The following is a 112036-nucleotide window of genomic DNA, read 5'->3' as shown; positions in this document are numbered from 1 at the left end:
CAGTAAAATCGTTTGTGTAATTTTTAGTTTCCTCTGCTCGTGCAGTTTTTGATTTTACGTTTGTGCATTTTATACCCCTTAATTGTGTAAAAAAATTCGGATTCGTGTATTTTTCGTTATGTTTGTGTAAAAATCTTTCAAACTATGTGCAATTTTTACCGATACGTGCATTTTTATTTTACTCGTGTATATTTTTCATCAAGCTCGTGTATAAAATCATGATCGTTGTGCAGAAAATAATTTTGACGCAATCGGCGTGCCATACAAATTGTATGATTTTAGTATTAAAAAAATATACATTGTCACATTCAAGAATTTGTTATCAATTGAGAGAGAAAAAAATCTGTACTTGTAATTTTGTTTTTAAGATTCTTGCTGAGCAGATAGCTAGACAAGCTGAGCTCAAGAGCAATAATCACAACCTAGCTCTTCAGACTTGCACCAATGTTAGCGAGAAAAGAAGCAAATGCCAAAGTGTAGGTCTACTTAACATTACCTTGTTAGTAATTTATAAGGAATGAATTATATCCTCATTAGATGTACAAATATTTTTTTAATATAAACATTCAAGGTTTACACGAAGCCTCGGGAGGCCAGTCCAGTGTTCATGCTTTTACTTTTATATTACTTGTTGAAAAAAGCATATAATTATATTTTTTCTGTTTTCCAGATATCAAAGACGAGTCTGCCCATTGTCAACATGGACGACCTGTTTGGTGGCATGTCACCTTATAGTTGCTGGAATCAGTCTGCACCGGAAGACCCGAGGTTTTCATAACTTCCGGCTTCTGCTGCTTAACTTATGGCATACATTACTGCTGTGTTACGACATTCACGTAATAATAACTCAGTGAGGAACTGTTCTATCCCTTGATGAGAGAATAATCTGTGACATTCTCAGAAACTTTAACTACCGTGTCTTTCATTGCATTGTCTGTGATAATGACGTATTGGATTATATTTTTCATGATAATTACTTTTATCTTGTATATTTATTTCTTTTTTTAATTTTCGTTTTTTAAAGACTTTCTATTTTAAAGACTTTCTATTGTCTATGACAGTTTTTGTAGGCACTGTGTGCCAGGTGTCACGATGAAACCTCTTTGTTTGGCATATTCTCATTTTTCTCTCAGATAATATGTTGACGGTGCGACCGTTGGGGCGAGCGCAGTGTTCACTTCATTATTATGATCCGCCTCTTCAAACCGCACGAGACAGACTGTGACGTCACATGACGTCGTATGTTAGCTGCATTTCCATAAACAAAGTTTAAAAAGTGCAAATATTTTAACAAAGAACGTTTAATCTACTATCTGCATGCAATATCCATTAAATTAAGGTGAGTTAATTTTGTGTGAAATTTTAGTTGTTGTCACCGCGTGAACGAAGTTAGCAGCGAGAACAAGAAGCGATGCATTGTGGGTCAGAATTACTGCGGAAAAAAATTCTATTGAATGAATGTGCAGTAGTCCGAATTTTCTCTTCGCCCAGGCGTTGTCGTTAGAGCTCGCAGTGACGAGCGGCGCTTCGCGCCGCTCGCTGCGCTCGCTATAAGTTCCTATATAAACAAAGACGTTTCACATGTAATTAAAAATCATTGAGCGCTTGTTTATACTTTTCTGGAGTTTCTGTTTTTTGGTTTTGATAAACATAAATGAATAAAATTATAAAAAAAATTATATTTCAATGATTTGTTATTTGTGATATGACTAATATATTTGTAGAAAAATAAAACAAGAATTATAAAAAGCAAGAAAAAATCGTTATGTACGCACTTTCGCACATTTACACCGTGAAGCCGATGTACACGATTAAAAAACTAGTAGATACATGTATCGTGCACTGTGACTCTAGGATTTTGTCAGTTTACACACGATAATTGTATTTTTTTCTGTATCAATTAATCGTACTTAAATTTTACAAAGCAAAAAGTTTGTATCCCAGTGAAAAGGTAAGTCATCATCTGCGAGAAACAGTACATTTTTCTACTGATATTATATTTTATAAAAAGAAACTTGAAATCGAAATGAATAATTTCGAGCCTTTTTTTTAAAAATGAAGAAATCAAATTTCTTTTAATCTCGCTTTATATACCAACATCCGGAAATATGCGTTGTTCAATGTTCTACTATTACAAAAGCATCACTGATATTATTGTTATTCAAAAAATGAAATTCTGGGATATTCTATGATAAAACTAATAGGTACATTATTAACAGAGAAATTTCATGAGCATTTTGAGTGATTTATTCATTGATTTCAGATTCTGCACAAAGTTAAAAAAAACAAACAAACAAACAAAAAAAAAAAAAAAAAAAAAGAACGGGAAAGAGTTTCAGAGTATATAGTCTATAGTGGTTGGATGCTTTCTTTGTGATCGGGAAGTCAATGCCACGCTAGCTGCCGGGGCCATGTCAGACATTAAATATTTTCCATAGGTAATTATTAGATTTTAGAACTGAAAGACAAGGGTCATTTGTATGAGATCTTAAAAACTTAAGGTCGGCCGCTTGGCACAGCGTTTGCTCTAGAGTCGCAGAGTAAGGAGTTGATTCTTACGTCGCGGGTTCGAATCCCACTGTGGGACGTGGAGACCGGTCCTTCGGATGAGACCGTACAAACCGAGGTTCAGTAGGCACGAAAAAGATCCCTCACTGCTCAATGGCCCTGAGTGCCGAGTATAGGTCAAAATTTGCAGCTCTCCACCGGCAAGTGATGGCGTCTCACATATGAGTGAAAAATTCTAGAGAGGGACGTTAAACAACAAACAAACAAACAAACATAAAAACTTTAATTGGTCCGGTTTCACAGAAGTGTCCTTAAGTTTACAAAAATTTTGAAAGTTTATTAAGCAAAATTTGTAAATGATATATGAAAATTACTATTAGTAATTGTCATAAACAAATGTTGCAGACAATCTATCATTTTTTTGTAAAAGAAATAGACGTTGGCACTTTAAAGAATCCTCATTGCTTCAGCACTAAGCGCCATGCATAGTTTACTATACTCTTCAACATATAGAAAAAGCAATTTCTGTCATATTTCTAAACAAACAATTCCAAAGTAACACATTGCAGACACCATATCAACTGCCCTACCACGCTCTTCTATGGTCAAACGCTTAACACCAGTCATGTTTTTCTGAGATTTTAATGAATGCAAACATACATGAACACAATGTCATAGAAGAAAATGGAAATTTATTCCTCTAAAACGTATGAGCACGATTTTTATGCATTTCTATGAAATTACGCTTAGGTCATTTATTTATTTATTTACCAGTTGGGAAATTTATACATCTTTCTTTAATTATTATATTTTTATTTCAGATACGTGTTAAGGAGGTTCGATCCTGAGCTTTTGAGCAGATTTTGGTCTGGACCTTTATTTATAAAATTCTGCATCATTTTTAAGTTCAAACATTAAATCTTAATTCTACAATGCAAATTAAACTATATCCAATGAAAAAAACACGATTAAATTCCATTCAAAGAGGAATAAGCCAGGAACTATATTTTGTGGCGGAAGGTTTTTTAGGAGAAAATGATCATTTTGTCCCCTTTTGAAATATATACAGTACTGTGAAGTTTAGATTCCGATTTTTCCACGCTGGTTGCTCACAGAGCTGTTTTTTGCAGTGAAATGTTTTATGCTGGTTCTGAAATATCTATTAAATTATTTCTTATGAATTCTTTCATTATATTGTGACAAATATAGTAAATATATTCTGAAACTCCAGGAAAAAAATTTAGCCAATTTTAACATAAAATTAACACTTTTTTAGTAATATCTAAAAATTTACATCATAGACCCCCACTTTCGTTTTTATTTTCTGAATATATAAGATAACTTTGACCAATCTGCCTAAATTCAGAAAAAGTTTAAGACTTTAAAATAATTTTCTTGCTTGTTATATTTTTAATGCCAGAAAAATCACATATTTTGAGTGCAGAAAGGTCAAATAATTGATTATGCGAAGCAATTTGAAACTTTTTCTTAGTCACAATTTTGAAGTGTCTTTTTTTTAAATAGACTAATAGTTTAATTTGTCCCATGATTTATTTGGATAAAAACATTGGAGGGAAAACGTCGAAGATGTGATTTTTGATTAAGACACAAATTTCAGTGCAAAAAGGTCATATTAAATGAACTGTAGCACCAAAAGAAGCATATTGACCCCCATTTTTTGTTTTGATTTTTAATTAAGCTATGTGTGTAGAAACTAAAAATATACTTGACAAAAAAAGTTTAAGACTTTAAATATCAGGATCCAACCTCGTTAAACAACTTTTGAAAAAGTAAAAAAAAAATTTCATGATGGTGCCTTAGCAATTTTGTATACTGTAATTTCAGGTCGAGTGATCGTGTTCTTCTAAAGTAATATGATTGTAATTTAGCACACTGTGAAATTACATATTTTCATGGGGTCAAATTTTCTAGATTTCAGGAAAAAATTGGTTCGGGGGGATTTGATTTCGTGGTTGGGGGAGTGCTGAGTAGTTATGTACATTAAGTTTTACCTTTTGTGGTGGAATTTAATTCGTGGGTCTTTTTTATACCTCGAAAGCAACGAAAATTAAACCCCCACGAAAATTAGTGATTTCACAGTATTTTTGACAATCTAATATTAAGATTTATTCATATTTGATGCTTGTAAAATTGGTATACAAAAAAAAAAATGAATGTTGGTATACAAAGAATTAATGAATATTTTGTCTTTTGTTCTATTATTTTTATCACGATGTTTTTTTTAACCTAAGTGAGTCCCGAATCATGCAAGTAGGCGAAACTTTCTGAACGACCCCACTTTTGTGTCATGTCATATGAAATCTATTTTAAATTCTGTTTAATCCGAAATTAATTTCTGTAAACTTTAAGGTTGTTTTCAGTTGTCCGTGTTTTGTTTTGATAGCTTGCGTTGGTGACGTCGCCAAACTGTATTTAATTTAATTATGGTAAAAGTGAGACTGAGATCAAAAGTGAACTCGTCTAAGTTTTATGGCCCCGGAGCCTGAAGTTTTAACTTTTGTAAATAGATGCTGTTATTGGACAGTAATACCCGGATGTAAGTGTGTGCCTATAAATGTATGCTATCTCCCTTGTTTCTTGGTAGCGAAGAAGCAACGAAAGTTATTTTATAACTTACATAAAATATATATGTATACATGTATCAAACTGAGCATAAAATGCGCAGGTGAGCATATGAACATGTGCCTCTTATGTTAGTATTTCAAATAAAGAGTTCATGACATGTCTGAAATCAAAGATTGTGATGAGTATAATAGTATTCTGATTCTAAAAGAGGGAGTTTCAGAAAAATATTTTTCTGTAAGGAAAAAAAGAAGTAGAAAATCGACCCAACTTGCATTTTGAAAACGTCATTAAAACGACCCCCATTTGGCCCCGAGGGTAAAAATGAAAATTCTTGCAAAAGATGAATGGCTACCAGTAAAATGTATGAGGAGTTTTGGGAACCAGGTTTTTGTAAAATTAAAAATGTCATTTTTTCACCCCATTTGACCCCCAAGATTAAATTGAAAATTCTGAAACCTAATTGCACATTTGCAGGGTCGCTCGCGTGGCGCAGTGGTTAAAGGGTTTGCTCTAGAGTCGCGGCGTAAGAAAATGATCCTTACGTCGCGGGTTCGAGTCCACTGCAGGACGTGGAGACCGGTCCTTCGGATGAGACAGTATAAACCAAGGTCCTGTGTCGCAGTAGTTGCTGGCACGAAAAAGATCCCTCACTGCTCAATAGCGCTGAGTGCCGAGTATAGGTCAAAATTTGCAGCTCTCCACTGGCTAGGGTGGCGTCTCCATATGAGTGAAAAATTCTAGAGAGAGTCGACGTTAAACAACAAAAACAAACAAACAAACAAACACAAATTTCAGGACATCCCAATCATCTTGCAAAAGAAGAAATGTCTATTTCTTTAAATGTAAGAAAATTTCTCGGAACCAGGTTTCTGAAGGGAAGAAACGTCGTTTAGCTCCCATTGCAAAAATCAAAATTCCATAACCTTATTGCACATCTACAGGACACCAGTATCATTTTCCAGAAGATGCTTTGGTTACTACATAAAATGTTAGAGGAGTTCTGGAAACTACATTTTGTAAAAAAGAAAAGAAGCTTTTTATCAACCCCAATTAGCCCCCAGGACAAAAATCAAAATTCTGAAACCTTATTCCACATCTACAGCATACCACGTATCCTCTTCCTAAAGATGATTGGGTTACTGTGTAAAATGTACGTCATTTTTCTACCACCCCCTTTTTTTGCATAGCGAAATGACACCACCCATCATTTTCAGAAGATGAATTGGTGACGCTTAAAATAAAAAAAAGAGATTGAGGAAGAAGATTGTGTGCCAGAAGATCGGACAGACCAGGATAACAACAATATACCCAAACTTTCTGGTATAATTTCAGAATCACAGAAACTCTAGCTCTCTAGAAATACGCTCGTATACACTATGAATCTTCTCTAAGGAAAAATTACAACCTTTTCATCAAAAAGCTTATTATGAAAGACAATCTCTTTGATGTACTAGCAAAAGGACTCTGAGGTTTGTATTCACTCAAGTCAACTGTTCCGAAGTTATGACCAGACACGATTCTAAAACTGACAGACAGATGGACATAAAATCAATCCTGTCAAAAACAATATGTTGGACTGCAATCCTTTGTGGAGAAGGGGGATATGAATAAATGAATAATACCGATGCGCAATATCACTTTTTCTTCAGAAACTGTTAAATTAACACCGGCTAGTATTTCCATGTTGTTTTTAATTTAAACTTGCTTTTAATCTTCTATGAGCTTTGCTATTAAACAGCATGACCGAACAATTCTATTGCAGGGACTTAAATGGTGAAGTTTTTTTTTTTTTTTTTTTCTTCAAATTATTATTATCATTTTTATGATGTTACAAAACAGGAAATCTTGATAAGTATATTTTTTAAGAAAAAAAAATACACCAAAAAAACTGGTATATTAAAATTAAGGAAGGAAACAAAGCAGATTACAATAAATACGATAAGTAAAGAATCCTCTGTACACTAATGGAAACTGTTTTTTGGACTTTGAGAAAGTGAAACTTTATAAAAGTGATTATATTGAGTATATCTAATTGATCATCAACAAAGGGTACTTGTAATTAAAAATGTTCAAAGACAACTAAGTATTGATGAACAGAAATCACTTTTGCGTACTTACAATGTAAATGGGGAGGGGGGAAGCATGCAAATGAAGTATTCATTTGCTCCATCTTGATCATGTGCATTCGGTATTTTCAATTTTATCCTATGGCCAATAGGGGGTCAAAACGACGTTTTCCCACAAAAATCATATTCCCAGTACTCTTCTTACATTTTACACTATAGCCGTATTGGCGATATCCTATAAAAATGCAATAAGGTTCCGATTTTCATTTTCATCCGTAAGACAATTGAGGGGCAAATAACAATTCGTTTATTTAAAAATAATAATGAATTCATTAATCAAAATTTTAACACAAGAGGCCCACATGCTCACCTGAGTAATTTGTGCTCAATTTGATGCATATGTATTGATGTAAAGTAAAGAATAAAAATTGTGGCTTTAATCTCGCTAGATACAAAGCTAAGAGTACATTTAGAGAAAAACACTTTCATAAGGGTATTACTGTCATATGACAGATTCTAGTTTCATTTTTTTTTCAGATAAAAAATATTACAGAATTTCATGATGATAAAACTTTCTAGATGCTGTCATCAGTCAGTAATACAAGCACAAAATGTTTGCCTTTTAATATACTCTCCTTCGTACTGGGCAAACTAGCGAAAAAGCAAAAATAGAAGGAAAAAAACAGAATTTAATAAAGCAAAACTTATGTTTAAATAGAGCATTGAAAAGAATGCTTTTGATTATTAACAAAAAGGGGTTTAAAATTTTTGGCCCCCTGATTTGTTTTATTGGCCCCCGATGAAAACGAAAATTTAATGAAAACTTATTACAGATCCACGGAATTCCACAAATCATATTCTATAATATGAATTTGCTATTGCTAAAAATATGTGATGTCTCCAAGGTAGATGGTTTCTGTAGAGAAATGTCGTTTTTCGACCCTAATTGACTTCTAGATAAATATGTTGTCCAAAGTTTTATTGTACAACTAGACACCACCATTATCATATTCCGAAAGAGTGCTACTGAGTAAAATGTAAGAGTTCTATGAACCAGGCTTTTAATTGTTAAAAATAAAGTTTGTAGACCGCTAATTTGCCAGGAGAATGAAAACTTTATTGCACATCTACAGGACTCCAGCATCATATTCCAAAAGATAAATTTGATACTGAGATAAATGTAAGAGGCTTATTTGGAACAGGTTTTCTAGGAAAACCTGGTTTCTCGACCCCCTAATTTGCCCCAGAGTAATGATGAAAATTCCGAAACCTTATTGTTCCACTTCAGAACACCACAAAATATTTTACAAGAGATAAATTTTCCTTCAAATTGAAGAAAACAGTCTTATAAACACCTGAGCAATTTTCAGATAGGAGAAACAAAAAATAAATTAAACTTGTGTAAGAACAAAACCAGCAGGGGCAATCACAAGGGACATAACTCTCTCTCTCTCTCTCTGATAAATACCAAATTGGAACAAAAATTTAAATCAGAAGTCGAAAACAGTACGTGAAAATGTGAATGCTTGTATATTTAAGAACAGCGAAGCGAATTGCAAACAACATTTTACAGACAAGGCATGAGTGTAAAAAAAAAATACACCGGAAAGTAAAACGACAATTATAACAAACGCAAGAGCAAATGGGAAAAGCAAACTAACACACTATTGTGCAAAACTATTTGGAAACTGGGTATCCATAATGAAAGACACAGGAAGATTTCTAGATTTCTAAATCAGTGATTTCAAAGGATGTGTAACTACATAAAACAGGAAATTTTAAAGGATTGAAATTTGCGTCTTATAATTTGCACAATGACGCGTCAGATGAAATGACATCCGATGATACATTCTTGGAAGATGTAGTTCAAGATGCAGTTCAGAGTGTATGGGACACTATGCATATGAAAATGACCTATCATACTTAATATGGAAATAACACGTGACAAAGTTCAAAAAATTGATCGAGCAAAGCAAAAGAAAGCAATAAGCATTGATGAAGTTCCTATTGAAGTGTTAGTAATATGACTTATATCATCAGCAAATGACTCCGGTGATAGTAGTTGAACATGTGTTTATTAAAATGTTAATAATTACCACTTGACCTCAAAGGATTGAAGAGTGCATAAGCAGAGGAATAAATTGAAAAAAAAAATCATCACAAATATTCTTTAAAATTACAATTAATGAATTGGTCAATATATATTTAATTAATGTGAGACGAGTTAAAAAGACATTAAGTACATTGATGTTAAAAGTATGTAGAAAGAAAAACTTTTCGAAGTCAATTCTCAATAACTTTGACATATAAGTATTATACAAGCATGTTGTTCAAAAAGATTTCACCAATTAAATTACCCCCTTCGAGTCGTGGCGTCCATTTGGTGGAATTTCCTGTAAGACAAGACTTTTTTGTTGTTGCATAAAACCTGTTTTAAAATGTACCCATTTTTCGTTGTACTTTTATGGGGTTTTGTTCCCGAGCTATAATCAGGACACCATACTGCTGTCTCTTAGTCAGCCCCGTGACCTTGACCTTTGAGATATAACCTTGAATTTTCAGGTTATCGGCAATACTTAATTTACTAAAGTTTGAACAGAATCTTTCAAAGGTAATAGGAATTTGGCGATTTTGCGACATACAGACGGACAGCCATGTCAGACCAATGTTCCAATGAGAGAAAAATAACAATTTAATGAAAAATTTAGTCTAGCAAAAGCACGTTTTCTCTTTAATGCAAAGGAAACCTATTCAATATATACATTCTCTCAAAATAAAACAGTCATTCTACGATAAATAGACCAATTTAGAGTAAAAAACATGAAAAAAATAATTGTTTCAAATAGCAAAATGAACATCATAATTCTATAAAGGACCTATCAGTGAACTTGAAAACAAAAAATTGTCCACAAATCTGGCATCATTAATTTTTTACAACAATTTCAAGATACCATTGATACGGAAGTTAATGCTTGATCAAGCCTTATTATTTTTTAAATAAAGCTGAATTTGACCAATTTTTCGTTTCTGATGTTCAGTAAAGAACGCTAAAGTATGATTCATGAAGTCTCGCATGAATCCGAATTTAAATTAAATTTTCGGAAAAATATCGTTACGGAAGTTAATCGTTACCGAAGTTAATTCCCAGCAATAAAAGTTAAAATTCTCTTCAATAATTAAAATCAAAGTTTGTTTTAGGATATTAAACAAAAGTATGAAGCATTTCGCTCCCAAAATAATTAAAAATTTTATACCTTAAATGCAAAAACTTTCCTGAATTACCGTTACGGAAGTTAAATTTTTAAGAGAGACAACTGTTTTTGTCTAATTCATTTTGTTATGTAGAAAATGTAATCGTGTAAAACAGCTGACTCGCAACTAGAATCGATGATATAAGGTTCCGTGGTCACTTTCAGATAAATTTCAGTTCTTTTTGAAATTTGCATTCTATGGATGAAATTTAAAACAAAATCGTTACGGAAGTTAATCGATTTTAAACGACATGATCATAAATTTGCATGAAAGGAGATCTATGCATTTCTTTGCTAGAAGTGGTTTGATTTCTTTTTATATAGAATAAAAGACATTTTTTAACATTCATTGCACTCTATTCGGAACGATTTTACGGCTGAAAACTTCGTCTTGAAATTTGTATATAAATGAAGTGACATTAAGATTTGCAGTGGAATACGTTTTTCAACATTACAATATGTTCATATCAAAACTTTAACTGCATATATATCGGTGAATATTTACAAAACCATGTGTGTATTTTAAGTCTTAGAGTTGAAATCAACCTTTAAATTTATAATTAAGATATTACAACGGTAAATTTGCAAGCGACATAAAAAATTCTTAATTGGTCATGTTTTTGTAGAATGACTGAACAATATTGTCCAAAGAGTTGAAAAAAAATGCAATTTATAGGATGGATGAATTTAATATCATATTCACACCCCGAACATGGTCGTATGGGAAAAAATCCAAATGCGCTGATCACGACTGAAAGTGCGTCAGGTTTGCTATAAGATCCAAAATTGAAAAATAGTTAATCTTCATCCTATGTCCTCATTATTTGTTCTGTGACTCTAAAAATGTACTTCCATATAGGGATGGCGTCAATTACATTAAAAAGTAATTAGTTACTTAACAATTTCTTTTTTCACTTAAATTACGACCAAATTACAAGAATTATAAAAATTTAATTAATTAAATTACAATAATTTTGGAAAAATAAATATGCTCAGCCTTTTGGCAAGCGCTACAATAAATGCACATTACAAGAGTGTTGTTTTTTGTGTTGATTTTATGCCCTATTAAAAAACTTTTGTGAATTATCTTAATTTGATTTAACAGTCTTTAATTGTTTTTATGTTTGTGTGTTTCCTTTACACAGAACCTACTATATATGTACATGTACACCAATAGCTTGCATTATGAAAATTGATTAAAACGGGCATAAGAGTAAATGACCATATTATTCCCGTACAAAAATCTCCAAAAATAAATTAAAAGAAATGATGCTGACCACTATTTTCAAACATTTTACAATCAATTTGTTACAACGTTCAAAATTTTAGAATTAAAATATCTTCAAATATAAACGTGCTTAAATATATAATTCACATGTATAATTTTACGCGTTAAGGAAAGATAACTCTTCACAAAAAGCTTAGAGAAATGATCTCAAAGTAATGTAAATCTTATACGGTACCAATTTTGAAGCACCAGATGCGCATTTCGACAAATTATGTCTAAGCGAACTTTACAATGTTTTCTTTATACATTATTTGATCTAAAATTATTTGAACTCAATAAAATGAACAAAACAATTTAAGTAAAATACATTAATTTTTTTAACTATATCATATTTTGCTATTTATCACAGACGGTGTCATAACTGTTTAAATGAAAAGGGTGAAGATAACGAACAGTGATCAAACTCCAAAAAATCTATAAACAATATAAATCTGTGAAGATGGCATAAAACACGGACCTCTGGAAATCCCAGAGGTGGGACCAGGTGCCTCGGAGGAGTAAGCACCGACTGTTGACAGGTCACACCTTATATATTAATTAGGACATTCCGTAGTTAAATAAATTCAGTATATTAATTGATTGATTGTATGTTGTTTAACGTCCCGTTCGAGAATTTTTCACTCATATACAGACGTCACCATATACCGGTGAAGGGCTTCAAATTTAGACCTTTACTCGACACTCGTTGAGCAGTGAGGGTTCTTTATTGTACCATCGCCTACCGTGACACGGGGCCTCGGTTTATAAGGTTTCATCCGAAGGACCAGCAACTTTCACTTCAAAGTGCCGTGCGCTTGGCGAAGGAACAGTTGCTACCTATTTTTTATCGACTTACGTCAGTCGCGGCCGTGATTTAAACACACGACGTTCTGATCACGGAGCGAGCGCTCTACCGAATGAGCTTCCGTGACAGCTTAAATTCAGTATATAAAAACAATTAAAGGCTAACAATTGGTATAAGACACGTTAACCAAAATATGACACAATGATAGGTTATATATAGGCAAATAAGGTCATTATAACGACCATAGAATTTACGCAAATGCTGACTTGAAATTCCTGTAGCATTAATCTATCCGTCAGTAGCCTGCCTTGGTTTAAAAATTGATCGTACTCAGAGCATGCTCTAGAGTATCGAATAAGTTGGGAGATGTAATACCCTGCAGGTGAAAGCAGGTGATAGCAGGATATTACCACAAGAATAAGTAAAAATTAACGATGGAAAAAGTGAAGTCATCTCGTTTGTCATATAATTTTGTCGTTAGTTGACCGTTATCGTCTATAGTCAGTAAAACATTCAAATAAGAAGAGATATGGCATACTCTGTGGTGTCTTTTATTTTAAGTTCACTGGGATATATCATGTCGACATATGGATGGATGTAATTACAGCAGGGTTGCTCACTCCTCCATGGCACCTGATCCCACCTCTGAGGTTTTAGAGGTCCGTGTTTGCTCTGCTCCAAATTTTGTATTGTTTAATGAACTTTTGAGCTTGAATACTTATCGTTATCTCCATATATTTCATTTTAACCACCGAATATGTATCTCTGCTGGTGGACGGTCTGTCCCCGAGGATACTTGTCGTACGGTACTTATTCATTCATGAGTACATAGATTAACGAAATGATACTGGCAGACGCGTCGCCCAGTATAAAAAGGCGTCACTCTTTTGAGTCTATAAGGGACAGAGACTCATAGAGTTCTTTCGGTGCCCCTCGGATAATCCTCAGGGATATTAAACATCTGTCATATGTGCAGTCTTTAGATTCCCAGTTTTGGTATAAAACCAGTAGTTCATACAAAGATGTAAAGTTTCTATTAGAGATATATTTGAAGATTCCTTTTCCGATCCCATGTCTTCTATTTCAAAATGTGTTGCAAAAAACTGTAAAAACCTGTGACATTTTGATAACTTACACTTCTTTTACTGGTAATCTTACTGGACAGAGCTTTTATACCAAAACTTGGAAAAGTCTAAACTGCAAACCTTCTAATGTTGTCTACGGAATAGAATTTTATTATAGAATGTATTCGTTGTGGACTTGTTTATGTTGGTGAAACCAAGGGTTCAGGACATAGAATTCAAATTAACAATGAGGGCCAGCAGCTTCTATACAAGCATTTTAATTTACCTGATCATTCTATTTTGTCAATGAAAGTTAGAATTCTAGAAAAGATTTACCATCATACAAAGAGTCCATCACTGAGTACACCTTTCCGTAGAGAACGAGAAGAATATTGGATTAGAAAACTAGGCTCGGCCTTTCCCTATGGATGCAATGACAATGTCGATAGTGTTGGAAATCTTTTCCGTCCACAGTGTAACAATGGAAATGTGATGGGACTTTCTAACTATACACAGAGACGTAAGCGTAGTCATGGGCATTGCAATTACAATTAACCTTTGATACACGCTGTATCTTTTGATTCATTACTACTTTATGTAAATCAACAGTTAGATCTTCATCACTTTACTTTACTCTTTACTCTGTCCCTTTGAAACTTTTAAATAGTCTACTTGAAAAGGTCAAGGAAAGTCCAATTTTTGCTTCCTCGACACCAGAATACAGGCTTGGATCTGTGGTTATGGATATTGCAAATCATCGTCTTTTTAAACCGCCACGTTTTACAGAAGAAAATGCAGCTAAAACAATCCGTTTTTTCCTTAAACTCCAATATGCCAACAAAGGAATTGGCGCGGTTAATATAAGTAATATTCTTAATAACAAAAGGGTCCAGTCTTGTATTCCACCATATTTCAAGTTGAAGACTACACCTTGAATTTCCTACAAATATACATCGACTTTTGCTTCCAAACTTTTTGATTACAAGAAAACTTTAGAGAGCCTAGATATCGAATATCTGAAACATAATTCTCCTTCCTGTTCATGTTCTTCTTCACCCTACAACTATAGTCCTGCTGGACATGTTATTACTGGTGACGTAAATATAGTTAATAATGAGGATCTAAAATCATAAACTTTAAAAGGGTATAAATTTAGGGAACCTCGATCTTTCAACTGCATGGCGTCATAATTTCATAAATATTTTGGATTCTGTGGAAGAATACGCCAGGCGATGGGCCAGACATGAAAAAGAAGACCTTGACACATTGTCAGAATGGATTAAATTTATCAGATGTATGTTAAAATCTCGCATTAAATGATGGGCAAAATGAAAACCAACTATCCTTTTGTGTACAATAATTCAGAAGTGAAAAAAGAATTAGATAGATTACACGATCAGTATGTACTGGTCCCTGCTGACAAAGCAGGTAACAACATTGTCTTTGTTTGTAAGGCTCATTATTTAAATTGTATTTTAGAGGAACTTGGATTTAATTTTACAAGTGGTAATCCAACTTATACCCATAGCTTCCTTTCTAAGGAGGAAATTCTTCAAAATCATATGTCAGTTTTGAATATTTTTGATATTCCCAACAACCATCATGAATTTGAATTACTGTATCTATATTGGATTCCGAAACTTCATAAAAATCCTTAAAAACAAAGATACATAGCGGGTTCCAGTAACTGTTCTACCAAGCCTCTTTCTTTACTCCTCACTAAAATATTAACAGTAGTGAAGGAGAAACTTCGGGAGTGCTGTGCAACAATTTATTCGAGAAGTGGTGTAAATCAGATGTGGATACTTAAAAATTCCAAGGAACTTTTGGAAAATTTGAAATCACAAACCAAGCTTTATGATAAACGTGATGACTTTAACTTTTCAATCGTCAACTACTTATAAAGCAATATACCTTCATCACCTGCATACGGGGTTTATATCTCTCATCAGTGATTAGATACGCAAGAGCATGCTCTACATATGAACAGTTTCTAAAACGAGGTAACTTATTGACAAACAAGTTGATGAAACAAGAATATCAGCAGTCTCGTTTAAAGTCGTCATTTCGTAAGTTCTATGGTCGATTCGATGACTTTGTCAACAAATACAATTTATCATTAAGTCAAATGCTGACTGACGTTTTTCATACTAATTGTTAGGCCATTATTTACACACTGAATTGTCGACGGATTTTTCCGTTATTTCCCGATCCTGACAAGGAGCACACGGCGGGTGTGACCGGTCGGCAGGTGATGCTCACTCCTCCATGGCACCTGATCCCACATCTGATGTTTTAGAGGTCCGTGTTTGCTCTGCTCCAAAATTTATATTGTTTAATGGACTTTTGAGCTTGAATACTGTTCGTTTTCTCCATGTATTTCATTTAATTGAAAAATCGATATACCCTGTATCTGAATGACGAGTTTGAAGGCCACAGCAAGTGTTTTCTTCTTATGTAGAAGTGTTTGAATAAATTCTTTTTATAGGCATATAAAAACAGGTCGGCTGATAAAGAATCACAGTAAGTGCCCATCGGAATTTCATTAATTTGTTGGAAGAATCTGGCCTCCAAAGACTACATAAATATTGTCAATGGAACTCTAGCATCCTTTTATCAACGTTTAAGTAGTTGTATGTAGAACCAATATAGAATAATTTTTAACAAAGTACTTTTGTACATGACCAGTCACAATATTCGAAAATTTCATTTTTATTGAGGAAGCAGTTGCCTATGATCTCTAAAAGCCTAATTTTTAATTTATTGTGAGGAATGGTTGTATAAAGTGTAGTAAATTGTTGTTAATTCTTACTGACTTTTGAAAAAAATTGGCGATTTTAAATTTTCTTTGGAGTTTTTGATAATCCACATCTGATTTACACCAGTTCTAGAATACGCTGAAGCACAGTACCTCTGAAGTCCCCCTTTTACAATATGACGATTGAAAATGAAATGTACCAAGAAGTTGGTCAAGACAGCATGTAAACAGATAGGTAAATAGGTGACTGTATAGAAATTTTGTGAATATTATATATGATACAAACAACGTTATGAATAACAAATGCTCTGTTGGCATATTTTGCCAGCAGAGCACTTGCTATTCATAATGCCATGATCACTGAATAATGTTGTTTATTTCTTAGATATTTCAAAATAAAAAATAGTTTAATTTACTTTGAAATAAAATTTACTACATTAAAGTATAATTTAGTATAGGAATTCTTGTAAGGGAATAATGTGGTCACTTCATCAGAACATCAAAATTCTGATTAATCTCAGCTGAGTACAAACTTTCACAGAGATCAATAATTAAAAAAAAATGTGATACTCGGGTAGTCCGATTAAGTGTTGTGTAAACAAAAAGTGTTAATCGATATCCCGATAAAAAAAAAATAACGGTCCAAAGTATGTATGTATATATATATATTGGACTCCACAGTGAAATTTTGCAGATTTTGACGGAGCTGAGAATTAAGAAGAAAATGATTACATCTAAGGCAAGTTTTTCACTTCCTTTCGTGCTTTGATTGATATAACTAAAGGTAATATTAATTCAACCTATATTCCCTGATTAGTATAATTAAACGTTAATTTTTTAGTTTATTTTATAATTATCTTTGGCATACAGTTTTTATTTAAAGGTAGGTTAACTTTAGTGTTTTTTCTTTATGATATTCCATATCTAGTAATTATTGCTTTTCTTAGCACTGTAAAAATAAATAATTTCTGAATTCCTCCTACTCAAATTGACAAAACATATCAATTTTCTAAATGGAACACTCATTTTAATTTATACATACATCTATGCAAGACTTAATGTGTATATATTTTTAGAATGGCTTTTATTGACAGGATGCTAAAGTTTAAGAATATATTCACATTAAATTATTAAGATTAATATTTTAATATCAAAACTGAAATCGAAACCCTTATTTATTGGGAAACAGAAAATAAACTTAATTATATATTTAAAGATTAATTATAATTCTTAATTATATTTTAATTGCACACCCATGATTACCAGTTCTTAAAAAAAAAATGCTTGAATCTCTATCATAGTTATGAATTACGTATATATATATATATATATATATATATATATATATATATATATATATATATATATATATATATATATATATATATATATATATATATATATATATATACATACATACATGAAAATAATTTTCGTTAAGGTTAAATTTTGATACCAATAATTTTACTATGTATGTAACTGAGTTCAATTTCTTTATTTTTATTCAAAAAATTCTTCCAATTAAAGGTATGCAGAAATTTAAAATTCATTTTTAAATCAAAATGAGCATATCATGAATTAGCTGTACGTACCGCAAAGGAAATATATTCTTTTTGGATCTCTTCAATGGATTCTATTTGGAACTCTTCACTTATTAAATTTCATTTTTTCATTTATATATTTTTCCTCCATTTGAATGATTACACTGTCTTAAAATTAGCTGAAATTGAAGAAGTGCATGATATTTCATCCTCCATATATTCATATTTAATGTTTTCAAATGAAATAAATATCACCTTTGTTCATATACAACTCTTCGCAAAGATATCCATCTAATTAATACTAATAAAGATCTAAATGTTTACTTTTGTAGGTGATTTTTTACTGTTTTTGTTTGTTTACATAACTAATTATTGATTAATTGATTTTGTAGACATTTCTACTGTTTTGTTTATTAACATACACTTCCTGCCAAGAGAAGAAAAACGTAAACCAGACACATCTTAGAATCCTCCTTCCTCGATGGATGAAAATGATGGAGAGTTTAGCTGCTCGGGGTTTATTGTCTCGTTCGGATTTACAACGCTATGGTAGACATTAAATTCTTCTTTTCATCATAATTAATATCATGTTACTATTCCTTCTCAATCAGGAAGTGACAAGGGTTAATTTCCCTTGGGTATATATGCTTTCAAATTGGTATTCTACCTATAAGTAGATATGCTTTCAAATGCAATGAAAATACTTTTAATAGCAGTTTCTTTGTTTTCTTTATGATGGATATATGTAAATTGAATATTTCAAGAAATATAAAATTCCCTGAAATCTAAAAAGCACACTCAAATATTAATTGTAGAGAAAACAATTTAAAAAACAACAACACTTGTTTATTTTTTCAGATAAAAAAATACTCCCACTTTTGTTTTAGGATACCATATTTGATCTTTTATTTAAAAAAAATACCCCATATTTTGATTACATAGGATATTTCAACGGAAATCAGTGCTCATAAAACATTAAGAGGTTTACATTAATAATTTTAGGGTATCAGTATCACAACAAGCCACTATCATTTCAATGGCAAAACAATATTTCAGAGTCAAACAAATAATTTTTTGCATTAAGTTCGAAGTAAATTAAAATAGTTAATTTCGCTCTTTATAGGAGCATTTGTTATTCATAACGTTGTTTAAAGTAAACATTTGTATAACCTATAATTTGTTCCATCTTTTTTGTTATTGTTGATCTACAGATGTTTTTGTAAGAAGCAAAATCAAAGAATTGTGGTCTTAGTGGTGGGGATGCAATTATTATGGCTTATTATAACTGACTTGTTTGTGTGCCCTTTAAACTTCTAGATCAAGGTCACGAAGACCATGAAGTAATGATTTACCTTTCTGAAAGTTGTTATCATGGGTAATGTACATGTAAAATATGGAAGCCCAATCTTTTCTCATTCAAGTCATTACCAATGTAAAAAAAAAATGAAAAAGACTGCAGGTTCAACTTTAAGGTCAAGGTCACCAGATAAAAAAACAGAGAATATTCCATAAGGTCTTGAAATAGGTAATGTACATGTCAAATATAAATGCCCTATCTTCTTCAGAAGTTACCAGCATTGTTTATTTTTTTGAAAATGAAATCAAATTGCAAGGTAAGGCATGGTGGTAAAAAATCCTAGTAAATTTGGAAACATCTTGTCACAGATATTTCAAATGTCAAAAATGAATGTCTAGAATACCTATCTTCTCTCCTTCAAAAGTTAGAGCAATGATAATTGTTTTGAAAATTACTCAAATTTGAAGGTAAAGGTCACGAGGTAAAATATAGCACATTTTGGCACAGGTCATGCACTTGTCAAATATGAATCTCCTATCTTCTCTCATTCAAAAGTTATCACCAATGTAACATTTTTGAAAATTAAGTCAAATTTCAAGGACAGGGTTAAGAGGTAAAAAATCATAGTATATACGTTTGGTTATGTAAATCTTGCCTTTTACTTAAATATTTCATGTAAATGATGGAAATTTGATAAATTTGTACAATTTCAGAATTGTTCCTGTCAACCATAGGACCTTTGATGAATCACAACGCACATGCCTGATGTTTTCAGGGTATTTCTCAGGACGGAAAGAACACCATGGAAAAGTTCCTGGTGTTCACACGTGAAAAAATTGTCTATATCAATTACATTAAAACAATTAAATATAGTCTTAATATATGTGTTACGAGTTGTCTAAACTGTTCATGTTGCACCATTCAAATAATATAACAAAGGTTGGGAATCATTGTAGCACTTTAAAGTTTAAATTATGTCATTAAAAGATTTGAAATTATTATAATTTTGAAAATAAACCATAAGTATATTTAATCATTTTGATTTTTCATCAAAAAAAGTACAATTAAATTTGAGGCCTAACAAGCATTAATTGTATCAATTTCACCAGATTTCCCTTAAAATAGAATTACTTCATTTTCAATTTTACTTCATTCATTATTAATTTCCATATTATGTCTTGAGAAATAATGTTACTCTCGAGTATCTTTGCAATCAATAAGTGGAGTTCAACATCTGTGCACTCCATAAAGCCAGTCCTATCAAATCTACTATCAATTTAAAGTGTCTTCTATTTCGAAGAAAAAAATTACAAAATTGGGGTAGAATTTTTCGATTCCATGGCAGTTAATAAAAACAATCGTGAAAAACCCGAAGTTCATTGAAATTTTTTCATGGGAAGCATTCCTTAGAGATTGAAGTGAAAAGGATGAAAATAAGGAGGAGTGTTCGATCTCAAAAAAGTACAAATCTTGGAACAGGGCATAAAAACGGACTCTTGGAAATTCCAGAGGCGTATTGGTATGAAATATGTCAGTCAAAATACAACCCAATCTTAGGTTATATTTGCTGTAGTATCAAGTTATAGCCTGCCTCGGATTAAAAACTGATCTTTCTCAGAGCATGCTCTTCAGTATCGAATTAGTGACAAAACAAGACAAAACAACATATGCAGGTAATAGCACAGGCACCTGACGAATGGTCCCTCCCCCTTCCTTCTGAGAATTTTCTTTAGACACGATAACTTAGCAAGTATACATGAATTCCTAGTTCAAAAATACCAATACTTCGATATGTGCCTGTTGGTGATAGCGGTATATTACCACATAAATAAGGAAAGTTGACGATGGAAAAGATGCAGTCATCTCAGATATCATACAATTTAGTTGTTAGTTGGCCCTTATCGTCCATGTTCAGTAAGACATTCAAATATGAAACAAATGTGGCAGACTCCGTGTTGTCTTTTATCTCGAGTTCACTCGAGTCAACATATGTATGGAAGTAACTTTTGTTAATTAATAAAACGTTAACAATATATCTGAATGTCGAGTTGAAGGCCACAGTTTTCTTCTTCTTTAGAAGAATTTAAATAAATTCTGCTACATTGTATGAAACTGGTCGGCTAATAAAGAATCACACTAAGTGCCTATCGGAATTTCAACAGTTTGATGGAGACCTGTTCTCCAAACACTATACATAAGGATCAGGATATACATGTCAATAAGGAACTCTAGCATCCTTTAAATATCAGAGCACTTGTATGTAGAATCAGAGCCATTCTTAACAATGTTATTTTGTTGATGACCAATCACAAGATATAAAAATTTTCAAATTCCATTTCTATTCAAAAAGCAGTTTTCTATGAAATCAAAAATTAGCCTAGTTTATAATTAATCGTGAGGAAGCTGATGTCAGAAATATACCAATTTAGACCAAGACACAATGTGAGAAAGTGAAATCTGAGAGTGTTAAGGAGACCTAACTTGATATTGGTGATCTTGATTATTTTAAATTCTGCTTCCTTTTGTAAAATCGATCAGTAAAGTCATGAACAGACCCAAGTTTCAATTACCTATGTCTTAGAATAGGATTTCTCTGAGACTCGTTTTTGTGTGAAGTGTCAATATTCTTTGAAGCATTTTGTATATATTTTGTGTAACGATTGCTTGATACTTCTGAATCAGATTCGTACAAGATCAAAAGTGAGATGTAGTCAAATTTTGAATATTTTCCCTAATTAAAGCCTTCAAACCATTTCAACCCATTTCAAGATCAGATAAAAAAAGATACAAAAAAAAAAAAAAAAAAAAAAAAAAAAAAAAAAAAATCGTATGAAACATAATTAAGGAGGTAACATATAATGCCCATAGTAAACCCATAGAATGAATGCACAGTATCGGATTAACAGGTTAACTTTCAGCTTTTTAAAGCTTTTTCCAAAAATTAAAAATGCGAAAAATCATTTGATGAATAATATTACACACAGAATATTCAAACCCTGGTTAAATCATTAATTAATTATTCAATGTCAAAGGCTCAAGTGAGCTTTTCTGATTAAAATTTGTTCGTTGTCTGTCGTTGTCGTCGTCGGCGTAAATTTTTCACAATTTCATCGTTCTCCAGAACTAATGGACCAATTTCAGTCAAACATGCCACAAAGCATCTTTGGGTGAAGGGAATTCAAATTTGTTCACAGGAAAGGCCACTCTCTCTCTTTCAAGAGCAGAAAATTAAAAATTGGTGTAAATTAAATGGCATTTTAAAAAAAAAATCTTCTTCTCAAGAACCACTGGGCCGAAAAAAAGAAACTTATTTGAAAGCTGTATTGCATAGTGTAGATTCAAGGGTTTTTTTCATATCATGACCCCAAGGTAGGGACCGGAGTCACACCAGGTGATAAAAATTGTACACAGGAATATATAGAAAATATCTTAAAAAATCTTCTTCTCATAACCGGCAAAGCCAGGATTAGTCATATTAATACAGAAGCATCATCAGGTAGTGTAGACTCAAGTTTGTTCAAATCATGACCCGAGGGGTAGGGTGGGGCCACAACAGGGAATCAAAATTATACACGGGAATATTTAGGGAATATCTTTAAAAATATTCTTTTTTCATGGCCAGCAAAAACTCAGGATAAGTCATATTAATATAGAAGGATCCTATTTATAAATTGGTGTATTTTCAAGTTTGTTCAAATGAATACCGCAGGTGATGGGGTTGGGCCACAATGGGCAATCAAAGTTTACATGGCATTATTTAGGAAGATACTGAAAATCTTCTCCTCAAGAACAATAAAGCCATGATTAGTATATGGAAGTATCCTCAGGTAATATTGATTCAAATTTGTTCAAATCATGACCCCCGGGGGAAGCAGAGACCACAATGGGCGATTAAAGGTTTTACATAGGAATATATAAGAAAAAAAAATCATTTAAATCCTTCTCCTCATAAGCAGCAAAGCTATGATTAGTCATGGAAGCACACTCAGTTGTTAATATTATGACCCCCGGGGGTAGGGCGGGGCCACAATAGATCAAACTTTAACATAGGAATGCATAGGAAAATAATATGTAAAAATCTTTTAAAGCTATGATCAGTCATATATAAATATATGGAAGCATTTTCAGTTAGTGTAGATTCAAGTTTGTTCGTTGAAATCATGCATCCTCCCCTGCCCCTGGAGGTTGGAGGTTGACCATTTATCAATACTGAACTAATTTCTGCTTTTTTCTGGCCGAAGTCCTCAAGTGAGCGATGTTGCCCATGGACCTGTTTGTTTATTTTTTTTAGGTAAATGCCTGTGCGATGATATTAATTGCACACTTGAGAAAAACATTTTAAGCAACTTGAATTCGTTTATAATCCTCATTTTGATTTGTTCTTACTTTTTGGGTGTATTATACCAATTGACTCAGAACGAAGAAGCGTTAAAATGTTACAGAAGAATGTATGTACTTTGCTACAAAGAATTTGATATTTTATTTACAGACATTTTCTGAAGGCAATGTTACTGCTATAAGTAAAAAACATTTAGATAATTCAATCAGTAATTGTCTGACGCCACGAGCGTCAGGCAGTGTAAGGATAAATTTGTTCCATGGTCCGAAACTAAGAGATCATACTTAGTGAGCTTCCCTTTTGCTAATGTTAATTAGTTCCGCTTGAACATAATTTACATGTAGTTCATCTCTTAAAAACATTTTGTGCAAGCTGATTTACATAGGAATATGTAACCTGCATTTTAACAAAAACAGCTTGCAGAAAAAAGAATTATATTACTGAAGCAAAATATTGATTTGTTTACTTCCTTTAGTTCTTTTGCATGCACTTGTTTATTCTTTGCGATTCCCTAGTACGTGTAACGGTTTTCCTGCGTTTCTAAACTATTGAATTAGTCTATTTGTCTTCTATGAAAGGAGTGACGTGTACAATCATTTCGCGCCAAATGTTACGAGTAAATTATCTTCCCGCCTTTTTCTTGGATTGTACGATTGAAAGGGTGTGATAACTTCCATGGAAATAAATAATGTTCTTTTAACCTCATTCTTAAGGTTTAGATTTTTGAACTACAAATTTTATCTCTTTAATTTTTAATAACATCATAACATAGCATACGATGTCTCTATATGAGTGAAAAATTCTCGAATGGGACCTTAAGCAATATACAATCAATCGATCTATCTTTAGTCTTCAGACATATATTTACGATTTTTTTCAATGGACTCCACATCAACAAGAGAAATTGTGTGCAGTTGTACTTTATATTGATAATTTTTTGTCAACATTTGGTTAACTGGTCTGATACATTTTGCCCTGCATCTAACATAGTGGAAATTTCATCATACAGGTCCATACATATCCTTACTTCTTATACAGGCCCTTAGTACGCGGTGGGGGGGGGGGGGGGGTGCCCTTCATTTTTTCTGAAAATATTCTTTATGATATAGTTTTACAATGTAAATTGTCATTTTGAAGCTGCTTGTTCCCCTCCTTCCCACTTGTTGTTGCTGTACGGTTGAATAGAGGCAAATTTCACCAATTAAAAATTTTGTGCTGAGATGTTAGCGTTTTACAATGCCCCCCCCCCCCCCCCCCCCATGAAAGAGGATTTTCGAGTTTAGGCAGTTTCCTATTTTTTTGGCTTGTCAAACTTTTTGGGGCGAGGTAGCCCCTTGTTAAACGTTACCATAGGCCTGTTATATTAAGTTTATAAAAAATGTTATTTTTCTTCAAAATTCTGAGATAAGTATTATCCGTAAAATAATTATAATTAAAGTGCACGCTACAATTCAGTCTCCATACATATATTCATTTTAAATTATTTCAATCGGTATTAGGAAATATGTTATGTTTGATATGATATTAATTGCTTAGTCAGGCAAGCTTTTTGAAAAACAATTACTTGTGAAGGCATTCGATATTGGATATTGTTATCCCATTAGAAAAAATAGAAGTATTCATTGATGAAAAGTAGTTTTATGTTGAAAAAAATTAAATCGAAATTCTTTGGTCAAAATCCATTTTGATAAAATAAGGTAATGTACAGACCTTTATGACAATAAAACGTTGCATTGTTATACTTTTTTGTTATTATTATTGAAAAATTTTGTTATTCTTATTCTAAAACATATCATTCCTATTCGATAAAATGTAATTCCTATTCGATAAGTTATTATTCTAATGCGAAAAAAATGCATTTATCTATTCGATAATTTATCATTCCTATTCGATAATTCGTTGTTCATAATCGAAAACATGTGAATCCTATTCGATAGTTTGTTATTCCTATTCGAAAACATGTGATTCCTCTTCGATAATTTTGTCATTCTTATTCTATAATTAAATGAATAATTATCCAGAATTGAATAAGAATAAGAAAACATTGCATAGGAATTATAAAATTATCGAATAAAAGTAACAAGATTATAGAATATGAATCGTATGTTTTTGAATACCGGAGGGATGATATTTTTTCGAAAAGGAATAACAAGTTTATTGCATATAAATCACATAATTATCGAATAAGAATGACAAAATTATCGTAAAGGAATGACACAATTATCGAATAGGAATCACTTTTTATCGAATAGAAATGATATGTATTAGAATAAGAATAATACATTCTTAATAAGAATAACAAAAATGTATAACAATGCAACGTTTTACACGCCATAGACCTTCAATTGCGAAATCGGTATACTGTGACATTTCTTAGAAAGTTTTAAGAAGGCAGTAGATGCTCGATTACATATTTTCTTACTGGGAGAATTCAGTATCATTATGCTGCTTTTAGACACCAGTAATGATTTTAAAACCATTTTTATAATCATAGATTGAGATTAACAAAGATGGTCCTTAAAATGAATTGACCTTGATTTAACAAAAATATTAAAATCACGAAAGTACTGATCCTTATTTGTAGTACATATCCTCAATTGAACGTTGATATTGGACTCATTATTTTTAAAATGGAACCATGTAATAAAGAGGTATTTAATACCTATGATATTGATCAGGTCTTAAGCTTAACTTTCCTCAAGTAACTAGTAAAACCCAAACTATATAATTATTAAATAATACAGTTAGACACAATATGATAAAATAGAATCGGCTACACTGTAAAGCTGGGAAAAAAATTTAAAAAGATAAACCTCTGTACTGGTAAAAACGTCGGAAAATAAGGAAAAAAAGTACATTTAGGTTTCATTACAAAATAAATTCTTAATTTTAATTAAAAAATAATCTTTACAATTCAACAAAAATATACCTCCTGTAAAGTTGTGGAGATTAGCTGAAATAAGGATTGATAGATTGTTAATTTTTAACGCCGAGTCGGAAATGTTTCATCCATATTTCGGCGAAGCTTACATAATGAAGGCTAAGGATTATGAGAGCTTTGTAGCTGAAAATTAGATTCTCTATAAAGCAGCACCTTAAAAGGTTTCTAAACAGTAACTAAACAGTGAATAAGTAAATATAAAATCAAATCCTTTCAATTTATATTAAGGCGAAGATTTTTTTTTTCTTTGATAAACAAGTCTTTTGACAGAAATGACATAGTGGCTACATGTAATTGTATGTATTAAAAATTTGGACTAAATGATAAGTTCTTAGATTGGATGAAAATATTATATTTGACAGAAAACAAAATGTTGCTGCTTTTGTAGTTATGTACCTTACTATCACTCTATCCTTGTTAAAGTCCTCAATTTCTTTGTCACATTAAAGATATAAAAAGTGCCATAGAGATAACACAAGATTATTATTATTTTTTTTTTTAAAAATCACGACACCAAAGTAAACTATTCCGATTTTATTTTCAGTTTTCAAGAGTTTGTTCTGAAGATTGAAAATAAAAACGGCAGAGTTTACTCTTATTGATAGTAATATCGAGTCAGAATATGGATGGAAGTAACTGTTGTTGATAGACAAAACGTCGTCGATACATCTGAATGTAAGCTGAAAGCCACAGGAAATGCCATCTTCTCATGTATAGTTTTTTTTAATATATTCTGCTTCAAAGGAACCACATCTGGAATAGATTATATAACACAGTACGTCTGAAGTTTCTCCTTTATAGCAGTTAATATTTTTATGAGTAAAGGGGCTTGGTAAACCATTTCCTGGACCCGGAAATTTAGGTTATGAATCCAGGATAGGTAGGGTAGATCGATCGAACTCACCTTCACTGACTGGAATGTTCAAAGCATTTAAGGCTGAATTGTCATTTTGAAGAAATCCACTTTTAGAAAGTGAACCGTGATTTAAGTTGGATTTCCAGAGGAAGAATTCAAATGCAAGTTCTTCTAAAGTACCAATTATAATAATGAGCATACAAAGAAAGACAATATCGTTAAAAGTCTTGTCTGTTAGAATCATAACATATTGTTCATGTAGTCTTTCTTATTCTTTTCTCTTCTCCAGTTTATTGAACTATTTTTAGTCACATTTTGAGAATAAAGATATTGCTACTAAGGAGAGGTACAAACAAAATAATATGAAGACTTTTGAAATTTTTAATTATTTTTTTTGTATTCATAGTCGCTAATTTACTTTGTAGTATTTACTTGCTCTCCTTTTTGCACAATTACAACCTCAATGCAATTGGGCTTTTAATGGACTAAGTTCTCAAAGAAACTTTTTTAAAAAAATTGAGCTCGTTCTTGCTAGAGTGCTTTCAACATTTTCAACATATCTTTCAATTTAAATATTGTTGGCTTGTTTTTGGTTAGGTCCAGTCTTCTTTATTTGAACCCAAATGTTTTAATTTCTATTTGAATCAGGACTGTTGAAGGACAACTAAAGTGTTAAAACTACATTTCATTTAAGATACTTTATTGTGCTCTCTAATTTATGGTATGCTGCTAATTAATACAAATACATGCAAAATAATAAACAAGCACACATGGTGCTATCATATTTTAATATCTTCTTTTGAACACAAGAGAGTTTCTGAAACGCAATGAATTTTCTACTTTACGCCGCCAAGAAACAATCCTGATTAAAATTCAATTCACAGCAATTCAAAGCAATTTAAGGGTGTGAGGAATTTGGTAAAAACATGCCTACAGCTAAAAATGAATTGTGCAAGATACCTGAGCGAAAATGGTATTCAATTCAAAAAAATGCTCTTTGAAAACTTATAGTTCATTACATACTTTATTGCATTTAGCATTTACTGTCGCATAAAGAGGAGCAACTAAGTAGTACAAAGTCAATATTGAATATAAATACTTGACTATAAACTGGCAAAATTCATCATCTCTTTTGCTTATAGCAACAACATTTGTATTTCCAAAATGTGCACTTACATGTAATTATTTCACAGAAGCATGTTCCAAAAAGATTATTTTGAGTAAAGGGAGTTTGCGTTGTCAATTGTGATCGTTAGTGAAAGGTGTAGATTTGCATGGGTGAAGGACCGTTCTTGTACCGGATTTAAATTTTGTTTGGTTGTTTTTTGTTTTTTTGTTGTTTTTTTTTTTGTTTTTTTTTTTTTTGTTTGTTTTTTTTGGTTCGTTCGTTTGTTTGTTTGTTTTTGTTTTTTTTTGCTTTTTTTGTTTTTGTTTTCTTGTTGTTGTTTTTTTTTTTGTTTTGTTTTATGATGTGATCAATCAGTTTGCTCCCGTGTTAAAATTTGCATAAACGCTGAAGGCTTTAAGCATAAAATTATCACGAGAGCAAAGTGATTAATCATCATCATAAATCCGAAAAACCAAGCAGTTTTTTATGCATCAATTTTAATTGATCCTTAATTTAAAAAAAGGGGGGGGGCGTGTTCAATTATGAGAAATCTCTGCAAGCCCTGCTCAGTGTTTTACTAAACAACACATAGCGAGAAAAGCATATAGCTCTGTCAAGTACAGAGCAAATCGCTTTGTGGGGAGAGAAAGCTATTATTTCATTTGTAATTTTGTCTCGGATAGACATTTAAAAATGTAAATATTCTTACGTTATTCGTACTGAATTGTTCTTGTAAAAACTTTATCATTCGTGTATCTTGTCAACAATAACGTTACAACTAGTGTATTTTGCAGAAAAAAAAAAAAAAAACATCTATTGAACAGGGTCAGAGAGAAGTTATTATGTCAGAAAGTCAATATATTATACCTTTTGAAGGGGCCAAGCCCAAAATATTGTTTTCTTATACCTAAAAAATAATAATAAAAAAATAAAGCTCAGGATGTTTTGTTTGAGATCACGGAGAATAAAAATTTGGAATAAGCATAATCAATATCCAGTAGAGGTGACTTTTTTTGGTGTCAATCGGAAGACCCACTCGTTGCTCGCAACTAGATCGGCTCTAGTTTGCCTTAAATCTTCTTAGATGTTCTATAGACTAACATTTTTGTTCCCTTCAACAGCAAGGCAATGTTGTAAAGAACAAATGATTGAAATTATGATATTACTGTAGAAATATCTTATGCTGTACATAAACATATTAAAAAGCCCAAATGGTTGAAGTGAATAGTGCAACAAATGTTTTGTTTAATATTCTACTTTACACCTTACAAACTAAACTTTTTGACTATCTGTTTTGATAAATGTGAATATACATGTGTCAATTTTTTTGTTCTATCCTTAATAATATTCTTTTTTTTTCCCAATGTCACCCTAAATATTTCAAAGCTTTTTTTTTTTTTTTAGTAAATGACCTTGATCCCTTATGTAAATTAAGAAATGTAATGATATACGAAGTTGCAAATCCTCTTCTTTTATAACGATTGAAATTCCACAGGATGCATTGATATATATTTATATAAGTCTCACGACGGGTCATGTGAGTTGAATCGTGACTTTCTTATCTTTCTTGCATATAAGTTGATAACAACCTTACCTACTGTCACAGACCTTCCAAGATATTCAATATACCATGGCTGTCCAGATTCTTGTGCTCCTTTTAGCAGGTATCTAATTAATGCTAGATCAAATCAAATATCGGAGAAAACATTGCTAACCTAATTCTTATGTTATAGACCCTGAATAATGTTCATTTGTCATTGACAGTACAATCTGGTGTCAAATTTTAATCTTTTTTATATAAATAGATTTTTTTTATTAAAGGGTAGAGTAAAATTGCTTAACATAGAAATACAGCACTGTTAAAATTCGTTAACTGAAATGATTTAATTATAATTTTTGTTATACTAACTTAAAAAGCGAGATAAATACAATTTCGATTAACGTCAAAGAAATTATGAAAGAGCACAAATAGCAAACCTAAACTTTGGGCATTAAATTCAGTTTTTATTTTCTAAATTGTATTTATTAGTCCACTACCGGTGAAACCAGAGGGGACTATAAGTTTCCTCTGCGTCTGTCCGTCTGTCCCACTTGGTTTTCCGCACTTTTTTCTCTAAACGCTTGCAGATATTGAGCTGATTTTTGGTATGTTAGTGTATCTTGATGAGTTACAGATCAAGTTTGCATTTCGTTCCGCTTCATTGATTTTTGACGGAATTATGACCTTTTCAATTTTTAAGGGTTTTCCGCAATTTATTTTCTCTAAAAGATTCCAGATATTGAACTGATTTTTGGTATGTGACTTTACCTTGATTAGTTATAGATCAAGTTTGCATTTCGTTCCGCTTCAATGACTTTTGACGGAATTATGGCTATTTCAATTTTTAACGGGAACCAGATTACACTTGCCAGTAGGGGACTACCGGTAGTATTGCTACTGCAATACTCTCAGAATCCTTGTTTCCTTAAATAGCAGATGCCTTGTAAAATATGTAAGCATGAATTTTTTGACAAAGAACTCAACTAAGCATCTTTGAATGACCATTTAAGCACTATGAAATCCATTGCCTGTTATCTCTGAGGTAGAAACTCTTCTTTGAAGTCGGTATAATTTTGCCGATTTACATGTTTTACTCTCAAGTTACCAATCCATTAAGAAATTCAAAGAGATATAAGTCAAGTGTCCAACACAAATTGCGGCTTAACGCTAACAAAAGTTAACAATAGTTACTACAGTATACTAAAGTACATATAAGCAATGAAGTTTTTATTATAGTAACTTAATAAATAGTAAATCAAAGTATTTTTACCATGAGTTTCTCTCTGTTATGTTTAGTTCCTCCGATTCCTACATGCAACTTTTTTTATATTCAAAGGAAATATTACTTGTAGATTTACATATTGTTTGCAAAATTAATGTTATTTGCATGTGATTTAGGAGATATTAAGACTAAATCTCAAAGAAAGTTATGAAGTCAAGAATCATCAAAGGAAATCAAAGCCCGTTTAACTACTTTTGAATGGATGTATGAATGTTTCAAAGAAATAAAGAATTCACAGCGATTCAGGACATTTTAAACAATATAACCATTATTGACAATCTATACATGTAGTAGAGGCCTTCATACTAGCTTATATATATCATGCAATTACTGTCCGAAAACCAGTCTATTATATGTGGCAATTACGTCAGGCATTATTAGTCCGAGTCCGTCATACTTTATACATGTGTTGAATTGTGTTATCATTTTTTCTACGCCATATTAAAATGTTTTTAATATTGGCGTTAAAAAGTTTAATTGAAATAAGTAACTAGTGTACCTTTTTTAGGTTATGAGATGAAAAGGATTTCTTTTTCTAGTTTTTCATTGGTGTGCATTTTATTTAAATTCATTAATTTGTGCTGGTGCATAAAAGATAACAACACTTGTAGTCTACATATTTTAAGGAGGGATTCTTGTCTGGTTTCTGACTAGATGAAATATTCAAAGTATATTTGCTTATATATCTTATATATTTAGATGTAAGGAATTTAAAACATCATATTTTTCTTTCCTCGTCATAATTGTACAACTTTAAATAGAAATGGTAAACTGAGTTTGAAATCTAGCAGGAACTATATTTTTGGCGGAACGGTGGCGTATAAAAATATCTCCTTTTCTGCTTCTCAAAATTACTATAGAACAATGAATTTAGTTTGAAAAAATTAACAATCAGAGACTTCAAGAATTTTTCAAATGTAAGTAAAATTAATAATGATAATAGACTTAAGTTTTTAAAATGTATCAAATAAATATGATTTTCCAAACAAACTACAATTTTAATAGCTTTTAAAAGCTTCCAATATAAGTATAGTTTTGAGCTAAAAATCAATTAAAAGTGTTTTTTCTATCTTAGTAAACGGTCAAAACTTTTTGTTTTTGTATCGTTTTGTATCTTTATATGATTACTTTACCATATGCCAATATATCCTAAAAAATTAAGAAAAATAGAGGAAATTCGGATTAGCCAATATCTATTTTAGTTAAATTATTTGTGTCAATTTGGTAGTATCACCTGATAGACCCTATATAGTAATATCTTTTTATGCAAAAAGAAAAATATTTAACCTTTTGAAATATAAGTAGGCATCGCATGATTGGCAACAGTAATTTTTCATTTTTAATGTCAAGGAAAAAGATCATGACCTTGACCTGACCTTACTTCTAAAATAAAACGGTCGAATTTAATTTTATTGATACCATCACTTAGTGATAATGTCTTCTTGAATCTATGAAAATTTCATTAATTTTTAAGTACAAGAAATATGAGAAAAATCCCTCTTTAACTCAATTTATGAGCATGAAATCTTTAGTTCTTCGGTGTGTACTGTATGTACATATCTTTAAAAGTTCATTCTTTGTAATTTCATGACATTCTAATTAATATTAAATTTTTTTCAGTTGCTTTGACTTCCAATGCTTTCTTTTTGGACAGTGAGTACACTTCTTACAAAACATTTTTTTCATGAGCTGAAGAAATGTCGACAAATGGGGAATGTATCCATTTATCATGTTTACTAGGGGGGAGGTAAATGCAAAATTTACAACATGATAACTTGTCATGTTGTAAATTTTGCATTTACCTCCCCCTAGCAAATTCAAAATTTACAACATGATACATTCATGCTCTGAATGGATACTAGTGGGAATGATCATTTTTGAAACATTTTGTTCTTTGATAACCTGCGTTTTCCTTAAATTTTATGTTTTTATTTTATATTCATATTTATATGCAAAAACTTAGATAAATTCCTTTAGATTATATAATTATATATCATTTTTTGCAGCAATTCACAATGGAAGAACACAATATAACTCAAATAATGTGTATGAGCCATGTAGCCGTGAGTACAAGAAACTATAGCTATTCACAACATAGATTATGTTCAATGGGACATTATACTATACAATACAACTCTATGCCAAAAAATACAGGCTATTTGATCACATAACAGTGAATATTAATGATCATATAGGGTCTGCATATAATAAATTTCTCTTTAAATGACTCTCCTGAGTTAAACATTTACATGTATATTTATTTAGCAGTGTAGTAGGTCTTAAAATCTTTATTTTCGTAGTTACTGTAACTTAATATTTCTTTTAATTCTATTCAAATTGAAATAAATATCAATGTAATTATGCTTTCTTTAATGTTTAGACATAAAGGCCTTAATTCATGAATGGCAGAAACATCAGCATATGGAAGGTAAAGATTATTTAAGAGATTGTTTGAATGGCATCTTATTTTGTGATGATGCGGATTAATTAGTATAATAGAGTATATTCATTTTATGAAAAAAAATGAATTAAATTTATAAATTGACATACAATATACATTTTTTTCCTATAAAAAGTTGCATTGAAATGTTTTGGCTTGAGCACAATTGCTTATATGAATTGTACATTTATTATACTTCTGAATATTTACATCATATCTGTTAAAGTGAAATTTATATGTGATTTATTTGAATTTTATAGTATTTATGCATGATCTACAATAATATTTATACAGATAAGTTTCATAACCTCTGGAACTCGACGGTAAAATGCAAATATATTTATGTTTTAATTTCTCACAGCTGTCAGATCGATATATGAGTACATCGTGACGCACCAAAACAGTCACCAAGGACATTTTGGCCACAACGGCAGGGGTATGTTATATTGACATTATAAATATATGTGTTTTAAGCGGCTTTTATCGCACCATTTCTAATCAGTTGGGAGGTAGAAAACTATATAAACCAGACATAATTTATTTCTGATCATCAGGAAGGAATACTGAGGGAAAAAAAATGCAAATAATTGGCCTAAAATGTCAATTAATTTTTTAGCATGGAACTGACTAGAAAAAAATTGAAATAAGGCAAATTAAGTGCACGACAAAAAATCATAGTACTGTTTGGAGTATATATCTTTTTGTTATCCGACATTTCATAACGTCTTATCGTAAAACCTTTGTACACCTACACCTTTGTATATCTATTTTCCTTTTTTTTTAATACTATAGTACCATTTTTCTACCGAGTGTTTATGACATATTCCATGATCGATATAACGGATTACATCAAGTGTGTAAAGAATTGACAAAGAAACAAAAAACAGTGTCATGAAGAGTACATAGTGATTTTAAGAAAGTGTTAGGGGGTAAAAAACAACGAATAAGTTTTTGAGGCTAAAATAAGGATTGTCAACAAATGTGTGGTTAACCGGAGACTCGTTGGGCATAATTGTTTATAATTGTTCTGATTATTGAATACTTAAATTAGGGTTGATTCAAAAGTACTGCCACTTCTGCTATAAAATCTTAAAGAATAGAAAGTCAACAACAAAGTTTTATATTCCAATACATCTATCTATTTTGAATGTTTCCTACAAATTTCGATATATATATATATATACATGTATTACTTATCAAAAGATAAACACAAATTTCAGCTTTGTTTGTCCCCGCACGGCAAAAATGTTACCAACGTCTTTATAACGTTACTTTTGATACTCATTTTCAGTTTATCCACATGTTAATGCTTTTTAAAAATCTTCGCTGCCATCTTGTTTTGAGTTGATTTATTAAATTTATTTGAATTGTCCAATGTTCGTTTCTATATTCATTTTATTGTGCGCAGATAATTTGTATCTAGTCGGATTCGATGAGTAAAAGACGTTTAATTTTGACTGATCGTCCACTGACGTTCTTCTTTTTTGTGCTGAATTGAGGTAAAGGTTGATGCCCATTTAAACGCCAAAACATAACACTTTCACAACAAATAAGGGAAAAAATAATGCTGATAGATCAAAAAGAGGCGTATTTTCTCTTTGTAACTAAATGGAAGTCAAAAGATAGACAGCTGCGAGGAAAAAGTGTGTGGGGGATCAGTCCGCTATGAAAGTCACTTACTCTTGAATCTGACAATACTCGAGATCTACGCACAAGGGTCTCATGTTGTAAATTTTGAATTTACCGGGTGGCAGTAAATACAAAATTTACAACATGACAACTGCCATGTTGTAAATTTTGTATTTACTGCCACCCGGTAAATTCAAAATTTACAACATGGCAAGGGAATGAATAAGGAAATAAATTATGGAATGGCAATATTTAAAAAAAAACGAAGCAAATCTCCTTAACACAAATTGGCAGTGTAGATAGTGTAACATGAGACTTGTTTATGAGATGCAATAGATTTTAAGATGAACTGCAAATGACTTAATTCCTAGAGTAACGTCATAAAGACGTCGATAACGTTGTTGTCGAGCGGCGATAAACGTAACCTAACTTTGTGTTTAACATTATATTTTAAAAAGTATCATATATATCTGAACGAAATGTTTAACCAACAGTCAAAATTGATGGAGGTATTAAGAAATCTGCTGATGATTCTCCATTTCTAAAGATTTTATAGCAGTAGGTACATGACTTTTGGACCAACCCTTGTATATTACTCGAAAAACAAAAGAATGTATTTATTTACTTAAGAGTGTCAATTTAAATTGAAATTGCATACATGTACAACTTTAAAGAAACAGATCAAAGCACTTTGCATACATTCACACAGATATTACGGAATGGTTAATGTGTCACTTTGACAAAAGAAAATGTGTATCAATGGAAAAGAATCGAAATGATAAATTTTATGAGGTCATATCTACAGTATATGATTGAGAGATGCCACTTTCGGTGCCTTTAGCTAGAAAAGATTCTTAAAAAAACCCCAATTGAATCTTCAAATATGTGCGCATATTTTAATGTAGATTTTTTTGCGAATAGTATACGTCTGCTATCAGGGATTTTATTCACATCTTCTTTTGTTATAAAAGAAATTATATTATTTTCTGTTAGCTATATAACCTTTGGGCTATTTCTCTTTAAAACCCCTTAAACTATCCTAGTCTTCCTTAGGTACGAATTTTATTTCAAATTTTATAATCAAACTTCTATTTTCAGCACTCAGATATACGTACAGCAGTGACTTTGATGAAGCCTTTGATCAGCATAATACCCATCCAGACGGTATGCTGTTTACATGTACTTGATATTTTGATTATATTTGCAGCTGTTCCATTTATGTTATGTAAGGGGCATCTAGCTATAGCCAGGAAAATTTACAAAAAAGTATAATCATCAAAATTATTAAATATCTATTTTATTATTTACAATTACAATATCGTTTTTGCAGTAAAAAGAGTTGAACAACTGATAAGTCACAATTGGGAGCATGGATGTCAAACCAGTTTACAAATGTATTGTGAAGGTATTTTTTTTCCATTTCATTTAAACCAAGAAGGTTTAATTCTGTGCACAGCATGTGAATTTTTAAAAATTTAAACAGGGTTTAAAATATCTTTACGTTCATTAAAAAATTCTTTATCACACATCCACATTTTTTTTTGTTTTTGTTTTTGTTTGTTTGTTGTTTTTTTTTGTTTTGTGTAAATGAAAAAACAAATAGCTACATGTTTACGTGTAAGATTCTTCAAGCGATCTTTCCTTAAACATTGAAAATACATGTACACGTGTTCCTAATTTAAATTTAAAAAAATATATTGAACTTGCTTGTAATTTGCTGGGTAGAACTGCTTCATATTCAACCACACTCCGCACACACCACCACCCAGAAACCATCAGAAAAACCAACAACGACACATCATGTCACTCCTCACAAGACAACCACTAAAGAAAAAACTACCACAATGCCACCAACAACAACTACAGAACGACTAACCACCACACAAGCCACCACCACACAAGCCACCACCACAACAGCGGGGCCAACCACGGTGTTACCACCTCTTAATCTGAGTAAGTATCTCCATATTGATTTTATAAAAAAAAAAATCAAGTCTTAATAAACAAAGAAGATCCAGACTTTAAAACAAAACAAAAAAAAAAAAAAAAAAAAAAAAAAAATAAATAAATAAATAAAACAAAAATTTTACTATAATTATTTATGAACACGAACATCGGTATAAAGAGATTTTTTTAAAAAAGAAAGTAATAATATAAATATAATTGTTTGAAATAAAACTGTTCATATGCTTTATGTAAAATTAACAGCAATATCTTATCCTTTTATCAGCAATCTGTGACGCCTTTGCATTTGTGATGGCACTAGCTAGTGGTGACAAGGTCCTGGATCAACACGCCGGTCTATGTTCGGACGGCACTCACAGTCAGTCTGAGGCTGTCCTGCTTCAGACCTGTAAAGCCCCAGACGCTTCCACGTGGACAGCTGGACCAAAGGTATCTACTTTAAGTTTTAATACGTTCAAATTTAGAGTTGCAATCTTTAGTCCAATATGTTCTTTGGAGAGCAGATTATTTATTGATATTCAAGTTTTTCTCCGTACAAAGACTTTTTTTTCTAAATCTCAGATTTGATTATTTTTTTAATTATTAATTTATTACTGAATAAAAATAACACATAACAATACGTGTTGAGAATACGCTTATGGTATATACATACCTGTCAGGTTTTTCTATTTGATTGCTTATGTAAAAAACATTTCTTTACGATGTCTTCCTTGTTCAAGGTAATGGATAACTGTGCTCGGATCCCCGCCTATACACCTATTGCCACTTTTGAGTTTGGTCAGTATAATCTGGACTCGTCTTCATTATCTGGTATCTTTGTGGAGTGTACTGACGATGGATTCAAGGTAAAAAAACCCAAACATTTTCCTCATAATTCTATTGCTTTAAGGTGCTATGATGGTAAACAACGACAACAAAAAAATAAAATATTAAACAAACAAAACAGAAACAAATACAACATAAAATTTTTGTATGTATGACTTGATATTGTACCAGAGTATTATACATTACAGTGATATTTGAAATAAACAGATAAAATGGACGCAAAATTGAAATTTTGTAAATGAATTAACCCTAAGAGAGAAATTGTAAAAGTATATACTTAGTAATGACAATTGATATTTTTAATTTTTGGTTTTATTATTATTATTATTATTCCTATATTTGTACATTTTAAGGTTGCCGCACAATTATGCGGACATGGGCCTGAAATTTACACAATTCACAAAGGCGGCACTACACTGAGACAGGATGCAAATAATTATTATGTCGTTAACATTTAAAAAAAAATATTCTGCGAATTCTGTGATACAAATTTCTCTTGTATATAGCCTCATCATTCATTTTATATTTATTAACAAACACTGTCAATTTACTATTTTACCAGTGTTTTCTTGTATTTCTTGCATGTTAGAAATGAAGACCATGTTGTTCTGATATTAAGCGAGTCTTCTTAAATCAGTACATTAAAATGCTACGAGTATATATATATATATATATAAATCTAGCAGTGCTGATTATATCCAGTGAAAAAGGTTAAGATAATGAACAGTGATCGATCTTTAAAAAAAGTCCTACAAACAATACAAATCTGTGAACAGGGCATTAAACACGGACCCCTTGGAATTAATTCCAGATGTGGAATCAGGTGCCCAGGGGGAGTAAGTATCTCCTGTCATCCGGTCACACCCGCTGTGAGCCCTATGTACTGATTAGGTAGATGGAATATTTCGTAGTCAAATAAAGTATACTAACAAAGACCGAACAGTAATTCACATCCACATTTCTAATGCATATACTCCATATCCCTCAATTGACTTGCTAAAAGGTTGTTCTTCTTAAATCGAATGTCAAAGCGACAAATCATCCATACATTCTTAATCTAGAATATTGAGTGAATGAAAGGTAGAAATAGCTGTGTGAAGAATGATGAAAAGATTTCGAAATATTTCCTGATGAAACTTGAGCATTGATAAGGGATTGACCTCGATAGAATAGCATGAAATTCTCCTAAGATAGACAAGAATAAAAGAAAACTGAAAAGGTCCATGCTATCTAGTAATACAGAGTGGACCAGTAGAAATACTATATAAAGCATACATCTACATGTCTTTCAGTTTTTCAAGAGGGCAAAATATTTAGTTCACTAAACAACATGAAAAGAGACGGTTGTTGGGCTTAAAGTTTGCAAAATTTAAAATTTTATTTAACTTTAGAGATGAGCAGTCTATTTTATTATACTTTAGTTAAACTTAAAAAAAAATATTCAGCTTAAAGTTACTATTCCGAATAAACAGAAACTACGTCATTTACATGTTTTATTCCAAACAGACTTATTATGTAAGGTAATTTAAATTATCAAAGGACGGTGATCATTTCTTTGTCATTGTCTTATGTGTTCGTGTCACTGGTCCTAGGTCACTTGTAGATAAAAATAAATTTAATCTGAAAACGAACTTGCCAAGGCCTATAGACTGAATTGTGTGAAAGGAGATAAGAATTTTTACTGTACATCTTTCCGTCTAGATCTATTTTTTTCCAGTTTAGCGCTAAAACTGACACATTTTATTCTAAAGATAAAGAAAACGTCTGAGACATGGGAGATGCCAGAAAATCGATTTTAACAAATTTTATATAACTCATTTCTAGATATCTACAAACTTCACTATAGCACAAAACCGTGTATGAAGAAGTTTTTTTTTTAATTTATTTATTTTAATTTTTCTGCCCCGTTTCAGATTTTAACATAGAAATAAGTGTTTCAATATTATTTAATATTTCTTTTAGCTGGTTTTCCGTCCCCTTCATTATGTAGACACAAAAACTTAAAATCGATTTTTCTCTGTGAGTTTGATCCCTATCTGATTTAAATCATTGATACAACACAATGAATAGAATTCATAATAGACAATGGTCTTTAGATTTGATATAAAAATACTGCATTTGTTGGCATTCATACCAGATCTTGTGTGAAAACAAACTTAACCTTGATCTGTTTTGTTGATATGTCAGTAAGTCGAAATACAACCATAATAGGGACAAGCTAAAGAAAAGGGATTTACAGATTATGCAAACATTGCTTCTTTATTATTATGAAACAACATGTATTTTTAAGCAAATTCACACACAAATTAAAAGCATGACACAAAACAGGAAAGAGGAAGGTACGGTTTTAGCTTTATTGTGCCCTAAAAATTTAATGTTTTCAAAAAGTTTTGAAACTGGCTTAAATATTAGTTGAGAATATGACTGTGATAAATCAGGAGAGAATATGACATGAAGGAGTACCATTCTGGAAATATAACGTCATTAATTTGATGCATTTCTCTATCTTTAACAGAAAAAGCCTCAAAATGACCCATTTCAAGGGTTATTTTCCTGAAGAAAATAGTGTCCACAGCCGTCGCCCACTTTTATTTTTGAATATGTTGTTTAAAATTCTTTACAAAATCACATATCTCAAAATCTTTGTGGGCGATGCCTGTGGACAATATCATCTGAAATACAATTCCATTGAAAATTGGTGTCTTCTGCAACTTTTTAAGAAAATACGGGAAAATGCACAAGTTTATGACGTCACAACTAGCATTTAGAAGTTCATGTGAGAAAAACGGTGTGTATGATCTTTCTGCATGGAATTTCATTGATTCAAAAATCATGAGTTTTAATTTTTTACATCACTTTCATTTGTAAGAAAAACATAGGGCAAGATTTGTATTGAAACCGTACCTTGTTCTTACATCCCAGCAAACCATTTACAATACAAACTAAAGAAAATAGCGGTGGTATAGAAGAGCTTAATATCAGCCGTAAATAGCTAAAATGTACCAACCCTGAGCTGTCGTGCTATATTTATATGCAGGCCCGTAGGAAGCAATTTCAGTTTGGGGGGGGGGGGGCACAGCCAAACATTTTTCAGTTGACAGTTGAAGGGGCACTACCAAAAATTTTCTGACAAGCAAAAAAAAAAAAAAAAAAAAAAAAAAAAAAAAAAAAAAAGTCGTCAACTACCAAATATTCCTTGTCAAGCCAAAAAAAAAAAAAAAAAAAAAAAAAAAAAAAAAAGGGGGGGGGGGGCATCAGGCGTTTTTATTGAGGGGGCACAAGCTTATAGTATCTATGTTTACAATAGTAATCTATATATCGGCAAAATTATTGGGGGGCATGGCCCCCCGTGCCCCCCCCCCCCCGGTTCCTACGGCCATGATATATATATATATATATATATATATATATATATATATATATATATATATATATATATATATATATATATATATATATATATATATATCTCCAAAATGCAATATGGGATATTTAGTTCATTTCTGTATTACATCTTGACGTGAGATTAATATTTTGACAGTAATCTGAGACTTCAGAAGGCTAAGTTGAGAACATCTCTTGGAAATAATTTTCGTGGAAAGTACGACGGCCGTTCAAAAATTACGAGGACTTGTTGCGTAGAAAAAACATTTGACTACATATTCAAGCAAAAATTCATATATAATATAAAAGAATCTTTATTCCATATCAAAATTTTGTCAATTGAGATCAATTTTGGGCGATTTAACAGGCCATATCATTAAGTCACGGTGCAGTAAAATCTTTGATGTCACGGGCATTACAAAAATGTGAGCTTTCATTTTCTCAACATTTTCCCTCAGAGTTTGATACTGTACAGTTTGGTAACCTTATCCACTCAGCATAAACCTCCATATATCACTTCTGGTCAAGCTAAAATATATAAATATAGTAAAGTATATTCTTTATTGTTTTAAACCCCAAAACTGCCGAGATTTCTAAAATATTGTGTGACGTTGATCACTCTCAACCACATTATTAACAGTTCATATAAAGTTTTTGTCGATGATCTTCTCCCCGTCCCTCCGTTCATTATAGCTCAGTCGGTAGAGCGCTCGCTCCGTGATCGGGAGGTCGTGAGTTCGAATCTCGGCCGCGACTGACCTAAGTCGATAAAAAAATGGGTAGCAACTGTTCCTTCGCCATGCGCTCGACACTTTGAAGTGAAAGTTGCGGGTCCTTCGGATGAGACCTTAAAAACTGAGGTCCCTTGTCACGGCAGGCGTTGGCACTGCTCAATGGCCCTGGGTGCCGAGTAAAGGTCAAAATTTGAAGCCCTCACCGGTATATGGTGACGTCTCTATATGAGTGAAAAATTCTCGAATGGGACGTAAAACAACATACAATCAATCAATCTTCCCGTCCCTTCCCGGATTGCCCTTTACTGAGGTCTTACCGTCTAAAATTCCACTTTGCTATATGTCGGGTATACCCTAGTTTACTACATGTTTCATCAAACATATTTTGGGTCTATGTTGGATTTATCTCAAACATAACATATAATTTGATAAAAGTATGTTGCTTCGTCAATTCACGAGACGTCATTTTTGCAGTTGTTTTCATAGGAATCGCATCGGAGAAAAGTCACTATATTTCTTTTAGTACTTCAAATATTACTTCAGAAATCTAAATGTATACATAAAGACAAAACAATAAAAAGATTCCTTTGAGAAAATTGTCGAATAATATCCTTAATCATAGAAAATAAATGAGTAAAATGTTGGATTCCGTACGTTTGTTTTTCAAAAATTTTGTCGTGCTCCGCACACCTCCATCAGCGATATTAAAACGGCAATAATTTTAGGAGAAATTAGTCAAAATCCAAAAATTTTACCAAAATTTTATTGGAATCTTTAAGAAATATGTTTCTATGAAATTTTATTACTATTTGACGTCCGTAAGTAAATAATAGCCGAGTCCGTGTAATTTTTGAACGGCCCTCTTTCATTGACCACAGTCCTTAATACCGGCAACTACCATATGCCGAAAATTTAAACCATCTATGTATACCATGTTTAATTCAATTAGACACTATTTGAGATACGTACTATACACAGAAATTGCTTAAACAATAAAGATAAAAGAGAGACAATCCCGTATAATAGCAAAAGTATTGAGAACTAAAAGTAAAGGTATAAATCTCAAGAAATCAGATGATAAGTTTAATTAGAAAAAGTCTTCACAAATAAAATATATTCCTGGAAATTGGTGGAGAAAAGCAAAATCATTAACAAAAATTAAAAAAAATGAACACGAACCCGCACCCCGTCTCAAATCGCAGGGAACATTACTATACCATTCTATAAATAGGCAAACGCTATTAATGAATATTTTGCAACGATTTTGATGATAGAATATAAACCAGAACTACCACCTTATGCCCTGGGTCTCCATTACATGAAATGGTCCAGTTTAACATTGCTCAAAAGGTAAATATAATGAACAGTGATCGATCTCAAAAATACCTACAAATAATACAAATCTGTGAACCTGTCACACCCGACGTGAGCCCTATGTATCGATCAGATAGACAATATTCCGTAGTCAAATTAAGTATATAAACTAAAGCCAAACAATTGGTATGAAACACGTCAGCCAAAATACGACCCAAAGATAGACCCAAAGATAGATTATAATTACTAACAAGGTCATTATGACGACCATAGAATTTACGAAATGCTGACTTTAAACGAGGTTTTTGAAATCCCTGTAACATCAACTTATCTGTCAGTAGCCTACCTTGGTTTAAAAATTGTTCGTATTCAGAGTATTACTTACTTACTTACTTAGTCCTCTTCGTGCTTTGAGCACATAAGGCCTGCACCGAGGACCACCATCTCTGTCTGTCCGCTGACATCTGCTGTACCTTGCCCCAAGTCCATCCCTGTTCTTTCATTTCTTTTTCTACTGACCGCCGCCATGTCTCCCTTGGTCGCCCTCTGTTTCGTTTCCCTGATGGAGTCCATCTTAAGGCTACCCTCGGTATATCTGATGTTTCCATTCTCAAGACATGGCCAATCCATTTCCATCGTTTCTCTTTGATCTGGTCAGATATGGCAGCTGTTTGTGTTCTTTCATACAGCTCCTCATTACTGATCTTGTTTGGCCAGAATATCTTTAGTATTCTACGGAGACATCTTGTTTGGAATGTGTCTAGTTTTTGAGTGATGTTGTTTGTCACCTTCCAGGACTCAGATCCATATAGGAGGACTCCAATGACATTTGTTTTAAATATCTTTATTTTTGTTTTGGTTCTGATAGTTGAAGATTTCCAGATGTTCCGCAAGTTGGCAAAGGTGGTACGGGCTTTTGCAATTCTATTTTCAACATCCAAGGTGGAATCTCCATTGGCTGTGATCTTGCTGCCAAGGTATATATTCAGAGTATGCTCTTGAGTATTGAATAAGTTGGAAGACAAACAACATATGCAGGTGATAGCGGAATGTAAGATTTCCAAGACTTCATATTCTTGATACAACCTCTTGATCCTGATGGAATCTACCCAAAAGTTCTCAGACATGTTGCTCCTGCTCTAATTAAGCCACTTCCAAAATAGGCAAATGCCATCTCGTACAGTATTCAAGAATGAAAGGACAAGAGAACCAAGTAATAATGTACTAATATCTATTACAAGTGTAATTTGTAAATTAATGGAGATGATTCTGTTTGACAATTGTATAATTTTGTAAACAAAAATTTATCTATTTCCCCAAAAAGCAGCCATGTTCCAAAAAAGATGACTCCACAGTTAATCACTTAGTTGAAATATACACTGACCTTCTTTTAAGTCTTGATAATTTTTTCTGATTTTCAAAAGCTTTTGACTGGGTTTGGTATAGTGACTTACTGTATACATTCAAAACTATTGGAATTAATAATAAACTCTTATATAGGTTAGATAAAACTATTAGTAATGGTAAGCAAAAATTATTCATGATGGTTATGCATTTTCGCTTTGAAATATATATTCCACAAAACTCAGTGCTTGGGGCTCAATTTTGTTATGTATTAATGATATAACAAATGACAGAGTAAATCATAAAAGATTATTTGCAGATGGCACTTCCTTATTTGAAGTAATTGATAAAAATGTACATTAACAAGCACATTCTCTAACTTTTGATTCAGAAAAAATTAAAACAAATATTAAAAAAATATGGCCTGTAGCTTTTAGCCAAAGTAAAGCAGTAAATGTTGATTTAACAAGATAAAATACAGGTGTCGTCTACAGAAATTTAGAATTGTTCAATTTAAATTTATATGACAATTCAGTTAGTCCTGTACTCATTGGCAATTGAAAATTATTAATTAGTGAAAGACACGGGTGTCGTATTTCCTAAACTAAGATCTGGTTCGAATGTCCTATTGCAGACTAAAAGAACACACAGTTACTTTTCAGTCTAATGCTTCATAGTCCATACATATAAAAAGTATTAATGAACAAAAGGCCCAAGTGCCTTCACGGACATCTGCGTATAATGCATCCTTGTAAAGAATTCATGGAATGGTAGATAATTATTATCACTAGATAAATGAAAAGGATGAAGATAACGAATAAAGAACTTTGTTATTTGCAACTTTAGTAACACTTCCCTGATCGGAGACTTTGCAATCTAAACTTATTCTTGACTAAATACAAATACCGTAAAGCATTAGAAATATAATTTTTGTTTATTTTTGCGTAAGACATGTTATAATTTATACAAGTTTGTCTTTAAAAAATGATTTGAAATTATGTTCTAGAGAAAAAGGAACATTTTTAAGCAAAAGTCTTTGCAGCATAGTAGCCAGAGTTTAGCTGTTGGTGCTGGGAATGAAAAACTGTGTCATACCTTCTTTGTTCTCGTCTGTTTTGCTTTTTTCTATAAATAATTAAAAAAAAAAAAACATCCAGCATAAGCTATTAACCATATACAAATCATCCTTGTCTTTATTCTACTTGGATACTGATTTCGATTTCACAATTTGCAAGATAGATCTAGAATTGAACGCATACATATATTTCCTCTATACATTTATCAGCCTTTAATTTTTTAACAAGATCTTTAAAATGCATTTTTCAGAACAGACAGATGTTTATCAGATGTAAATCACCATAATTTGCGCTATTTAGCATTTCATTGAACACGCCTGCAAAACCTAAGAGATATAATTAAATTAATTGAAATAAGCAACAAACTTTTCGAATAAATAAGAGTATATCAATTCTTGAATAAGATTCAGATCACTGTAAATAAATTACTGGCTGTGTCATTCTGCGCACCAAGAACATCTTTACTCCACTGTTTGCCACACATACGCACTAGAAACATCTTAATAACTCCACTGGCTGCGTCATATACGCACCAAAATCATTTTGATAACTCCACTGGCTGTGACATGCTACGTACCAGTAAACATATTACCTTCACTGGCTGCAACATGCTGTACACCAGGATTTCACTGGCTGCGACATGCTACGCACCATGAACATATCTTGGTAACTCTACTGGCTGCGTTAAATACGCACCATGAACATCTTAATAACTCTACTGGCTGCAACATGCTATGCACCTAGGACTTTCACTGTCTGCAACATGCTATGCTCAAGGACTTTCAACATGCTATGCTCAAGGACTTTCACTGGCTGCGACATGCTATGCACCAGGAAACAGCTAATTGCCTTCACTGGCTGCACCATGCTATGCACCAGGAACATATTGTTAAATCCACTGTCTGCGCAATGTTTTACGCAACAAGACTTCTTGCATCATACTAAACACTAAAATATCTCTGTCTGCACATTACTGTGTACCAAATCTATCTTATATAATGAATCTCAATGTGTAATAAAACCAATTATCCCATGTTTACCCCTTTATCCCGTGGATATGACTCATTGGATAAATTTTTCATAATCCACAGTTAAGTGCAGTTGTGACGTCACAATGGTTTTTGCGTTAGCGTGATGAAGTAAAATAAAGTGGAGTCCTATATAAAACAGTGTAAAACATTGGTTGTGAAGTATTAAACAAGGGATAAAAAGAATTTCCCACGATTTGTAGTTGGATATGACTTTTATCCAACTCGTTGTGTGTTTTTATCCCCTCGCCAAGGCTCGGGGATAAAAAACACACAACTCGTTGGATAAAAATCATATCCAACTACAAATCATAGGAGATCCTATATTTCTTCATTACTGCAATATGTTATACGCAAAAGGTTCGCTATTTCATAAACTTATATTGCAAACTTTGTCTTTGTCATACTATTTAATGAATTTTTCATAAGTGTAATTAATATATTTGTTACCGACTTGAACACTGTTCATTTCATCTCCTGCAACATTTTAGCATGGAGATAATAGCAATTACGTTTCAAATTTCTCTAGCCTTTAGAACGGCATTTACATCCAATTTTCATAATATTTACCAATTGAAGCAGTATTAGATGAAATATATGGAGATAACAAACAGTATTCAAGCTCAAAAGTCCATTATACAATACAAAATAGGAGCAGAGCAAACACGGACCTCCAGACATCAGAGGTGGGATCAGGTGCCATGGAGGAGTGAGCATCCCCTGCCGACCGGTCACACCCGCCGTGTGCTCCTTGTCATGATCGGGAAATAACGGAAAAATCCGTCGACAATTCAGTGTGTAAATAATGGCCTAACAATTAGTACGAAAAACGTCAGTCAGCATTTGACTCAATGATAAATTGTATTTGCTGACAAGGTCATTGTATCGACCATAGAACTTACGAAATGATGACTTTAAACGAGACAGCTGATATTCTTGTTTCATCAACTTATTTGTCAATAATTTACCTAGTTTTAGAAATTGTACATACATAGAGCATGCTCTTGCGTATCGAATCAACTGAGAGATATATACCCCGTATGCAGGTGATGAAGGTATATTGCTGCATAAGTAAGGGAAGTTGACGATTGAAAAGTTAAAGTCATCACGTTTATCATAAAGCTTGGTTGTTAGATTACCATTAACGTCTTTTTCAAGTAAAATATCCAAATATGAAACAGATGTTTCAGACTCTGTGGTATCTTTTATCTCAAGTTCACCAGGATATATCGTATCGACATAAGAATGAAAATAGCCATTGTTAATTGACAATACGTCGTCGATATATCTAAATGTCGAGTTGAACGCCACAGCAAGTGTTTTCTTCTTTTCACGTACAAGATTTTGGACAAATTCTGCTTCATATGAATACAAAAAAAGGTCTGCTAATAACAGGGCGCAATTGGTACCCATAGAAATTCCAATAGATTGTTGGAAGACCTGGTCTCCAAAAACTACATAGATATTGTCAATCAGAAACTCAAGCATCTTTTTAATGTCAACTTCAGAGTACTCGTGTGTACAATCAGAATGTTTTTAACAAAATAATTTTGCAAATGACCAATGACAAGGTAAGTATATTTACGAGTTCCATTTTTATTGAAAAAGCAGCTGTCAATGATATCAAAAAGCCTGGACTTTAATTTATCGTGGGGAATGGTTGTGTATAAAGTTGAAAAGTCGTAAGTTTTTAAGCTGTTGATTTTGGTAAAATCTTGTGATTTCAAATTTTCCAAAAGTTCCTTGGAATTTTTAAGTATCCACCTCTGATTTACACCACTTCTCGAATGTATTGTTGCACAGTACTCTTGAAGTTTCTCCTTCACCACTGTTAATATCTTAGTGAGGAGTAAAGATAGAGGCTTGGTTGAACATTTACTGGAACCCGCTATGTATCTTTGTTTGTAAGGATTTTAATGAAGTTTCGGAATCCAATATAAATATGGTAATTCGAATTCATTTTGGTTGTTTGGAATATTAAAAATATTCAAAACTGACATATGATTTTGAAGAATTTCTTCCTTAGAAAGGGAACTATGAGTATAAGTTGGATTACCACTTGTAGAATTAAATCCAAGTTCCTCTAAAATACATTTAATATAATGATCCTTACAAACAAAGACAATGTTGTTACCTGCTTTGTCAGCAGGGACCAGTACGTACTGATCATGTAATCTATCTAATTCTTTTTTCACTTCTGGATTATTGAATACAGAAGGATAGATGGTTTTCATATTGCCTCTCAATCTTTTAATGCGCGATTTTAACATACATCTGATACATTTAATCCATTCTGACAAAGTGTCAAGGTCTTCTTTTTCATGTCTGGCCCATCGCCTGGCGTAGTCCTCTACAGAATCCATAATATTTATGACATTCTTACGCCAGTTGAAGGATCTGGGTTCCCTAAATTTAGGACCTTTTAAAATTAGTGATCTAAGGTCCTCATAATTAACTATATTTACGTCACCAGTAATAACGTGTCCAGCAGGACTATAGTTATAGGGTGAAGAAGAACATGCACACGATGGAGGATTATGTTTCAGATATTCGATATCCAGGCCCTGTAAAGTTTTCTTGTAATTAAAAAGTTTGGAAGCAATAGTCGATGTATATTTGTAGGAAATACAAGGTGTAGTCTTTAACTTGAAATATGGTGGAATACAAGACTGGACCTTTTTGTGATTAAGAATATTACTTATATTAACCGCGTCAATTCCTTTGTTGGCATATTGAAGTTTAAGGAAAAAACGGATTGTTTTATCTGCATTTTCTTCAGTAAAACGCGGGGGTTTAAAAAGCCTATGATTGGCAATATCCATAACTACAGATCCGAGCCTATATTCTGGTATCGAGGAATCAAAAAATGGACTTTCCTTGACCTTTTCAAGAAGACTATTTAAAAGTTTCAAAGGGACAGAGTAAAGTTTGGTGCGAATATGATGTAGACCTAACTGTTGATTTACGTAAGGTAGTAATGAATCAAAAGAGACATCGTGTATTAAAGGTTTATTGTAAGACCGATGCCCATGACTACGCTTACGTCTCTGTGTATGGTTAAAAAGTCCCATCACATTTACATTGTTACACTGTGGACTGGAAAGATTTCCAACACTATCGACATTGTCATTACATCCATAGGGAAAGGCTGTCCCTAGCTATAGCTTTCTTATCCAAAATTCTTCTCGTTGTCTACGGAAAGGTGTACTCAGTGATGGACTGTTTGTGTGGTGGTAAATAATAATATACAGATATAGTACATGTATAATCACAATCATTTAGTGTTCAATGTAGATACCAACACAGGGATGCGAAACGTCCCTCATTCAACATTATTCAATAATTTCTTCAAAAGAAATTAATATATATATATATATATATATATATATATATATATATATATATATATATATATATATATATATATTAGGGATGGCAACGAATATTCGAACATTCGAATATTCATTCGATGAGTTGATATTCGAATATGAATTTAAGATTCGAATATTCGTTGTTTTTCAGATTTCATAAAAAGAAGTACTGTGATTAATAAATTTTGATTAGAACAGTGCTAGAATTATCCCTATTTAATTTACTAGCGATCAATTTCGATCGCCTGATTTCTTTCACTACTTTCTTATCATATAGATCTACTAAATTATATGTATCTTGTTTTGAGTAAGGTGTTAAAGAATTGTACAATAATGCTTTATGTATATTACAAAACGTACTTTCATAGTTTTTATTAGATACGATCGGATCTAGAATCGAGGACAACAAAATGAAATTTTAGAATGTCTAAAAGGCGTGAAAAGTATACTTATCAAAATAAAATTAATGGATCATTGAATGAATGTCCGATAGAATTAGTCTGTAATTAATATTGTAAAGGGCTTAATTTTAGAATAAATGTGTGAATTACTTGATTATCTCGGGTTGTACATAATCCTGAATTTTATATTCATTATCGGGAAGTTAGTTAATTAACTAGAAAAATTGTCTATAGAAATATTTGTTTACATTGTATCAAAGATTATAATCATATCTCTTATTAGGCAGATAATTGTAATTTATTACACGTATTGAAATCTGAACAGTATACCGTTATGACTATATTGCCTTTGGTAAGACGACTGGTTCCTCAGTTGGAGCTACTATAAACACACATGTTTCATTTGTTAAAATTATACTTTTCTACATTTAAATCAATTATTTATTTCAAACATTGGCAAATATCAAATGGAATTTCTTATTGTACACCTACAAAAGTCTTCATACAATTTTACTTCAAATATAAGTATACCTACGCTAAACCTTTCATGAGAGTATTATTTTATCGAATATTCGAATATATTCGAATACTTTCATTGAATATTCGAATATGAATTATTGACAAAATTGACACCCCTAATATATATATATATATATATATATATATATATATACGGAAGCCCTGGAGGGACATTGACTTACTTCTTAGGTGTTTTGACTTAGTTCTTGTGACTTAATTGTTAATTCTTGTTATTTTACATTTGTTATCACACGTTTATTTGGTGTGTTCCAATTTCGCCTTAACTGTTAAATACAGGTAAGAAAAAGTAAAAAAGTACTAAGGCGAACTGGGAATTTCTTAGTACTAGTATTGTAAAAACAAACCTTGAAAATTGATGAGGTGTTTTTATAATGATTACTTAATTACACAGTATTTGGGATTTGAAATGATTCTGTAGTCATTGTACATTTGAAAATAAAAAAGTAGATTCAACTAAAAATGGGAACTCATTTATGAATACTGTGAATGAAATAATACTGTGAATGACATAATATTATTTTTTATATATATTTTATAAAAATAATAATTTCCATTAATGTTCTCTTTAACAACATGCTCCTTGATTTTTATTGTAAAATGTATATATCATTGTTTATCACTCTTAACATATGTAAAAATAAATGAATATAAAATGATTATAAATAATATTTAAAATAAAACTTTATAATCTTTAAGTCAACAATATTTAGACTTAATGAGGTGTTTATACAAGTTCCCATTTCGCCTTAATTCACCTCACAGCGTACTAAGGCGAAATGGGAATACCAAATTTCACAGCTAAGGTGAAATGGGAACAAACCGTTTATTTAACCCCAAAACATGGCGTACAAGATGGAGGCTACGTGTAGTTTCAGAAAAGAAAGGAGTATTTTTGTAAATTTTATCTCAGTAATTTTATCTCAATGAGAAGAAAAAATAGTAGTAATGTTCATGTGTTCAATCATTATGCACACTGGAAGTTCCAAAAAAGAATTAAGAAAAAACTATTAAGTAACAAGAAATAACAAATGAGAATGAACAAATAACAATTAAGTGATAACAACTAAGTGACAAGATATAACAGATAAGAATTAAGTAATCACAACTGTACTGGACATTAAACTACAATTAATTATAAATTAAAAAACATAGTTAAACTAGGACTAAATATATCATTTTCAAAGAAATGTAAGTCAAGATACACGTTCTCCAAAGCTACGTTACACTTTGTCATAACCAGAAATAAAAATTCCTAACAAATAAGTCGCAACAAATAAGCTATAACAAATAAGTCATAACAAGTTAGTCAGTGTCCCTCCAGGGCTTCCGTATTTTTGACCAAGCTCTGGTACATGTATTCTATAAATTTTAAATTTTATGCTTAATGCACGAGAAAAGTAACCAAGGATTGCTACACACTGAAAAACTCCTAAAACGCAAAGGTAGCAAGCAAATGCTTGTATTCAAATATACCATAATGTCTTTTTAATTTAAACAAATTGCAAATTAGATTTTATTAGCATCAAAATGCTTGATAACTGAAATTAACCTTGTTTAAATCAGAATCTCTCAATGTCCAAATTACTACCAAGACACGATTGTCATAATACAGTATCTTTTTTAAAAAAAAAAAAAAAAATTTAAACATACGTTTTCCCTCTTAGTTTTGCAAGATTTCTCCCAGTGATATGGCTGATTATAAATTTCAATGCGTTTAAAGTTGTATCTAGAATCAATAGTGAAAGTTTAATTATAATCGTATTCCATATAAAATCCAACCCAATCATTCGGCAAATAAACCGATTTTTCAATATGTTTTTTAACCTTTGTCTAAATACAAACCCAATATAATAAAGCTTTCTGTGAAATATATATGTAGTATACACAGATTCTAGGCATTTGACCGAGAGACAGAGTCGACAATGTAAACCAATATAGAATTTCCATTACTAATATCGTCAGGTGTTTGAAACCTTGTAGAAATATCAATGTTAAAAATCAATCCCTAGCTGCTTTTTTTTTAAATTACTTATTATCTCGAATGTACGACATAGCAAAATGATTTTATTGCCAGCATATTACGCTTCCTTAAATTTTCCAGTAATGTATTTTAAGTACACAGATTTATTGCATTTACACTACGCCTATCTAAGATACAGTGTTTTTGTTCCTGTTTCTGTGTGAAACTGAGAAAGAAACTCTTTAACAATATGATGAATTATACAACCAAACTAAATTTAGTTATTGGAAAACCAAATCAAAATGACGTTTTTGGGTTTGTTGTTAGGCATTACATGTACAAGTCCAAATCGGTAATTATCAAAGCCTGACTTTGATAATTCTAACAAGATAGAGTCATAAGTGAAATAGCTTTGCTAAAAAGTATTGTGTCTGTGCTAAGTTAATATCATTATTATAACTTTTTAACAATAATAATAGTATTCAAAACTTTTTTTTCATAATCTTTTCAATTAACTTAAGTATTATCAAAATACCTATCTTCCACTTCAATGGCCATTTTGTATTCTGCTTATGGATGTGAAATCTATTTGACTGTTGAAGCGACGGATGCAGGACTTCATTTTCCAATGAGCAGTGGATCATTTTCAATGGCCATATTGTACTCTGCTTATGCCCATGCAGTTGATCCCATGTCTCTACGATACACCGTTTTAAAAAAAAGTTCATTAAGTGTAAGCAGCGTAAACTTTCAGGGGCAGTAACTCATACAAGGGACCAAAGAATGCTTTCGCAATGATAGAATGAAGAGAGTACTAAATGAGTCGAAGACACTAATGAAGGTTTGGAATCTCTACGGTTTACGGTTTCGGAGGAGTAGCGATAACAAGGTTTTGTTGCAAAAGGGGTGACAACTTTTGAATGGGTCAAGCTCGGGGGACAAGAACTGAATACCTGTTCCACAGGTATCGACCTTTAAATACTGACCAATAGCTACGGCCGCTTTTATTAGCACATAAACAATACCACGTGTTCCTAGTACAAATGATGAATTAATTAACAATTGGTATGAAATATATCAGACAATATACGACCCAGAGATAAGTTATATTTGCTAACAAGGTCATTATAAACCATAGAATTTACGAAATGCTGACTTTAAACGAGGTCGTTGAAATCTCTGTAACATCAACTTCTCTGTCAGTAGGCTGCCTTGGTTTAAAAATTGATCATACTCAGAACATAGACTTGAGTATTGAATAAGTTGGGCAAATATAAATACCATATGCAGGTGGTAGTGGAATATTACTAATCAAATGAGGAAAGCTGAGAATGGGAAAGCTGACATCATCTCGTTTATCATACAGTTTAGATGTTAGTTGGTCCCTATCGTCTATAGTCAGTAAAATATTTCATTATGAAACAGATATGGCAGACTGTGTTGACTTTAAATTTATTTCGAGCTACCGGGATACTAGTATATCGTGTCGACATATGAATGGAAGTGACTACTGTTCATTGATAAATCGTCACGATATAATTATCTCGATGTCGAGTTGAAGGCCGCATCAAGTGTTTTCTTTTTCTCTTGTAGAAGTTTTTGAATAAATTCTGCTTCATAGGAATATAAAAACAGTTCGGCTAATATAGGATCACAATTAGTGCCCATCAAAATTTCGAATGTTTGTTGGAAGACCTGGTCTCAAAAGTCTATATAGATGTTGCCTATGAGGAACTCCAGCATCCTTTTTATACCAACTTCAGAGTATTTGTATGTAGACTCAGAGTGAACTTTAAAAAGTAATGTTCTTGATGACAATCTCAAAATATGAATAATTTCCGAGTTCCCTTTATATTGAAGAAGCAGTTGTCTGTGATATCAATAAGCCTAGTTTTTAATTTATCGTGAGGAATGGTTGAATTAAGTGTAGAAATGTAAAAAGGTTTGATGTAACTAACTTTGGAAAAACTTTGTGATTTTAAATTTAGAATCCATATTTGATTTGCACCACTTATCGTAGAATGCTGTAGCACAGTACGTCTGAAGTTTCTCCCATACAGCAGTTACTATTTTTGTGAGGAGTAAAGATAGGGGCTTGGTAGAGCATTTGTATCGTTCTTTGTAAGGATTTTTATGAGTTTAGGAATCCAGTATAATGTAAGTTCGTTGACTGGAATGTTAAAAGTATTCAAGACTAAAATGTGATTTTGGAGAATTTCATCCTTAGAAAGTGAACTGTGAGTATAAGTGGGTTTTCCAGACATAGAATTAAAACTAAGTGTTCTTCTGAAATAGTTATAATAATTAGCCTTACAAACAAAGACGATATTATTACATGCCTTGTCTCACTGGTATGAGATGCAAATGCTCAAGGTCTGGGTTATATAAAGAGTAAAATTGAGAAACTTCATTGCAAGGAGAAAAATAGCATTAATCAATTTTGTTTTTATAAAAATGATAATGGTTATACAGCAGACTATCCGTTTGAAATGTTAGCGCCATATGCATATTCAAAATCAATATAATCTTAGAAGGGAACAATTGACTATCCACATTACAAAATTGAGAACTGAATTTTACATGAACAGTTTTTAACCGTCTACAATGATTAAGCGGAACACATGGCTCACTGGTCAGATGTGTTTGGTCAGTAACTCAAATGTCGCTGGTTTAATCCCCTATATGTGTAATTGATGGTGTGTGTTGTGTCCTTAGACAAGGCACTTTATCTGCATTGTCTCATTCCACCAAGCTGCAATGGGTACCGGTTAACCTGCGACGGACTGGTGTCCCAACCAGGGGGGAGTTAATCTCATCCTTTTAACATCACAGAAAACGAATATAAACACCGGTCTTATGAGCCATATGGCTCGAAGAGGGAAATAACTTTAACAATGGTTAGATGATAGGGGATACTTACTCCTCCAAGGCACCTGATCCCACCTGTGATATTTTCAGAGATTTTTATTTCCTCTGCTCACATCATTTAACTTATTCATTGTTCGTTGACTTCATATTTCATGCTATATGCCAGTATATATATTGGAACATTGAAAGGTTGCGAGAGCAATAAATATAAATAAAATAAAATAAAAATGTATCATGTGTTTTATATTTCACTGCTTTCCTTAAATGGATATCTGAATAAATACGTATTTATATTTTTCAATTATCATGAAAACTTACTATATTTGGACTATCATAGATTTACGTAGACACCATTCATTAATTAGATGTTAGATTCAAGAGTGTATTTGATACCATCCTATAGATGTTTTTGGGACTCTGAAAAAAGAAAAGCCTTCGAGGGAGTGAAAAGCGAGCTTGAATTGAATACCCGTTCCACAGGTATCGACATTAAATACTGACCAATAGCTACGACCGCTTTTATTAGCACATATACACTACCACGAGTTCCTAGTACATATGATAAATTAAATAACATTAGTATGAAATATATCAGACAATATACGACCCAGAGATGTTATACTCGCAAACAAGGCCACTATAAACCATAGAATTTACGAAATGCTGACTTTAAACGAGGTCGTTGAAATCCCTGTAACATCAACTTGTCAGTCAGTAGGCTGCCTTGGTTTCAAAATTGATCATACTCAGAACATAGATTTGAGTATCCAATAAGTTGGGAGATATAAATACCATATGCAGGTGGTAGTGGAATATTACTACACAAATAAGGAAAGTTGAAGATGGGAAAGGTGAAGTCATCTGGTTTATCATACACTTTAGATGTTAGTTGGCTTCTATCGTCTATAGTCAGTAAAATATTTCATTATGAAACAGATATGGCAGACTCTGCGTTGACTTTTATTTCGAGTTCACTGGGATATATTGTGTCGACAGATGGATGGAAGTGACTACCGTTCATTGATAAATCGTCGTCGATATATCTCAATGTCGAGTTGAAGGGCACATCAAGTGTTTTCTCTTGTAGAAGTTTTTGAATAAATTCTACTTCATAGGATATAAAAACAGGTCGGCTAATAAAGGCCCATCGATATTTCACATGTTTTTTGGAAGACCTGGTTTCAAACGGCTACATAGATGTTGCCAATGAGGAACTCCAGCATCCTTTTAATGCAAATGCTCAAGGTCTGGGTAATATAAAGAGTAAAATTGGGAAACTTCAGCGCAAGGAGAAATAAGCATTAATTAATTTTGTTTTTATAAAAATGATAATGGTTGTACAGTAGGCTATCTGTTTGAAATGTTAGCGCCATATGTATATTCAAAATCAATACAATCTTAGAAGGGATTCTCTTTATTATAATTTTAATGAAGTTTTTAACCATCTACAATGATTGAGCAGTGCACATGGCTCACTTGTCAGATGTGTTTGGTCAGTAACTCAAAGGTCGCTGGTTTAATCCCCTATATGTGCAATTGATGGTGTGTGTTGTGTCCTTAGACAAGGCACTTTATCTGCATTGTCTCATTCCACCAAGCTACAATGGGTACCGGTTAACCAGCGTTGGACTGGTGTCCCAACCGGGGGTGGGGGGGGGGGGGTGTGTCAATGACACGTATCGTTTTCACACCACAAAAAAAAATGATTTTAACACCGGTCTTATGAGCCATATGGCTCGAAGAGGGAAATAACTTTAACAATGATTAGATGATAGGGGATACTTATTCCTCCAAGGCACCTGATCCCACCTGTAATATTTTCAGAGAACTTTATTTCCTCTGCCCACATCATTTAACTTGTTCACTGTTCGTTGACTTCATGCTATATGCCAGTATATATATTAAAACATTGAAAGGTTGTGAGAGTAATGAATAAATAAAATAAAAATGTTTCATGTACTTTATATTTCACTGCTTAACTTACATAATAGATATCTGAATAAATACGTATTCATATTTTTGAATTATTATGAAACCTTACTATATTTGGACTATCATAGATTTACCTAGGCACCATTCATTAACTAGATATTAGATTCAAGAGTGTATTTGATATCATCCCAAAGATGTTTTGGGACCCTGAAAAAATTCAAATTTGTAAACTTGTCTTAATGTTTTAAAGTAATGAAAGAAGTATATACCGGTTACAAAGTTATATCAATAGCTGTGACAAAAAACTTCCAACTCGTGCAAACATTTATTTATTTAACAATTAAGTCATATATAAACAAACTCAATAATTTCAATAATTTCACATGCATCTGAAGTAGAGAACTTGAGGTGTGCGTGCTACCTCAGTGCGGTTTAAAACATAACTTTCGTTGTTTCCAAGCACAGTAACGATGAAATAAAATTCCCTTAGATTTTTACTTACGTGCTAAATAATAAATTATTCTTAATTGTTACATGAAGGGCCACAAATTCTCGTGTTGAATGTGGCCAAGAATAACACCAAATATCACAAATTCTTAGCACGGGGTGTTGAAAATTGCACCACTATAATTTGCAATGAAAACTTTGTCTTAAATAAATCCCTCTGTCTAGAATAAAATAATACTGTGTTTAAGATTGATGGCAAAATGGGTTCTTCCATCAGAGATCAGTGGGTCAAAAGCTTAACAATTAAATATCACAGATTGCTTTGATCTAAAATTCTAAGGTGATCAAACTTGTAATTGCCCTTCGTCCTCTAATTTCATCATCATCGCGTTGTCGACCTCAATAACCCACTTTTTAATCCAATCCTCTTTCTCGGTCGTCATAAGTTCGTTCTCTTCAATGTACTGTTTAACGTTTGTGTACGCATATGAGTCATTGACGTCACGCCACGTGTGCCAAGTCCGTTCGGAACTCGCTTTTTCATCGACAGAACAACTGGGCAAATTTCCTCCATTCAAAAGCGGAGTGTGGCCACTGGAAGACGACTGTTGATGCGGTTCTGCTTTTGCTTTCTTTTCTAGTCGATCTTTCTTCTCCACTGAGATGTTGCCTTGTGGGGTGTGGCTTCCCACTCTAGACGTTTGAGCTTTACGGTTTTCCACTTCATATTGATTATCCACCTCTTCTTTCAGTTTCTTCAATTTGTCCTTATATTGCTCCTCGTGCCATTTTCGGAACTGCTCTATCTTTTTCCTTATAGAAAATTGTTCCTCGTTTCTTGCTCGGCTGTAATCATGGAAAGATTTATGTCTCTCGGTCCTTTGCACAAGTCCCATTTGATTACTTTGAACCTGTAACTTTGCGTTTTTGTTATTCTCTTGAACATGGTTCTTTGCAGCCTGTTGATTCGAATTCTCTTTAGCTAGTTTTCGTCTATGTTCTAACCGTGATCGTCTTTCTATAAAGGGAGAGGAGCCACCGACTTTATTAATACTCTCATGGGAAAACGATTGGTCTTTTCTAATTCTAGTTACTTCAACTATATTATGCTGTGGTTGATTTTGTGGAGTCCCAGCATTGTTACGAGAAATATTGGACACTCTCGTATATTCCTTTTGCACAGGAGATGTTCCATCGTGTTTTGAATATTGGGTATGTAGAACGTATGGTGTCGTGACATCATGAACACGCGAAATACCTAATGAGCTTATGTACGGGGACTCAGCCTCGATATGGTTTACATACGGCGTGATGACTTCCTTTCTGCTAGGTGTTTGGGAGATTGGTGGAAACAAAGCTAGGTCTGTTCCTCTTCGCTGAACGTGTTTTGCGCGTTTTTTCATCACCATTTTTGCACGTGATCTTGGATTTATGTTAACATCAATTGTATCCTTCATTAGAGTTTCTGTGTTATCGTGACGAATGTGATTTGGCGAGAACGATCCTTCATCACTTGTGACGGAATATTTTAACATTATCAAGAACACATATATTTAATATCGTCATTTACTCAATATTCACGCCACATGAAGTGAAACTTTCTTTTTTCTATTCCTCAGAAATGATGTTCCTACAAAGAATATAGTGGTAAAAAATATGAAATGAAATGAATCACTCTTGGTCAGACACGGATCTTTATTAGATTATTGATCTATTGTTAACCTGTCAACAAATGCAAATAGTTTACTTCAGAAATTATTGTACATCATTTTTCTAAGAGATAAGAACACTTACATTTCAGGTCTTCCATTTCTGTTCAATCTATTCATTGGCTATCAAAATAGTTCACTGCAAAATAGAAAAATCAACACTCGTCATTATGTTCTGTTTGTTTTGCACATAATCTGAATCGAAGGAAATATTTCCATATATACAGCGCAATATTTTTCTTTGGAGAGAATGATTCATTGAATACCAGCAGAGAGCTTACAAAGTATACCAGTTACACTTCACTTGTCCTCAATGAATTTAAAGGTTTACCAGTTTATCTTTTGTTTAAATACAAACGATTAGACTTTTAATAAATTTTCCAATTTTCTGTTAAGGTCATTGACTGCATTGTGTTTAGTTGAGAACTATCCTCATTTACATAAAGCCTAGTTTGATTACGAAGAATTCTGCTTATCATGTATCTATCAAATTGCTCCTATCATAGATCTCTATCACTTTACATGCTCTTTAACAGAATTTTCGGATAGGCTTAAACTTACTAACGCATCATAATAACTATTCTAATGCGGATGGATTCAGTTCTACAACCTACCAGAAAAGTCTTTAAACAAGATATCAACAGTGTCGTGTTACTCGCTGCTCTCAAACAAAATGCATTGTCATTTTGCTGTTTTTTCCGTTTTGTCAAGAAATATTGAAACATAAGTACTGACGTCACAAGTACATTTAGAACTAATTGCATAAAAGTGTCAAGTGCAGCACTTGCCAAAGACTAACACATCTCATTGTAAATGTGTACGTGCACTTAGATTCTAAGCAAATACAGAGTTATATGCTATGAATTTCCACTTATAAGTCGATGATAAATCTTCTTCAAATGGCATCGATTCAGTGGTTCGAATTCATTATCATTAATAATAAGCAGATTAAACTTATATATGGAGGGTTTCTAATATCGTTCTAGCTGAATGATAAAAACGTATATAAAGTTGATCAATTGAAAATTGCTCAACATTATCATCCACAGATTAAGTTTTGATGAGTTTTTACTACCACTACATAAAAAGTGCTTCGACCAATTCTGCACACAATGAAATAATGACAGCTACTTACTCAAAAATTGCTTAATAATTCTTTCTTGTCAATGACTAAGTTTATGAAATATTGGATCTTAAACTTTCATTACAAAGACCTGTTCACTTGACATCAATTTTTTGTGATGTTGAGAATGATGATTTAACGGTTTCAAGTGTTTTTTTTAAATCATGAGCGTTTGACTGAGATCAATTTGCTCATGTCTGGGTTTCACTTTGGTTGATATTCTACAGCAAGGCTTACTTGTTCTGTCGCACTCATCAGGTTGGGGATATTATGGATTATTTACCATAATTATAAAGATGAATGGTCCTATTATATAGATCTGCATACATAACAAGTCTTAAGACAACCGATGATCATTTGCTCTGTTCTTTGTTCTAGGCAACAGTCTTCATATTTTCTTTAATTTCAAAGTGCCTTATGATACAGCAGTTTCCATCCACTGATTTTGACGTGTTCAGTCCCAAAGGTACAAGTACTTACAAACTTTCTAACCGTAAACGATTTGTGATGCAAATACTTATAGTATTTGTGAAAGAACAGACAAAAATTATCTATGTATTAAAAGTAGTAAAGTGTAGTGTTTTCATAATTATGCGTGTATGTCGATAAAGGATATGCTATCCTTAATTCTTAGTAACTAATGGAAGAGCGAAGTACGTGTTAACATCTTTAGCTATGTAAAGAAATAGCTTAAAATGCTAGTTAAGCATGCGCAGTTTTCCTGTTAGAAGAAAATTTTCAAACACATAATTTTCAACATGCGATTGGATTATCCCCAGGTTGTCCTGAATAGAATTTTAATTGGAACGTGTGTGATTTAGAAGATGAGCAAGACTTGTATATATAAGTACATACCGGTACAAAGATGGTTTATTAATGAAGGCAGATACTACACCGACACAGCATTAAATGATAACATAATATATATTAAAATTATTCATTAAATAAATTCTGTGTGGTCTTCTGTAGATCGAGTCCAAACACTTGCAATGCAAAAAGTACCTCCATACAAACAGGCTATGGTGATTTCGTATAAAAGATACGTAATTTTTTATATTCTCCTGCACCAAAGATGTGTTACTTCCACATTCCAAATATACATGTAATACTTTTTTAAAATATGTCTTCTATCTCAAACAAAAAAAAATGTTTATTTAATCCCCAAAAATAATAATGGTACTTTATTCTTGGTGCAAATACTTTGTATTTACATAAAACTTTTCGCCAACGAATCTATTCATCTATTTCAAATTTGCATCAAACTATAGAACCTGTGATATAGAGGTGCCATGCAAAATCGTGTCTTGTTTGGGGTCTTGTGTCTTGTTTGAGGTCTTGTTTGCGGTTTTTATGTCTTGTTTGAGGTCTCATTTCCTTTCGTGATGTGTTCTAGTGCAAATATTGTAATTGATAATATCTATCCCCCAGATTGATAATTTTGACGATTTAGTAAGACAAAGGTCTGCAAAAGAAGTCAAGCTGAAAGCTAATTCGATTTTCTAAAACCCTCGTAAATTGACCCATTGAGTGGGCCAGGCGTGGGGTAACGATTTTCCTATTGTTATACGAGATATGTACACATGATATGCGAGTTGTTTTCCCTATCAACTGTGTAATAAATGTTCCAAATCCAAAAAGAACAAGTGATCGCTTTATCTTCATGGGTTATCAATGTCGCATTCTTTACAATTGTTAAAGTTTTTAAATTTGCATTATGACTTTAAATGTCTGGACACAATATAGTCTCTGTTTACCAAGTGAAATTAAATGGAAACATCACTTGGACTTCATTGAAATCGGAGAATCGATGGTTCTTGATGCAGGGATGGGATTGCATGCCGCAAAATTTGAGAGATCGGTGTAAAGGAGAAAAGATTTATCGATCCTTATAACTTAAAACAATAAGTTCCATCGAAAAAATGGCTATTTACTTATTAGTTCAATTAAATTTTCTAATGTATTCTTGTCCGTGCATTGAGTCATAACTTAAAGAAGCCAGCAAAAGCAACTTCATAAATTAGTATGAAATGAAATTCTACTTTCATATTGCTAGCTTTCTGAGTTCTCTTTTGTTGTATTTTATTAAGGAGTATTCATAACTAGTAACACAATTCATTAGCCCATAAACATGGCATTCAAATGTTCCTACCTGTCTTTAGTACCTATATACAAGGTCATGAATGGTGAATATATACTGAACAGTAATTCCTATTCAATAGCAGATTTATATAGTTTTAAATAGTTAAGTAAAATGTTATTAAGGATTTTACTTTGGTTAAAGGGGTATTTATTTAACGTTAATCTTTTTAGCCCCAATTCCACCCCTTACGTCTCTGAATCCGCCACTGAATATGATACTCGTCATATACCTTCTCTTTCGGATGAGACCTTAATTAAATACCGAGATGGGCGTTGGCACGATAAAGAACCCTCACTGCTGAATGGCCCTGAGTGCCGAGAATCGGTCTAAATTTGAAGCCCTTCACGGTATATGAGTGAAAAATTCTCGAATGGGACGAAAAACAACATACAATCAATCTGTTTCGTTTTGGATAACAAATGGCAGCGACCTCAAAGCCACAGCAATCAGACATATTTTGCGATTTTTCTTGATAAATATTCTAATGCTAGTACCACTCTTTAGAAAATTTGTCTAATCTCTAATCTTATATAGGTACAACATACCGTATATAGCCTAAAGGAAGAATATCATGTTTGAACAGCGAGTGCACTTCTGACTTGCCAGAATCTATTGAAATCTGCATCAATTAACGATAAAATGTGCTGAAGACATTTATATGATTAATGCACGGAAACTGTTTTCAATGTGAAGAAAGGATCCTAAACTACGTTCAATTTATTCCTATATTAATTGTCTGTGGTTTAGAAAGCGTTATTATATCGACAAATAGAATATTGTACTGCAACAGAAAGCTGCATGGTCAAGTTTTAAACGAAGGTGCATTCGTTTTGCTTATATGCCAGTAAATAAATAAATGTCATGTCGACTCGACAGTATAAATTTACTTTGAACAACATTTTGAAAACATTAATATATTCTAGACATTATCGTTAATGCGCCACCCATTTTTATTAATCACTAATGGATTTTACCGAAAGCAGCATGGTAGCGCTTTATCTGACTTTAATTTGATGACAAAAATTCTAAAACTGCTTACCTAAGTCAATATTCTGTATTGACTGGACTTCAGAACATTCCTTTATTTCAGCACAACGATTATGAAAGGTTTATCTGCAACATAATGAATAAAATTGATTTAACTGAAGTGTAAAGTAAATCACAGACTATATGATTGCCTTAACAAAGAAGAAACATTACACAGTTCCTATATATCGTGGTGAATTCGGAGTCGTTTTAATAGATGCTTGATCATTTGAATAAGTAGTTCTGTGACGCCTTGTAAAGTCAAATCAATAGATTTCATTCACCTCAATCTAGAAGAATTATTGTAATGAATTAAGACCGAGAATTCGTCCCTTAAAAAGACAAAAATGGGCGTGACAGACTGAAATTAGATATGTATTTTTTACTTATATTCATGGTAAACGATTGGCAAAGAACAATTCTAAATTTTCTCTTTCAATATTGCCAACTCCTTATTATTATTCAATCAATTTTCCAATACTTTTTATATAAAATGCGCAACCCTCCAGAAAATTTAAAGAAATCAGTTTTCTGTATTGCGAAGTGAAAGGGGCATTTACGGTGTCTTCGAACAAAGTTAATGTTCTATGCTTATAGTTGTATTCATGTCGACTCATTAATTGATGACCTCTTGCAATATTTCTTTCTAAATTATTCTCTATACGAAGAATTTGAATTAATGAGATTTCCGGTTACTGGACCACCTTAAATTATTGAAAATCCTCTGTCGGAAATTGTCCAAACAGATTAACTCTTGCTAATCCCTTCACCTTGAAAATTAATATGACGGTGTAATAAGTAATAGACTTATCGGCGATTTACTAACGAATAACACATCTAGTGTAGTGGTGTTGTCAAGGCTTGCTTTTTATTACTTATACGTCTTGTAAATCTTGATCAACGAAAAGTTTGTATATTTCAGTCACAGATTTAAAAGGAAGAAATGATACCTCTGAAAAATAACTAAGTTACTAAGTTTCCGGAGCACAGTTTGATATTTGTCCTCGCATTGGTACAACATAATAACAGAACTAATCTCCAATGGGGCTAAATAATTTTTATACCACGTTTATAGAGAGATAAGTAAAATTGATATTATTGCTATATGTTTAATTATTACCTAGACGTGAAGACAGCTTGGGTACATGTAAATTCAGGCCAGTAAGAAAAGAATTTCAGTTTGGGGAGGAGGGGACCACCAAACATATTCAGTTTGAGGAGGGGCACTACCAAACAATATATATATATATATATATATATATATATATATATATATATATATATATATATATATATATATATATATATATATATATATACAAGATCGAGTTAATTGCACTTACATGAAAGATGCGTATTTTGTTAGGTATTTACAGTTTAAATTGACAAAAGATATTTATAAAAACTCACATTTTTTAGATTTTTTTTCTCACGTCTTCTATAATGCTCTTGTATATATATTTAGATCCTTTAAAAAATGACGACACATATCAATCTTTTTTAATCATCATCTTTCATTCATTCATTTGAATCCGGTATATCTACAATCCTTTAATTGAAAACACAAAATATAATTGAAATCCTCATACTGCATCAGACATGTTTACAAACATAACATGTAGCAACAGGGTGAACATTTAAAAAGTAAAAATATGTCAATAAAAATGTACTCGGATTAACCTACTCCCTTGTCGATGTGCAAGAAAGACTAATTTATACATATATGGGTCCTTTAAAAAACGAGGTGTGGGTCTAGCAAGTTAGGACTTACAGTAGTTAGGCTGTTTAAAATTCCACTTGATTTACAAATCTGTTCAAAGCATTTTTATTTGCTATCACGCTATCCAGTGCAGTGTGAATTACAACTGTCAAAGCAACAGAAATCGGTGGATATCAATAATTCATGAATTCAATAAAAATGTGTTCTTTGCATTTCAACGCATCGAACTCTATAGCTTTGCGAGAGCAAATCGATCTTAACCTTATACGATGCTCGCAGAATAAAAGGTTTGAATATTATACGTTATACCTTACCTTAGATACTTTACTTATATCCAAGACTTTTCCTCGTATATCCATGGAAGTATCATCAAATATGGATACAATTCCGATATAAATATTTCCCAGTAGAAATTGACTTATCTAATCCATTTAAATAACTGCGGTATTCTCGGCTACTAGATTCTTTTGCTAAATAACCCTTTCGTAGTTAGGTAAATACAACCTGGGTTCGAGTTTACAATTACTTATCAAAAAAGAAACATATTCGGGGCTCTGTTACAGAAAACACTGCAAAACCTTATTAATACTCCCTATCGATAGAAAATTCAATCCGTAAACGATAAATTAAATCCATTGGATAAGGCTTCGATTACAAATCCTACCACAAAATCAATCTTGAAGGACGGTGTGAAAAAAAAAATGCGATCAATCCCGAGCAATGAAAGAAAAGCAGTCCAACGGTGAATAAAACATGAGTATCATGTCAGACTGTGCCCAAGAATCTCCATAGGTCGGGTTAAGAAAGGAACTTCTCCAGACGTTTTGTTATCCCCCATTCATCAAACTTCGGAAACCAATTTGTGAAGAGAAGATTAGAACAGAACTTAACGGTAGATTAAACTCCGACTACCTACAAACCTTTCTATTAACTGCATAAATTAAAAAGGGAGCATAATAGAATAATACACATCTTCTCCGTTAATTCGTTGGCATTTAAATTGAATTATTGTACTTATTTATGTCTAATATGTTCACGACCCTGTGAGTGTTTTCATTTAGTGTTATATATACATCCAAAAGAATATGTTTTTTTTACTGTTACAATGAAAACTGTTATAACGACTCAACAAATACATGTACATATGTAATTATTATATTCTGCGTTGCGATCTACGCAAAATGTAATAAATGTAATGCAATTTGCAATAGAACACGTCCATACATTTTTGTGTTGTTATTAGATTTTGCGTTGTCTCATAACATCCATAATCCAATTTAAAAAATGCATCGCTACTTAGCTTCTAAATATCCTGTCGCCAAAATAAAATTGATGAAATCAATTAAATTCGCCTCACTGGGAGACTAAGCTTAATGGAATACTTGTAAGTCGTGGTCGATTGAGTATGACAGGTTAGCCGATTGCCGAGGTAGTCTGCCAATCGTGCTGTCCGTAAGAGGAGTGATTTCAGGAAAATTGTGCACAATCTATAATTATGCAATCGGTACATTGCAATTACTAGTAAATCATGGTTTGATTTATAACCTGGAGTGCAATGTTGCAACGAAAAGTGCTATTTAGTCGTAAAAATGTCCAAATCATATTGAATTGCATTACTACATGGGTCGATTTTATAAGGTTGTCTTCTCATCACACAAAATAATGAGGCCCATGTGCCCCAACGCTCACCTGAGTCACTTTCGCCCTACTGTTTTTTATCAGACCCCCCTCATATTTCTAAGTAAAATTTTGATCTCCAATCAAAGCCCCATCCAAACCCAAGAGTCCACGACTATAACAAAATTGAATCTACACTACCTGAGGATGCTTTTATATTAATTTGACTAATCATGGGTTTGTGTTCCTGAAAAGAATAATTCAAACTTTTCCTATATATTCCAATGTTAAATTTTGATTGCTTATTGTCGTCCCACCCTACTCCAAGGCCATGATTTGACAAACTTCAATCTACACTACCTGAGAATCCTTTCATATTAATATGACTTACCATGTCTTTGCTGTTCTTGAGATGATTTTAAAAGATTTTTTCCCTATATATTCCTATGTAAAACTTTGATCACCCATTGTGACCCCACCCTACCCCTGGGGGTCGGGGGTCATGATTTTGAAAAAAAAACTTGAATCTACACTACCTGAGGATGCTTCCATATAAATATGATTAATCATGGTTTTAATATACATTCCTATGAAAACTTTCATCTCCTTTGGTGGCCCCACCCTACCCTGGGGGAGGGGGGGGGGCATGATTTGAACAAACTTGCATCTATCATAGCTAAGGATGCTTCCACATTCAGTGTGTAGTGACATTTATATGACTTATCATGGCTTAACTGTTCTAGAGAAGAAGTTTTTTTCTTTAGATTTTTTCATATATATATAATATTCACATGTAAAAGTTTGATCCCCCATAGAGGCCCAACACTGAACACTACTCCTGGGGCAATGATTTGAATAAACTTGAATCTACACTCTATCTAAAAGCTTTTACATAAGTTTCATAATTTCTGGCCAAGTGATTCTTGAGATCTTTTAAGGCACCCACCCTATTTTTTTTTTCCATTTCTTGATTATCACCCCTTTAAAGAGGACATGTCCCTTTACGTTAATAAATTTGAAATCCATTTACCCAAGATGCCTTATGGTAAGTTTGGTTAAAATTGATCCAATGGTCCTGGAGAGGAAGTCAAAAATGTTAAAAGTTTTATAGACAGATGCCAGGTGATCAGAAAACCTCACTTGAACCTTTGGTTCCATGAGCAGAAATGTCATATGAATGCATCTATTGATCTTGCTGACAATCTAATTAAAATCAGACTTCTTAGATCGACACCGTATACTGTAGATTCCCAAATATGCATGAGGAATTAATTAATGCATAATTTTGCATGAAGCACCACTCAAGAAATAAAGTCACACAATTTTATTTTTATGGTGCTGAAATGTATGCTAAATCTCTAGATTAAACGTCTACTCGCGAATTATTGTTCTCATGATTTGATGTCTAAGGGCCATTTCGCAATATACAATGTAAAGTACTAGCGTAAAATGAGGAATCTACAGTACACTCTGTGTAAGAGTCAAACATCTTTATTTCCAAATCAACTGACAATAGGACTGTGATTAAACTTCGAGATATCTGAGGATTCATGATAAGGAGGTTATAAAAAATTTTCTCTTCTATGATCATTCAAAACTCATGCATCACACACTGTATAAACATGAATATTGATTACATTGTGCAATGTACAATGAGCTATTTTTGCATAATTAATTCATTACGATTTAGATTATGAATGAAAAAAAATATTCACTCAACACTTTTTTGGCTTTGAAAAAAAAGCACTTGCCATGTACACAAGTAATATCAAGACTGTGGCTGAATAATGCTATGTTAGACCTCCTTCACTACCCCCAGTAGAGGTAAATTACTGCCAGAACTAGTTATGTTCCTGTGTCCAATGTAGATCTGAGGCATTTTAAAGAAAAAGATGTTGTTAATGTCACACATTTCACATCTTTTTCATGTTTTTTTTTTTTGTATAAAGTGTTTTCAGTCTCTCCATAAGTGGGAACATTCCATATTGCAGCATTTGTAAAAAGTTGTCATGGGCTCATCAGCTGATCTCGTCTGTATCTGCATGAAATATGCTCTGTTGTGGCTGCACTTTGGACAGGTTTCTAATGGGAGAGAAATACTCATTTAGACCAGTAAAGATTTCTGGAAAGTGACAATTTGTTGAATCAGCTGCAAGTTCTATTTCAAGTGCACAAATGTATTATGCCTCTGTTCATTATTCTTCATGTTGTAAAAAGTTCTTTAAGAGATACTTGAACTTAAAATAATATTTTCTGACTTATACTACTTTCACTATTACTGTGAGTGTTATACAACATAGGTATCTGAAATTTCCTTAGCAAGATGATAGATAAAGCCATAGAAACATCCCCCCACCCTCCATTTCCATCTTTACATATTGAGTGAGGTTTTATTTTTATCTAACCTATCTCTGTAATCGGTTTCTTTCTTTCTTTTTCTTTTCTTTTTTAAATCAGATACCTGTGGTTGGAGTTTAATGACAAAACACTTCTGTCCCCATCACAAACCTTCTGTAGAATCTACATTTTCCCATGCTGCTGCTCCACCCAATACATCATCAACCTCCTTCAATTTTGGATATTTTCTTGATGTTATCTATTAAAAAATATTCAAATAAAATAATTCATAATGGAGATCCTATCTGTATACTGTTTTCTTGTAGTATTAAATCATGTAATCTGACACTGAACAGGTCCAGTACAATCAGTACATTTAGCTACGTAGCTAAAATTACCTACCGTAGCTTTATTTACCTACCTCAGGTAGCTTTTTTTTAGCTAATTCAAGGCAACTTTTCACAATTTTGCTTTTTATTTTAAAAAGACAAAACGTCGCAAGAAAATGTCTACTAATATTTATTCTAGGTATCATTTAAAAAGCAATCTAAAGCAGAGATAGTTTTAACATTGCTGCGTTTGATCATTTTTAAGGGAAATATGTATTCCCATTGTTTGAGTAACTGTACGCACCTTGTGCTCGATGAGGCGTGGATAAGTATGATTACTTCACATTGTGCTCATGTTAACCAAAACTGGTTTTCTTTGTTATTACACTCAAGAAGTAACTGTTAGGTCACAAATTAACTGTTGTATATAGCCCAAAAAATTTTAGAACTTTGATTGCAATTGCGCAAAAAAAGACACATCTCCAAGAGTGATTTTTTCATGAATTGTTTTCAGATGAGTTCAAACTTGAAAATTATCACTGCATCAAAGTGCAATTTTCTGCACTTTCTGGAAAAAATTCTTATTCAAGAAATAAGTTTGATTTAGTAGCTAAATAAAGCTACTTCAGGTAGGTAAATAAAGCTATGTAGGTAATTCAAGCTATGTAGCTAAATCTAGTGATTGTACCAGACCTGCTGAATGGATCCAATTGTCGAATATAGAAAGTGTGCTTTGTCAGTTATCTTAACTATTAGCTATAAGTTGATAATTATTGCCCTGGACATTCTGACAATTGGGGAAAAAATCTCGACATCTCTCTAATCTGTATATATCATTTATCTGTGTACATACATGTAATACAGGCCTAACTGCATGTACATATAGATACTTAGTGGGTGTTTTCCCCTTAGGGCTAAATTAAACTAAAATATTGATCAAAATTCGGGTCTTGAGTTTAACGTTACACGTATGAAAATAAAAGTCACTCTGAAACACTATTCTCGATATATGACGAAATATTAGGAAACACAACCTTTGCTCTATAACAGCTGTATAATCACAGTCCAATAAAACAAGAAATGACACTCAGTGAATTCGCAAATAAAAAAAAAATACACAAGCATACCTTTCTCTGAATATTTTGAACATATGGACAGGTGTTGCAAGCAAATCGATAGCAATTCTGTCCTTCTTCAACCACTAAAACATTAGCACATGTTGGACAAAATGTCAACATTTTGGCGACTTTTACTTTCCTTTTTTAAGAGTTGTTAAACCGTACATGCATCATGTTTAGATATTTTGCATTTCCCCACTGAAACAGACATTTATATTTATAATGCTACTTTTAGCGTTTATTTTGAAATATTTTGACATTATCGTTAGAATATATTAGGATTTATCCATGTCAATTTGATTAATTAACTATGTAGGTGTTAATAATCTACTTTCACTTTAGCTAGAAGAGGTAAAATACGTAAAAAGAAGGAAGACCACACGTCTTGTTTCTGGAACTGGCATGGCATTAGATATGAGATAATTAAATTGAATCAGAAGGTATATTATGCAACCTTTTAACGTATCTGTGGTCATTTTATTATGATATCTAGCTGTTTTGTCATAAATATCTGACGTTTTCCAGGCTCTTTTCATGATATTTGGCCTTAAAACGTCAAAAACTGAATTTGAAAACACATTCTGGATGTAATGTATCAGTGCATTTTTGGAGCATGTCCATTCCTAAGTACCGGTAACTTTGCTAAAGACGATGAATACCTGAATCAAACTTGCACTGATGATGTGTCTTATAATGCACACTTCTGCAGCCTTGCTTCAGATACTGCATTTTCCAGAATTATATCTAAAACACTAGGCCTATAAGAATGAAAATAAAGAATTTACTATTCTTTCATTGACTTTCAAAAATTTAAACTGTCATAGTCAACATTCATTTTTATGAGACCTTGTCCCTCTTCTTGATTACAGATATACATGTGTATTGATCTGAACTTTGAAATCTCAGATAGCCATTGTTTGTTAGAATGTACCGAGAAGTTATAAATTTATTTCATATCTTCATAGAATAACACTATAATGTCCAAAAATAATTGGAACCATCCAACTGATTTAGAAGAACCAGGCACAAGTAAAGATGCAACAGACACAAGTAAAGACATGGCAGACACAAGTAAAGACACAGCAGAGTCAAGTAATGAAGTAGAGAAAAGTTATGGGGAAGATGGAGAAGTAGAGGAAATGGATTCCTCAGAACTGGTGCTCTCACATCAGGAGGCCATGTCAAAAGTAGAGGCAGCTATTGATGATATAGTCTCCGTAAGTTTTATGACAGAAGGGGTGGTGCCAAGCGTAGTACATGTGTTATTCTCATGACTTATCTTGAGAAATTACTTTTACTTCACTTCTGAATGTAAAGAAGTTACTGTGAAATGAAGCTACAAAGAAATCACAATTTTAAAGAATACTGGTTCAGTTTATTGGTTCACACATGTAACATCAATGTTTTTAAGTCTGACACCTACATAATGCAGATGATTAATGTCATCTGTCATTATGAAACATTAGCTCATTATTGATATCTTCTCCAGAACTTTTAAAATAAGTCTACGTAAAATTTTTCATGTATTTTTCACTGGACATTCAGTCTGGTATAAATGCAAAAGGATTGGTCACGAGTTCTTAAAACTTACACCCTCTCCACACAATTACATGACAAGTCTAAACTAAGTCACAGTTAATCACATAAATGAAAATGAAATACATGTATATGATGGCTTCTAGGTTATACTTGAAACAAAACTTATTCCGTAGAAAAGCTAGAAGGTTGAAATTTGCAATTGCAGACTATATATATATATATATATATATATATATATATATATATATATATATATTTTAGGAATGACTCTAATTCTTGGCCAAATTATTCGAGTATAACCTGGTTATACTCGAATAATTTGGCCAAGAATTAGAGTCATTCCTTATAATTTAATTTTAAAATCATTAAATAACTATGGGTGTAAAATTCCGTTACTTTTTATAAGTTCAAATTTGCCGCCCAATAATACAACCGTAGTAACGGAAGTGATGGGAAGCGAGGGGAGGTAAAAACTGATACATAGGCCTAGCAGCCATGTTGTTTGGTTACATGTGGTAAGATCGAATTATCATTTGAAATTAAAGGTACATTTATTAAATCTGGAATTTTCCATGAATCCCGAGGACTGGAAATGAGAGGATTGTATGGATACAGATGATTCAGCTGGTTGTCAAGGGGGTGTGTCCCCATACCAAACCAGGTTATACAGAAATAATTTGTGTTCGTTTTTGGATATTAACCAATCAGAGGCTAGAATACAAACAAAATTAAATTATATATATATATATATATATATATATATATATATATATATATATATATATATATATATATATATATATATATATATATAATTTGATTTAGAAACCATTGGACAGAGTGAAATTTCACTGAATGTCAGATATAGTCTGAAAAAATTTTTATGGATCAATTATTAAACAAACCTATTTTCTAAAGTGTATATGGCTTGTTTTTTTTTTTTTGTTGTTGTTGTTTTGTTTGTTATTGTGTGCGTGTGTGTGTGTTTTTTTGTTTTTGTTTTTTTTTTTTGCATGTTTTCTTAAATACATACAAGGATTATTTCTTCTATTTCAGAAAGATCCCCTTCTATATGACCTTCCACCAGAGGTGACCTTGGAGGAAATAAATTCCTTTATTGCCCTGGAGCATGGTCAGGCTATAGTGGTTAATGTCAGAAGAGCTGATGGAGAAGTCCTGTGTTTGTAGTCATCTCTATTTATTTTATATATATTAGTTCAAAGGATAGGGAGCTGATGATTATGCAGCTGTTTATAATTATTTTTAAGTATTCATGCAAAACCATTGTTCCCATTTCTGAATTCATATTTAGAATGGAGACAGGTGAAGACAATGTTTATTTTCAGATAATTGCATTTGTTAGTTTTTTTCCCCAAAATTTTGAAGGGATGCTATATTTGCTAAACATATTAAGCTTGTTTAAGAGAAAGGTTCACTTTATAGGCCTTATTTAGGTCCCGTAGAATTTTGATTCCTTAACTTTTCTGAATAAGGCTTAAGAATCCAATCCTTTGAACAAGAAGACCACAGGTCAACTCATATCTGATATAGGCGATGCAATTTCTTTGCTATAGTGTCTGTAGTATCTCATAAATTTTGGCATTTTTCCTATTTCATCTGAGTTTCTTAAAAAATTGCAATATTCTGAGCTTAATTTCACAATTTGCAGATAAAAATTCCCTTTACAATTTATGTGTATTACATCTCAATTCACAACAGCTGTGGTAGTGGTTCAGAATGGCACTGTCCTTGACCTTAAACATGCCATTAAACGTCACATGACCTTGAAGCTGTCTCGCAGCAAAGGAAAGAAGCACATCAGTTGGTAAATATTTTTCATTTGCACATTACTTTCTACATGTATATTTAAAATAAAATTGTGCAAAATTTTAACTCTGTACCTCTTAATTAAGAAATACTCTTTTATTGCCACAGAGCTCAACACTTGCATTTAAGAACTTATCATTTCCATTTAAGTTTCATCTGGATGACTTACCGGGTACATGTACATGTAAATTTTTGTCAAACAAATGATGAGCTTGGTCAAATAGATAATTTTGTATTATTATTTAGGTTATTTTTTTCACTGCAGATGGAGACAGGGTGTATATCATGATTTACGCATGTTCTGTTGGAGTACTAATACAGTATTAATACGCTTTACATTTTGGGTAGAAAAAAAATTCATGTACATGTACTAGAACTTGACGATTTTCTTTGGGCATCCTGATGTCTGTTAGAGCAATCTGATGTTCTGCATTTAGCAACCTAGAAGTTAGTCCTAGATATGAGGAGTGTTACATATTCCCTGTAGTCATTCTCAATGAGATATTCAAAAAATATATTTATGCCCCCCTTCGAAGAAGGGAGGGCATATTGCTTTGCTGCTGTCTGTCTGACGGTCCACCAACAGATACCGTTCATTTTCTTTGCAGAGGTTGCACATACTGAAATGAAATCTTGTATACAGATTTATTATAAAAATATCTAGGTTAAGTTCTGTTTTGGGTATGATCGACAATTTTTGACAGAGTTATGCCCCTCGGACTTAGAAAAATTCCAATTATTTGCAGTTTCTGTTCATTTTCTTCGCAGAGGTTGCACATACTGAAATGAAATTTGGTATACAGATTAATCATAAGAATATCTAGGTCAAATTCTGTTTTGGGTATGATTAAGCAATTTTTGACAGAGTTATGCCCCTTGGACTTTGAAAAATTCTAATCATTTGCAGTTTCCGCTCATTTTCTTCCGTAGGTTGCACATACTGAAAAGAAATTTGGTATACAGATTTATCATAAGAACGAATATCTAGGTCAAGTTCTGTTCTGGGTATGATCAAGCAATTTTTGACAGAGTTATGCCCCTTGGACTTAGAAAAATTCCAATTATTTGCAGTTTCTGTTCATTTTCTTTGCAGAGGTTGCACATACTGAAAATGAATTTTTCCAAGTCCAAGGGGCATAACTCTGTCAAAAATTGCTCGATCGTACCCAGAACAGAACTTGACCTAGATATTCTTATGATGAAATTGTTTTCATTGATTTTCCAGGAAGTATATTTGGAAAAGATATTGGCTGTATTTTGAAGGGCAGAAACTCAATGAAGATAAGAAGCCTCTAAAAGAGTGAGCATTAAATCTAGTACATGTATTTAAATCAATAAAGTGGCACCAATGTATACAAATTCTTTGCAAACAAGACATGTTTTATTCGTTATTTCAGATATGGCATCAGAAACCGAGATGAAGTGACATTTATAAAAAGACTAAAGGAAAGGTGACAAAGTGAAAATACTTTGGAAGCATTCAAAATAACAATACATGTCTGACCAACTTGCTGCCTTATTTTCAAGGGAAACAACTCTAGTGTCGGACAAGAGCAGTCCCAAGCTCCCTAGGCATTTGTGTGCCCACCAGTGGACATGCTTTTATCATGGCACTGCTGATATACATGTACATTGTATTGTGTAATCTGTAGGAAAAATACATGTATTAAAATTCCAGATGTATATTATTACAGATTGCTTTATTACAGTGATTTGTTAGCTAAGGGAAAAGATTTGTTAAATAAAGATTAGTTTTCAAATATTTTTGAATTTTTTTTTGTTTTATTTAATGATTTAAGGGATTAATTTTGGTTTAATGAATTGCCACTTTAAACATTACATGTATCTTGAGATATCAAATTGATATTTGGCCTTTCCTGGATGTTGATAGTAACAATGTTTTACCAGGCTTTAGCATCAAAATAATCATTCACCGCTACGCCCTGTGTATGACTAGGAATACAAAAATTAAGATGGAAAACCATGTAATATCAAGAATATTTATTGAAAATACAATGTGTATTACATGTAAGTTCACCACAAACAATGGAATACTATGATATGTATAGACCGGAGATGTAGCACTGCAAGGATGCTTTCTCCTTCACTTTTCAAAAAAAAAAAAAAAATCCCTAAAAATATGCACAAATTTTCAAGGCAACTAAGATAAGATTTACATTCAAATGATAACAAAAGAAAATGCCCATAGGTAGTTGAAAAAAAATAATACCTCAAAAAATTGGTAACACCAGGAGTTAATATTCAAAATTAGTTTGAAAAGGAAAATTGACATATACATGAATTTTAGTGTTCTTTCAATATTTAACTAGACAGGTGCTTACATAGTTAAAAAAAAAAAACACCCATTAACATTCACTGTTAAACTGTTCCATCTTTGACAACTATAATTCACAGCATCCTGAACCTTACAAGCATCTATAAAACGAAAGACAACAAAGCACTCCTGGATTATAAATCATGGAAAAATGCAACAATTTCATTATGTACTACAGCTAAAACACTGTACAAGTCCTGAAGTTTAAAACAGAACTACAAAGCAAAATCACAAAAAGCAGAATGTTAGAAATGAAAACTAAATACTATAAAATATAATAATATCACAATTTACTTCATTCAACAGAACTAAATAGGTCATAATTACCATACCTGTTACATGTATGTTAATCACTACTTATCTACCATGGTAAAGATCAATGGAGAAAAAAATTATCTATGTAAGAAACTAAATGATAATAACTAACTCAATATGGAATGACATCATTTTAGATAGTGTATACCATATGGGCTACTTGCTAGAAAATAACACTACACAAATGTATCAAATTTTGTGAACATTAGGATACCATCATAACACACTTTAGATAAACTACAGGCACTTCAACTTAATACTTATCCATAGCATATTCATGTACATGTATCTAAAAAAAAAAGAATGTACTTGAATACATGCTTTCAATGTATATTAAGATGATATGCCTGTAAGGTATACATTGTCTACTGAGAAATATACCTCCTGTTTTATGGTAAGCATAAAACATCTCTCGTATTTTTACATTTCACATTCCAGATAAAAAACAGACTACAATGTATATTGACATATTTAACATCTACTTTCAAATGTCGCATTCCAGATAAAAACAAACTTCACTGACAAAGTTACACAAGTTAAGATGATAATTATCCCAATCAATAAGGAGGGGTGAAATTTCCAGCATCTACAATAGCACAATAATATAGCACTCTACTTACAAATGATAACAAGGGAGGGAACTTGGTACATAGTAAAGATGCTTGTTAGTACTCTATTTACAAAATAACAAGGGAGGGAACTTAGTACATTGTAAAGATGCTTGTTCCACTATCAACAACAACAAAAAAATATGTAGAGTCCTGATTAAATGTATGAATATCTTTCTTCAACATTTTATATGAATGTAAATAAAGATACCAGTTTAAATATTTTTAGAGGTCACAAAGTTTTTTTCGTCATTTAATCTTCTTTTGAGATCTTGCTCAGTATAAAAATATCACAGATATTTGCTTTATAGACATTAGTAAAATAGTAATTTTCAAAACAATAATAACCTTGTAAATCTGGTTAAGGAAGAAAATAAAATGCACTTGTAAATTTTGACAAAGATTCTTCATTGATTTAAATATTTGATACTTAATACAATCTTTGGAGGAAAAAAAAATCTATTAAAAGTAAGCCATATTAGTCTCTTCGTTGGTTCTAACAGAAAGATATAAAGAGCATATTAATTAATTCTGCATGTGTCTCTACACTGTAATATAACTCGTAATGAGGAAGTACTGGAGACTCCCCTCCGGATTCTGAAATCCATCCATTGCTGGATCTACATAGATTTCATCCCCATCCATGATATCAAACCTACTGATTGGGAGGGACTGGGTCTGCATTATCAGCTCCTCAAAGGTTTGCTCATCCTCCCGGTGATGGGGGCCACATGCATAATGGAACAACTTAAAGTTACGCAACCTGGAAACACCAAAAACACATTAGTGCCCATTATGTGCAAGCATATTTAATATAAACAGAAATAATATTCCACGTGAAATTGGTCATTTATGGTCAAGAAAGTTGAATAGGAATCATAAGTTGATAACTATGTGTAAGGTATAGTCTAAAAAAAAATCCAACTAGACATGGTTGAAAGAATTTACAATTGTAAATTGTACTCTGAAGATCTGCATTATTAAGAATCTTTAAAAAAAAAATTTTTAAAAAGAAGAAAGTTTACACTTAAAACACAGAACACTTACGAAGCATAGAGAGCAAATTTCTGAGCAGCCATGAGCCTAAGTTTCCCAATGGGTTCGACAACGTGGACTCTCTCTTCATAGCGCTTGTCACAGTAAATAAATGTGACTGTGATCCACTCCTTATATCCACCACTTATGTCTATATCCATCAGGGGTTCCAGTTTACCTAGAATAAGGAAAAAGAAATATAAGCATGACAATTCATCTGGTTAATAACAGGAAAACAAATTTCATACAAGGGGGAAAAAAATCATAAATTTTTAAAACAATATTTATATTCTTTCTAGCATAAAAATTCAGTTGAATCTTTTGATCTCCAAATATACACTGTTAATTAAAAAGTGGCAAAGATTAATAATGTAAAACTTAAAGAAGAAAAACCCATTATAAAATTCCATTCCTAGAAACTCACGAAAGGCGAGTAAATGAACAGACTTCATTATAAATACATGTATCAAGGAGGATTACCCCGGTAAGCTTTTTGATATGAGATGATGAAAGATTTTAAAATGAAACTGACATACCATGCTTAGCCTCTAATTCATGAAATCTGTCTGGTTTGTGCTGTTTGTCCATGAAGTATCGGAGAAAATGTCTTTCTGACTTTTCTCTTTCTGTGCTGGTTACTTCACTTCCATTCAATATTTTGATGCTTGGCATTCTGTTAAAGAAGGGTATTGTATATAGAAATGAAGATTTTTTTTCAATCTGAAGTTTACTGCAAATGCTATAAATTTTTTAGGGATATACATGTACATGTATTTATAAATTTAAATTTGGTACATGTAACATACTGTGCAACAAGAAGTTTTCTTCTGTCATCTGTGTCTAATTCTTTCACTAAAGGAACATCCTGTGTGAAATGAACAAAAATAAATATTAGTTACTCAATTCATAATAGCCAGTCTAAAAGGTAAGTTTTTCCTCTGATACATGAATCTATACAATTGTGACTTCAGTAAATCAGATTAAATAGTCCAGACCTTGATTCTGAGAGATTCCAAAGCAGGGTACTTTCTGAGTTCTTCACAGTGAGCCCAATCATTGAGCTGAGTCTCACTCAGACAGACTAGTTTGAGTCTGGAGAATGGGTCACTGTGTTGGCAGCACATGCATTCCAAGTCACTGTCTGTTTCTTCCATGTCATCTCCTCCTACATGTATTATTCGAAAAATGTCATCCACAATATCTTCCACAATGTCTTGTACATCCATTGAAACATCTCTCTCAATGGTTTCTCCATTTCCTGTGTTTTCTGGACAGCATATCTTGCACCCCTCTTTTTCTTTGTAAAAGATGTGTTCAATAGGGTTCCCAGAGAGAATTAGGGATTCTAAGCAAGGCAGATTTTTTAGTTTCCATATTTCCTCCCAACTGAAATTCCAATAGTGTCATATAATACTTCTACCCACAGGAATATTTATTACATTTGTTCAACTTGTACACAAGCAGACAAACAAACAGACAAATTAAAGTAAGTAACAGGATTCCAGCATTTACCTTCGGAGTCTGTTGTTATTAAGTCTGAGACAGCTTATGTTCTGCAAATACTTATAAGCATCCTCTGGATGATCCAAATCTTCATATTCTACAATCATATTCAAATAATTATATTTCAGATAATAAAAAGGTCAAATTCATTGGTCAAATGAAATCTATGATAGCAATTTTAAACAATATATCTTTGAATACAGCTGTAAAAAAATAGATAGCATTTATTTGCATCCTTCCTTTCTCCTTGTCTCTCCCTGAAACCACCCTCAGACTGCTTAAGAAAAGCAAATAGAAAAGACCTTGGAATTATCTGAGAACTAGTAATACAGCCAATCCTTGTTATCTCAAATTCAATCAGACTTTGAGGTATCCATGGATTCGTGATATCAAGGGTAATTAAAATACAGAAGGAATAAGTGGTTGGTGACTTCAATATATCCATGATCTTCGAGATATTGATGTTTGAGATACCCAGGTTCAACTGTATGTACATTAAATTTATACAGCACATTATTTACGATATGGAATTCTACTAATAATCAGGGATGGAGTCAGTTACATATGAAAGTAATTAATTAAATCACAATTACTTGCCCAAAACCTTCAATTAAGGTATATCACTCGTCAGCCTTTTAGAAAATTTCAGTCAGAACCTCTTACTTAAAAGCTATTTATTACAATTCAATCTTTATAACATATTTAAATTAAACATTGTAAGATGTTCAACATTCAATTAAAAAACTGCTCAAAAATTCACAAAGAAGCAAGATTTATAAGGGACTATTTCTTGTGGCGTAAGGATATTTAGCAGAAAATTCTGCAAATCTACACATTTATTAAATTTAATATCTTGGAACCTTAGCCTCCCATACTTTTACTCAGAGAATATTTTCCGTTATGATATGCCTGGAATATTAAATATATGTCTCAATTTATATTTTTATAACAAAATTTACACCTTCGCTCAACAAACATTGCCAAGAAATGAAGATACTAGTATATTAAGGAAGTCGAGATAAAATTTACACAGTTTTTTGCCTGAAAATTGCATATTTTGACCAATAATTCAAAATTTACATCACTAACCCCAACTTTTTCTTTCATTATTTTAAACCACTCGATACTTATGCACTTAAGTCGTAAAAAGTTTGATACAAGAAAATATTCTATTGCCTATTTAGATTTTTAATACCCCAAATATGAGACTTTTTTAGTGCAAATAGGTCACACAATAATTTACGCGCATTAATTTGCATGATTTGTTCAATGATAAATATTATTCAAACTATTTTACGTAAAATAAGATTGTGTTTATTGCCATAGTTACATCTTATAAAATATGATACCGGTTAAAGTGATTAACAAAAGTGTTACAATTTAAGTGCAAAAAGGTCAACTTAATTGTACCTTAGCTCAGTTAGATGCACACTGACCCCCCATTTTCTCTGCGATTTTGAGTCATACTATATGAGTACTTATCCAAAATATACTTCTCAAAAAATCCTTGATATAACAAATTTCACGAGTGACATACCTTAAATCACACAATTATCATTACAAAGATTTTGAAATTTAATGAATTAAAATACAATTACTTTGCAAATGTAATGAATTAAATTACATATAACTACATTTGAAGAAAACACTTCGACATCAAACTAAGGCAGGTAAAAGTGATATAAATAGTTATGACAGTTTTCATATATTCATATCATATTCACACTAATATTTTTTTACAATTACAGCAGATGTATTGAATCATCAAACTTTGAAATGCTGTGTCCCCTAACCTACATGTCTATCAGGCTGAAGGTTCTTTCTGCCATCGATTGCTTTTTCTACTGGGGCAGATGTGTAAGGAATAGCCACAATAACTTCCCCAAACAATATCCTCATACATGTAACCTCCTTTAATCTATATATTCCTTTTTTTCTTTGGAGTAAATCTAACTATTGTTTATGATAAACTGGTTTTATAGCATACCATTTTCACAGGCATGCAATTCTTTCAGGGACGGAATCTTTTTTGACAAATCAATAACATCCTGCCAGCTGGTGTATGTTCCATTCAACACTAGATTCTCTATCTGAGGAAGGGTTGTAGCCCAAGATTGAATGACATTCTACAAACAAATATATTATTGTACCTAACATAAAAAAAATCAATTGTTAAAGGTACATATGTAAAAAAAAAAAAAAAAAAAAAAAAAAAAAAAAAAAAAAAAAAAACAGGATTGCACATAACCATTCGCCCATTAGCAAATGCTAGTAATTTTGCCTGTGGGCAACCAGCTCTTTAGGATGTAATTGCTCATATGGTGAACAAGAATTTTATCAGAACCTGACCATGCTTTGATTCTATGAATAAATGGACTTTCATTTTCACTGTGTTTCCCTACCTGCAACATGCTTTCTGCCCCCTTAAATGCCTTAACATTAAAACTTTATGAAGTCTCAGAATGTTGGAAATGATGCAATATTATGTCATTCATACATGGTGTCGAAATCATCAGGGAAATGAAAGACTGTGGACAGCAAAGTATATTTCTCAGAGATTAAAATACAAAAAGATTGAGAAAGTTTTTTTTTTTTTCAAAGTGGAGAGAAAATTGTGGGCCCCAAAATAACATTGTGGCTAGAAAAACTTGTAAAGTTGGGGCCCACATGGCCCCTAAGGTTTTTAATGTTATTTGCAACCCTGAAAGATCAATTTCTCAAAGGAATGGTCAGTAGAAGTAAAATATCATTCACACCTTCAATAAATTGATCATTATTAACTTTTTATGTAGCTGAAATTCACCTCTTGATTTTGCAGCAGGTTTCTAGCTAAATTTACAAATTTAAGGCACTGTAGGTTAGACAAAATGGTCAGCATGTCTTTCCAATCTGTTAGGGCATTGCTTGAAAGGTCAAGGTCAACTACATTAGGACACAGAGTGGACAATCCTTCATTTGGCAAACCAGCATGACCAACAGCACTGTTAGTCAGTACCTGTGAAATAAAAATAAAACATCAAATCTCAAGTTTCTGTTTGCATTTAATGCCGTCATACTTAATGTATCACATGGGGGTCTGGAGTTTGCATAGCAACTCATCTGAATGAAGAACTGGGGTTGGAAGGGGGGCTACATATTATCACCATGCAAGCAAACATAATCTTTATTATAAAATTGATTTATCTTCTCACATGCACTGATGCAAGCATACTTTTATTTTTTTTCCTCCTAATAAATTTAAAAAATGTTTTAATTATGACTGAGTTTATATTGTACATTGACACATTTTTTTCAATTATTCAACTTCATATTGCTTAACCAGCTAAATGAGACCAACACACTAAACATCACGATTAACGTGATAAACATGATAACAGAACGGAATGCATTATCCAACAATTATTTGGCCTCGTGCCAAAGTAGGTCAGCTGTTTGATGTTCTATTTTTGTAAACAAAGCAAAAATATAAACAAAACATATATCAACACAAAACCATACGTACCACATTTCTGAGATACGCCAATTCTGCTTCAGAGTCATTTGCCTTAGGTTTCCCCGTCACCTTTATGTCGATCACAAACCCCGAAGTAAATATTTTATTGGGATCGCTCATGCAGTATTTTTCCTTGACAGCCTCTGTAAAAGATTTCTTCCTTAATCTCCTTTTCCGTCCTTTTGAAGACGGAAGCATTACACTAAAGGCAACGTTTTTTCGCTCCATTCTCTCTTCCTCCATTTTCAAATGGACGGTTCTAAAGTATTTGAACCTTTGACGAATCATTTATATTTTTAGAACGAGACCGATATTGACGACTTAGCCACGAGACACCCCTTTGTTATTATTTTTCTATAACGTGATGCACACATTCATCGTTCCATAAACCATTTGAATGTGATAATAAAATGATGATTGTAAATAAATCTTAGTCATATTAAATATTCTTCGCTAAATAATACTAAAATATTTTCGCTCATTGATCGACAAAACATTTTCCCGTCAAAATCTGAATAGTGCATCACGATAAGCAAAGCTCGGCAAACTTCGGCATGTCTGCCGATTGACGTTTCGAAGTTTTCCGGAAATGACCGATCTTTCCGGAAGAATGACGTAATATTCGGTATTCCTCGGCTTTCTACCATCATTGACGTCACACACAGTCAAAGATGTCTGACTTCGATGCTTTCGAAAGTGAACCTCCAGCACAAAACGAGGAGGAGGACCCAGCAGCTGCCTTCTTGGCCAGGGAACAAACGGAATTAGCTGGTTTAGAAGATGATGAATTCACACAACAAACTGATGAAGGTAACTTCCTCATCATACACCACATAATACAAATTATTTGCCGGTGTCCGCCCACCATGCTCCGACAGTCCAAGGTGAACAATCCCACGATTTAGGCTACATAGCTTTAACTTGCTATTCGAAATATCTCCATGAATTTATTTTAGCTATTTCTCCGCAAATATACATTCTAAAAAATTGTAGTTTTGTGACCATTGTTGATTGGAGAATGTAGATGATTTTTGGCCAACAAATGAGTAATCATGCCTGTCTTCTTATACTTATCTTTTTTTAACTTATAGCTATAAACATGACTTTTCTCAGCTTTTCTGGCCTATCTTTAAAATACTGTAACTATTCTCATTTTTTTTTAATGTTTTTAGGGCAGTATGATATGTTTGAAGGTGGAGAACCCCAAATAATGAATGGAGCCCCAGGTTTCATGGGAGAAAACCAGTTTGATGAAGCTCAGGTATGAAAGACTTTCTTTTGTCAGAAAGCAGTGGATTCCTTCTCAATAACTATGGATCAAATTTGTACACATTTTTTTCTCATTTTGATAAAATATACCAAATTTTAGAGATATGTTAAAGTAGCACTTGTAGAATCAAAGTTCTTATATTTCAGAGGTAAAAGCTGCTACAATGAAATTAGTTGTGCTTGTCCATTACAGACAATATTCAAGTCATTAATTGATAATTGAAAATCTTGACTTTGCCCTGTTTAAATTTTACTTAAAACCTCTTTTTCATTTACTCTAAACCTTAAAGAACACCATATTTTTATGAAGAGAGCAATGAAACTGCCCAGTAATAAGTGTTGCTTCTGTGATCGATTGTTATAGAAAATCAGTCATTTGCTATTTGCTAGTATAGTTGAAGCCCCAATTGCAAAATACTTTTGAATTAGTTAATTTATAGTATTTTTTTTCAATTGTGCCATATTATTTCAGCCCTGCTGAATACCCTAAATAGACAGTTATGATCAAACATCATTCTTTTTCTTTACCCATATGGGTTTCTCCACATGATAATATATTCTTCATACATGTACATGTATTTAGTATTTTTCTAGGTTACACTAAATTACCTATTTATACTCCTCAAGGATAAAGTGTATGCATGGATATTTTATTTCAATAACAAGACCAGATAAAAAAAAATTTCTGCTTAGGGAATGCTTGGGTTCATTACTACAATGTACTACCTTTTAGTTGTTTATGAAGGAATTTCTTGCTTTCTGGATATAGTCCATGATTAATTGAGAAAACCAATCACTCTCAATGAAATCCTTTATACCAATTCCCATCTCTCTTGGAAATTAATAAAATTCAAGAGATTGAGGAAATGATGATCTACAATATTGATGGAGAACGAAAAATTATTTAATCATTTGAAGGTTTTCAATGATTAAAACTATCGTACATATGTCCACCCTTCACTGAATACTTACTGTAGTACTTGCTGTATTTACAATATGTGCAATGTTCATGCAGGTAGCATACATCATTCTCTGCAGCTGAACTCTTGGTAAAAATTTCAGGAAAATTTAAACACCATTTTTTTTTTGGACCAAGCAGAGTATCGACCAATTTAGCCTTGCTTTTGTATTTAGTTCTATCTTGATGACAGATATATGTATTTACAATATAAGTTGTTTTGATACATGTATTTATGAAAGATGCTTCATTTTCTGCAGACAAATGGCCCCTCTGATGCATACTCGGCCATCACCTCAATGGACAAAGAGAGGAGTGAACCAGAAAAACTCAGGATTTGGAGAGAAGAACAGAAAATGAGATTAGAAAAGAAAGGTTTGGTCTAGATTAGTCTTAAAAATTGGGCAAACATTCTTGTCAGTCAATATATATAAAATCCTCATGTTTCAAAATATAAAAAGTTGAAAACAATACATGGTAATGTAATTTTAAAACATGTGTAATTATCAGATTTGTTTTAATGAATGATCGATTTTTTTTGTTTATCTTTGGTAATTAGATGCAGAGGAGGCCCAGAAAAAGGAAGAATGGAGAGAGGCAGCGAAGAAGGAGTTGGATGATTGGTACAAACATCACAATGAGCAGATACAGAAGACAAAGGAAACAAACAGGTAAAAATACCAATAACAGTACATAATGACACAGTTTGTCCACAGGCAAGCATTTGTACAAGGGTTGTAGTACAATCATGATTAATGTGGGGAAAATGTGGCAGGTGTTCGTCTATTTCTTTGATTAACACTAATAAAAAATGTTTTAGGATTTCTTGAAATTAAAAATACCTGTATCTAGATCTAACTCCATCACAAGCACAAGATATGATTAGAGATCTAAAAAAAAATGTCATAGGACACATAAGGGAAAAAAATTAACATTTTTAATTTTTGGATGTGAAACACATACTGATTTTCATGTGCAGTGATATACAAGTATTGCAGTTTTCTTATCTTCTTCAGAAATTTTTACAATGCTTATATACATGTACACAATTTGATCATTACTGACTCAATGGTATAAGTATGACAATATTTCTAATAATATTTTCCCAGATGAGTGTATTTTACACATATAATTGCTATGTGGTCAGTTTTCCTACTGTGCTTTTTTGCTTTTTTATGTGCTTTCATCTGGTTAGAAAACACAATGTGTAAGTATTGATAAACCTAATATCTGGAATTACATGTATATTAATTTTGTGAACAGTTTTTGTAGACCTCTGTCTTAGTTGGAAAGGGGTACTGTTGTTTTGTGTTACTAGTTACTGTGGAATCATTACATTTTGTGGAGGTTCATCTGTTGTGTAGTTCATGATTACCTGTCATGTACAAACTTGCTTCAAGAAATGTTGGTATACAGTTTTCATTAAGAGTTCTTCACCTATGAAATCTGTAAAATAGATCGATAAAAACTAGCTCCCACAGAAGAAAGTGATTCCATAGTAATCAGAATTCTTTTACTTTTATGAAAAAGTACTTGTAGTCAGAAAATGGAGACAAATGCATGTTTTTAGTGGATTATGCAGAAACATATATTCAGTGGTGTGCTAGCAGATAGTTTTATTATTAAGAAAAAAATATTTAAAAAAAACAAACAAACAAACAACGCTTCCTCGTTGTCAGATGGAATGGTTAGCATTCATTGACATACATGTATATACAAGAATAAAGGAAAGTATAATCTGTGAAGTAAAAACAGAACTGTCAGATGTTAAGTCTTTCAATTTATTTTCTTGTGCATTATCCAAAGACACACTATTTCGTAAGATGTAGATAATAAAATCAAACAATTTTTAACCTCAGAAAAATTACAGTATTCTCATATCTGAGGAGCTCTACAGGATGAAACAATATATGGAAGGAAAAATAAATAGCATTTGTTTTGCTTCAGAGTTGATGGAGAGTATTGCTGATTTAACATAAGAGATAGCCAACATATTATGATTCACATACACTTATTCTTCCCCCTTAAAAAAAAGAATAAAGAATACAATAATTAAAATTGTAATATTATTTGTAAAGAATACAAAAATTACTCACATAAATAAGTATTAATTATGTTAAAGATTCGCTTAAATGATATTTTTTCTGTAATGATCAGAAATCTGTCAAAGAAAATGGGCATAAAAATGAAATTAAAGAAATTTTAATATACCATACACAAGAAAATTTGAAATAAATCTTGATAAAAAAAATGAAAAATTGCATAAAAGGAAAGGGTCATTTATCAATGATAGAGTTATCTCTCTTGTAGAGTGTCTTTTGCCCTTTAAGGAAAATAAAGAAACATTGCATTTTCATTTCTCTGTTATGGCTAATTTTACTCAGCCTGTACTTATTTTTAATATATTAGATTATGGCAAAGATATTGAAATATATATTAAACTATTATGGATAAAAGTAATATATAACATAATTTTCCTCTTTGCTTCAGAACTGCTGAGGAAGCTTTTGTGAAGGACCGAGACACGACACAGCCTGGTGGAGAGTGGGAGAAAATCTGTAGATTGTGTGAATTCAACCCCAAAAATTCCAAAAACACCAAGGATGTGTCAAGATTACGCTCCATTCTCCTGCAGTTAAAGCAGACACCATTAGTACGATGAAGTAAAACAGCATCATTCCCTCAATTTGTAGTTGTGTGTTGTGACTGAACAGCATGTACAATTTATTTGTTGTCAAGTATGAAAGAAATAACAGAGAAAATAAACGAGGACTTTTCATGTTGAATTTTATAGATCAACTGTAAAAGAAATTTAGGAAAAAATATAATTGTAAACAGTCAAGCCATTTTGTGATATTCAAGTAATCAAGTTCATTTTTCACTCATATACTTATTGGTATAATGTTAGTAAGAAAAGATACATGTACTTCAAATAAGTTTTTGATGTCACTGTTAAAAATGTAATAAAGTACATCTATGATAAGATATTCCAGTGCTACAGTTGTCATTTTATTGTTAAAGTAAGAGCGAACATGTCATTAAATTAAAAGGCCCCAGATAAGACTGCAACTCTAATGGATTGACCTCTATGTTTGTATATTGTTTGTTTAGTTAGGTATGGTATATACGGAAGCCGGTAGGTGCCAGGTAGAAAAATATTTTATTTGGCGGCCGCCACATAAATAACTGGCGGCCGCCAGAAAATTATCTGGCGGCCGCCAGAAATTTATATGGCGGCCGCCTAATATTTATCTGGCGGCCGCCAGATCTTTTTAACTGGCGGCCGCCAGAAAATTATTTGGCGGTCGCCAGATAAGTTTCTGGCGGCCGCCAGACAATTATTTGGCGGTCGCCAGATAAAATATTTTTTCTACCTGGCACCAACCGGCTTCCGTAGGTATATGATATACAGCAATATTGACATGTTAAAATTAGCATGTAAAATACAAATGAAATAATCATAAGTTCTTGTAAAAAAAAAAATCAATCTATAAAAACTAAAAAAGAAAATGAGTGGCTGCAATAAATATTAAAGCCTTTACCGAAGGCTAACCCATGAAATCCATAATAGTTTTTTGGTTATGACTAGTAATTAAATGAGCACCAGTGTTTTTGGATATAAATAGATTTTTAAAAAAACTGAATAAAACTAGAGGTACTGTGAGCACTGAGCTCACAAAATGATACCCACCGCCTCCCATATAATTATCATGGAAAAATTTATGTTTTGCTATGGGAGACCCAAAATAAGCGTCAGATCAAAAAGTAAAATAGGAGGTCACAATGGCACTACATGTATGTAATAAAGATTCTGTGAAAGTAGCGTTAAATTTTATTCAGTGGTATACATGGTATAGGAAGAGTTGCGGATAAGAAATGGGTTCCCCTCAATCTATACTTATAAATTAATAAATTTTGCAAATAAACTCCGAAACGGGTGCACCAGAGTTCTTACTTACTCCTCTAACAATACACTAGCTACAAGCTGATGTCCGTAAACTATATTTAGATTTCACTCGCATAGTAAGTATCGTACATTAAATTAAAAGTCTACTTTCATTTTCTATAAACAGCCATGAAATAGCTAAAACGTGAGTAAGGTGGCGTTTCCGGTTGGCGGATCTAGGTTAGGCCATATAAATTTAAAATTTAGATTCTCATCCTAATTTGCTGAAAAATTGGGGCGGGTGGGCGGATTTTATTTTTTATTTTTTATAAATGAAAGTATCAACAACACATTCGTGTACACTTAATTTTTACATTATGTTAATGCCAATATGAATAGATTTTATTGTTTTCATATTCTTTTAAATATCTACAGAAGATTCTTGTTATAGAAAATTAAAATATTTTTAGTTTTATTAACAAATAATCAAGTACACAGATACGGCACAAGCCAAACAAAATGAGGTGCTGATCCTAATAAATTGCATATGCATGTTTTCTCATCGGCCTTTCCCCAAATACCTTATAGTTAACTCCTTCTGTTCTGTGTGATATACAGATATCACAGATTTCCACTGTCCTCATACATTCAATCGTTCTTGAGACTTGACATGTTCGACATTAAATAGGGTGAATTCACCATGGATCGGACACCTTTCTACTTTAACAAGTTCTAGCAATATCGCTGCCGACCAAGTATTATAAAAATAGAGCTTAACATGTATTATGCGATTGAAATATGAATTTTTGATACAATTTTATGCCATCTATAGAGAAAATGTCATTAAAAAGTGGATTTTTTGGATTGAGCTAAAATTCACCATGGATCGGACAATATTCACCATGCATCGGACAAACCGTATATTGAAACGGTAAATGTCATAATTTTTTTATCGCAGGTTCCTTAAAACCTCCCAAATGATTATGAAATGGGAATGTAAATATAGTCCATGCTTCAGTTAGATATTTACCCTTTATTTTAGTTTGATTGATCATATTGATCCAAAATATAAAGAAAATATTAAGAGAGAGAGAGAGGAAAGAGATGATGATTGAGAGAGAGAATACCTGAGGGAGTTTTTCATCAACCTTTTTTTGGAGGGGGATCATCCTCCACTCCTGTTTGTAGATTGTAGAGGGAAAAACATTCGATTTATAAATATAATTAACCTTTCTGGTACGAAAGTATGAGTAGCATCATACCGGAAATGTTTGTTCCGGTTGCATCTTTACTTTACGTGTTAGAGTTCATGGTTGCACCATGCGGTCAGCCTGCTGGGATGTTTTTTGCTATTGTGGCTTCCTTACAGAGTAAGTTTGTTTTGAATTGCTGTTGTAACTATTATTTTATGCTAAAATGCAATAATTTTTGTCCTATTTTTGCTTTGGCATTGGTCGGGGAGAAAAATGCGCATTTATCCACTTCTCTGGGCATAGGCCTGTTTAGCTTACATGTGATACACAAATGTTTGTGCATCTTTTTAATATCAGATAAGGTTAGATATCGCATTTGGCACAATGCATATGTCTTATATCTAATATTAGACCTGTTACCTGAAAAATATATAGAATCACATTATTATTTTGTACTTTTTTAAGTTTTTCACCCCATCAGGATTAAAAAAAATACCATCTGCAGTTGGGTAATGTTCATATTATTACAACAAGAAGGAGACTTGAGTAGGGTTAGTGCTTAGTTCTCAAAGAATGATTGAACAAAGTGTAAAATGAATAATTTTGTTAAACAAAAAGTTTCAGATGTCTGAAACTTGATTTATTATTTTTTTTAACATCTTTTCATATTTTTTTTCTCTGATTTTAATTTCTTTTTTCTTTCTCTTTCTTTTTTTTCTTCTTCTTTCAGAAGTTTGGCCTTGAATGCCTCATCACAAGTTAAAACAAAAAAACCATCCTTCTTTGATGCTGCAGGTTTGGTTGGAGGTTTCACTCTAGGAATATCTCCAAGAATGTTTGTTGCATCATTGGTAACTAGCTGGTAATGGAAAAACATATTTTTCATTGTTAATTATTTACATTTGCAAATATTTTTTTAGATGAACCTATTGAAGAGAAAATATGTTCAATTAAGAAATGAATTTAATTTTTGAAGATTCATGAGGACATGAACTAGCGCTAGCGTTAGCGCTTCATGATAAATATGCCGGCGTGAAGCGTTGTAGTTCATGTACCTCATGAATCTTCAAAAATTAAATTCATTTCTTATATTTACATTATTTTTCTGATGAGTTACCACAAATTTCACCATTCAACTGTCATTTTTAAAGCAAAACGGTTTGCACTATAGTTTTTACATCAAGTACAGTAATGTATTATGACGTAACAATGGAGATATTCATGCTCATCCATGGTAGTTCATGAGAAAATGAACAGCATTCTAATTTGCAAAGAATCTTAAAAAATATTTGGAAATGTAAATATTTCCGTATGAACTTATCAGGGGGTCAGAGGTTATGGCATGACTGAATCACACAGTGAGATGATATCTTGTCTACATATTTCTGTCCCGGTGACACTGGTTTCGGAACTTCTAAGCCGTTAAAGCGATGAAAAAGATAAAATTATTGAAACATATATTTTTTTTCAACAAATGATCATTAGTTCTTTCTTCGTTGTGAAGAATATTTTTAATTAGCCTAAAATCACGCTTACCTATTCACCTGAAATTCCTTTGAAGGTATGTTAAATGAAGACGATACCACTGCTTTTGACTTCATATATAAAGAACTCATACAATAATAGTAAGATTATTCTCAGTAGCAATCATTGTTTTTTCATTATGAACAGATATTTCCTGAACTGGATTGCTGAACATCAATGTAAGTATTCAAATGTTGGAGCAAGGCGAACTCTCAAGACTAAACAGCTTCCAGGTCATTGCGCGTCACAACATAGCAATACGGCGGACCGTTTGTGTAATAAATGCAGTTCTTTTCAGAATATTCGTCTCAAATGTAAATAAAAGTAATAAACAACAGTGTTAAAAAGTTCACTGGAAAATGAACTTGGTTGGTATGTGATCAAATCTTCTGAGAAGCCCTTTGGGCTTCACAGGATTTGATCACGTGACCAACCAAGTTCATTTCCCAGAGAACTTTTTAACATTGTTGTTTATTTCTTAAATGATAATTTTTTTTCCTAGTAACGTGTAGAAATGATCCTGGAGTAATATCATACCTTAGATTTTAATGTTTTCCAGGTTTGAAATAAAGGATCATTATCCACTGCAATTCCAAAATTAAACCAGGTCTCATATAGAAGCTTTCTGTCTTCAGTCATGGAACATTCAATTGCAGCCAGAGCTAAATCTGGAGGACAGTCACTCACACCTTCAGTTGTAACAACAGCAGGTTGAGGAGTGGGCTGAACATCAACAAATGAATACCCCATGTCCAGCAATGCTTGAACCTCCTCAGCAGAAAACTGGGGAATGTCTTCACTCAATGATTGTAATTCAAATTTATATTCTAAATTGAAAAAAAAAAATAATGTGAAACTTTCTCATTTTCCTTTTTTGTGACTGCTAGGAGAAATGAGCCATATTACATGTATTGTTTAAAACATTTTCCTAATTTGCCCATGTAAAATTACCATAGTATACACAATTTTCAAACTGTATTATGAACATACCAAAAACTGAATTCTGATTACATTCTATTAATTGTAGAGAAATGAATTCGAGCAAAGTTGCAGGCTGACAATTCTTGAATACAGAGTAGGTTATCTCAGTGTTGAATGTATGAACAAATAATATTCCTAATGATTTTAATTCAATTTAGTAAAGAGCTTGATTTTCTGATTGAATGCTACATTGTATGGAAAAAAAAAATGTTCCCCAGTTTTTCCACCCATGGATGTTTTTATACCCCCTTTTCCACTGGAAAGGGGGAGGGGGGTTATAGTGTTGGGTGTTCCATCTGTCTGTCTATAATGCTTTATTTATATTTTATATTTTCAATAATGCTATAGCAGGTGTTCCTTGGAAAACTCAAGTGTTGATTTTAACACAGTACAAAGACACTCTGAATACTGGTGTTATGAAACACTACCAGAGGTTGATGCAGCAGGTGGACATTCCCCAGCCATCCCAGGTGTGGAACTTGACAGCACTGACATCGGTGGAAATGCAGAAGAGGTAGGTCCACTGCTATTATCATTGTCACCTAGTAAATTGCATAATGATGCATAATGATGTACCACTCGGCACACATCGACCGATTTGTACCTCATTGAACCTCAGCTGTATCGTGTAAACCACTATTGAACCGGGGCTACTTTATAGACAATATGGCTGCACCCTGTATTACACATGCAGAGTGTGCTGATTTCCATCTTCTGACAAACGTACTTATGTGAAGATGCTAAATGCAAGTTTCTTGGTATGTGTTATTTTAAGTACACTGTATTACCTTACTGCCCTTGAAGATTTTTTCGTATGTCAAATGCTTGTTTGTTGTCCTTTTGGCATCTTCGCTAGCCAAGGATTTCTGGTACGCTACTCTCCTCATAAACCCTTGGCATACGGTGTTAAAAAAAAGTTGGGATTTTTTTCTCAAGTTGTGATTGGAGTTGATTGACATCGTTCGACCAATCAGCAATTGTTTTTTATAAATGACGATATTTGCGTTCGGGATATATCTTGACTCTTTAATATTGGTAATGTAAAACGCAAGTAAACAATGATCCGTAAGATAACATGCCATTCTATGAATAGCTATATGATGTCATCCAATATCTAAAGCGTATACGTGCAAAATATGTGATTAAGAATCTATACTGAAGATGTAGATTTGCATTTTTACATGTTTAAATAGCAAATTAACATAACTCAATACCTTCTTGTTAATTATTCTTTAAAAACAAATTTTTTTTAAATACGCTTTTTATTTATGTCGATGACGCAATCTGTGCGTAGCTGGTAAGAATCATGATCACGTGACAAAAACAATCCTGTCTTTTGTCAGCACCGTATGCCAAGGGTATATGAGGAGAGTAGCGTATCAGAAACCCTTGGCTAGCGAAGATGTCCTTTTGGAAGCATTTTATTTTCCCTAGGCAGTAAACAGGCAGCCATATCACAAATGTTAGGCGGACATGCGTATCAAGTTATCTAGTACAGCCAAGGTTTGATGAAGGCAATGGAATAGGTCTAATGTTGCTGAATGAATGAAGTACAATTGATCATACACTTTATTTAAGACATTACAAATAATTTGTTTCATGATGGCATGTTAACAAAGCTGTATGATGTTAAGTTTTTTGCAAATTATTTGTGTGCAAGTCAAATACAGACTTATTGTATGTAGCACACTAAAAAAATCAAGGTAAAATGTGGAGCCGCAGAGGCGCCAGCTGGTAACATGAAAGACTTGTTGAAGAAACACTGAAGAGTTACACAGGTTATTATACAATTATAGCCTTTTGATGAGGTCAGTCCCTAGATATATAGACCTTAGAGAAAGCATATCGACGTAGCATGAATATCAAGGGATTGTACCAAATCAAAAGGCTATAATTCTTTTATTATTTTTTTTATCCATTAATTAGAAATGTCTTAAAATCCATGTTATTGATGCTCAATACTTTTCATAAAAGGCAATGTTATGTCATTTGCATTATGATGTCACGTACAGTAACGAATAGCAGCACCAGTATCTGTTTTTAGATACATCCAGTTTATAAAGACTATTGTGATGTCAGCACTATTGTTGCTTCACAGAAGAACATTTCCAATTTTATAAACAGTAGGTTTATAATTTTTTTTAGAAGCTTAAAGGTGCTTGGACACAGATTTGAAGTTAATATTTTCTCAAATTTTCTGTATAATTTCATGACTTATATGTTGCTATAACATTTCATGCTAAAATGTAATAAAAATCTTATTTCATCTCGAAGTTATCAAAACTTCGAATTTCTTGACGCGTTGGATTGACACATCCTTGCGCTCTTACATATTTTAATTTTATTTTTAACACTTAAGAAAAGTGGCAATTTTGTTGTACATTAATGAAAAATATTAAAACTATAACACAGAAAATTCAGAGTAGAAATGTTCGAAAGCAAAACCCACTCACAGTATTGTAAGTCCGTGCTCAGTGGTGTGTGCAGAGTTTAACAATTGAACACACCCGGTGAATCGTAAACATTAACAATAACAGAGCTCGTGCCCTGTTTACGAAAACGGTTTACGTTTCACGGGTGTGTTCAATTTGTTAAGCTCTGTACACATCACAGAGCACGGACTGACAATACTGGTGAGCTGGTTTTGCTTTCGAACATTTCTACTCTGATCTTTCTGGATTAAAGATATACTATTTTTCATTAATACATAACAGAATCGCCTCTTTTCTTAAATATTAAGGATAAAGTTAAAATTTGTGTTCCAGGGTAAGTGCAAAGATGTGTTTATCAAACACGTCCCGGAATTCGTAGTTCCAATAATTTCCAGATGAAATAAGTTTTTAATTATATTTTCGTGTGAAATGCTATTGCAATATATAAGTCGTGATATTATACAGAAAATTTGAGAAAATATTAACTTCAAATCTGTGTCCAAGCACCTTTAAAATGGAAACACCCAGTTTATAATACTTACATATATAATATTTTTATACTTGATCATATGATATAGTTTGAGCCAATCAGATAGCTGGCAACAACAGAGAATAATAATAAAAACAGATATGGAATGGTAGACCAAATTATTACTTTTCTCTATTGTTGCCAGCTTTTTTATTGGCTCAAACTAGATCATGTGTTCACAATAGTCTTCATAAGCTGCATGATTCAAAAAACAGATACTGCAGCTGCAATTTGTAACTGTGACTTCATAATGGGTAAGACATAACAATGCCTTGTATTAGGTTGATTTTTAGAACCATGGATTTCAAGATATTTTTTATTAACTGATAAGAAAAAATGATGAAACAAATATGGCCTTTTGATTCGGTACAGTATATTAATCCCTTTGTGCTCGGTCGATATTCCTTTCTGTAAGGTCTATATATCTAGTGATTGATTTCATCAAAAAGCTATATTTGTATATTCTACCACAGTTATTGGCGAGATCAAAGAAATGCCGTGGACATTATTCTCCAATAAATCGGGAACGTCATATAAAAATTATCAGATCAGAAATGCATGTCAAACCTGTACAGTTGAAATAAATATTTCACTGTAGAATCTAATACTTATTTAGACCATATTGATGTGTCGTCTTATGCAGTCTAAATAAGTGTGTATTGCCTGAAACAGCTGAAAAGTGGGGCAGTTCCACGGACCTCCTTACAACATATATACTCCTTGATCTTGCAGATAAAGCAATGAAATAGACAACTGATTTTGTCATTTTACATTCATAAAAATTAATCAATACATGTTACAAACAAATTTATAAATAATTAAAGGATATTTTTAATCCAACGAAAGCTGAAATCGTCTGCATTTTTTGCAATCGGTACACAAGTAAACAAATTGACTCTGGTGTTAAATGGAACAGCAAAATCGCGACATGGTGTCCTAATTCGTTTCTCTATAGAGGAAATGCTCAGCTGCATTTTAGAGCTGTTAGTAGAATAGAAATAAAGACCTTGTTGTCGTGAATAATGCAGGATAACCTCCTCGGCTTTTATATTTCAGACATTTTTCGACCTCGGAGGTTATCCTGCATCATTCATGATAATGTGGACTTCATTTCTTATATATTCCACACAGACAAAAACGGAATAACACTAACAGTTTAGGAACATTTACACATATAAGCCGTTTAATGGCACAGTATCTGTTTAATAAAGACATTTTTCTAATATACCTGCAGGGTCAGCATATACATTTGATGGAAGGAAAGCTTCCTCAGGAATTGCAGCAGGATCAAGAGGGGAAATCCCAGTAACCCGAAACCCATTTATGAGATAAGAAGGCTTCAGAGTGTTCCATGCCCTCGAGAAGAGGCGGAAAAAATTGCCGTGTGTGATGGGACAGGCAGTTTCCATGATGAAAGTCGTATTGACTTCACGCCATTTCTTTTTCAAGGGCCCAAACACAGACCTGAAATTCGATATGATCATAGGAAAGAGAAAGATAAATATGAGTTAGCTAATTATTTCACAAAGAGGAAAGTAAATCGTGCCTATCTAATGGTTGTAGCCAATGAGAACAGTGAGCTGGTATTTCCATTAGTATAATGTTGTTTTCTCGTGCACATTCAATAAGCTCTACATGATGGTGGCTATCATGTCCATCAAATATTAAAATCTGCGGACGTTCAGGACCTATATTCTGCAGAAAAACCTTTTGAAACCATAAGAGTGACAAACCCTATGGGAAGAAAAAGAAAACTTGGAAATGAGAGTCATTGTCTGTAGAAATATTTGTTATTCAATGACATCAAATGTTCAGAAATTGCGTATTAATTTAAGATTTTTGTTAACACCATACCTGTTTTATCCACCCTGAGTCGGACACGCTGACAAAAGAACCAATAGGGGCATTTTCAGAATCCCAAGATCTAAGGGCAAGCTGGGTTTTTCCTTTCATAATGAAATGGGGTGGTATAAATTCACCAGCAGCATTCCCACAAGCAAGAATAGTCACATGCTCTCTACTTCCAGCTTTGGATTGAACGTACTTTGTACCAGTTCTAATAAGATTTTTGAGAGAAGAAATAACAAACTCTGATCTGAATTTGTCTGTTGTCTGTCGTAGTTGTCGTCATCATTGTCATTGTAAACTTTTCACATTTTCATCTTCTGATGAAGAAGGATTTGGCCAATTCAACCAAACTTGTCACAAAGTATACTTGGGTAATTTGTTCACAGGAAGTGCCACACCTTCTTCCAAGAGGAGATAATTATGTGAAAATTTAAAAATCTTCTTCTCAAGAACCACTGTGCTAGAAAATACGAAACTTATATGAAATCTTTCTGAGGTAGTGTAGATTCAAATTTGTGTAAATCATGACCCCCTGGTTAGGGTGGGGCCACAATTTGTGATTAAAGTTTTACATAGGAATACATGTATGTAGGGAAATCTTTAAAAAATCTTCTTCTCAAGAACAGCAAAGCCTATTTATATGGAAGCATCCTCAGGTAGTGTAGAATCAATATAATATTATTCAAAATATGACCCCTTCTCTACTGGGGGTAGGGTGGGGTCACACTTTTATATTCAAACTTTTTCCTAGCAGTTGTGCTAAGGTGAGGGATTTGGCCTCTTGTTACACTTCTTCAGAACCAGCCGACCAATTTCAACCCTACTTGTGAAGGAGCATCCTTTTGTGGAGGGGATTTAAGTTTGTTCACAGGATGTGCGACACACTCCTACAAGGGGAGATAAAATTGGCATCTTTTAAAATTCTTCTTCTCAAGAACCACTGGGCAAGGACAGATGAAACTTTTGTGAAAGAGTCATTACATACTCGAGGTTCAAGGAACACATCCTTGTGTAGTGTAGATTTAAATTTGTTTAAAACTAGGGTGGGTAGGTTGGGGCCACAATGGGCCATCAGAGTTTTACATATGAATACATAGGTAAAAATCTCAACAATTCTTCTCCTCAAGAACAGCAAAGTTATGATTAGTGATACTGATATGGAAGTATCCTGAGGTAGTGTACATTCAAGTTTGCTTCCTTCCCCCTTAAACCTTTCAATACTGAACTGATTTCTGGTTTTTCCTAATCAATGTGCTCAGGTGAGCAATGTGGCCCACAGGCCTCTTGTTTTAGGAATATGGTGAAGACTTTCTTCTTTTGAAGAATAGCCGGGTAACAGGGTGAGCTTTATGGCTCTGACCCCTTATATTAAGTATATGTATCTGAATTCATAGCAGGGTTAAAATCATTTTATTTCATGCGAAATTGACTCGGAAAAATTAAAATTAAATACGAACCAGTGTTGAGAAAGGAAAAAAAAAGGGGTGGGCGGGGGTTATGCCTATTCATTATTTTTTTTACCTGGCCACAACCAAGGAACTATCTGATGATAGAGATATAAAGCTTTCATCCATGTTCCATATTTTGTTAGGATTACCGTCTAGTCCGTTTGTTGTCAGTACGTCGCGCAATACGGCGAAGTATTTTTCAGTCCGTTCTTTAGTCATTGTCTTGTGCCTTATGCTGGCTGTTGACTCCGGCTGGCGCAATGACACTTCGCCCCCGTTTCTCTTTTTAAAGAGGGTCCACCATTTTTCAGACGGAACTCCTCTTTTAAAGGATGCCCCCCGCTGTTTCGCCAAGGCTGCAGCAGCGCGTTTAAAGTTGGATTTACTGAAACCAACACCCATTTCAGCTCTTTCTGTAGCTATTTGTAACAACTGTTTTTCGTCAGCAGACGATAGAAGTGGACTTTTTCCATTTATTGCATCTTCCTTCACCCTCCCTGTGATGCGGTCATGCAACGTCGATTTAGGCACGTTATAATGATGACTGGCTTTGTTTATAGACAGCCTACCAGCCTTTACATCGGTTATTGCCGCTGCCATTGCTTCCTGGCTCCACCTGTTCCTCTTAACAGGAGCCATTATGACCCAGTATAGCACTGAAATACAAAAAAACACACACAAATTCTGATAATAAATTCCATTTAATTTAATAGACAATGTATGTTAAGTTGCTCAATAACTGATGAACACGTTCAACGTCATCGTCATGGGTTTTAAAACCAACATTGCACTTTTGCAAAGGCCCAGTCCTTTGACTGAAACGGTCTAGTCCTGATTTTGGCTTCAGATAAAGAAAACCATGGACCAGATTTTCCCGAAGTATTTGGGATATTTTTGAAGCATCACTTCGCCTAAGATAGGCCTTGCAATGTCTTGTCTGCCTGTCTTCACATACGGCGACAGCATTTGGGTCACGGGCATTATCGTCTTCTAATTTTAAGAAGTAAAGCGAGCCCACTTCTAGTTGTCTAGGACCCCAGTGATGCATCCCCACAGCATAAACGTTTTTGATAATTACGTTTTTCATTTGGAAACTGAAAAAAGAATTTTCAATCTGCAAAACAGACAAGATCTCATATGTAATAGTAGACATATTTGCAGTAAAAAGGGGAATTCCTACGTCCGGAAGAGGAAAATAATCTGAGAAGTGCAGTTAAGATTAGGCACGGAGGAGTAAGACCCTTCACGAAAAATACTGCCAGTATATTATATACATCGTTGTGCATGACTATAGGAAAGACATCAGGGAAGATAAGCAGACTGCAGATTTCTAGAGGTGCATGGGGCAAATATTTTTTTTTTTTATTTAACTTAGCTTGCAAGACAGATGGGATTTCGTATATATTTTTAAACGTGGTAAAAAAAAAAAAGTATAAGTCTCTGGGCCGATTATCGCTTCCTACGTCCAAATAGAGCAATAACATGGGTAGAATTAGATCAATAGATGCTACACCCCCCCCCCCTCGAAAAATACTTCCAATATAATATTTATAATGCTAAATGACTGTGCATGGATCTAGGGTTGGGGGGGATAAAGAGTACAGGTTTCTGGAGCTCTTGCAAATTTTATTTTATTACTGTATTTTTTTATTTATTTGGTTTTATTTTGTTTATTTATTTTTTATTGAATTCAGTTCTTCAAGTTGTAAATTTTTTCATATCGATTTACTCGGTTATTAAATATCCATATTTTCATTGAATGTGTTGAGCTTATCTTTTTTCAGCAATATCATCTGTTAGTTGATAAGGATATTTATATGAAAAAGGAATATTAACCATGCATCGGACAGTGTCCGATGCATGGTTAATTTATGTCCGATGCAAGGTGAATTAGACATGCAAGTAAAAAACAACGCTATGAAAAATAATGACCACTTTCTTATGAAATTTCTTGTTATTTTATATAAAATAAGCTATTATCGACAAAATTCATCAGAATCGGCTATATTCAATGAAGCCTAAATAAAGAAAGACAACTCTAAACATTTACAAAGTTGTAAAATTTTGTTGACTCACCTTCTGATGATGTCAAAAATGACGTCACTTCAAGGCCGTCCTGGTGGTGCTTGTATAACCACGTGATAATAAAAATCGGCATCGTTAAAAAGTTTAAATCTTGGGCTTTAAGAAAAAACAAGTCAAAACAAGAAGTCATACAGATTTGTTGCTATTTTTATTGACTGAAGTTGTCCGAAGCAAGGTATGTGTCCGATGCATGGTTAACTCACCCTATATCATATTTGCAAATCAGGATTGTGTAAATCTGTAAAATATTCTACTGAAAAGCCTAGGCCTAAACAGTTTTAAGATTTAACATTTCCTTAGCACTGTTATTCTCTAAAGTCTTTGGACGATGTTTTATTTTTTTAATGCAAAATCACATCTAACTGGAGATCGTTATTTAAAACTTGACCATGTGCATTTTCTTCGTCTGTTTTTACTCAGTTAAAATCTCTTTAAAAACTTGCCCATACCAGTGATGGTATCTAAATGTGTTTATATGTTATTTTTGCTTTTCTGCCTTCTCATTACTGATAAATTATCTTTTCCTTACATATTTAAATTGCTTTTATTGCCGATATTTCTCCATTCTTCACATAGTTTTTTTTTTTTTTTTTGCTATAAATAGCGCCACGCGACTTTTGATACAGACGGGAGATAACTCTTAAATTTTGACCCAGATTCTTGCTGAATAAAAATACATGAAAATAATACGTTTGGCACCGAAAAAGCAAAATAAAAAACAACGGGGTGGGGCACTTTGAGAGGGGCGGGCGGGGATGAGAATCTAAAGATTAATTTTACCTGGCCTTACTGGCAATTTTTAATGAAACTGACAACAAGCAATCGTTTATTTATTACAGAAAACGTCATCACTGAATTATTCAATCAAAACTCGATTTAAATTATATAAAAGAAATAAGTTGTGATAACCGATTAAAAAGGGAAATGTGCAAAATATTTTCGTCATTCACCGATCTTTATATTGACGGAAGCTTCTAGAACATCATATAGCATCGAGCCCGATGTTAAGAAAAAAACAAGGCGCTTATAGCTACATGACCATAAAAAAAGCTTTTGTGTAAATGGTCATAATTGAAATAATGGTAAATCACTGATAACACTATAAGTTGTGAATATGATTATATGTCGAAAGACTATTACATATACATGTATGTAGTAGGTTTTCCTAATAAATCTATCGGTAAAATTTGTATATATTCCTTACTGAGAGCATCGTGGCAACGAACCCGAAGTAAAATTTGTTCTTCGTAATAAACTTGCTTACATGAAAAGAGAAAATTCAGGCCCGTAGGAAGCAATAGTAATTTATATATCGGCAAAATTATTGCCCCCCCCCCCCACGTGCCCCCCGGTTCCTACGGCCATGATTAATTAATGAAAAAGGTATTGTTCAAATACAATTAAAGATGTAATATTTTCCGCTTTAATCAATGCACAGTTAATTTCTGAATACAATCTTTTATAGCTGCAATAATGTAGCCCTCTCCTTTTTTGAAAGGGGGGGGGGGCAGAGAGAGAGAGAGGCCAGAAAATATCAGATCAAAAAAAAAAAAAAAAAATCGGAGAGAGCTACATTATTGCAGCTTACTCTTTTGTATCAAATACTCAGCCTATTCATAGGGCGTTAAAAGCTAATTTTTACACAGGTACTTGGGTCTTGGTTTATAAATATGTATGTACCTATTATTGATAGGTAAAAAAGTAAAATACATTTTTACATATCAATAAGGTACAAACATATTTATAAACCAAGACCCAAGTACCTGTGAATTTTTACCCCCCCCCCCCCATCAATTTATTAGTAAAATGTGCATATTCGTTGCTTTTATCCTTGACGGAAATGAAATAAGAGCATCTGAAGTACAATATCCATAACATAGTATAACAGGTTTCACAATAAACGTCAATTAATGAAATTGCTATTTTTCAAGTTAAAAAAAAAATAATAAAACAAAACAAACACAACAAACGGGGGTTGGGGTGGATAGGTAAATCTACTTCCTGCGGGATTTGAACAAAGTATTTGTTCCTGCTATAAGCCTGTAGGCTGTCAGTAGAAAACTACAATATATTTTCTGTCGGTAGTGGTATAAATTCAATTCCCCGCGCTTGCGCGGGATTTCATCTAGTATTATAGAAAAATGGCAGTGTCAGTGTTTTGCTATTGGAAACCCGAAATATGTGTCCGATCAAAAAGTAAAATAGGAAGTGCACAATGGTATACTGTGTAACAAAAAAGATTCTGTGAAAGTTTCATTGAATTTCATTCAGTGGTTTAAGAAACGTTGCGGATAAGAGACGTACAGAAAGACGGACGGACAATAAGTCAAGTTGTGTATTTTAAAAGAAAATATAAAAACTTATGTAAGCTTATGAGAGCTTTCTTTTTAGTTTTCAGATTTCTTTGCAAAATTATACTTCCTTTCAGACCCTCTATTTATTAGAAAGAAAGAGGCAACATGCTTAAATAATTTTTAAAAATTCTAGAGAATTGTTTTGTTTTATTTATTATAAAGTTCAATGGTTAAATTGAATTTTAAAATCTATAGACAAAGTTGTATATCTTGATGAAGTCATCAAATGTAAGGACTTGCTCTTATTTGACAGACACATTGTAATGCATGTATTTGATTCATGTATTCACCACAGCAGGGACGGATCCAGGAATTTTTTCCGGGGGGGGGGGGTTCCATCCCTGTCAAAAAAATTCTAACCCAAAAATTTCTTCACAATAATAAATAAAACAAAATAATTCTCTAGAGTTTTTAAAAATTTGACATACAAGTTGAATAGAAATCCCAACCACTTTTCGTGAGGTAAATTACCTTAATATCTCGAATCCTCAGATGTATCAAAGATTTTTGTTCGGTTCCAACGAGTTCAAGATAACAAGGTTCGGTTGTAGTTGCCTTTTTCTTAAAATTGGATCGAAACAGTAAGAGCAGTTTATTACTAACTAAAACAGATATTATTTACGTAATTATACATCATACTCCCATTCATTTAAAAAGATCAAAGCAAGAAATAGGTATGCAGAATTTAATTATCTTTATTATTTCCAGTTATGTTTAAAGATCTATGAAAGTCAAGCAAATTGTAAGAGACATAGCATATTTTTGGCCATAGAGCATAAAAGTGAGATAACTTGACGAGATCTGTCTGACCTACTGAGTACTGACAAAATTAAAGAATGTTGATCAATATGACAATCTCATGTATTGCTGTAAAAAGCATTCCATTTTAGAGTAGCAGCATACGTTTTTGCTGGAAGTTTATGCCGCTGCAAATCAGAAGTATCAAGACTGTTTAATATTTAAATTATTAACGCAAATTGTCCCTGGAAGAAAAAAAAAATGGGTAAAATCAAATTGTGGTTGTGTAATGGAAACTACATTTTTGATTCTTCAAGCACTTCCATATTTGTTTGTATCTTCTGGAGAGGTTCAGAATGATATAAATTTTCAGACGTAATAGCCATGCTATCTAAATCAGATATATCATAAAATAACAAGTCAGTTTTGTTCATCAGAAGTTCGTTTTGATCTATAAAATCTTGGAATATCTGTCCATTCAAAGAATTGGTCCCGCTATCCATAATGATGACCACTGGAGCGGGACTTTGTGAAGTGTCCATCTCCCTGCTCGGAACAGCAATGTTCATATAAATCATCAGAAAGAGGCCAAGGATAATTAGTTGTAGCAACCAACTGAAAATGCCTTTTTGCCGACAGGAAGGCTTTTCATCCATAGAAAATTCCGTAGTTTCAATAATCACACAGTCATCTGTAGACTTACTTTCTCTGTCCTTCGTACATCTATTAGCTTCAGACTTTTCCATAATTGTGAATATCTGGTTGCACATTTGTTCCTGAGTTTTATTACTTTTAAGAATGTACGATTTTTGATCAGTCCCGCTTAAACGTGCGTTTCCATTCGCAGACCAGTTCCTGAACTCTTCTTGCATGGCTAACAGTTCTATGGTTTGATTTTTGCCTCCCAACGATAACTATGTACAGCAACAAATTCTCACTGGAATATCTAATCAAAACACACTTTCCTCTTACTTTATTCTGTAGTATAGCCTATGTAAGTTTGTAACGTCTTTGACATATTCACCTGACGGGGTATGTATCGGTGTAACCTCTGTATATTATGATTGATTGCGCAATGATTCATCAGTATTTGGAGTGGATGATCGTGTCAACACGGAAGTACTACAAATACTGCGTCACGACGAAGTTTATTGAATGGTCAAATTTTTGAAATTTTTTTTTTTTATATAATAAAGATATATTATGTTTTGGATAAAACGTTTATAAGTCAGAAATCGAATCGGAACCAACGTTTAATGTGCCTATTCAATTTTACTATTACATTCATTACATAGTGAAATGTATACTATTTATAAAGAAAGACAGGGCTAAAAGAAACTGACCAGTGGGCTATCAGTCTCGGGTCCTTACAAAATAAATCAAAACTAAGACCAAATAATAAAAAATTGTGGATAATCTTCTTATTAACAATAATTTGAAAATAAATATTATATAATAATATAATAATTTTTATACGATGAAAAAGAAGAATTTTGGAATGTATTCTTACACAAGAATAATTCATTTTGTAATAATTTGCTATCAGATGATGATGATGATTATCATTTGGTCTTAGTCGTATAATTTCTTTTTTAAAAACAGAACCATGGAACCCAGTCGACCCTGATGATTTTTCAAAATGTTGACTAAGTGGGAAAACATCAATCAGCTTGCACCAGCCACTGAACGTCAGAGAGGTGCACCTAAAAATACGATTTTTTCATACCATACACTATTATTTAGTAAAAAAAAAATTACATGTTCCAGCTATGATATTAAATGCAATTTCCTATATTTTTATAGAGCTTTTCTTTTTCATAAGATTTAAATAGTCTAAAAATGGCCATGACCACCTGTCCTATAGTAAACTTTAGATTTCTGTAGTAATTTACTACAGTAAATTATAATTTACCAAATAGTTATTCAAAGTCAGTAAAAAATATTACTAGCAAACTGTAGTATTTTTCTTATTAGGAACAGTTTGCTTGCTGAATGAACAGGAATAAGGAAGATGTTCATAAGTACCATGAATGATTTTTGATATAATGCGACGGAATCTTGGTTGATAGCTAACTGGCCATTAATGGCATTATGACCATATATTTATATCAACTGAATATCTTAAGAAAACCATTTTTGTTTATCAGTCAGTAAACACCGCTAAGCACATTACTTCTACAGACTTCTTGTGCAGTGGCTGTTCCATCAATTGAACGTACCTGTACAACGACATATATCTCAAAGATACAAATATTTCAAATATTAAATCCTACATTAAATGATTATTTTTACAGATATAAATATAAATGATAAAATGTCTTTCTTTGATTGTTAGTACGGGAATTAACGTTGCAGCTATTGTACTAACAATCAAAGATTAAGTTAACACTGCGTATTAGAAGGAATACCGTATGACCAATATATTCCAGCTTAATCGACTCTGGTATATGATTCCTGGATCCAGCTAACATAAATTTCACAATTTTATTAGAGTGTTAGCTGCTCATTAAAATCATATAGTTTCCTTCGTACAAATTAAAATGAGTTGAAGAAGATCTGCAAAGATGTGATGATTTTTTCCAACTGATTTACAGCCAACTTAGCCCCACCCTGGGACCCTAACAGTGGATCCACTGCATAGACATAAATTTCACAATGTTGGCTGAATGCTATAGCTGTTCATCATAAGCATGTGTGAACAGACTGTATGGAACGCCATAGCTGCCTTATGTGGTTATTTCATGAGAGGATGGTGCTTTATTATGTTATGCTGTGGTTATTTCATGTGAAGATGGTGCTTTATTATGTTATGCTGTGGTTATTTCATGTAAAGATGGTGCTTTATTATGTTATGCTGTGGTTATTTCATGTGAAGGTGGTGCTTTATTATGTTATGCTGTGGTTATTTCATGTGAAGGTGGTGCTTGATTATGTTATGCTGTGGTTATTTCATGTGAAGGTGGTTTTTTATGTGAAGGTGGTTTTTTATGTGATGGTGGTTTTTCATGTGAAGGTAGTTTTTTTATGTGAAGGTACTTTTACATGTGATGGTGAATTTTCATGTGAAGGTGGTTTTTCATGTGAAGGTGGTTTCTCATGTGAAGGTGGTTTTTTAAGTGTTGGTGGGTTTTTTTATGTGAAAGTTTTTTTTAAATACAGTATTTAATGTGATGGTGGTCACTCGGAACTCTTAATACTTTTGAAGACTAAGTTTAACACTGAGTTTACCTGCTATTTTCTTGAAATTTTGAAAGTGAAACAAATAGTCAGTGTAATTAAAATCATTTTAATACACCATTGCTAGTTCCTCTTTTTTCCATCTAGGCACTTGGGTTCAAAATGGTGTATTTTGTGTATAATGATTTTTTTTGTAGGTGTGTCTGAATACACTCAAAAACATAAAAATAAAAAAAATCACTGAAATTAGCACGTTTAAAAAGTGTCATATTAGTCTATATAGTAAGAGAGTAGGTACAACAGTTGCCATCTTCGGAAAATCTAGGGAAGTCAGAAACCGCGCCAAACTTGTTCTCGTTATTCCGGGACGCCTCTACATTTTACTTGGTTAAAAATCGTCACATCCATTGCTTTCACTTTCAGTTCTAGGTATCAGGACGTTTTTGTTTACTGCATATTTTATAAAGCAAAAGCAAGTTCGAATTGGCAGACGATTGAAAGGCGTTATTCAATCATTTTTACGAGTTGATGGTATCAACTCATGTTATGTGACTTGTAAGGGATTCCCCAATGTATCGAAACTAATCACATTTTCGTTTGAGTACTTTGCGTGCGGGTTCTTGTATAATATTGGTTTATTTACAGTTTTCGTAATCTACAGAACAAGAATATGTTTCCTGATATGCTTTGAAGTGTTTATAAAATTATATATTTATTATTGATTTTAATGGAATTTGTGTCTATCCGCTAGACAAAATAGTGTTAGGGACATGCGGTCAACAAAAGTGACATATCGTGCAAACAAAGTTTTGATTTATAAATCAATAAATGTTTAATATAATAAGAAGTATTTTGAAAACAGATTTTTAAAGAAAATTTACAAAATTGAACATTGTACAAACCAGGTTATTTTTACAAGATTGACGTGCTGGTGGTATATAAATAAACTAATATTCTTGCGCTGTTATGCTAATGAACAGAGCAGTTTTCCCGCGCTAGTGATGAATCGTTCAACACAGAGAACACTGCCTATGTTTGTAAACAAAGCGAGGAGTTTGCAGTAAAGAAGATCGAAGTAAACCAATTACTTATCTCAAACGGAATAAATGAGCTGTACCAGTTGAAAAAAAAATGAAATTAAAGTTCTGATTTCTTGTGCAAGCAACAAAAGATTTCGATTGCTTAAAGGGTTAGGGGTTAGATTTTTTCAGCAGCGGACAACTTTGTGTTCCAATTTACTTTTCCTTGTTAAAAACAGTGTTGAAAATTCCCGTCTTCCACAATCTAGATCTGTTTCACAGCAAGCTTTAAATACAGCAATGGTCACTTACTACGCCTGTGATTCTTATCTCATTAATTGTCGGCATTACACCGGAAAGTGGTTTCCTTTAATATGTGCAGCTGTGTTTTGCTATCAGATACTGACCATGTGATAAAGTGAATTAGTACTGTGAAGGCAATAAATAAAAACAAAATCAAAAAAATTAAGCGGGTGTTACTGATAAATTAAATGTGAAATGCATATTTATAAATGTGAAGAGATTAAGAAATCAAATTAATTCAAGAGTATAGACAGATCATGTAAATAGTCAATATCATGTCATTGTGATGAATTTGAAGTCTTCAGTCGAAAAGCCGAAAGAATTGAAATATCAAACGTGCATACATGTATCAATGAAAGTGAAGTAGTTGAATTTCAAGAAAGGCTAAACCGAGAGAAATGATGTATAAAACGTGCATGTATCAATTAAAGTCAAGTAGTTATATTTATTTCAAGAGTGACTAAACCAACGAAATGACATATAAAATGTTCATTTCAGTTAAAGTCAAAAAGTTGAATTTCAAGAGTAGCTATATCAAGATAATTAAAATATTTATTGTGCATATCAATGATCATAAAAGACAGGGTGCTGAATATCAAGATAGGCTAAATCAAGAAAATTGAATTATAATACGTGCATGTAAATTTTGAAAGACAAGGAGTTGAATTTCAATAGTAACTAAATGAAGAAAATTGAATTATGTAATATACATTTAAATGAAAGTAAAAGATATGAATTTTAAGACTGGCTTAATCACGAGAATTGGAATATATTGATGTGCATTGAAAATGTCAAATTATTTGTCAATTTAAGAAAGCAGTGAAAATGTTCAATGAACATGTTAATGAAATAATTCAATTTGCGCTATTTGTAAATAATAATTCCCTACTTGTAATACTATTGTAGGTTTGGCCTATTAGTTTGAGATATGTGTGTTTAAAGCTTTTTCTTGTTTTTGTCTATTTAGGAGTTGTTTTAGTTCTGTAATATGATTTTATACAACAGTTGTGCCATTTTTCCCTATATGAAATTTCTAGTCACTTGATATATAATATTTCTGTCAAATGATATTGAGTGCCAAAAAAATGTTCCCGGTAGTTTTAATGATGATATTCTGTGCTCTGTGACCATTTCAATGATGGTAGTATCCTTTAATATTTTGTAAAAATACAAATTGCTTTAAATGCAAGCTACATTGTCATTTTACAAAAAATCCTACAACTAATTACATGCGCGAATCTAGAAGGGGGGGGGGGGGTCCGAACCTTCCTGGAATTTGCAGAGTTACTAAAAGTATATACTGAAGCAAAATAAAATGACATTGGACCCCCCCCCCTTGAAAACATGGACCCCACTACCACGAAATAGGTGTTTTTCACGTTTTGGAAATGGATTTTAGGTTGTTTTTTTTTTTTTTTTTTTTTTTGCATGTCAAGAAATTTTTGGGTTGGAAATTTTTTTTCACTGGGGTGGACCCCCCCCCCCCTGGAAAAAATTCCTGGATCCGGGCCTGAATTAGTATTACATTGTATTTGTTTTCTATATTTAAAGGTTCGATTTGTGATAAATTATTATACATTCCAGTAGATATTAAAAAAAATAAAATACATTAAAAATGCACGATAGAAAAGGTGGAAATAAAATGATACAATTTTATTTCTCAAAGAAAACAAAAAGAAAAGATTAAGTGATAGTTTTCATCATTGCACATAATATCACATAATCCATATATGGACTAGAGACCTCAACTGATTTAACATTATATAATCAATACCATCAACTCGTAATAGTACTTTCAGTACTTTGATTAAATGTAGATTTCATCCGAATCCCTGCCCGAAACTGGTAGGAAAAGTGTAGATATTGATAAATCAAAATCAAGTATGAACCGAGCCGGGCACGACGTAAAATCGAAGATTCCAACTGCCGTACCTTCACTCTTTTTTGTATAAAGTAATATGACATTTTTAAAACTTGCTTATTTCAGTGATTTTTTTTATTCTTAGGTTATCGAGTTAATCCAGACATAGCTAGAAAAAAACATAATACAC

General features: G+C 32.6%; 8 protein-coding genes and 2 long non-coding RNA genes across 10 annotated transcripts in view; 6 read left to right on the top strand and 4 right to left on the bottom strand.

Annotated features, from left to right (window-relative positions):
* Nucleotides 1-956, top strand: part of LOC133195893 (uncharacterized) — a 6274-nt gene extending 5318 nt beyond the window's left edge. Inside the window, exons 5-6 of the mRNA XM_061331874.1 lie at nucleotides 369-476; nucleotides 671-956. Of these exons, the coding sequence (XP_061187858.1) occupies nucleotides 369-476; nucleotides 671-778 (216 nt within the window). The 3' untranslated portion in view covers nucleotides 779-956. The remainder of the gene's footprint in view (nucleotides 1-368; nucleotides 477-670) is intronic.
* A 32265-nt stretch (nucleotides 957-33221) lies between these two features.
* On the top strand, nucleotides 33222-34075 carry LOC133202213 (uncharacterized). The gene is made up of 3 exons (XR_009723230.1): nucleotides 33222-33272; nucleotides 33590-33637; nucleotides 34011-34075. It is a non-coding gene; the product is annotated as an uncharacterized LOC133202213 (long non-coding RNA).
* A 2572-nt stretch (nucleotides 34076-36647) lies between these two features.
* LOC133195884 (uncharacterized) lies at nucleotides 36648-38563 on the top strand. The gene is made up of 5 exons (XM_061331862.1): nucleotides 36648-36683; nucleotides 36973-37231; nucleotides 37509-37672; nucleotides 37963-38088; nucleotides 38422-38563. The coding sequence occupies exons 1-5, from the start codon at nucleotides 36648-36650 to the stop codon at nucleotides 38524-38526; spliced, it is 690 nt and encodes a 229-aa protein (XP_061187846.1). The 3' UTR covers nucleotides 38527-38563.
* A 5326-nt stretch (nucleotides 38564-43889) lies between these two features.
* LOC133195877 (uncharacterized) lies at nucleotides 43890-44627 on the bottom strand. The gene has a single exon (XM_061331849.1). The coding sequence runs from the start codon at nucleotides 44625-44627 to the stop codon at nucleotides 43890-43892; it is 738 nt and encodes a 245-aa protein (XP_061187833.1).
* A 13717-nt stretch (nucleotides 44628-58344) lies between these two features.
* Nucleotides 58345-60397, bottom strand: LOC133202112 (uncharacterized). The gene is made up of 2 exons (XM_061337920.1): nucleotides 60262-60397; nucleotides 58345-60097 (listed from the first exon to the last, which is right to left on the bottom strand). Exon 2 carries the CDS (start codon nucleotides 60000-60002, stop codon nucleotides 58812-58814), a length of 1191 nt encoding a protein of 396 aa, XP_061193904.1. The 5' UTR covers nucleotides 60003-60097; nucleotides 60262-60397; the 3' UTR covers nucleotides 58345-58811.
* An 8878-nt stretch (nucleotides 60398-69275) lies between these two features.
* On the bottom strand, nucleotides 69276-71728 carry LOC133202016 (DNA-directed RNA polymerase III subunit RPC10-like). The gene is made up of 3 exons (XM_061337822.1): nucleotides 71596-71728; nucleotides 70311-70398; nucleotides 69276-69884 (listed from the first exon to the last, which is right to left on the bottom strand). The coding sequence occupies exons 1-3, from the start codon at nucleotides 71704-71706 to the stop codon at nucleotides 69757-69759; spliced, it is 327 nt and encodes a 108-aa protein (XP_061193806.1). The 5' UTR covers nucleotides 71707-71728; the 3' UTR covers nucleotides 69276-69756.
* Nucleotides 71729-71950: 222 nt separating this feature from the next.
* Nucleotides 71951-76673, top strand: LOC133201912 (U11/U12 small nuclear ribonucleoprotein 25 kDa protein-like). Its single transcript, XM_061337733.1, has 6 exons — nucleotides 71951-72026; nucleotides 72552-72803; nucleotides 74182-74305; nucleotides 74845-74950; nucleotides 76178-76252; nucleotides 76350-76673. The coding sequence occupies exons 2-6, from the start codon at nucleotides 72564-72566 to the stop codon at nucleotides 76405-76407; spliced, it is 603 nt and encodes a 200-aa protein (XP_061193717.1). The 5' UTR covers nucleotides 71951-72026; nucleotides 72552-72563; the 3' UTR covers nucleotides 76408-76673.
* A 1910-nt stretch (nucleotides 76674-78583) lies between these two features.
* LOC133187384 (tubulin-specific chaperone cofactor E-like protein) lies at nucleotides 78584-84601 on the bottom strand. Its single transcript, XM_061322737.1, has 9 exons — nucleotides 84251-84601; nucleotides 83552-83743; nucleotides 82736-82874; nucleotides 80758-80845; nucleotides 80241-80631; nucleotides 80052-80110; nucleotides 79782-79918; nucleotides 79258-79423; nucleotides 78584-78973 (listed from the first exon to the last, which is right to left on the bottom strand). Exons 1-9 carry the CDS (start codon nucleotides 84527-84529, stop codon nucleotides 78754-78756), a joined length of 1671 nt encoding a protein of 556 aa, XP_061178721.1. The 5' UTR covers nucleotides 84530-84601; the 3' UTR covers nucleotides 78584-78753.
* Nucleotides 84602-84876: 275 nt separating this feature from the next.
* On the top strand, nucleotides 84877-89455 carry LOC133187368 (clathrin light chain A-like). The gene is made up of 5 exons (XM_061322719.1): nucleotides 84877-85051; nucleotides 85414-85502; nucleotides 86729-86843; nucleotides 87028-87139; nucleotides 88959-89455. The coding sequence occupies exons 1-5, from the start codon at nucleotides 84913-84915 to the stop codon at nucleotides 89128-89130; spliced, it is 627 nt and encodes a 208-aa protein (XP_061178703.1). The 5' UTR covers nucleotides 84877-84912; the 3' UTR covers nucleotides 89131-89455.
* Nucleotides 89456-91688: 2233 nt separating this feature from the next.
* LOC133187380 (uncharacterized) lies at nucleotides 91689-93590 on the top strand. The gene is made up of 3 exons (XR_009721184.1): nucleotides 91689-91724; nucleotides 92278-92409; nucleotides 93219-93590. It is a non-coding gene; the product is annotated as an uncharacterized LOC133187380 (long non-coding RNA).
* The last annotated feature ends 18446 nt before the right edge of the window (nucleotides 93591-112036 follow it).

This window comes from Saccostrea echinata, unplaced genomic scaffold, assembly GCF_033153115.1.
Source record: "Saccostrea echinata isolate AGI-Se365-2 ecotype Australia unplaced genomic scaffold, CSIRO_AGI_Sech_v1 ptg000001l, whole genome shotgun sequence".
NCBI lineage: Eukaryota > Metazoa > Mollusca > Bivalvia > Ostreida > Ostreidae > Saccostrea > Saccostrea echinata.
This window is presented reverse-complemented; position numbering and strand designations above follow the sequence as displayed.

Bases quoted from the DNA above. Each gene is read 5' to 3' on its own strand.
- LOC133195884 (XM_061331862.1), top strand. From the start codon at position 36,648: ATGGATGTCAAACCAGTTTACAAATGTATTGTGAAG. The intron at 36,684-36,972 runs GTATTTTTTTTC...ATTTAAAAAAAT, and splicing joins TTTACAAATGTATTGTGAAG to ATATTGAACTTGCTTGTAAT. The intron at 38,089-38,421 runs GTAAAAAAACCC...GTACATTTTAAG, and splicing joins GTACTGACGATGGATTCAAG to GTTGCCGCACAATTATGCGG.
- LOC133195877 (XM_061331849.1), bottom strand. From the start codon at position 44,627: ATGTCTGAGAACTTTTGGGTAGATTCCATCAGGATCAAGAGGTTGTAT.
- LOC133202112 (XM_061337920.1), bottom strand. From the start codon at position 60,002: ATGTTAAAATATTCCGTCACAAGTGATGAAGGATCGTTCTCGCCAAAT.
- LOC133202016 (XM_061337822.1), bottom strand. From the start codon at position 71,706: ATGTTGACATTTTGTCCAACATGTGCTAATGTTTTAGTGGTTGAAGAA. The intron at 70,399-71,595 runs GTATGCTTGTGT...ATTTTTTAATAG, and splicing joins TTCAAAATATTCAGAGAAAG to ATAACATCAAGAAAATATCC. The intron at 69,885-70,310 runs GTTTGTGATGGG...CTCTCCCATTAG, and splicing joins AAATGTAGATTCTACAGAAG to AAACCTGTCCAAAGTGCAGC.
- LOC133201912 (XM_061337733.1), top strand. From the start codon at position 72,564: ATGTCCAAAAATAATTGGAACCATCCAACTGATTTAGAAGAACCAGGC. The intron at 72,804-74,181 runs GTAAGTTTTATG...CTTCTATTTCAG, and splicing joins CTATTGATGATATAGTCTCC to AAAGATCCCCTTCTATATGA. The intron at 74,306-74,844 runs GTTTGTAGTCAT...AATTCACAACAG, and splicing joins AGCTGATGGAGAAGTCCTGT to CTGTGGTAGTGGTTCAGAAT.
- LOC133187384 (XM_061322737.1), bottom strand. From the start codon at position 84,529: ATGATTCGTCAAAGGTTCAAATACTTTAGAACCGTCCATTTGAAAATG. The intron at 82,875-83,551 runs GTGAATTTCAGC...ATTTGTTTGTAG, and splicing joins ACCTGCTGCAAAATCAAGAG to AATGTCATTCAATCTTGGGC. The intron at 80,846-82,735 runs GTATGCTATAAA...ATATGATTGTAG, and splicing joins ATTGCATGCCTGTGAAAATG to AATATGAAGATTTGGATCAT.
- LOC133187368 (XM_061322719.1), top strand. From the start codon at position 84,913: ATGTCTGACTTCGATGCTTTCGAAAGTGAACCTCCAGCACAAAACGAG. The intron at 85,052-85,413 runs GTAACTTCCTCA...TAATGTTTTTAG, and splicing joins CACACAACAAACTGATGAAG to GGCAGTATGATATGTTTGAA. The intron at 86,844-87,027 runs GTTTGGTCTAGA...TTTGGTAATTAG, and splicing joins AATGAGATTAGAAAAGAAAG to ATGCAGAGGAGGCCCAGAAA.